The sequence below is a fragment of the Trichosurus vulpecula genome, chromosome 7 (genome assembly GCF_011100635.1).
Source record: "Trichosurus vulpecula isolate mTriVul1 chromosome 7, mTriVul1.pri, whole genome shotgun sequence".
Taxonomy (NCBI): Eukaryota; Metazoa; Chordata; class Mammalia; order Diprotodontia; family Phalangeridae; genus Trichosurus; species Trichosurus vulpecula.
This window is the reverse complement of record NC_050579.1, coordinates 122,412,963-122,557,141: the sequence shown is the minus strand read 5'-3', so window position 1 is coordinate 122,557,141 and position 144,179 is coordinate 122,412,963. Positions and strand designations below refer to the sequence as shown.

Below are 144,179 nucleotides of genomic sequence, written 5' to 3'. Positions count from 1 at the left end.
AGCTTACACTTGAGTAGGGTCTTATTCACCATTTCCATTTGCTACTATAGTCACCCCCTTGCCCTTGTTCTCACTTTCTTCTTCCACTACAACAAAACAGATTTTCAATTCAATTTAACAAAATTTATTAAGTGCATATTGTGTATGGAACACTGTGCTAAGTGTTGGGGACGAGGTTGTGAAAAAAGGCAGAATCCCAAGAGCTTACAGTTTTGTGTGTATGTGTGTGTGTGCGCCTGTGTGAGTGAGAGACAGAAGCAGAGAGAGAGACAGAGAGAGAAATACACAGAGATAGAGGGAAGGAGGAAAGAAAGAAGGATAGCCAGAGAGATAAAAGGAAAGGAAAAAAGAAGGAAAGGGGCAGAGGGAGGGGAGGGATGTTTAGAGAGAGAGAGAAGGTGTCTCCTTTTTTAAAAAGCTCTTTTCACTTTTAAACCTTAGGTGGACTTGGATGGAATTGAGGTAAGTAGCATAATAAACACGCTGAAGGTCTTGTGCAGTGCTCTGCACACAAAGGGCCATATGCGGGACCTGCTGAATGTGTCTGAGTTCCAACTTCCAATAAACCTGATCCCTTTAATGGACAAAAAGGAATGTGGTTAATACTTGTCATGGCCTGTCTCATTTCCCAATATCTTCCCAAACTTTACCACCTAATTTACTTCTCTGGTATTTAACCTTGGTTTGTTCTCGGCTCTCCTTGTCATGGTCCCACTCCTGGTGACTATCTCAACAATCTCTATTTCTTTTTTCATGCTTTAAATTTATGTTAATGCACACTTATTAAATTTTTCTTATAATTAACAAGCATTTACTTTCTCTCCCTCCCACTATCTATTGAAAAAGAAAAGCAAAATCTTTGTAATAAATATGGATAGTCAAGCAAAATAAATGCCCATATTGACCATGTCCAAAAATGAGTATTTCATTCTGTATATTGAGTCTAACACCTCTCTGTCAGGCACTGGGTAGCATTTTTTAATCATCCATCCTCTGGAATGATGGTTGTTCCTTATGTTCTTAAATCTATTAAAGTTGTTCATTTTTACAGTTTTGTTATTGTGTAAATTGTTCTCCTGGTTTTGCTCACTTTATTCCATATCAGTTTATACAAGTTTCCCCAGGTTTCTGAAACTGTCTTTTGTCATTTCATACAGCACAATAGTATTTCATTGCATACATATGCCAAATTTTAGCCATTTCTCATTTGTTGGAAACTTTCTTAATTTCTAGGGTTTGTTTTTTATTTGTTTGCTTGTTTTGGGGTTTTTTGCCACCACAAAAAGAGCTGATTACAAATATTTTTGCACATGTGAACCCTCAATTTCAGAAAAAAAAAATCTCTTTGTGGGTGTAAGCCCTGTAGTGGCATTGCCGGATCAAAGTGTATGCGCAGTTTAGAAATTTGGAGGGCATAGTTCCAAGTTCCTTCTCAGAATGGTTATCCCAATTTGTAGCCCCATCAGCAATGCATTAATATTCCTCAAATTCAATCTTTCAATCTGTTTCTGGCATTTATAATATTTCCATTTCTGACTGTTCCCTCAGCTTGGAACCCTCCAAACCTATTCCTGGCTTTCACTCTGGCTTAACGTTATGCTGTTTGATTTTGACTGTGGTTCCCATTTGGGTTTCCCTACTCCCTTTCCCCATGATGAGAGAATCTGTCAAGCACTGTAGAACTGGAATGAATCATCTGCCCCTACTAGGTCTGGCTGCTTCTTTACTTGTTCATTAATCCTTGATTTCTTGTTCCTGAGAAGCAGGATGCAACAGCAGACACAAATTTGTGAAATATATGAAATTTATATCAACATAATTTAAAGGGTATAAGTGTGGTTTAGAAAAAATATCCCAGACTTGTCTTGGACTCAGGAGACCCAAGTTCAAATATGAGTTCTGCCAATGATTAATTCTGTGACTCGAATGAGTCATTTTGCAACTCTATGCCTCAGTTTCCCCAAGGTAAAATATGAATAATAATGCTTGTACACTTAATAAAATTATTATAAGGAAAGTGCTTTAAAACATTAAAATGTCAATAAAAATGAATGACTATTATTGCAACCTTCTAATTTCATTGTTTAGTGTTCTGAATGGATTTGTTTATTGGAATGGACCTGATAAACAAATTCATACAGTACTAATCCCTGATGTGGATCAGTATTAGAATTAGAATTAGCTGATGCATTATTAGCATTTAAATATTTAAAGGACAAATGGCTCTCTAATAGTGAATTTCAAGTATCAGTGACAGGATAGTACTCTCCAAATCACATCCTTAGGTAGGCATTGAACCTGTTTACATGAAACAGTGTACAGTGTAAACAGTTTACAGTTGTCAAAGTCTGTCCAACTACCTTCCTAAACCCTTGTCCTTTCCTTCTAGGAAAGTTACGTGCTTTAAACAATTATTTTTAAAAGTCTAATCAATGACATTTCAAGAAATACTATAGCCACTTCCTCACATACACACTAATTATACAATTCTCTCTTGTAACAACAATAAAAGTTAAGCGAAAGTGAACATAACATCTGACAGCACATTCAGCATCGCATATCTATATCTCCCCTTCCTCTCTACTATGTGTTAGACACTGCACTAGGTGCCTTACAAATACTATCTCCTTTTAGCCTCACAATAACCCTATGAGGTAGGTGCTATAATTATTCCTATTTTATTTACAAAAAACTGAGACAAATGGAGATTAAGTCACTTGCCCAGTGTCACTCAGCTAGTCGGTATCTGAGGCCATATTTGAACTCGCGTTTTTCTGACTCCAAGCCACATAACTGCCCTATGAGTGAATGAAATAAGTAAGTACTTTAAAGATTAACATTCCTCAGTGTTAATTCATAATACTTTTATTTGGCTGGAGTTTTTCTCTTGCTCTGTGGATTCAGTCACAATGGCTCTATACCTGGAACATATTTTCTACTTTGGGGATTTTTTTTTCTTTTAGATGTAGTAGGGACCGGAGAAAGAAACTCTAAGCTCATGCTTAGTTGGTTATGTGACCCTAAAGTCTCTGCATATTGGGGGTATGCTAAAGTAGTTCTGGACCACCAATTGTTAAATTGTCAGAAATTGGCAACCATTAGCAATCAGGGCTGAATGTTTTCTGTTGATTGTTTAGATTTAAGGAAGTGATGGGGGGAAAGGTTAATGATGCTGATTTGACTTAGTGTGTGTGTGGTGGGGTGGAGCCAAGAAGGCAGTTTAGGGGCAGCCAGCTAGCTGAACTCTCCCAGCATTCCCTTCCAAATAACTTTAAAATAATGCCTCAAATAAAATTTTGGAGCAGCAGAGCCAACAAAAGTTTGGAGTGAGGTATTTTTCTGGCCTAAGAAAACTTCAGAGGTCAGCAGGAGAAGTTTGTATCAGGAAAATAGAGGCCTGTCCAAAGCCCACACACACACAGCCATGGCACCAACCCACAACAGCAACAGCTTTGGGAGCTCCCAGCTCAGAGACATAAGGAGGTCAGACAACTGGTCAGAAAGAGATTGCAGGGAACGCTTTGTTGGCACTGGGTATAGCTGGCACTGATTAGCAAACTCTATTGTCCATACTCACTTCCAGGGAGGAGAGGAGCACTGATGACTGATTCCAAGGGAGCAGGGGCCCCGGTCACAGTTTGAAAGCAAAGAGGAGAATTCCTGCTTAAGACTGCAAGGGACCAGGGACGCTTCTTGAGTTTTGAGTCTTGAGAACGCAGACCGAGACAGCAGTGACCACAGTTTTTCCAGAATCATACCAAAGCACCAAAAACTTGCAGATCCTCAGAATTAGATCTAAAAACAGCATGAAAAAGCCTAAAGCTTGGGATAGTGTCTTCCTACCCCTAGGTAAACAGAGCCCAACTTTAACATAAAATTCAAAGTCAAGAAATAGGCTGGAAAATGAGCACACAACAACAACAACAAAGATAATTTAACCATAAAAAAGATATTATGGTAACAGAGAAGACCAAAACATAAACTCAGAAGAAGACAAAAAATGTGAAAACCTCAGCAAAAAAACTCAAAGAAAAATGCCAGTTGGACCCAAATTCAGTAAGAATTCCTAGAAAAGTCAAAGAAAGAGATGAGGAAAAATGGGGAAAAGAAATAAGAGTGATGTAAGAATATCATGAAAAGAGAATTAACAGCTTGGTAAAAGAGGCTTAAAAATACACAAGAAAGTAAAAAAGCAGAATTGGTCAAATAGTAAAAGAGCACTGAAGAGAATTCCTTAAAAAGCAGAAGAGGTTAAACAGAAAAGGAGGTACAAAAATTCACTGAAGAAAAGAACTCCTTATAAAGCATAATTTGCCAAGTGCAAAAAGAGGTACATAATCTTACCAAAGAAAATAATTCCTTAAGAATTAGAATTGGGCAAGTGGAAGCTAATGACTCCACGAGACATCAAGGACTAAAAAAGCATCAAAAGAATGACAAAATAAAAGAAAATGTGAAATATTGCATCAGAAAAACAACTGACCTGCAAAAGAGATTGAGGAGAGATAATTTAAAAATTACAGGACAAAAGCCATGATCAAAGAAAGAGCCCAGATATCATATTTCAAGAAATTATCCAGAACAACTGCCTTGATATCTTAGATCCAAAGCCAAATCTTAGATCTAAAATAGAAAGGGAAAGAATTCACTTGTATGTGAACTTGTTTCGCCTAATACAGACCTTCACAACTTGTATACTTCTTCAGGCTGCAGATAGGTTAGACTAAAGACAGACTGACACTAGTTGCTCGCCTCGGATCACATGACAAAAATATGCTGTCTTTGATGGATGCAGATGGACACCAAGGATGTCTGGTCCACTATCTCCCACATTGCAGGTGAACTCAAACAATGAACATTTCTTAGTCACAGGAGGGAAGGAGGGAATTGTTGCTAGCCCCTCGTTCCCAATTTCTAACCAATCATATTGTCACCTACGCCTCAGCTCTGTAACAAATCATGTTGATTTCATCATTCATGATATCGAGCTCTTGTAATCAATCATAATTTGTTCCCCACCAATAAAATCCTGTTCTTTGTTCTGTGATCCCCAAAGAGAACTATCTTCTTTATTCGAGATCTCTGCTTTGCCAAGGAAGCTGAGATCTTGTTTATTGGTAAATTTGTGCTTTACTAATAAATTAATCATAGTAGAAACTTTTTCCCAAAGTTTATCTTATTTTAACTGTTACATCTGGACTTCTAATCCATTCCCCTTTTCATTCTACTGCGTTACCCATTCACCATCCAGAAGAAAAGAGGTCAGAGCAATCTGTAAACCTGGAGTTTTTACCACATAGTCATGTCATTCATTAAGATTTTAAATAAAGCCCATTTCACATAAATGCTACAGTCTCTCCATCTTTCTGGGGAAAGTGTCCGTGTAGCTTGGCCTTTTGTTCCATCTAGCAGCTAGCTAATTCAGGTTCCTGTTCACAAGGAAGTTGTACCACCCATCCTGCTTGGGAACCATGTCCAAGAATTTTGGAAAGCCTGGCTGTAGCATAGTCTGTGGTTTTTTATTACCCACAGCCCATAGAGAGCTCTAATAGATTAGTCAGACAGAATTCCCCTTATGAAGACTTTTAGTCCACTCATAATGTGCTCCTCTGCACAGCCCTGAATACTGACGTATATTCTTAGGATAAAGACCTGTGTGATGCTTCCACTGCTGCTGGCTAAGCCTTGAAAGAAGGCCACTGCAGCTGGATGCAGTATTCTACACGCTGCTGACCTCGTGAGCTGCTCATTTCTGTTTATTTCGGAAAATCCATCTCATTGTGCTCCTCTAATTGAAAACATGTGCCCATGAAAATAAAAATTTCCTCTTCAAGTTAAAAACAGTTTTCATTCTCCTCAGTTACGAAATAAAGTTATTATTATATGGTATAGCAGTGCCCTAAGACATTCTTTTAGCCCATACCTAATGGATTATAGATTCAAGAGGCTGCATGGATGAATCTTCCCATGGAATGTTGTCTGACACTCTCTCATGGCATTCCAGATCATAGGACCATTCTACTGGAAGGGACCACAGAGGCCGTCTAGTCCAACCTTTCATTTCACAGAAGACCAGGAAGTTAAACTTTGGGTTTTTTTGGAGGGGAGAAGGCAGGGCAATTGGGATTAAGTGACTTGCCCAAGGTCACACAGGTAGTAAGTGTGTCAAGTGTCTGAGGCCAGATTTGAACTCAGATCCTCCTGACTCAGGGCTGGTGCTCTACTTACTGGGCCACTACCCAAGGTCATATAGCTAATGCTAGCTAGAGACAAGATTTGAATCCAGGTCCTCTTTTCATCTTTTTTTTTCTACCTTGTATTATCTATTTATCTTATCCAAGATTGGAATCTGGATTCAAACACAGGTTTGTGGACTCCTAATTCAGATGGATGAACGGTTTTAAAAAACATGATACAGAACACATGACAAAAACATCTTTGTCAAGGCTGCCAAAACCAACATTTCCATCCGGGAATGATGTAGTGGAAAGAGCCTAAGACCATAAGTAAGGAGACCTGAGCTCTTTTCCTAGTTCTGACATTAGCTTGCTATTGGACCCTTGGCAAATCCCGTAACCCCCCTGAGATTCAGTTTCCTTATGTGTAAAATTAAGAAGAGTAGCAATTGCACTGCCGGCATTGCAAGGCTTGTGAGTACTCTATGCAATTCAACTAGATAAGCAATTCACAAGCGTATTGCATTCCAGGCACTGGACTAGGCACGGGGGTTAAAAAAAAAAGAAAGTTATCCTTGTTATGAGAGAAATATCTCTTCTTTAAGTTCATGTAGTGGTGGATAAGACCACCAGGCTTAGAGTCAGGAAGACTCATCTCCCTGAATACAAATCCAACCTCAGACACTAGCTGCATGACCCGGGGCATCATTTAACCCTGTTTGCCTCAGTTTCCTCATCTGTAAAATGGGTTTGAGAAGGAAATAGCAAACCACTCCAGTATCTCTGCCAAGAAAACCCTAAAAGATGTCACAAAGAGTCAAATATGGAAATGACTAAACAACAAAAGTAGGTTACTACTGATTTTATAAGTCTATCACTAAAAAATGAACAAATAAATAAATATAGGAGCCAGTTTTATGAAAAAATAACAAATTAGATAAACCACTGGTTAATTTGATATAAAAAAGAAGAAAGCCAAATTACCAGTATCAAAAATAAAAAGGGGAATGTAACACTAATGAAGATGAAAGTAACGCAATTACTAGGAGCTATTTTGCCCAACTATATGCCATCAGATCTGACAACCTAAGTGAAATGAATGAATATTTACAAAAATATCAATTTCTCAGATTGAGGAAATTCCTCAGAAGAGGAAATAGAATTCTTAAATAACCCTCTCTTAGAAAAAGAAATTCAACAAGCCATAAATGAGCTCCCTAAGAAAAGATTCCCAGAGCCAGATGGATTCATAAGTGAATTCTACCAAATATTAAAAAAAACAATTAATTCTAATACTATAGAAACTATTTGGAAAAATAGACAAAACAAAAGTGAGTCCTACCAGATTCCTTTTATGACACAAATATGGATAGACCAATTTTATTGTTGAATATTGATGCAAAGAATTTAAACAAAATATTAGCAAGGAGATTAGAGCAATTTATCACTAAGATCATACGTTATGAGCAGATGGAATTTATATCAGGAATGTAGGGCTGGCTGAATATTAGGAAAACTATCAGCATATATGACCGTGTCAATAACCAAAACAACAAAAATCATGATTATTTCAATAGGTGCAGAAAAATCTTTTGACAAAATACAACACTCATTCCTATTAAAAATGCCAGAAAGCATAGGAATAAATAGAACTTTCCTAAAAGTGATGAGTAGTATTTATCTAAAACCACCAGCAAGCATGATCTATAATGGGGATAAGCTAGAAACCTTTCCTGTAACATCAGGGGTCAAGGATGGTTGCCCACTATCACCACTGTTATTCAATATTGTGCTAGAAATGCCAGCTATAGCAATAAAAGAAGAAAAAGAAATTGAAAGAATTAGAATAGGCAATGAGGAAACAAAAATATCACTTTTTTGCAGATAATATGATGAGAATTCCAGAAAATAAACTGAAAAATTAGTTGAAATGATGAACAATTTTAGCAAATTTACAGGATATAAAATAAAGCCACATAAATGATCAGCATTTCTATATATTACCAACAAAGTCCAACAGGAAGATATAGAAAGAGAAATTCCATTTAAGATAACTGCAAATAATATAAAACACTTGGAACTCTACCTGCCAAGGCAAACCCGAGAATTATATGAACACAATTACAAAACACTTTTCACGTGAATAAAGAGATGTAAACAATTGGATAAATATTAATTGCTCATGGGTGGGCTGAGCTAATATAGTTAAAATGGCAACTCTATCTAAATAAATCTACTTGTTCAGTGCCATACCAATCAAACTACCAAAGATTATTTTATATTATTTTATAGAAAAAAATACAATTCATCTAGAAGAAGAAACAAAAGGTCAAGAATATAAAGGAAATTGTTGGGAGAAAAATGTGAAGGAAGGTGGCCTAGGAATACTAGATCTCAAACTGTGTTACAAAGTGGTAATCATGAAAAGTCTTGCATTGACTAAGAAATAGAGTAGTGGATTAGAATACACATTAACCAATACACAATAATAAATGACTATAATAATCTCTCTGAGCCTTATATAATTCAAACATGAAGACAAGTGCTGGGAGCTGAAGGAATTGTATTACTCCTCTTCCCTCAAGGACTGGATGGAATGACCTTTCTCTTCTTCCTGGAAGGAAGTTTGCTGCTGTTTGTCCTTCATTCTCCAAGAGGACCATGACATCAGGGAGGTGATGCCATGACATGCAAGTGAATTGGATTTAAGTGAGGAAGGGCTGTGCCAAGTCACCAGCCTCACTTTTACCTCCAGAGCCATCTGGGTCCAGTGGCCAGATATCAGTCAGGACAACTGGAGATGGCCCAGGATGCAGTGGGGACCTTGGTCTTTTCAAGCTAAGGTCTTTAATAGGTAGTACTCTATGAAACAATGTTTCTCCTCTTCTCAAAGAAGGCAGACAACTAGGCAGGAGACCTGACTAGATTGAATAGCATTTCTTTACTTGTGCCAAAGGCAGGAGACTGGTGCCAGTAGAATGGCATTCCTCCTCTTCCTAATTGAGGTTAATATAAATTTTCTCATATGTTAAGTGTAGAGTATAGATCCAGCTAAGTATTTAAGTGTTGATATCTACTTAAAAGGATAAAAAAATCATATTATATAATTTATGTATCCATATATTTTAGGCTTTTAAAAACTGTGGATATATGTGAAATATGCATTTTTCTACCCTCTTCTACCACTTTTAAAGGGGTGTGTGTGTGTGTGTGTGTGCACGTGTTTGTGTATCTCCATTTTTGTCATCTATGCCATAATGATACCTAGATGGAGGAGTATCAAAGGACCTATTGTCATTAAAACTAAAGCAGGCATAGAAATCAGGAATCACCTGCTATGAAGCAGGTCCACCAATGAGGCTCTAGTTCTTTGCCAAGAAGTTTTGGAGACTTCAACATTGGCATTTTTGCATGAAGGCTCATTACAGGGGTTCTCTAGAATTTATCAATCGTGAGACCAGCCTAGAGAAAATGAAATCCTTAGCAAGATAACTGATTAGCTGTAGAAAGGATTCTGACCTCTAAAACCTCCCCAGCACTGAACCTAAGGAAAGTTTGGCCCTTTGCTTCCACTCCACTCCCAGCATGCATACTTTAGGAACAGTTAGATAACAGATCTGCATATCACAGAAGGATAGAAGCTTAGAATTGAGTATTACAGAGATAAAGGCTATATACCTGAACAAGAATCCTATTTATAACAATTGATCATTTAGCCTCTGCTTGAAGATCTCCAGAGATGGGGAATCCTGCTGTCTCCTGGGATTGTCCTTTCCATTTTTGGTCATTAGATAGAGCATTTATTAAGCACTTATTTTTGTGTCAGCTAGGACATGGTATAAGACACCTAGGTGACACAGAAGGTAGAATGCTGGACTTGGAGTCAGGAAGACCTGAGTTCAAATCCAGCCTTAAATATCTAGCAGCTATGTGATCCTGGAAGTCACTTAATCTCTATCTGTCTCTGTTTCCTTAACTGGAAAATATGGATAAAATAGTACCTATCTCCTGGGGTTGTTGCAAGGATCAAAGTAATTACTATTTGTGAAGTTCTTTTCAGACTTTAAAGTGCTATGTAAATGCTAGCTAGCTGGCTAGCAAGGCACTGTGCTAAGTGCTGGGAATGTAAAGTGAAGAAGACAATCCCTACCCACCCAGAGTTTACATTCTAGTGGAGCAAGACAATACATAAAAGGAAGCTAAAGGGGGCAGGGAATGGGAGGTAGAGAATAGGAAGCTCTTCCTTGTATTAGTCCAAAATCTGACTTTTGGAAAATTCCACTCATTGCTCTCATATATACCCTTTGGGACCAGGCAAAATTTCCAGGCAGTCTTTCAAATATTTAAAAATGATAATTTTGTCCTCTTCTTTAGTCCAAACATTCCTTGATGCTTCAGTAATCTTGTAGCATGGTTTCCAGCTCTATCTGACCTTCATCACCACCCTCTCCTGGACATGCTTCTGTTCATCAATGTCTTTTCTAAAATATGGCACCTGGACTTGACCTCCACATGCGGTCTGACCTCAGCAAAGTATAATAGGTGTATGGCATCTATAATTGTCTTTGACATTAGGGTAATAAGAAAGTTTAATTTCTTCTATTTCTTTGAAATATTGACCATCATGATTTGCAGGAATAGTTATTATTTGATTGGTGTTTGATCAGATTAGGTTTTGGCACCAATCATAGGAAAAAACATTAGAACATCAGTCCTTCTCCAACATTAGCTAGCTCCATGGTCTAGGATACCCAGAATCCAAAAGAAGGCTAAAAAAACCTAAATTAAATCCATGAACTGACTCTCATTGACCTTGAGCTCACTCAGCACTCCTAGCCTACCTCCTACGCTACTCCTATAAAGCTGTGCTAGCTGGCCCAAAGCCAGTTCAAGGCTCCTGTAAATAAATTGAAAACTTGGAATTTCCTCCTTTCCCTCCTCCCCCCCCCCACCTCTACTCCCACCATGCCACCTCAAAATCTATGCTCAATATTAGTTTGTGCACTAACAACTCTTACTTCATATACCACACACTAGTATTTCATAGTCAATCAGTTGGGAAATGTTGTATGAGACTGTACTGAGTCCCTAAATAAACTCTGACTTCCTGTTGTGAAATTGGAACCGACCTTTTGTCTTCAAAAAAAATGTTATTTTCAGCTGTCTTTGAAGGTTGGGAAAGTGGTTTTGGATACCAAATTTGACCTGGGTATTTTTATTTTCATTCTTTTGATTTTGCCAAATACATCGCAAATTATTAGTATTTTCTTTATCTTTTTTCTATTAAAGGCACACATTACCTGACTACACCCTAATTTGCCATGCAGATTGTTCTCATTGGATTTATCGACAGTTGCTCTTAAAATATTTCTAGCTCCAAAAAATGAAGTTGGTTCTATAAAGATCGTGTGAGTGTGTGCGTTTATGTGTGCACGTCTGGGCAATGATGTACGTGGCTAGGAGTTGCTTTATTTCAGAGAGTAACTTTTAAAAAATGATGCTTGACTTTGTGGCTTCTTTGCAGGTGCAAAGGAAGCATTCTGTCATGTGAAATATGTTGAGGAAATAGCTAAGTTGTAGCCCCATTGATGCAGGCATTGATTCAGAACTTAGGCATGTGTGATGTCACAATTCCATATGCAAACACACAGGTGTATTCTCAAATTATCAAAAGTAGTCCAGTTCTTGGTAGATGGTTCTTTTAGAGCAACTAGAAACTGCAAGAGGTAGCTTCATCCTATATCAGATATAGGATGAAACTTTAAGTCAGAGAGACTTGGATTTTAGTTTTCTGACCATGGGCTAGTAACTCAACCAGGCTACTCTCTTGGAATTTGTTTCATGGTTGAAATCAAAAGTTGCAACAGATATGCACATACACAAATAAACAAAACCTGATGTATACACAAAAATGATCAAACTCACAAGAGATGGGGTTTTTGGTTTGTTTGGTTTTTTTAAGACCAAAACAATCAATATCGATATTAGTTGATTTCTGGGTCACATGAGCAACAAGATGGAGGACTAGACATATTTTCTTATGTTCATGACCTCCCCAACATCTCCAAAATGGAAATTATATACCAAAGATTTTCAGTTGTCTCCATGGTTTAGGACACCAAGAATCCAAAATAAGGTTAAAAAACCAACAAGCCATGAACTGACTCTTATTGACCTTAAGCTCACTCAAAATCCTTCATCCATAGACCCAAGAACCTGATGCAAAGTTGGGACATGCAACAAAATCCAACAGACACAATCTGGTACCCCCTCCCTCTTTCCAGTACCATAGAGAGCCCAGCTCCAGGCTGTGGAAGCTTACCTAGGCAGGCAGCAGCCGTTTCCCAGCAAAAGCCTACTGGGGGCTGCAGCTCCACAGCATCAGTTTAGCAGTTCTGCATTTGCTGTGCTGGGACAGACAACTCTCTAGCATCAGTGCTGTAAAGCTGTAAACTTTAGGTTCAGGAGCAGATAACCCCATGGCCTGAGCTCAGAGGGAACAGGATACTCGTGTGTGTGTGTGTGTGTGTGTGTGTGCCTGTGTGTGCTTATGTGTGTGTGTGTGTGTGTGTGTGTGCCTGTGTGTGCTTATGTGTGTGTAAGGGAAGTGTATGTAAAATGAGCACAACATCCAGCTGGGGCCAGTTCTAACCACCCAAAAGTCACTTGGAGTAGAGACTTATGCTGGCGAACCATGGATTGCCCAACATGGGAGGAGACTTAAAGGCTTTGAGATCTAGCCTCTGAGGGAACCACCGTTAGAGGGGACAGAGTCAGAAATTGAATAAGAGAAAATCAGAGGAAAAAAAGACTGGAATTACCAAAGATCTCAGGAAGAGGAAAACTCAAAGACCTTGACGATAAGCAGATAAATCAACAGGGAAAACATTTACAACAGAAGGAAATGTGGCTGCAAAACAAAGGAAAATGATCCAACCTTGGTGAGTCAGAGGACCTGAGAAATGTAAGGACAACATGGAACCATAACACATTATTCCTGATTTGGCAATAGAGAGGAGATATTTTTCAGCCCTTTTGTGTCTTACCCTCCTAGTAACATATGAATTAATCCTTCAATGCTATCCCAATTACGTCACTTCTAGCATGGATCTCCTTTATTTACATTGGATTAGCTGGTGTAATCCAGCTTTTTTTTTCTTATTTTTTATTCTCTTTGGTATCATTTCTATGTCTCCTATAAGCACATGTTTGACTATGCTACTAGAATTCAAGTATGATGGTTCCATTGCCCTTGATGGTGAAGATAGTTGTGTGTAAAAACAATTGCAGATCTTTTCCATTTTTCTCAAAGAAAATATTCATGATGTGTAAGTATGAGGCTCCTGTAAAATGCACAGATGGGAGGGAAGTGTACAATAAGCAGCAGGGAAAGAAATGTCTTCCTAGTTGTTCATTGGATCATCATGATGGTGACTATTACTTTAATCTCCCCAGGAATCAATGGAACAAGTGTAGTGCTACCTGAGCATTCTCCTGGGGAAAGTAGGATTCTAAAAGAGGCTTCATTAGCAAATATGTCTTGTTGATTCTACCTTCATGTCATTTTGGGCATCTCCTTGCACCAAGCTACCCACTCTAATTCAAGCCCCTGTCACCGATCTGTTACAATACCCTACTTTTTGATCATCTAGCATCTACCCCTTTCCAATTCATCCATCCAAACAGATGTTCGTAAAACACATATCTGATTATGTCACTCTCTTACTCCTGAAGTTCCATGGCTCTCTATTGCCTTCTGGATTGCTGGAAGCTAGAAACTACTTCGTCTGGTACTTAAAGCCTTTTACAATCTTGTTGTAGCCTGCTACAGATTACTTCTCTAACATTCTCTAGATTTCAGTCAAACTGTCCAAATTGTTTTTTCCTGTACACTGCATTCTATCTCTCGTATTTCCATTTATTTGCATAGACTGTCTCCTGTGGCTATAGTGTACTCCTTACCTCTACTTAGTTTCCTCAAAGGGTCAGCTTCAATAACACCTTCCACACAAGGTCCATTCTGCTACCACTACCCCACCTCCCCGCCACCCCTCTCCTCTGCCCCCAGAAATGACTTTGGATTTACTTCATATAGATTGTGTGTTTCCTTGTCTGTTTATGTGTTCTTTCCCTTTTATAGAATGTGAGGTCCCCAACAACAAAGACTGCTTTGTTTTTGACTTTGTAAAACACCCTCCTACCCCTACCCCACACTTATCAGAATGCATGACACATAGTAGATACAGTGGATGACAAATGTATTTGGAATCTGTTTCTGGGTTCAGATCCTATGTCTAACTTTTTACATTAGCTCAGGCAAACCTCTTAATCTTTCAGTTTCTGTAAAATGCATGGCTTGGGCTAGGTGGCCTCAGGTTTCTTCACATTCTATATCATGATCTCATAAATGACAAAAGGAACAGACACTGCAGGGACAAGTTTTCTCACTCTAAATACTCAGTCACCAACTTGGAATGACTTCCCAGAACTGTTGGGAAGAATCCAATTGGATCATTAGCAAATTCTTCCTCAACCCCAACATTGCCCCACCCCAGTTTTGCTTTATATAGCTCTTTCTGAGTGAGGGCAGCAGCTGATCAAAGTGTCAGGGGTTTATTTCCAATCAGACTCACATGCTTAATCCCTTTTTAGGAGCCTCACCCCTTTGGGGATCATTTAAGCATGTTGGATCTTTTTTTTTCTTTTTGAGATAGTCTGTTTGTCCTAGTATAGGATGAGTCCAGACCTACAGTTGGATGGTCCTATGTAACCCTTGGGAATTTTTTTTTGTTCTAGTTTATTTTTAATTTTTACTTTATTTTTCTCTCTTTTCTAATTTTCTTTGGATTTAGGTAGGACTTAATAAGCATCAAAGCTGGTAGGAGTTAAAGAAACTTTCTAACATTTTGTTTGCATGTTGAATCTGTATTACTATGTATTTGGGGGTGAGTGCAAACATTTGGGCTCTCAAAAAGTCTGTTAACTTTGGAAGTATCCAAGAACTTCAAGAATATTATTGAGATTCAGTACCTGTGACTGGGGAAGATCATTAAGAACAATGACTAAGGAACAGCTTCTAGAATTATTGTAAGTCACCAAAGAGCTATCCAGAATTGTGGCTAAGGACCGATATTCCTCAAAGCACTTCAGTTGGATATACTGGGACATCATCATCATTATCCTCAGCACTAGCATTAATATAGTGCTTTAAAGTTTGCAAAGTGCTTTAAAATATTTTAATTAACTTTGTTGTTTTTATATCATCATAGTTTCCCCCAGTTTGCTTCCCCTCCCCATCCCAGAGAGCCAGCTATAATAAGCAAGGCAATAATCACAAACATATGATAATTGTGATTATGCCTATGTAGTTCTGTATCACAAAATATAAGGGGCTCTCTATATAGAAGGTAGAAGTAAACCATTTATTCAGACACCAGAGAACCAGATCCCAAAACTAATAAGTCCAACCCATCCAAGCAGCAAGCAAATTCCAGAACCAATAAGTCTGCTTTATAATAACAGCAAAGAACCTAAAACATGACATTTACAGCAAGGAGCCAAGCCATTCCATAAGCCATTCCAAGCCTTCCCACTCCCTGCTGGAGCCTTGCCACCAACAGACACTCACAGCACAGCTAGCACATGTCTGTTCTCTCCCTCAGCTCTAACTACTCTGAGCATTTCCTGCCCCATCCTTTCCTGTTCCTCTCCTTCAGCAAGCTCCTCCCACTACATGTGACTTAGGCTTCCTGTGACATAAGCAGGTCACATGGGCTTTTTAATGGGTGGGAAAGATCTTCAAATTTACATTGCCATTATACCAGCCCATATAACAAATAGTATTTTTTAAAGACATAAAAGAGAGAAGAAAATAAAAAAGGGAAAAAATAAGCACAACCAATAAATGTACAACCAAACACATGTGATACATAACAGCTGTGGACTTCCTACCTCTATAAAAGGTGGGTTGGGGGTTTGCAAAGCACTTTACAAATACATTTGCTCACTTGATCCTCACAACAATCTTGGGAGGTAAATGCAATTATTCCAATTTTATAGTTGAAGAAATGAAGACAGAAATGAAGGGACTTGCCTAAAGTCATATGGCTAGTAAGCATCTGAGAATGTGAACTCAGTTCTTCTTGAGTCTAGGTCTAGTACTCAGAATTAGGGTTAGGGTCACCTAGGTCCAGTCACAAAACAAAAATGAAACTAAAAGGTTCTAAATGGATTTTGGACAACACGACAACATTTTATATATTTTTAATATATAATATTTTATTTTTTTCTCCAATTACATGTTAAAACAATTTTAAAACTTTCTTTGAAAGTTTTAAGTTCCAAATTTTGTCCCACTCCCTCCCCTCCCCCACCCCATCCTGAGACAGTAAACAATCAGACACAGAACATTTCCATATTAGTCATTTTACACAAGAAGGCTTGAATAAAAAAATGAGAGAAAGTGAAAAATAGCATGCTTCAGTTTGTATTCAGACAATATCATTTCTTCCTCTGGGGGTGGATAGTTTGCTTTATCATTAGTCCTTTGGGATTGTCTTGGATCATTGTATTACTGAGAATAGCTAAGTTATTCACAGTTCTTCATTGTACAATATTGCTGTTACTGTGTACAACATTATCCGATTCTGCTCACTTCCCTTTGCATCAGTTCAAGTAATTCCTTCCAGGTTTTTCTGAAGTCATCCTGCTTGTCATTTCTTATAGTACAATAATATTCCATCACAATCATATACCACAGCTTGATTTCCAATTCTTAACCACAACAAAAGGAGCTACTATAAATATTTTTATGCAAATAGGTCCTTTCCCCCTTTTAAAATTTTTTTTAAAAATAAGAGCTTTAAAAAGATAAATCTTTCATTAAAAAGATTTCTCAGGATAATGACAAAATTAACTGTTTTCTTTCATATTTTCACTTCTATATTTTTAGCAATCAGAGTAAGGATTTATAAAGACAGACAAATAGCAACCTTGAATTTTGCTTGATCATTTCTACTAGGATTTTGTAACTACCTTCTTCAAGTCAGAGCAACCTTTTGGAATACCAGATTCCATCAGTTTACATGCTGTTGGCATTCCTGAGAGGGCTGTCTTCTGTATCTTTGGAAAAAGAAAAGAAATATTTATTAATCCTCTATATCCAAATTCCTAGTACCTTATCCAAAGGACACAAGAAAATTGCTCCTATTTTCTGCTCTTTGAGAAGCTGGATTAGAAGGCCAAATTTCTATTCATTTGAAAGAAATATCTTGTGTTAGGTGAGAGAGTGTTTTAATTGTAGTCACTAGAGTAGAAGTAGCTTTATTACCATACCTATCTTTTCCAGTGCACCACGTTTAATAAAAAGCCTAGATGGGTGGCCTCAGAAGAATCTACAGGGCTGTGTGTATTAATTAATTAATTTGTTCATTCATTCATTCCAACTTTCATTTACTCATCATTTATTAAACCTCTGCTATTTCTTGGTCCTTCAAAGTAACTTTACCTATCTGGAAGGGTATTCTTAGTGGTGACAAGGTTTACAATTATATATACAAGGTTTAAATTATTAAGAATGATTCACAAGGGGACCTGCTTCTCATCTCCCTTTTCAATTCCAAAGCTTCTCTCTCTGGTACTGGTACCCCAAATGAAGCTTTGCACATGAAAGATATGTAAAATAAAGAAGACTTAAATATTAAATTTTTTAAAAATATGGGACATTGTACTCAGAACCCAAATCCTCGCAGTCTTATCAAACACGCATACCATTTCTTGGAGCCATGAAGGTACAGATTTCAGTGCTCATACTGCTTTGGGCTAGTTCAGGCAAATATATTTCTGCAGCTACACAGTTGCTGGAGCCAGGTATCATATCCATTTCAACCTTGTCATTGGTACCTTCATATACCTTTTGCTTCTTCATGCAAGGGGAACAAGGTAGACGATAATGTAGATTTCACAAAGACATTGTTTACTATGGTTCCAATAAAATCAGATCAATTATACATGGAGATTAAAAAGACACATGAAATTCACATTCATTCAAGAATTTTTTAAAAACACAGGAGAGAGGAAATAATAATTGGATGAAGTCATTGATGAGAGATTGGAAAATCCTAGAGAAAGTGCCTTTCCGTGCCAAACTCTCAATGTTGAGATATGTAAGCTGCCCAAGGATTTGATGTGTAAATGGCCCCATGGGTAAAATATCACAAAAGTAAATATAATTATGTATCTATCAAGCTCAGAGAAAATATCCAGGAAATTTACTCTGAAATCTAGCACTCTTTGGAATTTGATTAATTTAGGATAATAAGTTTTAGAGCTAGAGGGAATTTAGAAATTATCTGATTCCAACCAGAACCTATTTCCTCTCCCCATATCATATACATGAAGAAAATGAAGAAATCCACAAAGAAATATTTATTAGTATGTCATGTACTAGATTAGATCTTTTTCTTGCTAATCTTGATGATGCTGAATTGGAAGAAAAAGAGAAGGAAGCTATTTGAATGTTTTAATGTTTCTTTATCTGAGCAGAAAGGTTAAAAACTTACACATATTCAACTTACCATATCTAGGGAATGATTAATTGTAAATACTCGGTATACTAGTTCATAGTAATTTTGTATTGATATGCTTTTTCCTCTTTTACTTTTATAGGGTGAATTTGGAGCATGAAGTATCAACTGTATTGATCTGGTACTTTGTTTCACATGGATAGAAGGAGGTCCTATTTTTGCTGGAGAAAGAAAAGGAAAATTAGGATATTAGGGAAAACAGTATATTTAGTAGACCTAATTACTTCACTTGGTCAAGGTGTAAGCAATGGTCAATTATTATCAAACTCTTGAGAATGGGATTCCCAGGTAACAGACACTGGCATCATTTCAGCAGTAATGGGGATGCCCGATGATTGTATTTTCAACTCATTATAGATTTGTTATTTAGAAAATATGACTTTCAAAACAAAACAAAATAAATAAAACCTCAGCATAAAAACTTTTTTAAAAGTCAAGATGAGAGAAATCTGGACCTATTCCATACATTGAAAAGCAAACTCCTCCCCCATCACTCCCCTCCCCTAATGGTTCCAGAATATCCTTCAAATTGTCTTTCAAAGGGACGATTCTGTGTTCTTTGTAACGTTGTGGGAAGAAAGATAAAGTTAAAACCTTTGACTTTAGCATTTTAAAAAATTTCCAAAGTAAGGACTTATTACTGTGTGCTGGGCACTGTACTAGACACTAGTGATAAAAAGACAATGATGAAAACATTCTCTGCCCTCAAGGAGGCTATAGTCTGTGAAGGAAAGAAAAAAAAAGTGTGTGTGTGTGTGTGTGTGTGTATACCCACATATAAATAAAAAACAAAGTATTTACAAAGTACATACAATCTAATGGAAATTGGCACTAGGAATTAAGAGAACAAGAAAGGACTTATGTATGTGTATAGGAGATAACACTTGGGCTGAACTTTGAAGGGATTCCAAGGTGTGGAGGTGAAGTGCCAGGAGTGAATTTCTGGCATGGACGAACTACCAGTGCAAAAGAATGGAGATGAGAGATGGAGTGTTATGTATGAGAAAGTAAAAAAGGGACAGTTTGGCTGTACCACAAAGTTCATGGGCATCTGGGTGAAGCAGTGGATAGACTGATGGCCCTCAAGTCAGGAAGACCTGAGTTCATATCTTACCTCAGTCAGACATTTTTGCTAACTGTATGACCCTAGGCAAATCACTTAACCCCATTTGCCTCAGTTTCCTGATCTGTAAAATGAGCTGGAGAAGGAAATGGTAAACCACTCCAGTATCTTTGCCAAGAAGATCCCAAATAGGGTCATGAAAAGGCAGATACAATTGAATCAAATGAACAACAACAAAATAGGAACAGAATTCATAGAAAGAAGTAATGTATGATAAGCCCAGAAAGGGTGGTTGGATCCAGATTGTGAAAGGCTTTAAATACCAAGCAAAACAGTTTATATTTCATCCTAGAAATAGTAGGGAGTCATTGGAGCTTGCTAAGTTCCAATGTGGCTTGGTTAGACTTGTGTTTTAGGAGTATCACTACAACAGGTGCATGGAGGATGAACTGGAGAGGGCAGAGACTTGAGAGAGCGAAAGTGATTTGGAGGTTATGGCAGAACTCTGGGAGAGAGGCAAGGTCAGAACCTGAACCCAGCTGGTGGCCAGGTGAGGTGGGAGAGGGGTCTAGATTCCAGAGATGTAGAGGGAGAAAGTAACAAGACTCGGTAAGAGATGGTGTATGTGAGGTGAGAAAAAGTGAGGAAGTTGATGATGATTCTGTAGTTTCATACTTACATCCTCAGATCACTGAGGCCTAAAAGTCCGTAATAATCATAGAACTAGATAGGGTTCAGTGTGGTTGACATCTTAGCCATTCACAAGAGTGGGCTCTTGATCTCAGTAAACTGATTCATCTTCTTGCCTACCACGGAATTAAAAATTTAGAGCTAAAAGGGACCCGAGAGGTCATTTAATCTAATCCCCACCTTTTGTTGTTCTTATTTTCTCATTTTTCAGTCAAGTCTGACTCTTCATGACCCCACTTGGGGTTTTCTTGGCAAACACACTGAAGCAGTTTGTCATTTCTTTCTCCAGCTCATTTTACAGATGAGAAAATTGAGGCAACCAGGGTTAAGTGACTTGCCCAGGGTAACACAGCTAGAAAGTGTTTGAGACCAGATTTGAACTCAAGAAGATGAGTCTCCCTGATCCTGAGCCCAGATTCTTGAGAAAATAACAAATTCTTAACATACTATATACTCCCAGTAAAATATAACATTCTCCTTTCTCTTTGGCGTTTCTTGTACCCCAAAGAGAAACACTTACCCCAGATTAGGAACCCTGTTCTATTTCTGCCCTCCAATGAAAGGATTCTTTTTTTTTCTAGTGACCTGTCATTTTGTTTATATTTTCCTCTTTTATTTCCAAACTTTTTGAGTTTCATCATTTTATTCTAAGATATTATAGCCATATTCTGTTCGTTTTTATTTCATCTATTGATAGTTTTGCCAGTTTCATTTCTTCCTTTAATTCTTTCAGTGTGTTTACTATCCATTTTAGTATTTCAAAAATTCTAGTTTTTTTTTCTTGGTGTTAACATTTTGAGTCCATTTTTCTTTTGGTACTTTTGTAGCTAGTGTAGCACAGTGGCTGGAGCAGTGGGCCTGGAGTCAGAAAGACCCGAGTTCAAATCCAGCCTCAGACACTTACTAGCTGTGTGATCTTGAGCATGCACATCACTTAAACTCTCCTTGCCTCAGTTTCCTAGACTGTAAAATGGAGATATTAATAGTACTGACCTCCCAGGATCATTGTGATATTTAGAATAAGAGATGATATTTACATATCATGCATATATAAATATTACATATTTGCACATCTCCTTGCAAAGCCCATAGTATATGTTTAACCAATGCTTGTTTTCTTCTGCAGAAATAACAATAGGCAGAGACTATCCAATACACTTACTTTCCCACCAGGGGAGGAATCTCTTTGTCATGCTCCAGTTACTATGCGTGCCAGCAGAAGCAGCTTTCACCCTTCCATAATAAGGTTCTTGCACATCTGAGGTTTCGTTTGTCAGGTCACAAAAGAGCTCACAAATGCCCCAGCATCCCTCTTTGTTTGTCCACTCTTTCTGTCCATAACTGTAGAAGAGAGAGGGAAATCAACAACAGCAAACAACAACCTTGAAGACCTAGATGCTTTATTCATTTTTTTTCTAGATGGCTGCTATTTTTCCCCAGCTAATCGAAGCCATTTTGCAAATATTAGCACGGCAGCAACAACCCGAGATGATTCTTAAGGATTCCACCTGTTCTTCAGTCTTTCCAGGGTGTTGAATCAACCCTGGCCCACTGAGAGGTCTCTCGGGCTTTTGCATTTTGAGGATTGCAGCCCGTGAGATTCAGTGGAAGAAATGCTGGATTTGGAGCCATAGGATCTGGGTTCAAATTTCTGGCACTGTTATTTATGCTCTCTGATCTTGGGCGAGGTGTTTAATCTCTCTCTCAGTCTCTGTTTCCTCCTCTGCAAAATGAGCGTTACAGAATAAATGAACCTTTAGCCCCCTTCTACTCAAAATCCATGATACTGTTTTCTTTTCTCAACTACCAGCTGTAAGAAAGAATTCAATGGCTCTTTGTCTAGGGCAGGGAGAAGGAAAGGGAAGGGAAGAGAAGGGAATAAGCATATATATAATGTCTACTATGTGCAAAGCACTGTGTTACATACTTTACAAATATTATATAATTGAATATTCACAACAACCCTGGGAGGTAGGTGAAGTTATCCTCATTTTATAGGTGAGGTTAAGTGACATACGGAGGGTAATATAGCTGGTAAATGTCTGAGGCTAGATTTGAAGTCAGGTCTTCCAGGCTCCAGGCCCAACTTTCTATTCACTGTGTCACCTTTTGTTGTTGTTCAGTTGTTTCAGTCACGTCCAGCTCGTCATGACTCGATTTGAGGTTTTCTTGACAGATACTGGACCGGTTTGCCATTTCCTTCTCTAGCTTATTTTACAGGTAAGGAAACTGAGGCAAACAGGGTTAAGTGACTTGCCCAGGGTGATACAGCTAGTAAGTATCTGAGGCCAGGTTTGAACTCAGGAAGATGACACTTCCTGACTACAGACCCAGTACCCTATCTACTATACCACCTAGCTGCTTACTGTGCTACCTAACTGCCTCATTTAGGTAGGAATATGATAAGTGGAGAAAATAGGGAAAGGTAAATGTTTTTTCTCCAATTTGTTAATACTTCAAGGATCCACTGTTCTGTTTCTATTTGCACTCTGTCTTCTGATGTAGATAACAACCCCTCTGGATCTATTAGGTGGTCCTTAAGAAATGCTGTAAACAAATATTGTCCTGTAGCTAGCCTAGATATTAACCTCTCCTCCAAAGTTAGCTAGGTTGGTCCATGGACAGCAGATATACTCTCTCTTACAGGGCTGACAGGAAAATTAATTTTCCTGTCATTGTAAATGCCAAGTCCTAAAATAAATTAATCTCCTAAGTGGAGCAAAAGGCATCTTTAATCGAAACAAAAAAGGTCTCAAGCTTGGGACACCTCATGCATCTGAGTACATATGTGTCTATCAGAAGAACTTTTAGAAAGGTTTTTATATGCTCAGGAGGAGAAAAAGGTGGGGGGGGAGGGGCCAGGAATAGGGAGGGTCATATGAGGAGCGAAGCCTGGTCATGAGCTTCTGGCTACCGTTGGCAATCTGAGCAAGAAAACCCACTTCATTTTGGTTGTTTTTACCTTTCATGATCCTATTTGCCCCAAATGAGAAAGCTAGGAGACTTTAGTCACTTTCACGAGCTGTGGCTCACACCAGTTGATTCTGTTTGCGAGATAAACAGAGCTAAAGATTCCAAGGTTGCATCCCCAGGGTTTAATTGAGAGTAAAGTACCTTAAAAGCAGGAATGGAATGACATTCCTAGGATTCTTTAGAGGGAGAGGCTTCTCTTACCCTGTATGGCCTTTTAATAATATTAAAATTAATTTTCCTGTCAGGGTCCACATACGCACCATTGGGCAGTTTGGTGTGTGACCCTGGACAAGTCACATAACCCTGTTTGCCTCAGTTTCCTCTAAAATGAACTGGAGAAGGAAATGGCAAACCATTTGAGTATCTTTGCCAAAAAAAATACCACATGGGATGTTCCCGCCCAATAAAGGTGGGAGCCTTACTCTATTTGCCTTGAAAACTTGTGGATAATAATCAATCCTATATGTCCACCAGTTTTCCCTCATTCTCATTATGTGACTGTTTCTTTTTTTTCCTGGTCGTGTATATGACAGCATAATTTATTCAGCTCTCTGTGCAAATTTTCATTTGTTAACATGTTAGCCTTCTCACATCTACTACATGTCCTTTATTTGTCTTCTGGGTGACTCGATTTTTATTCTTTAAGACTGTGGTATTACTTTTTTATTGATAAATTTTGATTTAACACAGTAGACAAGCTTAAATTTACTAAGCATTCTCCCTGAAAGCAGTTAAGCAAAATAACAATAAAGAGTAATTATAACCAGAGGTATATAGAAGTATGCATTAAAAGAAAGGAAAATTTCGGTACTATTGTGTTGTCTATATTCTGTTTAATCTGAATTTTGTTGCCATTTAATGTTAGGGATTTTTAAATTAAAGTTTATTTTTTAATTAACAGAAATCTATTTCCTCTTACTTCTACCCCTACTCCTTTAGAGAAAAAAAAGAAATAAATTCTGTTCAACAAACATGCATAATCAAACAAAACAAATTTCATTGTCTGTGTTAAATACACACACACACACACACACACACACACACACACATATATATGCATATCTTGTTCTGAACCTTAATTAATCATCTCTCTGTCAGGAGTTGGACAGCATCTTTTATCTTCGATCCTCTGGAATAATGGATAGTTATTTGCATTGAGCATAGTTTTTACAGTTGTATATCTTTGCAATATTGTTATTGTATAAAATATTTTATGAGTTCTGCTCATTTCATTCTTCATCACTTAGTAAAAGTTTTCAAAATTATTTGTTTTTATAATATTGATGTTGGAGTATAAATTTTTCGTCTGGTTTTGCTTACTTCACCAGACATCAGTTCATATAAATCTTTCAATGCCTCTGAAATCATTGATTTCCTCATTTGATTTAGTACGATATATTCCATTACCTACCTCCATTACCTAGAAGTGAGAGGAAATAGATTTCTGTAGCTCCCTTAGCAGAGTGAAGCTAGGTGGCACAGTGGATAGAGTGCCTGGCCTGTGGACTTGTCTTCCTGAGTTCAAATCTGGCCTCGCACACTTACTAGCTGTGACCTTGGGAAAGTTACTTAACTCTGTTTGCCTCAATTTCTTCATCTGTAAAATGAACTGGACAAGGAAATGGCAAACCATTCCAATATTTTGCCAAGAAAACACCAAATGGAATCACAAAGAGTCGGACATGACTGAAAGCAACCGAACAGCAACAGTTCCATCCCATCTATTTGCCATGATTTGTTCAGTCATTCCCCAATTGATGGGTATCTTCTTAGTTTCCAGTTCTTTTTACTACAACAAAAAGAGCTGCTATAAATATTTTTATATACATATGACCCTTTCTTCTTTCTTTAATTTCTTTTGGGTATAGGCCTAGCAGTGATATAGCTAGTTCAAAGGACATGCATTAGTTAGTAACTCTCTGTGTAAAATTTGGTTTTATCCAGTTACAAGTCCACCAGCAGTGTATCAATGTGCCTGTTTTCCCACAGCCCCCTATTGTCTGTAGTATTCCATTACAGAGCCATTTGGCATTACCAGAAAAATACTGTTCTTAAAAAAAAAGGTCTTAATGCAGTTAAGATCAAAAAGGGAAAAAGCTAACAAGGAAGAAAAATTTTTTTTGGATCAAGTGTTTCTGATAAGGGTCTCATTTCCAAGGTATAAAAATAACTGATTCAAATATATAAGAAAAAGAATAATTTTCCAGTTGACAAATGACCAAAGTATATGTATGAACAGAAAGTTTTCTAAGGAAGAAATCTAAGCTATCAATAGCTATACTAAAAAATGCCTCAAATCACTAATAATTAGAGAAATGCACATTAAATGAAAATTAATCAAATTAGCAAAGTTGACAAAAAAGAAAATGACAAATATTGGAGAGGATATATGAAAATAGAGATATATTAGTGTATTTTTGGTAGAGTTGTGAATTGGTACAACCATTCTGGAAAGTAATTTGGAACTATGCCCCCCAAAATATCTAAACCATGGATACCCTTTGACCCATTGATGTTACCGTTAGGCCCATATTCCCAAGACATCAAAGAAAAAGGAAAAGGATCCACATGCACAAAAATGCATTTAGTAGCTTTTTTTCTATTAACAATAAACTGTAATCAAAGGGAGTGCACATCAGTTGGGGAATTGCTGAACAAATTTTGGTATATGAATGTCACAGAATCCTATTGTGCCATAATAAAAGATTAATGGGATAGTTTTCCCTTGGACAACTTTGAAGAGTTGTATGAAACAATGAAGAATGAAATGGATAAAACACGTTCTACAATAATGGAAATACTGTAAAAGCAAACAAATTTAAAAGACTTATGACTTCTGATCAACACAATGACTAACCATGATTCCAAAGGAGACATAATGAAATCTCCCATGCACTTATTGACAAAGAAGTGATGAACTCTGGGTGCAAAATGAAACATATTTTCTAGATATGAACAATGCAAAAATTCATTTTACATCATCATACATATTTGTTACAAAGGTTTTGTTTTTGCTTTCAATGGAGAGGGTGTTAAAATTGATGTTTGTTATTTAAAAAAATAATTTTTTTTAAAAAGACAGGTCTTTACATGAGGCCTTCTGTAATGATCAAAGGATGTGAACAAACAGTTCTCAAAAAATTGCAAGCTATAAACAAAGGATAGAATACTCCAAATCACCAATAATAAGATAAATATAAATCAAAACAACCATAAGGTTTCACCTCACACCCAGGAACTTTGCCATGATGATAAAAATGAGATGGTCAATGTTAAAGGGGTTGTTAAAAGACAGGCCCACTGATATACTGTGGGTCCATGACTCCAAGATTAATCCACACAGTCCTGAATTATGCTAAGAAAATGACTGAACTGGGCATTTCTTTTGACCCTGAGATCCCACTGCAAGTCATATATCCCAAGGATGTCAAAGACAGAAAAGTCACTAAGGTATTCATAGCAGCACTTTTTGTAGTAGCAAGGAACTGGAAACAAAATAGATACTCATCTACCGAGGAATGAATTGAAGAAATTGTGGTACATGGATATAATGGAACATTAATATGTCATAAGAAATGATTAATAGGAAGAATATAGAAAAGCTTGGGCAAAACCTGTATGGACTGATGCAGAGTAAAGTAAGCAAAGCCAGGAAAACTAGATGCAAAATGACTACAAAAGTATAAATGGGAAGGACAAAATAAAAAAAAATAAAACCAACTGCTGTGTAATTATAGCAAACTGGAAGGAGAGATGAGAAAGTGGCCCGCTCTCTCTTCTTTGTAGAGGTGGGGATTGCAGCTGTAAAACATTGCATATGCTGGCAGAATCAGCTGATGTGTTATTTAGTTTGGCTGAACTACTTTTTTATTTTCATTGTTTTATTCTTTGTTACAAAGGATGGCTTTCTGGGGATGAGAGAGAAAGAAGGAGAGAAGAATGTATTTGGAAATGAAAGTGTTGCAAAAACAAAAGATGTCAATAATTTCAAAAAAAGAGATGGGTGTTTGTTTCATTCCAAAGTACACATGAGAACCCATTAGGCATTCACAGTTCCTTCCCTGGTTTACTTAATTTTAAACAAAATTTTGCAGTATTCTATCTCTTATTCCTCATCCCCTCAAAGAGATAAATATCCAGTTTATTTTCATCAATGCAGCATTACAGGAAGGGTGTAAGAGGTGTTTTGTCTGTTTGGTTTTTTGGAGGGGGAAGGGCAAGGCAATTGTTAAGTGACTTGCCCAAGGTCACACAGCTAGTAAGTGTGTCAAGTATCTGAGGCCAGATTTGAACTCAGGTACTCCTGACTCCAAGGCCAGTGTGCTACTCACTGCACCCACCTAGCTGCCCCATAAGAGGTTTTAAGACCCAGAAGAGACCAAAATAGCTGTATAGCTCTCCCTCTGACAGGTATGTCGAAGGTGGAAAACCACAATGGAGAAACATTTGAAATGTGTCTAGAGCTGCCAGCAGCTTCCCAGTCCATTACTTTCTACTTTGGGTCTGAATCAGTGGGAATCAGGAAATCAGAGTCTGAAAGAAAACATATCTTGGCAGTCTCAAGGTCACAAAAATAAAGACTATGGTTAAGTCCACAGAAGCAAAAACAATAAAGCTAGAGAAAGCCATACACCAGTTGGTACTACTGCCTATAGACTCCTTTAATTAACTTAACTTAATTAACAATTACCTCCCTCTTAAATGAATTAAAAATATAGCCATCATAAATACTTATATTCTTCATTAACTGCCACCAGGTTGGACTGAACTTCTTCAGCCAAGGAACCCAAAGCCCTAACATAGATGGTGTATTTAGAAAACTGAATCTTGGCAGACTATAAAAGACTTTTGTACCCCAAGAAAGGAAAATTAGATGTAGCTGAGTACATACAGAGACTATGTCTGACTGCATGCAGATTCTTACTGGGCTACTCAAGGGCTCTTAACCTGGGGTCTATGACCTTGTTTTATTAACTTTTTGATAACCATATTTCAACATACTGTTGTTGGAGTTTTTTTAGGAATCCTATGTATTTTATTTTGTTCATTTAAAAATATCATTCTGAGAAGGGATCCATACCAGACAGCCAAAAGTATTTATGATACAAAGTTAGGTTATGAGTTCCTAAGTTACAGGAAATGATGATAAGCAATGAGGTTTTTAAAAAAAAATAGGTTTTTGCCATCTCTCAAACCAGATTGTTTGCATTTATAGGCCTGAGGGTGAGAGGTAGGGTTAGGGGGTTTCCAAGTTTGAACTACTTTCATGAAGCAGGCTGGAAAATGTCCATGATCCCATGATCTCTAGGGGAATCCACACCACTGCTACTCCTCCTGTATAATTCCTCCACCCCTTCTCTAGAGTAATAAGTGTAAGTTATCCAGTGGCATGCTGGTAAATGTTTAACAACTGGCTCTCAGAAAAAGAAAAGCACACTGAGCATCTTTTAAGTATAGTCTGTATCATTAACATTTTTCTCCATCACTTTTTACATCTAGATAATCAACAAAACACCCAACCAAGTCCTGATTTGTAACGTTTGCTGATTTCTGAGGTATAAGTGCTCACAATGAAAATTTAACAATCAGCTCTTGTGGGCCAGTTTGAAGTTCTCACACACATCTGGAACAGGCTGTCAAGCCAAGCCCATTACCCTGTGAGGTACCAATAACTGCTCATCCCTTTCTTATTTGGTCCTCACAATAACCCTGTGAAAAAATAGATATTTTATTTATTTACTTCTGTTTTACAGAGGAGGAAAGCTAAACTCACAGTGTGTCTTGTCCAAGGTCAGAAGGCTAGGAAATCACAAAGCTGAAATTTGAACACAAGTGTTCTTCCATGTTGAGTGGTCTTCATGGTCCGATGGGATTCAAAGAGCTTGCTGACTGACTGATGGCAAGGACCAGAACCTCTATCTCTTTCTGACTAGACTCTCTCTAACCTGGACTGAAGAAGGATTGCCTTAGGGACCTTTGGATCATGTATTCAGAGCTGGAAGGACCCAAGAGACCATCAAGTCCAATCCTCTCGTTTTGTAGATAGGAAAACTAGGACCCTGAGAGATCAAATGGTTTGCCCACAGTCACACAGGTAATAAATGATAAAGCTAAGGTTTGTATCCAAATCCATCATTATTTCCTTGGCACTGCAGGAAAAAGATTACAAGGCAGGTGAAAGTTAGAAGGAATACTTACATTTTGTATTGCACGAAATAGACTGTGTTGTTAGGGGTGAAATCACTTCCAGGATGCCAGTGTAAAACATTCTGGAGATTAAATGACTGAAACTCCACCCTGCGGGGCCTTAGAGATTCCTGTACTGGTCTACTTCCTGGAACAAGAAGGGAAGGGAAAAAATAGTAGTAAGAGATAAGCCAAAAGTGCTTTGACAGTATTTGCTTAAGGACCAGAACAGGCTCTTTATTCTCTAAATATGGTCCAAGACAAATTTCTCTTCTCAAAGAACTTTGTCTTTAATCCCTTTCCAGATAACATGGTGTATAATATTACTAACAGGTATGTGGAAAACACAGGGAGTCACTACATTCCTTATGTTCCCTGCTATTGTAGGCTAAATTTGACCTCGGGGTCTGCCCGTGCTTCCTGATTGTCATCACACTTCCTATTTGGAGTCTTTCCCCTGCTTATTTCCTTGTTCACCTGGAATGTCTTCTCCCTGAACCCACTATGATTTTTCCTGTCTACATACTCATACACCCCAAACATACAAAGCCCTCTACCCCTCAGATTTAGCGCCTTCTCGTTGGCCTGCTCAAATAGATCTAAAGATTCTGTACACACATGAGCATTTCCTAGCAGGACGCAGGGGTGGAATGAGAGAGGTGAGGTGGTGATAATTCATCAGAATTATTGTTGTAGCCGATCCTCAAAGCCTGAGGTAACTAAGTGGGTTGTGGTAACTTGTAGCCACACAAGAGTTTCTGACATTTTCTGCAAGATTAACAATCAGCCTGTGTCAAGCTTTTGTTAAAAGGATCTATCATGTGCCAGGCACTGTGCTAAGTTTTTGTAGTGTTACTTGTCCTTTGTTCTTGAAGAGGACTGTGATAACAGGAAGGTGATGCCATCCGTGACTTGGATTGGATTTAAGTGAGGAAGGGCTCTGCAAGGTCACCAGCCTCACTTTCTCCTCTGGAGCCATCTGGGTCCAGTGGCAATATATAGATCAGGACAACTGGAGATGGTCCCCTCTGCACTAAGCGCTGAGGACACAAAGGAAGGCAAAAGACAGTCCCAGCTGCTGAGGAGTTCGCAGTCTGATGGAGGAGACAATATGCATAAATCCATGCACAAACAAGATTTATGTTGTTGTTGTTCAGCCATCTTCCAGTCGTGTCTGACTCTTCGTGATCCAATTCGGGGTTTTCTTGGCAAAGATACTTGCCATTTCCTTTTCCACCTCATTTTACAGATGAGGAGACAGAGACAAACAGGGTTAAGTGACTTGTCCTGAGTCACACAGCTAGTAAGTGTCTGAGTTCAGATTTGAACTCAGATGTTCCTGACCCTAGGCCCGGCGCTCTATTCGTTGTACCATCCTTATACATGAGATAATAAACATAGGGAAATGACTAGCATTAAGTAGCAGTAATACGTTAATGCCAGTTTGTTATTTTGGTCATAACTCTTTGATTGACAGGATGGAATGAAGCTTGTGGACTAGCCCTGCTTCTCGATAGGGACCTGGACAATCCCTCTGTCCAAGTCTAGGCATCTAGGTGGCATAGGACTTGAAGTCAAGAAGACTTTAATTCAAATCCTGTGCCAGACACTTTGTAGCTGTGTGACCCTGGCTAGTTATTTAACTTCTCTGTGCCTCAGTTTCCTCATCTGTAATCTAGGGATAACTAGTACTTTCCTCTCAGGGTGATTGTGAGGCTTAAATGAATTAACATATGTAAAGCATTTTGCAAACCTTAAAGATATATATATATATATATATATATATATATATATGTATATACATAATTTATGTATATACATACACACACATATATATTAGCATCATCATCTTCCTGCTTGCCAATTAACTCTGGCAAATGGAAAACTACCACATAAGTAGAAGGTATAGAAATAGGCTTGAAGGCATAATGGATAGGGTACTAGATGCAGCATCGGAAAGAACTGGGTTGAAATACTGCTTTAAATCCTTCCTAGTGTTTACAAATCACTTACCATTCTAAGCCCAATTCCTCTTCCTCTTCCTAGCAAAATGGGGAGTAAGGAGTCCAGGATGACTCCTAGGTTATGAACCTGGGTGACTGGGAGGATAGTGTGGTGACCTAGACAGTAAATAGGGGAGTGAAGAAACAGGGAAAGTTGGAGGGTAGGGGAACATAATAAGCTGTTTCTAAAGGTGAATGAACATAATTGGTGAGAAGCAGAAAGTAGCCCCACACTTGCTCACTGCCCTTGGTTTTTCCACTAAATCTGCTCAAAGCAGTGTCTTCCATGTTGGAAACTTGAGTTGATGATAGCCCCATCCAGAAAAAAAAGTTAGTATCCTGCTCTCCTGGGCTTCTACTCACCTCTCTCCTTCCTCTATTAGAATGCAAACTCCTTGAAGTAATGGACTCTGTCATGATTTATCCCTGAATATCCAGTGCTTGATATAGTTCTTTGCACATAATAGGTACTTAATAAGTGTATTTTTTAAAAAACAAAGTAATTAAATCCTGATATCTGTCAACAAAACTTATATATAGTTTTAACTCTTCAAGGTTCAGATAGAATAAACATTGAAGGCAGATCCTCTTAGATATATAAACCCCTTGAAGATTACAAGTTTTTAGGCAACTTTATCCTTTGGCCTTCATTTTTCTACAATGCCTAACACGTTGTTCATTCGTTTCAGTCGTGTCTGACTCTTCATGTTTGATAAAAATGATCCTTTTTTATTGCTCCTTCCTTCATATTAAAAGATAACACAGCTCTTGGGAAAGAACCTGTGGCCAAAAACAAGGATTATTTTCTTATCTTGGTTCATTAAAGGATGAGAACTATTTATAAGTCAAAAAGTTCTCAGGGAATAATAGAAGTCATGTATCATGGACCCATGGAGAACTGGGTCACCTAGAGGCAAAAAGTGCCTTGGTTCTTTAACATCACCTAAGTCATTCAATTCACCTTTCTCATAACTTGACCCTCTCCTCACTACACACAGATGCACACAGAAATAAGACACTCCATAGATCTAGAGTAGCAAAGACTCAACCTCAGCTTCCCCATATGTTGGATACTGAGATAAGGTAATAAGTGATAATGCTTTGGGAGAAGAAGAAAAAATTCATTTCAAAATATGAAATTACAAGAAATCTAGATGTAATTTACTAATTAATTTATGTAATAAACATCTAGATGTATTTTCCTATTTCCATGCCCCTCAATTTGCTTTCTACCCTGAAACGCATTAAGATAGGGAATAGATCCTATTGAGACACAAAGAAAAGAGCCAGTGCTATTTCCAGAATGTCTTGATCACTCAGTTTATGAAAAGAAAAAAAGGCTCTTAACAACAAATTAAAAAAAAATTAGAACACTTACCTCCTCCATAAATCCAGAGGAATGTGATAAGGAAGTTTATAAAACAGTGTTTAAGTATCATGGTTAGACTATGACTATAAGAGAAACAAATATTTTACTCCATAGAAAGATACCTCCAACCTACCCAGTTCCTTAGGTCTATAAATAGGTTGAAAAAAGGAAGTGAACCTATGTTTTCAGCTCTCCCTTTTTAAAGGAACAGTCTGTTTAAAACACTGCCCCTTTAAAGTATTGTCCCTTTGAAGTACTGCCACAAAGTATTGCTGAATGAGGTAGAAAAAGATACTTTTGAGTGAAGAAAAAAAGTTAAATGAACTGGTAAAGGATAAAAGGTATTACTATTTTTATAGATAAATAGTTTGAAGGCTAAAAGGAGCAGGAAAAGAAAATATGTGTCTGAAGAAACAGTTTTCCGATTGAATTTGAGCAGTTTAGAATAGAACTATAGCATGAAAGTGAAGACTCAATTCACCTTGTAAAAGACAAAAATGATGTTTCATTTGTATGTGAATATCTGATGACTTAAAGGGACAAAGAACTTTTATTAATTAAAAATGGATGAAATATATGTATGAAGAAATACAGTTTTCAAAGATACAGAATGTTGTATGGGATCATTTTGAGAAATGATTAATAGTTTAAGGGTATTATGGTCTCAAGTTCATTTCTGTGTAACCATTACAAGATTGTAAAAAAAATTATAAAAATCACATAACTGGAAATTAAGGACCATGGAATAAATACTATTGTTTTCATAGGGGAAATTTGGTGACTTGCTACCTTATAAGTGAAAGGTAATACTGAGTCATACCAGGTGATTCTGATTTAAGTCACTGAAATAGCCTGGAGGCTTAGGCTGTGCTGGTATGATAAAGATGCTGCCTCTAGGCCCAGGGCTCTATCCACTGTGTCACCCATCTGCCCTTTGGAGTCAAAGGATCTATGCCCAAACCACAACTTTGCTTTTTATTTTTTTTAAAGATAGCCATCTATCCTCCCTGGGCTCCATTTGCGTGGTCTATAAAATAAAGCAGAAGGGCTAGATGGTGTTTGAGATTCTTTCTAGCTCTCTGTCTCAGAATCTTAGATGATCACTAAAGTTCCTTCCAGTTTGAAATCTTATGATGTATGAAAAGAACTGGAAATATAACCCTACTTGTTGAGCTGAGAATTTCCACCTGGACCTGCACCTGAATTTATCCAAAACTTTTCTAGAAAGTAGTTGTTCTTTTACTAATGGACTTCAGTCAAATGGGTGTGACTCTTTTGTTCACTTGTTGATCTCTGGTGTCTCTGATCAAAGACTCTACATTCACTAGTCCATACTGTAAACAAACTCCCACTCATCATTTTCACTACAACCATCTCTCTCTCCCTCTCTCTCTCTCTCTCACTCTCTCTCTCTCTCTCTCTCTCTCTCTCTCTTTCTGGGTGTGTGTGTGTGTGTGTGTGTGTGTGTGTGTGTGTGTGTGTGTTCAGTTGGATCTGACTCTTCATGACTCCATTTGGAATATTCTTGGCAAAAATACTGGAGTGGTTTACCATTTCCTTCTCCTGCTTATTTTACAGATGAGGAACTGAGGCAAACAGGGTTAAGTGAATTGCCCAGGGTCACACAGCTAGTGTCTGAAGCCAGATTTGAATTCAGGAAGATGAGTCTTCATGACTTCAGGGCTGACACTCTATACCACCTACCTGTCCCACCTATCTATATAGACTCCCCTCCCCGGCAAACCACCACCATAAAGGCCCTCCAGATTTTAGTCCCAAAGGCCTTCCCATTTGGCCCCTAGAGCAGATTGATGTAGAACAGGACAGTTTCTGAGCACAGGAATGTTTCAGGACAGTAAGTTTAGTTGTAATGTGGAGGATGAATGAAACTCTGGGCAGTCAGATACATAAGACATTATGAAAGAAGAACTATAGGGATGTGTATGTAGGCTTAAAGATTTATTGGTTTTTTGTTTGTCTAGAATGATGATTTCATTGGTGAAGGGCACTTCTGGTGAGGAAACTCCCTCTACCAATGAAGATTTGCATCTGTGATTTATAGTTTTAGAGAGTTGCCTAGAGACTCAGAAAAATTAAGTAATTTGCCCACGTCATCAATCAATATGTGTCAGATACAGAACTTGAAAGCAAGTGATGAGGGATCTCTATCCACTATTCCTTCATGTTCCTTCTCAGATTTAAAAGATAAGGAGAACAAAAAATGATTGAGTGCATGGGAGAATAATTGAAAAAAAAATAGGAAAATCCCTGTTTCAATGGTGGAAAATTCCCCTTCCTGAGTCATACAATCCCATGATTATAGATAGCGTACAGCAGACTATAACCATTGAGAAAAACAGTGACCAAAAAAAGAGTTAAATTAGAATTTAAAAAACCTTCATAGGGATAATCTGAGAGTTTCAAAGCTTTTTATCAATGTTAGTGTTTGCAGAGAAAAGGGAACCATAATGGAAACTGAAGTTACAGGCATATTACCACTTTTTTTAATTGAACTGTATCAGATTTGAGAATGAGAAGAAGAAATTTAAAAACCTACCCTTTTCTTTTTTTGCCATCAATGAATTTGGATACAAATAGAATTAATCAATAAGTGTTGGAGGTACACAGACAAAAATGAAAGTGCCTGACCTTAAGTAACTTACTTTATTAGGGGTGGGAATAGAGAACATTTATGTGTATAAGTATATATGAAATATCTATTCAGTTCAGGTTCCCAGCTAATCCTGGGGGATTTTGCATAGCACTGTATATGCAGAAGAAATCTGTTTGGTAGAGAGAATTTTGAATGCTATATGCCTACATGAGGGGTAGAGCTGGTGTGAGAGCTTTGGAGGGGAGTGACATTCCTTCTTTGAGAGAGGACATATGTTGTGCCAAACTCTTTTAGAGACTAACTCCAGCCATGTGGGAAGAAAGACAGGTTTTAGAATCTGTGGACTTGTAAAGGAAGCCAGATCCTCAACATGTCCCTGTTTTCCAATTTGTCTCTATAGGGACTTTAAGGAATTTCCTGTTGGATAAGATGAATGCTTCTCTCTTGATTGAGCTGAGATCCTATCTTACTAAAGAACTCATTTACTCTATGTATTTTCTGGTATATTATAATCTGACTTCTGTTTTCTATATACTAGAATAAATGAATTTACTTACTATTCATTATTTAGGAAGGTCTTTTGATGGGAAAAGGCCAGGCCAGTGAGTATAGGCTTGGGGCATTCTTCCCCTCTTTAAGGAGTACCTTCTGGGATGTGGCTTTGTCCTGAATCTATGTACACCAAAATCATCTATATTGGGAGGCTGGATGGACAGATGGATATACATCTAGTCTAGTAATGACTTGGAAAATGGAGGAAAGAATGCCCAGCTTGGTGGCACTCAGGGGCTTGCCAGCCTTTCTTCCCCTTCCTCCCAGCTATTCTACTGGGTTCTCTCTTCAGGGGCAGTCTAGACTTCAGATAGTGTCTATCAATGACCCCCAGAAGACTGATTTAGACAATCCATGTAGATATCAATATCTTGAATGGGCAGCACACACAACTTACATGTGCAAAATAAAGACAAAGCAATTTGGGGAGGGGAGAGTACTAGTAACTGAGAGAAGTAGGAAGGGGTTTCAGAGGAAGAGGTGGCACTTGAAGCTGGGTTTTGAATGAAACAAAGGATTCTAAAAGGTGGAAGTAAAGAGGGAATCATGGGGGTGAGCCAATGCAAAGGCATGCATGGGAAATGGTAGGATGTGGGTTAAAAACAGTGAGAAGGTGAATGTGGTTAGACTTCAGAAAGGCTGAACTTTAGGAATGCTAAACAAAGAAAGTTGGATTTTGAAGGGTTTTGAAAGCGAAATATAAGAATTTGTATTTGATCCCAAAAGCAAAAGGGAGACACTGGAGTTTGTTGAGTAGGGAAGGAAAGATAATTTTAATATTGGGTTCTTATAGAATTGATTGGATTGAATAAACACAGTCTGCTAAAAAAAGTAATTAGCTGCCCATCACAGATATTTAGTTGTTATTTCAACACTATCTAATAGGGCTTCAGGATCTTACTGTGTATACTGTTGTAATGGATAAATTCATTAGGACATTCTGACCTTGCTCGATATGCCTGCAATCTGAGTCTAATCTTATTCCTAGCCAGACGTTGAAGGACTTCTTATGATGTTTGCTATGGGGGAGGACCCCTCCCGGAATCAGACATTCCTGAACAGAAATGCTCTCAAGGATGTTTTGAAAACAGCTCCTTTCCCACTGATCGCACATTTAATTGGCAAAATGCCTTCTCGGTTAGAAGAAACTACTAAAGGCGGCTAATCCTGATCTTTGGGAGTCCCCCTGCCCCACTTTGTGGTGCGGATGCATAGCCCAGGACCTTCCCATCGGGATTCTGGAGGCTGACCCGTGACTCCCCAGCCCCATGATCCAGACGTAGAGGATTCCCCCATCAGTGCTGATCAATGTGGTAAGACTATAACATATCTATTGAGACTTCCTGATTGTGATGTAACTATTGAGATTTATTGATTGTGACATAAGTGCTGGGACTTACTGATTGAGACCTTTATTATTATTAATAAATTCTAGAACTCTTTCTATACATATGTATGTGTGTGTGTGTGTGTATATATATATATATATATATATATATATATATATATATATATAAAACTTCAGACTATGTCATTTCTGAACCAATCCGAACTGAAACTAAATTACCGTATTTCCCCATGTATAAGATGCACCTTAATTTTGGGGCCCGAAATTTGAAAAAAAATGTATTACATAAAGTTATCGAACTCAAGTTTTATTCATCTGCTCATAGCTTTCAGTTATCTTTTGGGCAAGTGTGGTGTATGTACACATGCTTAGTCCATTCCGTTTCATGAAACTGAAGCACCACTTGTGTCCTCCTTTGAAATCAGTAACTTCTTTTTCATCAGCAATTCTTCTTGTCTCATGCTGAACCATCTTTGTGGACACAGGAATTCCAATTGCCCTTTGCTCTTCAATCCATATCTTCAATTCCCTCTCTAAATCAGGCCATTTTGCTGGCTTGCCTCTCATGGCCTTCTTCTGCCCTGGAGTTTTCAGTAGGGTTTCTTCTTCCCATAGCCAGTCTTGGATTGTTTTCTCAGTTGGAGGAGGATCAAACTTAGGTTCAGCAGCACAATTTCCATTCACTTTTGCAAACTGGATCACTTTTAACTTGAATTTAGCACTGTACGAAAATCTTTTCTATGCCATTTCTGGGCAGAACGTGGCAAAATGTAACCTATATATACCGGTAACAAATGCGAAACAATGAGTGCAAGGACAACAAGCACGAAAAAGCGGGAAATGCAAGTAAAAAAAAATCTACAACCGCCGTATAAGACGCACCAGTTTTTAGACCCCAAATTTTTCGAAAAGGGGTGCATCTTACACATGGGGAAATACGGTAAGCTGCAGTTCAAATAAGGTTGCTTGGCAACACAACTGTATAATATAGTATAGAATATGGCATAAGACCTCTTCCTTGTAATCAAACACAACCCCTACTGATACATATTCTTATTTGTAGAGGCCCATCCTCTCATCCATCGACTCTTCTCACTTTCCAAAGTTCCTGTCACAGAAGGTAGGGATCAGTCATCTCAGCGTGGCTCCGAACAGCGGCTTCTAAGCTGCAGTGGGCAGAAACCAACCGAATGACAGCAGCTTGACCTTTTTTTTTTGACACCCTTTTATTTTACAGGTGAGCAAACAGAGGCTCAGGCCAGGATCACACAGGTAGGGAATGACAAAGACAAGGTAGAAACACATGTCCTGACTCTAACTCCATTGCTCTTTCTACTAAACCATCCTTCCTCTTAAAAGTTGAGTTTATTTTCATCCTCTGTTCCAAGGTAAACAGCATGGGTAGTGGATGTCATCACTCAAAACTATTAAAACATTTTATAAATTAATTTAGTGCAGTTTGGGGAAACTCTTTTTTAACCTTAAAAGGCTAATTTGCACTCCATGTCTGGTTTCCAGCTTGACTAAAACTGGCCACGTAGGTGCAGCTAAACAATACTTTAATTTAGTTTGCACTCTATGTCTGGGGCTGGCCTTAATAGTAAACATAGCAAGTGGCCTGCCATGTATACATGAAATTTTGCCATTAAAGATTCATTCTTTTGGGTTGAGGTATTGCTCCTCCAGATGCCTTCTTCTTCTTTTTTAAGTTTCTAGCAAAGGCAACATATTAAACCCCATCACTCTACTAAGACTGTGCTCTCCGTGGCTACCAGTGGCCTTCTAGTCACTAGAATTAATGGCTTTGTTTCAATCCTCATTTTTCCTGACTTATTTAATGGCTTATATACACTCAACCACCTCATACTATTAGATGTTCTCTCTTTTAACTTTAGTGAAGTCTTACTTTCAGAGTTCCAGAGTGTTCCAGGGAAGGAGAAATAGAAAATAATTGATGGAGAAAAATCAAGCAGTAAAGCATTGTGCCTACAGGAAGTTGTAGATTCATCTCTCTCTCTCTCTCTGTCTGTCTCTCTGTCTCTGTCTTTCTGTCTCTGTCTCTCTCTGTCTCTCTCTCTCTTTGCCTCTGTCTCTCTCTCTTTCTCTGTCTCTCTATCTGTCTGTTTCTCTTCCCTCTGACTCTCTGTCTCTGTCTCTCCTCTGTCTCTCTCCACCCACCTACACACACCTCTGTCTTCTCCAGCTCCTCCTCCCCCCTCCACCTTGACTGTAGGGGCATAATCCTGAAAGAGGGAGAGCTTTTGAGTAGAGATGGAACTATTATTTAAGAAGCTGTAACTACTGTGGCAAACCGCCCCTCCCTCTTCCTGTTGGGAAGACAAATACAAACATAAGGAAGTTCATGCCCTCAAGTAACTCACATATTCACAGATAAGTGAATGTAGTATATGTGCAAAAATGAAAATACAAACATTTATACATACATATATACTTACACACATGCATACATATATGCACACACATACATATATACGCATACATGTACATATATACATATGTAAACACACATATAAACAAATATACACATATTCATGCAATCACATACATACACATGCATATGGAAGAACACATACAAACATGTAAACACATACATGCACATATACACACATATACAATATACACATACACAATGATTGGGGCTGATATTAACAACTGGGAGAATCGGGAAATACCCCTTGAAAAAGGTGACATTTAATCAGAATCTTGAAGGGAGAGAGGCAGAGGTGAGGTGGGTTCTTTTTGTCAAAGAGCACCTAGCATGTCCCACTCATGTTGTGCTGAGCCCAGGCTGCTTTGCTTTCTCAATGAACTCTTCATCTGTTTTATCTCCTTGATGAGGCCAGAAATCACCAGAGGGATAAAAGATGCTGAATTAAATAATCTCAAAATCCACTTTCAGTTCTAAGGTTGTAGGGTTTAAGTCTGTGATTCTGTGGCAGGGATTTTTGTTTTATACACTTTTATTATTTTTTTACAAGTGAATTCTACCAAACGGTTTTTATTAATTTATTAATTTATTTTTAGTTTTCAACATTCACTTCCACAAGATGTTGAGTTCCAAATTTTCTCCACCTCCGTGCCCTCTCCCCACCCCAATAGGGCATGCAATTTCATATATGCTATACATATACATTCATATTAAACATATTTTCACATTTATACACTTTTATTATTAATAATAATAAAAATAGTTCACATTTCCATAGAGCTTAAAGGTTTGTAAAGCAATTTACATACTTTATCACTTAATATAATGATAATATGTTTCATTTTTATGTTGTAATAATAATGTATATAGCAAACTTTAAAACTCTGTTGATTATAATTATTATTTTTTTATGTCCTCCATAGTCTCTTCATTGCATTCCTTCATCGTAAACTACTTGAGAGCTTGGAGATGCTTTATTTTTGTTTTTTAAAGGCAGTCCTAACTTAGTACCTTGCCCTTAATAGTGCCTAATAAATGTTTGCTGTCTTGATTATCACATAGGATGTACTCAGCAATACCTATTATTTAAAACAACTTAAGTGAATAATTCCGAATACCTAACTTAGTGCCTTGCCCTTAATAGTGCTAGATAAATGTTTGTAGTCCTGATTATCACATAGCAGGTACTCAGCAATATTTATTATTTAAAACAACTTAAGTGAATAATTCTGAATACCGCCTGTGACTAACATGCTTACTGTCAATCTTTAGAGTCCAATTCCAGCATTTACCTTCCTCCTTGTTCCTCAGGGGTTTTTTACTGTCCATAGTCTCTCACAATTTCAGGAAGCAGCATGCAAATGTCTTCTCTTTCATTTCCTCCTTCCTCTGTCCCCCTCCCTTTTTTTTTTTTTTTTATAACTTTCATGTCAGTACCTAGCCCTTTACCTCCTCTCCAGTCACTCTCTAGATTTTGATGAACCAACCAACATGCTGACTATATCTAATAGTGTATGTAATATTCTACACCAGGGTTGGAGAAACTTCAGCCTCAAGGGCACATGTGGGGCACTGAATCCAAACTTCACAGAACAATATTTTATTCTGTAAAACTTGGACTCAGTCAAAAGGCTAAACCCAAGGACCTAGAAGGCCACATGTGGCCTCGAGGCCACAGGTTCTCCACCCCTGTTCTATACCCATAATCCTCCAAAGAAGGGAAGAAGGTACAGTTCCTTAACTCTTCTCCAGTGGCTTGGAATGTTATAAAGAGTAGAAAATCTTAGTTCTAAACCTGACTTTCCACTTTCTACCTGCTGACTTTGAACAAATCAGCTCTCCCTCAGGGCCTCAGTTTTCCTATCTCTAAAGAGGGAAAAGTTTGCATCTTACAGTAAAGTTTTTGCAACTTTACCTAGAAAGGATTCCCATGGCTTTTAATTGTTAATAACATTCTTCAACTCAGAGACAGAGACCTTACTGAAGCTATAAATCATAATGAATGCTGTGGTTTAAAAAAATAAGAATGGAACTATGATGTAAATCAAATAGAGTCTTGTAATGGTTCAGACTCTCTTTCTCTCTCTCTCTCTCTCTCTCTCTTCTCTCTCTCTCTCTCACTCTCTCTCTCTCTGTGTGTGTGTGTGTGTGTGTCTTAGATATGAGCTGGAGCTAGAAAATGCAGCTGCTGCTGTTTTGCCCTCTCTTTTCCAGGCTGTGTGATCATAAGAAAGTTTATTAATCTTCCTGGGATTTTGTTATCAGGATCAAGGCCTCCATTGCTCTTCCTGGACCCCCCTAGTGCCACCTTTCCCCACTGGAAATATCGTTTCTACCTCTTCCCAACTATAACGTTGGACTCTGGTATCTGAGTCCCCTGGCTCTGATAGGTGAGCTGATTCTCTCTTACCTTGCTGGGCCAGGGCCCAGGCCTCCAGTCCGCTTTCCACATATTGCTGTACCACTCTTATTTCTACCTTCCCTTCATGTGTTTTTGTCTCCCATTGGATTATAAGCTCCAGAGACTGTCTTGTTTGCTTTTATTTGTAGCCCAGTGCCTCGCACTATAAGTGAGTAAATGCTTAATGAACATCCTATTTCCCTGGGGGTTATGATGATAAAGCGATAATAGCAATTGCTTATTGTCTATAGAGAAGCTTTTAGCTGCAAAGCACTTCACAGACATTATCTTTTTTGGTCTTTATGACAACCCTATGAGGTAGGTAATACAAATATTATTATCCCTGTTTTTGCAGATAGAGTAACCAAGGCCCTTGGAGATGGACTGATTTGCTCAGGGTCTCTCAGCTAGAAAGTAGAGGGTCGGTATTGGTATTTGCATTTCCTTCATAAAATGACAGGCTATTGAAGAATTGTTATGCAAATGTACCTCCCTCCCCTCTGTTAAGAGGTGGGTGACTCTGGGTGTGGGGTACTGCAAAAATTGTTGATATAGTTAATGTGTTGGTTGGTGTTGTTGAAATGCTTTTTTTACCCTCTCTTTTTTTAATCTTTGTTACAAGAGATTGCTCACTGGGTGAGCAATTTGAAGTGAATTTAAAGTAAAAACAAAAGGCAGAAATAAAAATAAGACAAAAACTTTAAAGTCTTGTCAATCTTAGCTATGGTGACTGATGATAAAACATACCTTCTTGATGGAAAGGTAATGCACTATGGATGTGAAATAGGGTTATATACTGTCAGACATGGTCAAGTTGGTTCATTTTCCTTAGGTTATATTGGAAGTATGTTGAAAAGTGAAAGCAATGTAAATAAATTTAAAAAAATTAAAGTTCAAATGTTTAAATGTCTGAAATTGACCAAGTATTATCCTACCTTAAGAAGGTAGATCTATTGGTTAACTTCTTAAGGTCTTTTCATGATATATGTATAATTCACTGATAGAAACATTTTTTCCCAGATTTTTCTCACATGTAATAGTTGGAACTTTGGTGTTCCCAGGATCACAAAGAATGGATGCACAGGATCCTTTTTCCCCCTTTTTTCCCTTTGACTTCAGGCAACTCTGCTGAAGAATGATGACCTTTAAGGAGTTCCTCTTCTTGGAAATAATTGGCAACCATTTCAAAAGAGTTTATGGGACTGCGTTCAGGAAAAAGCAACTTCTTTAGAATCCAGACACAAATAATTATTGTAAATACTAGTCTCACCACAAGTTTTTATGTACTGCATGCAAAGCAGCCCATTATTTTTGGTTTTCATCAAAAATTCAATTACTTCTTCCATGTGGTAGATAGCATACCCATTTAATAATTTTAAGGCTCTAGTCTTGATTCAGATCACTATTACTGTTTCCTCACCAATAATTTTTAGTTGAATATCTTATTTGACATTAAACATTAATTCAAACAACTATATTTGTCTACTAAATGCTTCCATTTAAATAAATATCTTTCAACACATAAAGGATCATGACATTATTCCCCAAGGAAACCATCGATAAGAAGAAAGTTCTCATATAGCAAATATTTATAGCAGCACTTTTTCGTGATAGCTAAGAATTGAAAAACAAAGTGGATGCCCATCAACTGGCTAAACAAATTGTGGTACAGGAATGTAATGGAATATTACTGTGCTGTAAGAATTGATGCAAGTGACAAATACAGAGAATCATGGAAAGATCTTCATGAACTGATGCAGAGTGAAGTAAGCAGGGCTAAGAAAACAGTATACAGTGTACTACAATGCAGCAACTACAACAATATACATGGAAAGAATCACAAACAGAAAAAAAAATGAATATAACACATTTATAAAAGCATGACTCAAAAGAAGACACCCTCAAAATGAAAAGATATCTCCAAACAACCTCTTTGTGGAGGTCCACAAGTGTTACACATTGCATTCTTTAAGACTGTTTCAAGGTATTCATTAATCATGCTGATTTTTTCTCTCATCTTTTTTTTTTTGTCTTTAAAAATACTATTTCTTATATGGGATGACTCTCTGGGAAAGATACTGGGGATAACTATGATGATGTAAAAAACAGAAGACATCAATAAAAACTTATTTCATCACACATTTTCAGTCCCTCTGACTCTAAGTCCACTGTGCTCTTCAAATGACACTATCTTGCCTTATTAATTTATAGGAAGACTTTAGACCCTCCCCCCCAAATCACGAAGGTTCTTCATTGCTCTACAACAAAATTTTTAGTCTCAGGACCCTTTAATCTCTTAGAAATTAAGGAAGATTTCCCCTCCCCCAAAGAGCTTTTATTTATGTGTGGGTTATATCTCTTGATATTTATATTAGAAATTAAAATTTCCTGAACATGAAGGGTGGTGTTAGATATACACACAATTCCTTGTAGTTAAGCTTTTCACTTCAAGAACCCTTCATGATTTTGTCTCTTAAAGGACGAGGAGAATTTCATTCCAGAGATAGGGAACACTCTGAAGAAAAGTCTGAAGGTGACAAAACATGGAATGTGGAGGGGGGACAGAGAGTAGTCCTGTTTGTCTTGTGTAGAAAAATGTGAGAAAGGAATGATGTGAGATAGTGAGGGAAAGGGATGAAGTGGCCATATTGTGGAGGGTCTTGAATGTCATGCTAGGGAATGTCATGCTAGTTAGTAGACAACAGAAAGCCAGGAGGAATCAGTCACCTGACTGAGAAACAAATATTTATTAAAAAGCCTGCTATATGTCAGGCCCTGGACTAGGCACTGGGGACAGAAGACAGAAGAGAAACCAGTTGATGCCTTTAGGAGTTTACATACTAATGGAGGGAGACAATGTGTGTAACTATATGCATATTGTGTGCAAATGAAAACGATTTTACTTTGGAAGTTAAATAAATGAATGAAGAGCTAAATGCTAGCTATTTTGGGAGGGAAGGCCCTAGGAGCTGAAGGGATGCAGACCTGCATGTAGATAGATGGTAGCATTGAGGTGAGTTTTGAAAGAAACCAGGGATTCTGAAAGTTGGAGGTGAGTAATAAATGCATTCCAGGCATGGGGGACAGCCAATGCAAAAGAGATAGAACAACATGAGTGTGGAACAAGTAGGCCACTATGAAGTTTCCTGGGGCTAGGGGGAGGGGGTGGGTTAATGTGTAAGAAGATTGGAAATGCAGTTTCCAAGTTGTGAAGAGATGTAAATGCTTTGATACTAGTGGTATTAAGGAGCTTACTCAGTGCAGGGGAGGGGAGGATGATGACAGTCAGAAATATACTTTAGGAAAAGCACTTTGATGGCTATTTGGAAGATGGATTGGAATGGGGAAAGACTTGGTGTAGGGATACCAAATAAGCTAATGTGATAGACCAGACAAGAGGTGATGAGGCCCTGAAGTAAAGTGGTGAATATATGAGCGGTGAGGAGAGAAAATATTGAGATGCTTTGGAAACTGGTTATATTTGGACTGAATGTGAGGAGTCAGGGATGGCATTGATGGCACTGAGGCTGCATATTTGAATGTCTAGAAAGATAGAGGGGCCCTTCACAGTAATAGGGATGTTTGGAAGAGTGTTGGGGGTGGGGAAGATGAGTTCTATTTGGGATATGTTTAGTTTGTGATGCCTATGCGGCTTACAATATTAAATGTCCCATATTCAGTTTATGATGTGGATCCATAGCTTCACAAAACTATGATGGATATATAGATTTCGGAGTCATTGGCAGAGAGGAGATGATGAAATCATGAAATGAGAATGTAGAGAGAGAAAAGAAGAAGACCCAGGACAGTCAGTTGATGCAACATGGATGATGACTGACAGACTGAGGAGAAACAGTCAGACAAGGTAAGAGAACCAGGAGAGCAATATTTAAAAATCCTAGGGTGGTCAATGGTACCAAATATTTCAAGGGGATTCAAGAAAGATGAAGATTGAGAAATGGGGATCAGATTTGGCAATTATCAACATAGATTTTTTTATTCCCATTGGAATTTCCTGTCCAAACCATAGAATTTCCTATCTAAATCATAGAAATTACAGGAGAAAATAATTTGTTCAGAACTATTTTAGGAAGAATTGAATGTGGTCTCAGAGCCTATAGTTAATCAGTAGCCCTATTGAATGGTTGGGAAATCCTGTTTTCTTAGGACTTCTTCCTTTTGTTTAAAAAATGAAACAAAATAACTTACTTCAAGTGAAAGGTCTGAGGCTCATTTTGCGTACTTGTTCAGCTTCTGTGTCCTTCACTTTCTAAGATTTGAACAATTTTAATTGACAAGGGTTAATACTATATGGCACATTCAGCCTATTTTTTTAAATGTAAAAGTATTGTTAAATAAATACCCTTATGAAACACTTATGAAAATATACTGGAATCCTCAGGAAAAAAAATAATCTCGGGGTAAGGAAAACACCTTTTTTTGCCTTTTATGGACTACCCAAGGTTTTCCTGAACTATTTTATGACTTTATGAGAAGCCTGCCACAAGTTCCTCATTTTATATTTATATACATATAATATATGTGAAGGTATTTTCCATTTTTACTCAAGCCGTTACTGGATATGGGTGGTGTAGGTTTCACGGTAAATGTTCAATGATTAATAGGATGGAATACATTCAAGGGTAATTGACAATAAAAACTGGAAAAGTCAATGAGTTAGTCCAGTCCTTTAACAGAAGGGTTAGATATTATATTTACTATTATTGCATTATCTCCTTTTGAATCCATTGAAGGGGCTTGCCCATCTGTCATCTCTCCACACAAGGGAAACTTACCATAGTGTTTATGGTACTTCCTAAATTGGTGGATCTCCCCAGTTAATAATGGTGCCTTCTCTCTCCTGAAAAAATCATGTATTTACTTAACTTTTTGCATGTTGTAATCTTTCCCATCAGTCTTTCTATTCCCAGTATGTAGCACAATGCCTTATACATGGTGGATGACTAATACACACTTCTTAGTGAGATGATAGACTCAGAGTGCAGAATGAGCTATATACTTCTTGGAAATGGCCAATGAGGGAATTAATTTTGCTTGAGGAAATTAGCTAAATTTGCTTAAGCATATTTGTTACAAAGATTTTGTTTCTTTTTTTCTTTTCTAATGGGGTATGAGGTAGAAAGGAGAGAAAGTAGATATGTTAGTTAAAAAATAATTAAAAAAAGAACAGGCTAGATGTTGAGCTCTGCTGTGCAGTCTCAATTTTGTAAAACCAAGAGAGAATTCAAGGCAAGTACTAGAAATGAGGGCAAAGGGCAGAAATAAGGGTTTTATTTTTTCTCTGGCCCTATGTGATATTAGTTAAAATGGCCAGGAAGAGATCAGTCTAAGGAATTTAGATAGATTTCCTAGATGAAAAAAAGGTCTAATAAGGAGCAAAGTATTAGAGTGTGACATGTAAGTCCTTTGAAGGAAGAACCATCGAGGCTATTTTGTACCAGATTTAGCTCATGAATCTAGGTTAATAGCCTTTCTCTTTGTATTCCCCCTGTCCAGTTACAAGTGCCTGACACTTAGCAAGCACTTAGTAAATGCTTTCTGAATGAACGCATAAATGAACCTAAGGGTTTTAAACTTCTTGAAACCATAGAACCTTCATTTAAAAAAAATATCTAACTTTGGTCAGATAGTAAGTTCTTACTCATATATGTGTATATTTGTAACACATAATATGTGTAATTTGGTCCAGATCTATGATTTTGATCATGTTGGGAGCCTCCTTGGTAAGGAAACTCCTTCTACCAATATAGATCTGTAACTGTTTTGCAACTTACTATCTTAGAGAGCTGCCAAGGACCCAAAGTCACCTACTTATTATATGTGGGAAGGAGGCAGGATTTAACTCTTATCTCCAGATAGGCTTGCTCCCCACTCTACCACACTGTTTCTCACCATACTCAAAGAAGGTTATGATATTGGTTACTGAACTAGAAATGATAGGAACTTTAGGGGCAGGGACTATTTAGTCATAGAATTCATGTTACAGAAGGAGAGAAAAGCTGGACAGAGTCTGATGTACAGATACGGGGAAGTCTCTATCACTGTCAATATTCATATCAATATCAATATTTATATCAATATCCACATATATCAATGTTAAAGAAAAAATGATGTATTTTTAGGAACCAATACATGTTAAAGAGGAAGGGACATATATGAGATGTTAGTAATGGTTTATTTCAATTCTAGAAGGAACTAGGATTCCTCCAGCATGGGCATGCCCTCGTTTGACCCACATCACAACCTATCTCTGGCTTAGCAGACTGTTTTCCTGAGTTACTGTGACCCCCAAACTCATTGCCTCATGGCCAACCTTCTTGTATGGTGGGAACAAGTGCTGGCTACAGCATCAGAAGGTATGGGCTTGAATCCCTAGTAATTCTACTACTTAGAAAAAACCTATGAAATTTTGGGCAAGCTACTGTACTTCTTTAAGGAATTAGACCAGATGGACATTAAAGTCTCTTCCTGTCTTGAATCCAGTGAACCTGTAGTGATGAGTCACTTGTAATATCCTAATAATAAGAGCAGTAGACTTTTGTTATATTTTTCATATCCAAGTAGTTAAAATAAAAAGGAAGCAGAAATACTAGGGCAGCTAGGTGGTGCAGTGGATAGAGTGCCAGGCTTGGAGTCAGGAACGCCTGAGTTAAGTCTGGCCTCAGATACTTACTAGCTGTGTGACCCTGGGCAAGTCACTTAAGCCTGTTTGCCTCTATTTCTTCATCTATAAAATGACCTGGAGAAGGAAATGGCAAACCACTCCAGTATCTTTGCCAAGAAAACCCTAAATGGGGTTACAAAGAGTTAGACATGACTAAAATGACTGAACAACATTAGTGAGGTTGGAGGTGGAGGTTTAGTAAGTTTTCTTTTAGTTTTTATCTTGTTTCCAAATGGGTCTTAGAAAAAGAAAGGTGTTAAGTTGTCCATCTGCATGAAGTCAATTTTTCTGCATACTTTCCAGAGAGCACCATGACCTCAGACACCTATATTCAAATATATGAATTATGGGTAAAAAGCAGTAAGAATGATAAATCCTACCAAACAGAGGCAAAATTCACATCAGAGGCATCACTGAGACTTGGTGAGAATGGGCTCAGACTGGGTTATGTTTCAAAAAAGGTAAACTTTATTTAGAAGGAACAGAGGCAGCAGGTGGCATCGTAGACAGAAGGCCTGAGGCTCTAGGGAAGCTGCTTCTCAGCTTTGGCTTTTTCATATGTGAAATGGGGATAATAATAGCATGCATTTTATGGAATTGTTGTGAGGATAAGATGAAGCACTATTTGCAAAGCACTTTGCAAACCCCAAAGCACTACACAAATGCTATTATTATTGAATAAGTATGAAGGGTAATAGAATAGCATTGTATATTAAGAGGATATTGTAAAGCTATACAGGAACTCAAATGGGGAAGCATGGAAGAGAGTATTTGGATGAGGATCAATCAAGGGAGAAACAGAAGTGATATTACACTGAGAGAGAAACTCTCATGTTTGGCCTTGGAGCCTTCCTGGACTTGAAGCCAAGACGACTTGGGTTTGTTAAGTCTTGTCTCTGATACATACTTACTGTGTGATCATGGGTGAGCCACTTAGCTTCTCAATGGCCCAAGCAACACTTTAAGACTATATGCTACAGATGCTGATCTGTATTGATGGAGCTTTCACATTAGGGAGGTTCCCCATACTGAGGGAAGTCATGGTCTGGGACAAAAATAAAAAATACTCTGGACCACATGTACAGAAGTAGGAAGCTGATTAGGAGTGCAAGAGGGAAAACATAAATCTAGCAGGGAGTCATATGCCACAGAAGTGTTAGGGGACTTCGGTTATCTAGACATCTGCTAGAGGTACCCCCTTCGTCTAAAACAGAACAGTTGATAAATCCTTGACTTGCCTTAATGCTGATTTTATTCTTAAAAAGCTAGAGGAAATGACATGGGGAATGGGGAATGGGTATTCTGGACATGATTCTGACCGAGAGGGAGATATTGATTGCTCAAGTTCAAATGATGGAACCCTTAGAACATAACCATTTCATCTTAGGATTAATGATAGAGAAGTAAAGATTCTGATGGGTATGGCTTAGATTTGGGGAGAATGGATATTAAAAGGCTCATAGAAAGGCTAGGTAAGATCTAATGGACTTAAATCTACAGAGGAAGTAGACCTTAGAGGACAGGAAGCTCAAGAATGCAATTCTGAAGACAAACACAAATGATTCAATCAATCAAACATTTGATTTTTTGTTTTTAGATCACTCAAATTCCCCTCTGTATTCTTCCCCCAATTACTCTCAGCCATTCCATGTAACAACTTTTTTTTAAAGAGGAAGAAAAGCAAAATCTATCTATCCATCCATCCATCCATCCATCTATCTAAGCTGAAAATATAGGCAGTATTTCACCCTCATGGATCCTTCACCTTTGCAAAGGATGGGGGAGGGGAAGAGGCATCTTCTCATGTCTCTTCTTTGGGGCCATATTTACCTTTTGTTATTTTGCAACATTCACTTTTGATTGTTTTGTGGTGGTTCTTTCTGTTTTCATTATTGTAGTCACTGTGTATGTTGTTTTCTTCCCTCTGCTTGCTTCAGAATTCTATCTGTTCATTGAAGTCTTGTTTCAACAATCTGGCTAGCAGCTTCTGTGGGGGTGTAAGATCCACCCACAGTCAGCACCCAGAAAGCTGCCAACAGCACAGGTTCTTTGGATCTTCTTAACTAAGGAAAGCAAGGAGAAGGGGTTGACAAGTTTACTTTAATCCAGCATACAGACAGCATTCACTTAGTTCAGGGGAAAAAACCAGCACCCTGAATTTCAGAACAAAATACAAATTACAAATATCAACAGACAGACCCAATACAATTCATAGTTACCAACATCTAGGTTCAGCCCAGGAGCTCAGAACAAGGGCTGGCCCAGAGTCACACACCACCACTGCTGCGGAAGACAGCTCTAAAGAACAGACAGCCAATCCCTGGTTTTTGTATCTTTTTCAGCATCAGGGTTGAGTCACACATGCGACTCACCCACATGACCTAGAATCGTCACAGAGAGGCGGACTTAAACCCCTGTGGTCTAAAAGCCTCTTCTCTCCTAGACATGTAAACTAGGCCCTCCCTGGAGTTAGCCCCACCTTGGGTCCCACCTTAGCTGCCAATCCACACCCACTAAGGTTTTACACCTAATAGGGGTTTGGGCCTGGGGCTTAGCACCTAGTAAGGTTCAATGAATTACTCAAAGGGAACAAAAGCCAAACTCTTCAAGGACACTTGTTGAACTAAGTGCTAAGGAGCCCATTCATGCTTCTCTGTATTCATCACATTCATCATTTCTTACAGCACAGTAATATTCCATCGCATTCATGTGCCACAATTTGTTTAGTCTTTCCTCAATCAATGGTCACCTACTTTGTTTCCAATTCTTTACCACCACAAAAAGTGCTGTTAAGAAATACTTTGAACTAAAAGAGTCCAGTTTCTGGGTTAAGAATTCACTATTTCACAAAAACTGGAAAATATTATGGCAGAAACTGGGCGTAGACCAGTATCTTACACTGTATACCAAAATAAAGGCAAAATGGGTCCATGATCTAGGTATAAAAGCTGATACTATAAGCAATTTGGGAGAGCAAGGAATAGTTTACCTATCAGATTTACAGGAAAGCAAAGAATTCATGACACAAGAGATAGCATTACGAAAGGCAAAATGGATAATTTTGATTATGTCAAATTGAGAAGTTTTTGTACAAAGAAAACCAATGCAACTAAAATTAGGAGGGATGCAGAAAATCAGGAAAGAATTTTTACAACCAGTGTCTCTGACAAAGGCCTCATCTCTAAAATATACAGGGAACTGAGTCAAATTTATAGGAATACAAGTCATTCCCCAAATGATAAATGGTCAAAGGTTATGAACGGGCAGTTTTCTGAGGATGAAATTAAAGATATCTATAGGCATATGAAAAAAAATGCTCTGAATCACGATTAGAGAAATGCATATCCAAACAACTTTAAGGCACCCCATCTCTCCTGTTAGATTGGCCAACATGACAAAACAGGAAAATCATAAATGCTGAAGAGGATGTGGGAAAATTGGAACACTGTTACATTGTTGGTGGAGTTGTGAATTGATCCAGCCATTCTGGAGAGTAATTTGGAACTATGCCCAAAGGGCTATAAAAATGTGTATACCCTTTGACCCAGCAATACCACTTCTAGGGCTGTATCCCAAAGAGATCACGCAAGTGGGAAATGGACCCATGTATACAAAAATTTTTATAGCAGCTCTTTTTGTGGTAGCAAAGAATTGGAAATCAAGGGGATGTCCTTCAATTGGGGAATGGCTAAACAAGTTGTGGTATGTGAATGTAATGGAATACTATTGTGCTATAGGAAATGGGGAACAGATGGACTTCATAATAACATGGAAAGACCTACGTGATCTGATGCTGAGTGAGGGGAGCAGAACCAGGAGAACATTATACACAATTACAGACACATGGTATTTGTGATGACTAACTTTGATTGACTTGGCTCATCTCAGCAATGCAAGGTGCACAGACAGCTCCAAAAGACTCAGGATGGAAAAAGCTATCCACATCCAGAGTAACAATTATGGAGTCTGAATGCAGATTGAGGCAAACTATTTGTTCTCTTTTTATCATGGTTCATTCCATTGGTTATAATTTTTTACAACTTGACTATTTTGTAAATAAGTTTAGCGTGAAGGTAGAACCTATATCGGATTGCATTCCATCTTGGTGGGGGACAGGGGAGGAGAAGGAGGGGGAGAAAATTTGGAACTCAAAAGCTTGTGGAACTGAGTGTTGTAAACCAAAAATAAAAAATACATTTAAAAAAAGCATCACACAAGCGTAAATGATGCTTTTCAGAGAGAAAAGGTACTAACGTAAAAAATAGGAAAGGTTGAAAAATCAATGCAAAAGAAATAAATGAATGAAAATGTCCATCTGACAAAAAAAGAAATATTTTGGTATATATCAGGCCTTTCTTTTAGTGAATGATCTCCTTGGGATGTAAGTCTAGTATTGGAATCTCTGGTCAGAGGGAATGGATATTTTAATCATATTATTTAGCAAGTATTTACTAAGCACCTACCATTTTCTAGACATTGTGCTAGGCACTAGAGATATCTGTATATTTTGTTTGTACAATAGCAAAACTGTTCCTATCCTCAAGGACTAGTACATAGGGAGTGACAATATTTACTTTCATAGGTATACATAAATAAATACACATAAATAAGGTAGATTTAAAGCAGCCTTGGAGGGTAAGGCACTTAGCAGCTGGAGGGGACCAGGAAAAGGACTTCAGAAGATGAAGGTATCTGAGGGTGAGTCTTGAAGGAAACCTGGGTTTCCAAGTGAGGAGAGAGAGTATTCCAGGATTCACATAACAAGGAAAAGGGAAGTTGTTAAACAGAACTGGGTGGCTATGAAGAAAACTCATTAATCAACTTAGATTTTTAAAGCACACACATACAGATATGTACAATGTATATTCATATATGACAGGTACGTATATTTTATATAAAACACATATGTATACATACACAGATACATTATGGAATTAAGCATAGGCAACAGAGGATACATACAAAAGGATACTATGATTCCAAAAAAAAGTACTTTTTTGGGGGCCTTGTTAGAGACCAATGAAGGATCAGAAAGGCATGGGAATACTGAGTAGATGGGAAGTTAATAATCAATAATAAGGAGTAGACAGAACTTTCCAACTCTTGCTGCCATTTTCTCCTCTGAGAAAAATGATCTTTTGATCAGGAAAGACAGAACAAAAATAGTTACGAGTTGAAACCCAAAATAAGTGTGACTCATAAGAAAGCACCTTGCTATTCCCAACGACAATTTGTCAGCAGGCCTAGAGGAACTATATCCTAGAAAACCAAAGGGGCTTCTGGGTCATGTCAGCAACAAGTTGGAGGACTAGACAATATGTCTGATCCTCACTGTGTCTCAAACCTCTCCAAAACAGAAATTATGCTCCAAAAATAAAACTTCAGTTGTCTCTATGGTCTAGGATACACAGAATCCAAAGAAGGTAAAAAAAAACAAACAAACCCATGAACTGATGCTCACTGACTCTGAGTTCACCCTGCATCTCTCTCCCACCTCCCATACTAGCCTGCTACTTAGTAGACTAAAGGACCCAAGAGGGGATTATACCAAAACCCATCCCCAAATACCAGTGCAACCCTCCCCCCTTTCCAATGCCATGGACTGTGGAAGTTTCCCTGCTGGGACAGATAGGGCCGACACAGCCCTTCCTTCAGGAACAAAAGCCTTCTGGGGGCCACAATCCACCAGCTCTGCAAAACTCCAAATGGCCTGTGCCCATGCCAAGAGAAATAACACCCTATCACCAGAGATGTCAGGGCAGACAGCCCATGGTACTAGCATGGTACAACTCCGAATTGCCAGTGTTAGGCCAGGGAAACCAAAGAATAGGAGTGGGACAGGACAGAATGCTAGGGGGGAGGGGGAAGGACTGAGAAAAAGGGCACAGTATCTAGCTAGGGTCAGTTCTGATGTGAAAAGTCACTTGGGGCTGAGACTTAAGTTGGTGAACTATGAATTGTCCAGCCAGAGAGGCTAAGACTCTCTGAGATCCAGCCCTCAAGGAAACTACTGTCAGAAGGGAGAAAGTCAGAAAATGAATAAGGGAAAATCAGGGGAGAAAAAAACAAACAAACTGCCAAAGATCTCAAGAAGAAGAAAACTCAAAGATTTTGAACATATGCAGGTAAGTCAATAGGGAAAACAAATAACAAAAGAAAATATGGCCTTCACATCAAGTAAACAAGTTCAGGCATCTATGAATGAATACTGCACAACAAAAGAAAATAATTTAACACTTGATGAGACAGAGGACTCTGTGGAATATGAGAATATGGAATTGTAATACACTATTCTTGAGTGATTCAAAAGAAAATGAGAAACATGTGAGCACAATTTATGGCCTGGACAGCAAAAATAATGGGCAGGAGAGAAAAAGGAATCTATGGTGGTAAGTCTCAGAAAGAAACAAAAGAAAAGAATGATAGATTGGGAATGCAAATATACAGAAGTGAAGGGCAATCTAGAAGAGAAAAAAAATAATATTAAAAGAAAATCTGCTCACTATGCAAGCAAAACATACTGATCTCAAAGAAAGGATGAGTAGAGATAGCCTAAAGATCATAGGACTCACAGAAAAACATGACAGGACAAAAAACTTTTAACACCACAATGCAGGGAATAATAGAAGAGACTAGCTAAAATAGCTGAACACAGAAAATGAAGCATCAATTTGAAAGGATTCACAGATTGCCTCCAGAAAAAAAAAAATCCAAGGCTCTGCAAATTCCAAATTCCTTGGTTGAATTTAACAATTCGATGTAGAAACAAATTCTGAAAGCGATCAGGAAAAAGATTTTCAAATGCAAAGGAAAGGAAATTTGAATGATGCAAGACTATTTCTGCACCTACCCAAAAGCATAGGAAGTAAGGAAATCTATTCCAAAAAAGCAATAAAACTCAGGAAGCAGCCAAGGATGACTTACCTTGAAAATCTGAGCTTAACTATATATGGAAAAAGATAGACATTCAACAACGAAGGTGTCTGAAACCGTTTTAGAAAGAAAACCAGAAAAGAAAAGATTATTTGTTTCTTGATCATCCTCAACAACAAAAATGTAGGAGTAAATAAATGCTGCTGCCAGGGATGGCTGTAATAAACAGCAGAGACGAGTAAGAAACTCGTTTCTAAATGTACACAAGGAGACAGAGGTGAAGGCGAGTCTGGTTTAAATAACAGTGAAGAGGTCAGCAAGGGACATTATGGACAGAACCCATTGATACTCTGCCTACAGGTGAATCAGTGTTTTTGGTGGGACTACAAGATGGAAGGGTAAGTGAAATGGAGTGAAGAGCAGGATAAGAGAGAGGAATGTGTGATATACTGGGGCCAAATCAAGGGCTAGTAATGACAGAAAGTCTCTGTAGTCTCTGAAAGAGAAGAGCCTATAGAGGAATGGATAGGAAGGGAGGAAAAGATTGAAGGGAGGTAGAAGGAACAAGGCCTTGCTTTGGTGGTGAGAGGGAGTTCCTCTAATGAACGCTCCTATGGGTGAAGAGAGATGGTTTGTGAAGGGAGATGGGCACATTGCTCTGGGTGTGGCTGGGGGGATTTGGTGCTTGAAAAGTGTACTCATTCTGTCTTGGTAGTAAGAGAGCTGAAACTTTGGGGGACAATTTGCACCTGGGTAAGTGAACGAGAAAGAGCACAAGAGAGGGAGAGCACGAAGCCGGCAAGATTTGGAGGCAAAAGGAGAAAAAAAAGGGAGCCAAGAGAATATATAGATCAGTGGTGGATTGCATCAGAGACAGCGAGAAGCCCTACCATGGGGCAGTGTGTTCTCCGACATATGAATTAAATACCATTGTTTTTGGAGTGAGTCACAATGCCCACAGGACAAGCTTTACAAGGCAGTGGCAGAAAAGGCCTCAAGGGGATAGTCTGAGAGACCAGATTATAGAGTAGATGAATCTGAGAATGAGGGTCTAGAGCAGACAGAAAGGTAGACCAATAATGAAGATGAGAGAAATCCATTTTGGAAAGGGATGCAAAAAAAGGAGAAATAAAACGAAGCCAGTGAACAGGACTAGTTGACTTGGAAGAGAGAGGAAAGCAGACTGTACTTGACTAAGAGGGGAAAAAATGAGGGGGATAATAATATAACCAGATAAAAACAGGAGAGGAAAAGGAACTAATAAGCAAAGAGCCAAAGGTAACAAATGAGAGAAGAACAGAGATAAGGGGAAAAGAGTGTGAACAGGGCCACCTTAAAAAAGATTAAAGTAATTAAACATGCTGTGTTTACAGCAGAACGGGGGAAAACATAACTTGAAAACCCTCCCAATATTAGAGATGAATGGGAGAAAATATAAAGCTAATTTTCCTAAGTTTAAATGTGAATGGATTAAATCGTCCAACTAAGTGAAAAAGATGACAGAGTGCATAGGAAAACAAAATCTTATACTCTATTGCTTAGGAGAAATACATTAGAAAAATAAAGACATATACAAAATAAAACTTAGAGAATGGAAAAAAAAAAATTGCATCATGTGAAGCCAAAAAAGCAGGAGTTGCAATCATGCTATTTAACAAAGCAAAAACATACATTAAAAAAAAAAGGATAAACAAGGAAACTATTTTATGCTGAAAGGAACCAGGCAACAAACTATGGTGAAAGATGAAATGACCAAGGAAACAAAGATTCAAGCTTCTGAGCATATCCATTTATTAAGCAATGCAAGCAAACTGCCAAACACATTAAGACCAGTCACCTTCCTCAGCTTTGGCACTGGACCCATAATACAGGGGGAGAAAGATTTTTATACATTAAAAACAATAAAATAAGACCAATTGATTAAAAGGAAACAATTAGCCAGGATAAATTAATCTTATTTCTAATTGGAGGAAAGATTGGCGACTTTCCAAGTTGAGGGGAGGAAGAGTGAACAGGGGCAATTTCTTGAAATTCGAAAAAGAGATGTCTCACTCCTCCCTCAAGTGTCTGTGAACAATCAAAGGAACATTGATCAATCAATATGGGGCCAGTTTTCAGATGTATAATTGTGTCTGAGATGTATAATTGTGAGAAAACCTGCCATCAATCTTTGGATCTGACTGGTTTTCTGGTCAACATAACCTAGGTCCTTAGTTAAGTGTCTCTATGCAGAGACAGAAGTGGTCCAGCTCCCCAGCCATTCAGGGCTGGTTCAAACAATACAATAAGGATTTCTCCCAATTCCCACAACTGAATAAAGTTTTCTCACAAAACAGAAATTGGACTAGACCCATAACTGAATAGAAAGGGAAATGAGCTAGCTCCAGAATTGAGTCACAAGATTGAGTCAGTATGGTTCACTCAATTCCCACAATTAACCACTTGCTTTCCTAGTCCCCTTAATTCTGTCAAAATTAATACCAGCAATACACTTATATACTCCAAATGTGTTAGTTTCCATATTTATAAAGGTAACATCACCTGAACTACAAGAAGACAGACAATATCACAACAATGACAGGAGACCTCAATATCCCTCTCTCAGTTCTGGATATGTCTAACAGAAAGATAAACAAAAGAGAGAATATGGAACTGAACAAATTAATGGGAGAAATTAGAGTTAAAAGATGTATGATGTTTTCTAAATGGGCCATCAAAAGAATATACATATTTTTCAGCACAACATGAAATTTTTATAAAAACTGACCATGTATTGGAGCAGATATTGCAAGCAAATATAAAAAGGCAGAAATAGTTAATACATCTTTTACAGACAATAAAAATTTAAAAATACAATAAAAGTAATTGGTTCAGGGACCACAAAAAATAAATAAGAAACAAACGGAGAATAAACAATGAAATTCTAAATAACGAGTGAGTTGAAGAACAATAACCTTATAACCTAATAAAGGAAGATAACATATAAGTGGGGGTGGGGGGAAGAGAAGGGCACTCCACTTGGGGACATGGTGAAGAAGAAAGAGAAGTCCCAGAGTAGTATAGGTAAGAAATGATATATGTGAATGAGCTCCCTCCTTAAGTAGACGATTTAAAAATTTATGACTTTACCTTCCTGAGGGGAGTAATAAATTGACCAATAAACATTTATTATTTACAATGTGCCAGGCACTGGGTAAGTGTGGGGGACACAAAAAAAGAGTCCAAAAATAGTCCCTCCCTCAAGCAGCTCACAATCTAAAAAGAAAAAAACAAATAATTATATATAAAGCAAGCTATATACATGATAAATTTTAAACAATCAATAGAGAGAAAACCCTAGAATTGACTGCAAAAGATGGGATTTTAGTTGGGACTTATAATACTGATCTTTAAAAATACTACCACATGGTATCTCTCGTTCAAGGGAATTTGAAGTGAGGCAACATGGCGCAAAGAGCAGGAGCCTGAGACACTGGTTCTGACTCTGTAACAACTGTTCAAACAAGTCACTTGACTTACCTGGACCTCAGTTTTCTCACCCATAAAATCAAGGGCTTCAACTAATAATTCTTTTGGTTTCTTTTTACTTCTGAAATTCCAAAACCTTTCCTATCTTAGCACCAAGCATCACAAGACCAAAAGGCTTCTCACTTTTTACTTATTTTGTGTAGTGGAACCCTGATGTACTAAATGGAATGGTAGGTAAAAAAGGAAAAACAAAATAACATAACCAGTGGGTGAAATACGAACATGAAGAAATCAAACAAGTTCACTGATGTGGGTGTCTCAATGAGCTGTGTTAGTCCTGGTAGAACTGAAAACAGACCTAATCTTGGGGGAGTCAAAAGCTACTTAACAGGGCCTGACTTCTGACTCGAAGTGGGGGGTAGGGTGGACGGGTGGTTGTGTGAACTAGACAATTCTGAGCCGACAGCACATAAGCTGGGAGTTCTGCCATCAATTATTCTATGCAGTCTCTCATGTGCATATTTTTATTGAGTGAACACTGAAAATAAATCAGTTTAAACTAGGAAAGTTTAAACTAGACTTCAAATATCTGTATCTTTCAAGAAAAAGCAATTGTTTTTAAAAAGGACTATAGGATTTGTAGGGTAATTTAAGAGAACAGCAGCTTTTCAAGGCCAAATGTAGTACCTTACGGGCTACGGTAGAGTGCCTCTAATTCTTGCTAATGGAGGAGGTCGAGGCTGGTGGATCATATGAGTTCATGAGTTCTGAGCTGAAGAGGGCTAAAGCCAATTGGGCGTCCACACTAATATGGTGAACCCCTGAGAGTGTGGGCCATCAGGCTGCCAACTGGACCTCCCAGAAAAAGGGAGAGGTCAAAAGCTTCTGTGCTCATTAGCAATGGGATCAGGTCTGAGAGTGGGCATTGTGCTTCTAGCCTGGGTGAGATGGAGACTCACTCTCCCCCCAACTCACCAAAATTAAAATGATGAACTGTGGTTGAAATTTTGGTTTCTAAACACACACTATAATTTACAAATCTTACACAGATCCAAACATTCTTATTAATTAGGTACGATTGATTTCCCATATAATTACATGCCATTTAAAAAAAATAGATTCTGAAACGTTCTGGTTAGACTTGAACTATCTTGGTTACTTTTGATTTTCCTTAGTTTCACATAGCCCTAAATCCTTTACATGGGAAGTATATGGGAGAAATAGAAAGGTAAAAGAATTGAGTTAGTTAAATAAGCTATTTCACTCAGTTAAAAAACTTGGTTTATTAGCTTTAATGATTATCCATTTCATACTTTTTTAATATTCAAAACCACAGAACTGGAAATAAAAAGTTTGGATGACAAAATCTATATTCAAATGTCACCTCTGGTGTTTTATTACATTAACTGAAAGATTGGAGTTCTAGCAATAGTTAACTACTACCAAGCACAGATAAAGATTATATACATAAAGATTTATGAACTGAGTTCCACATTTAAGGTGCTAAATAGTTACATTTACATAAACTTTGAACTACAGATACTGTAGCTACCGCCTCGGCATCTTCATTCAACATGTGTTCTGCATTTAGGATTGCGGATTCAAAGTACTGTACAAAGGTGCCTTAGAAATGAAACCTATTTTACAGAGGAGAACATGGAGATCCAGAGGCTCAAGATCATACAGAGCAGGGATTTGAAACCAGACTCAAAATTCAGACACAGTACCACTCAACTTGAACATGGTACTTCCTTTAAGCAAAACCTGAAAAGTCAACTTTTAGGAAATGCAAAATGTCGCATTTGCTTTGTTTTAGCTGAAGACTATAAAATTTCCACGGATGGTTCTGAAGGCCGATAACCAATTAAAGACTCTTTATCATCGGCATCTATAAGCATATCTACCAGAACATGAGGTTTATCATAGCCATAAGATGTGTTAACCTTCCTTAGAGTGATGTTGTCTTGAATGTCTGCCCTTGTTTCAGGGTCACTTTGTGGAGGCTCTGGGTCAGACATAAAGTCGCATGATTCCACATGTCTATTCTCAGAATCATCCCTAGGAAGGCAAGAGTCTGAAATGAGACTGCCAGATTCAGCTTGGCTACTGTTAGGATGAAAATAATCCTCTTTCATCATTGTGTTCTGATGACTATCAGAGGTCATTTCATTAATATTTTCTTCAACAGTCATTTCTTCTGTTATGCTTGATGTTTCTTGGAAGTGTTCTGATTTTTCTCTATTGTCTTCAGAATTAATGCTACTCACTGAGGTCAAATGATCGATGGATTTTTCCTCACTTTCTGGGACTACCAAATATGATGTTTCAACAACAGAAATACATTTCGGTTCAGGATTCACCTCTAAAATGTTGCGTGAATTAAAATTTCTTACCACAAAGGCCTAGAGGGAAAAAAATATGAGTATGTTAGATGAAAACAAATTCAAGTCTCCTGTTCACAAATTAGATAGAGTGCTCTAAGAGCAATGAAATAAGTTCCTAGCCAATGTGTTACTTTAAGATGAACTATGAGTGGAATAAAGGTGAAAAGTTTACTTCTGTTATTCAGTATTATACTCACAACCATCAACTACTCAAACCATCATACACGGCACTTAGAAATTCCATCCTAGAAATTATACTGTTCCTATAATCTAGCCATATACTTACTAAAGAGTAGAGATATGGAATAAGATCTAGATGTTCTCACTATTAATTGGGCTCATTATCTCTATGATGATTACACACCTAGCCTCAAACTCTATGTCTATCAAAAGCATCCATCTCTTCCTTACCAAACACAGGACGAAGAGTGATGAATAAAATTATTATAAACTTCAAGTTTAATATATATTACAGTTAGTGGAAAAATATTTAAATTTAATTAAGTTACCAATGACTTGGGTAATATGAAGTTCTTTCTCTGAAACACCTCTCTCTTCCAGACCAGGTAAGTTATGAGTACTATACATATAACGAGCGCAACGCATACAGAAATTATTAGGATGGGCAAGGAATCTGAAATAAAGAAAAGAAACAAGATTAACATATAGATAGCACACAGGTACAACAATTTGGATAATTTACAAGAGTCATTTAAAGTTATTTCTTAATATAGTAAAATTTTAGTAGTTATAATAATATTCAGACCATGGTGGGAACAATTAAGTGAAGTTACCTTGGAATAGTGAAGAAAAACTGAGAGCTGGGAATGTAGAGTCCCAGTTTTTAGTTCTTCTCCCTAACCATGTGACCTTTGGCAAATTAGATCCCCACTGTTGATCTCACTGGGGGATGAGGAAGGAAAGGATTTTTTTAAAAAAGAATTTGTTTTCCTCCCAATTACATGTAAATACAATTTTTTTCAGCCACTCATGAATTTATTCGGATCTCCTTAGTTCATAGTTCCTTGCCATTACAAAAAAGAACTATTGTAAATATTTTTGGCACATGTTAATCCTTTCCTCTTTTTTTTTTTTTTTTAAGATTTTTTAGTTTTAGTTTACAACACTCAGTTGCACATGATCTTGAGTTCCAGATTTTCTTCCCTCCCCCTCCCCAAGACAGCATGGAATCCGATATATCTTCTACATATAACTTTGCATTAAACTTATTTACACAATAGTCAATTTGTAAAGAGGAATTATGACCAATGGAATGAATCATGAGAAAGAAGAAACAAAACCCCCCAAAAAACAAAACCAAAAAAAAACAAACCAGAAAAAATAAAAAAGGAGAGCAAATAGTTTGCCTCAACCTGCATTCAGACTCCACAGTTCTTTCTCTGGATGTAGATAGCTCTCTCCATCATGGGTCCTTTGGAGTTGTCTTTGAACCTTGCATTGCTGAGAAGAGCCAAGTCTATCAGGATTAGTCATCACAGAATCAATATATCTGTGGTTGTGTATAATGTTTTGGTTCCGCTCCACTCACTCAGCATTATATCATGTAGGTTTTTCCAGGTTATTATGAAGTCCGTATCTTCCTCATTTCTTATAGCACAATAGTATTCTATTACATTCACATACCACAACTTGTTTAGCCATTCCCCAATTGAAGGACATCCCCTTGATTTCCAATTCTTTGCTACCACAAAAAGAGCTGGATAAAAATTTTTGTATACACGGGTCCATTTCCCACTTGTGTGATCTCTTTGGGATACAGCCCTAGGAGTGGTATTGCTTGGTCAAAGGGTATGCACATTTTTATAGCCCTTTGGGCATAGTTCCAAATTGCTCTCCAGAATGGCTGGATCAGTTCACAACCCCACCAACAATGTAACAGTGTTCCAATTTTCCCATATCCTCTCCAGCATTTATCATTTTCCTGTTTTGTCATGTTAGCCAATCTGACATGAGAGATGCGGTACCTAAGAGTTGTTTTGATACGCATTTCTCTAATCAGTAGTGATTTAGAACATTTTCTCATATGCCTATTGATATCTTTAACTTCTTCCTCTGAAAACTGACTGATCATATATTTTGAACATTTTTCAATTGAGGAATGACTTGTATTCCTATAAATTTGGCCCGGTTCTCTGCATGTTTTAGAGATGAGGCCTTTATCAGAGACATTGGTTGTAAAGATTTTCTCCCAATTTTCTGCTTCCCTCCTAATCTTTGTTGCATTGGCTTTTTTTATACAAAATTTTTTCAATTTAACATAATCAAAATTATCCATTTTGCATTTTGTAATGCTATCTCTTGTTGTGTCACAAATTCTTTCCTTTCCCAAAAATCTGATAGGTAAACTATTCCTTGCTCTCCTAAACTGCTTATAGTATGAGACTTTATTCCTAAATCATGAACCCATTTTGACTTTATTTTGGTATACGGTGTAAGATATTGGTCTATGCCCAGTTTCTGCCCTACCATTTTTCAATTTTCCCAGCAGTTTTGTGAAAGTTAATTCTTAGCCCAGAAGCTGGATTCTTTGGGTTTATCAAAGAGTACATTGCTATAGTCATTGACTATTTCATCTTGTGCACCTAACTTATCCCACTGATCCACCACTCTGTTTCTTAGCTAGTACCAAGTAGTTTTGATGATTGCTGCCTTATAGTACAGCTTAATATCTGATATGGCTAGGCCACCTTCCTTAGCATTTCTTTTCATTAATTCCCTAGATATTCTGGACCTCTTGTTCTTCCAGATGAATTTTATTATTATTTTATCCAGCACTGTAAAATAATTTTTTGGTAGTTCAATTGGTATGGCACTGAATAAGTAAATTAATTTAGGCAAAATTGTCATTTTTATTATATTAGCTTGGCCTAACCATGAGCAACTGATTGTTTTCCATTTATTTAGATCTGACTTTATTTGTGTGAAAAGTGTTTCATAGTTATGTTTATATAGGCCCTGGGTTTGTCTTGGCACGTAGACTCCCAAATATTTTATAGCGTCTATAGTAACTTTAAATGGAATTTCTCTATCTCTTGCTGTTGGGCTTTCTTAGTGATGTATAGGAATGCCAAGGATTTATGTGGGTTTATTTTATATCCTGCAACTTTGCTAAAATTGTTTATTATTTCAAGTAGTTTTTTACTTGATTCTCTAAGTAAATCATCGTATCGTCTGCAAAAATTGATAATTTAATTTCTTCTTTGCCTATTTGAATTCCTTCAATTTCTTTTTCTTCTCTTATTGCTACAGCTAACATTTCTAGTACCAAATTGAATAATAGGGGTGACAATGGACATCCTTGTTTCACCCCTGATCTTATTGGAAACGCATCTAGCTTATCCCCATTACAAATAATGCTTGTTGATGGTTTTAGGTAGATGCTATTTATAATTCTGATAATTATAATTTATTCCTATGCTTTCTAGTGTTTTTAACAGGAATGTGTGTTGTATTTTGTCAAAGGCTTTTTCTGAGATGATCATGTGGTTTCTGCTGGTTTTGTTGTTGCTATGATCAATTATGCTGATCATTTTCCTAATATTGAACCAGCCTTGCATTCCTGGAATAAATCCTACCTGGTTGTAGTATATTATTCTCATGATAAGCTGCTGCAATCTTTTTGATAATATTTTAAAATTTTTGCATCAATAAAATTCATTAGGGAAATTGGTCTATAATTTTCTTTCTGTTTTGACTCTTTCTGGTTTGGGTATTAGTACCACATTTATGTCATAAAAAATTTTTGGTAGGACTCCTTCACCTATTTTCCCAAATAGTCTATGAAGTATAAGAATTAGTTGTTCTTTAAATGCTTGATAGAATTCACACGTAAAACCATCTGGCCCTGGAGATTTTTTCCCAGGGAGTTCATTGATGGCTTGCTCAATTTCTTTTTCTGAGATGGGGTTATTTAGGCATTTTACTTTCTCTTTTGTTAACCCGGGCAATTTATATTTTTGTAAATATTCATCCATTTCCCTAAGGTTGTCAAATTTATGGGCATACAATTGGGCAAAATAATTCCTAATTACTGTTTTTATTTCCTCTTCATTGGAGGTGAAGTCATCCTTTTCATTTTTGATACTGGTAATTTGGTTTTCTTCTTTTTTTTAAATCAAATTCACCAAAGGTTTATCAATTTTATTGGTTTTTTCATAAAACCAGCTCTTAGTTTTATTTATTAATAGTTTCCTTGATTTCAATTTTATTAAACTCTCCTTTGATTTTCAGTATTCCTAATTTGGTATTTAATTGGGGATTTTCAATTTGTTCTTCTTCTAGCTTTTTCAGTTGCATGCCCAATTCATTGATCTCCTTTTTATCTATTTTATTCACATAAACACTTAAGAGATATAAAACTTCCCCTGAGAACTGCTTTTGCCACGTCCCTTAAGTTTTGGTATGTTCTCTTTATTGTCATTCTCTTGAATGAAATTATTAATTCTTCCTATGATTTGTTCTTTGCCCACTCATTCTTTAGAATTAGATTATTTAGCTTCCAATTAATTTTTAGTTTATTTTTCCATGGTCCTGTATTACAAATAATTTTTATCGCATCATGATCTGAAAAGGATGCTTTGACTACTTCTGCCTTTCTGCACTGGATTGTGAGGTTTTTATGCCCTAGTACATGGTCAATTTTTGAGTATGTGCCATGTACCACCGAGAAAAAATTATACTCTTTTTATCCCCATTCAGTTTTCTCCAGAGATCTACCATATCTGCCTTTTCTAAAATTATATTCACCTCCTTAACTTCTTTCTTTTGAGGTTAGATTTATCAAGTTCAGAGAGGGGGAGGTTGAGATTCCCCACTATTATAGTTTTGTTGTCTATTTCTTCCTGTAACTCCCTTAACTTCTCCTCTAAGAATCTGCATGCTATACCACTTGTTGCATATGTGTTAAATAATGATACTGCTTCATTGTTTATTGTGCCTTTTAGCAGGATATAGTGTCCTTCCTTATCTCTTTTAATTAGATCTTTGCTTTTGCTTTGTCTGAGATTAGGATTGCTACCCTTGTTTTTTTTTTTTTTTTACTTTAGCTGAAGCACAATATATTCTACTCCAGCCTTTTACCTTTACCCTGTGTGTATCCCCATTGCAAATGTATTTCTTGTAAACAACATATTGTAGGATTATGGTTTTTAATCCATTCCACTATCCTGCTCCATTTTATGGGAGAGTTCATCCCATTCACAGTTATGATTACGATCTGTATCTTTTCCTCCATCCTATTTCCCTTGCTCTTCATGCTTTTATTTCTCCCTTCCACTCCTCAAGAGTTTTGCTTTTGACCACTGCCTTCCTCAATTTACCCTCCCTCTTGATTCCCCTCCCTTATCTTACTGTTTTCCCCTTTCTACTTCTTCCCTCCCTTCTGACCACCCTTTTTTTCCCCCCTTTTCCCTCCTACTGCCTGTAGGACAAGTTTGATTTCTATACTTATCAGGGCATGGTATTCCCTTCTTGAACCAAATCTGATGAGAGTAAAACTCAAATACTGCTCTTCTCCCTCCCTTTTTTCCCTCTACTATAATATGTTTTTGTGCCTCTTCATGTGATGTAATTTGCCCTTTTCTACTACCTCCTTACCTCTTCTCCCAGAATCATCCCTTTATATCTCTTAATTATATTTTTTATTATTATATCAGTTATTTTATACTAACACCCACAGTCTATGTATATCCCTTTCAATTGTCACAATAACTGTACTACTCTCAAGACTGACATATATATGTATATATAAATATATATATACACATATAATATAAATAAATACTAAATATAATATAAATAATATAAAATATAATATAAATATAACATAAATAAATAAATAAATGCACATATATATAAATATATACACATATATAAAACAATATAATCCTATATAAGGATGTAAATAATTTTCCTTATTGATAAACAAGGGTTTTTCTCCCCATTTACCTTTTTATGTCTTTCTTGAATTTTGTATTTGAAGATCAAATTTTCCATTGAACTCTCGTTTTTTCATCAGGAAGGTGTGGAATTCCCTTATTTCACTGAATGTCCAGCTCCTTGCCTAAAAAATTATGCTCAATTTTGTTGGGTAGTTGATCCTTGGTTGTAGTCCAAGCTCCTTTGCCTTTCAGAATATCATATTCCAATTTCTCCTGTCATTTAATGTAGAAGTTGAAAGATCCTATGATCCTGATTGTAGTTCCTCGCTATGTAAATTGTTTCTTTCTGGCTGCTTGCAGTATTTTCTCCTTGATCCGCTAATTCTGGAATTTCAATTTGGAATCTCTTTCAGGGGGTGATTGGTGGACTCTTTTGATGACTATTCTACCCTCTGGTTCTAGGACCTCGTGCAGTATCCTTGATGATTTCTTGGAAGATACTGTCCAGGCTCTTTTTTTCATCGTGGCTTTCCAGTGTACCAATAATTCTTAGATTGTCTGTCCTGGATCTATTTTCCAGGCCAGTTGTTTTTCCAATCATGTATTTCAAGTTTTCTTTTATTTTTTTCATTCTTTAATTTTGTTTGACTGATTCTTGATGTCTCATACAATCATTAGCTTCTACTTCCCCAATTCTAATTTTTAATGTATTATTTTCTTCCTTTAGCTTCTCTATTTCCTTTTCCATTTTGTTGATTTTACTTTTCAATGAGACATTTTCTCCATTTATATTCTGAATCTCCTTAACCATTTTGCCAATTTTACTTTTTAAAGATTTGTTTTCATCAGTGAATTTTTCCCATTTTTTTCTTTTACCTCTCTAATTTGGTTTTTAAAGTCCTCCTTGAGTTCTTCCAGGAATGCTTTTTGGGCTGGAAACCAGTTCACATTCCCTTTTGAGGTTTCAGATGTGGCTATAGTGTCCAGGCTGTCCTCTTCTGAATTGGTTATTTTGGTCTTCCCTGTCTCCATAATAGGATTTTATGATCTTTTGTGTGCTTTTTCATGGTGTTTTTTTTTGCCTCCTGGCTTCTTTTCCTCTGCTTCTGGGGCTCAAGGGGCTCTGTCCCAAGCTTATTGTGTTGGGATCTGCGGGCCTGCTCAGTGGCTTTGTTTGTTATGGTCTCTGGTTTGGTGAGGTGTCGGGGAGTGGTCTGGCTGCTGGAAGTCTCCTCTTCCCCAGGACTGCTCTACAGCAGGGATGGTCTCAGCTATTGTCTGTGCTGGTGCCTGCCACTTCCCCTAGCTGTGCAAAGGCACATCTGGGGTCCTGGTGTTGATGTTTACTAGCTCCACCCTGCTGGGATTCAGTAACTCTCCTTGTTCTGCTGAAGTGGGGCCTGCTGGGACACCTCTCTCCCTGTACTAGTCTCTTTCTACCACCACAAGAAGGGCCTTCTCCCCAACTTCTCTCGCTAAAAGGCTACTGAAGCCCCACTTCTGGCTCCTCTGTTTCTCCTGTGGGAGTATTCTCTAGGTTTGTGCAAGGGAGGGATGGCAGCCATTTTACCTGGCCATCATGGCTCCCAGGAGTTCAAGAAGGTGAGTCTCAAACCTTTAGGCTGTGGGCTGGAGGTCTCCAGGGTAGCTGCTCCCGCAGCTGCAGGCTCTGTGCTGGTGTCTCCTGTAGCTCTGAAAGACTCCCAACATGGGCTGAAAGACCTGGGGCTCGATTGCCACTGCCAACATATCCAGCACTTCTGCCCGGGGGCTGTTCCTGCTTCCGCGTTTTGCTCCCCCAGTGCTCTCCCAGACCAGCATGCTGGCTGGGTTCCTCTGCTGTTCCTGGTTGGTGTGGTCTGGTGCTGTTCTGCATGCTGGGTGCTCCTGCCCCTCTCAGTCTACTAGTGGATACTAATTCTCTCAAATCTGCTCAGATTCACTTTTTTAGACATATCTGACAGAATTTGTGAGAGAGCTTTAGTAGTTCCTTCTTTTCACAGTGCTATCTTTAAATACAATTTTTAACATTCATTCTTTTAAAAATTTTGAGTTCCAAATTTTCTCTCTCTCCCTCCCTCAACACTCCCCTTACCTAAGATGGAAAATAATTTGATAGATTACATATGTGCAATCATGCAAAACATATTTCCATAGTAGTCATGTTGTGAAAGATGACACAGAGCAAAAGGAAAAAAAACCCACAAAAAATAACGAAAATGAAAAATTGTATGTTTCAATCTTCAGACTCCATTAATTCTTTCTCTGGAGGTGGATAGCAATTTTCACCGTAAGTCCTTCTGAATTTTCTTGCATCACTATATTGCTGAGCAAGTCTTTCACAGTTGATCATCATACAATATTGCTGTTACTGTGTCCAATGTTCTCCTGCTTCTGCTCACTTCACTTTGCATCAAGTGTCTTTAAGTTTTTTTTTTTTTCTGAAATCATTATGTTCATCATTTCTTTTAGCACAATAGTATTCAATTACAATCATATACCACAACTTTTTTAGCCATTTCCCAGCTGATGGGCATCCCCTCAATTTCCAATTCTTGGTCAATACAAAAAGAGCTGCTTTAGATATTTTTGTACAAATAGGTCTTTTTCCTTGTTTTTTAAAATCTCTTTGATATACAGACTTAGTAGTGGTATTGCTAGATCAAAGGGTATATATGCAAGTTTTTTAGCCCTTTGGGCATACTTTTAAATTGCTCTCCAGAATGGTTGTATCAGTTCACAACTCCACCAACAGCATCAGCGTCCCAATTTCCTCTCCAAAATGTATCGTTTTCCTTCTCTGTTATATTAGTCAATCTGACAGGTGTGAGGTGGTACCTCAGAGTTGTTTTAATTTGCATTTCTCTAATCAATAGTGGTTTAGAGCATTATTTTGTGACTATAGATTGCTTTCATTTCTTCATCTGAAAACTGCCTGTTCATATCCTTTGACCATTTGACAACTGGGGAATGACTTAAATTCTTATAAATTTGACCTGGTTCTCTATGTATTTGAGAAATGAGGCCTTAATTAGAGATACATGCTGTAAAAAGTGTTTCCTAGTTTTCTGATATCCTTCTAATCCTGGCTCTATTGGTTTTGTTTTGCAAACCTCTTTTAACTTAATATAATCAAAATTATCCATTTTACATCTAGTAATGCTATCTCTCCTAAAGTCATAAATCCATTCCTTCTCCATAGATCTGACAGGTAACTAATCCTTGTTCTCTTAATTTACTTATGGTAGCACCTTTTATGTGTAAATCATGTATCTATTTTGACCTTATCTTGGTATACAGTGTAAGATGTTGGTCTATACCTAGACCTAGTTCCTGCCATACTGTAAGGAAAAGGATTTTAAATGCTAGAAGTTACAATTCTAAGACATAATTTTATTTTACATGGAGTATTTATGGAAGGACATGGACAAGAGTCACACAGCATCAGAAAGTAGAAGCATTGCAGTCTGCATTAGTGGAGTACTATCCCTACTAATAAAATTAAAAATTCATATTAAGGCATTCAATGAACATTTATAAGGCACAATATGTGAAGTTCTGGCAGTGTTTATACAGTTTCACATTTAAAAAAAACTAGAATAGGCTTCAGAAGTTATGCAGCAAATTCTTCCGTTTTTATTTAAGTCACTGTATTTACAAAGTATGTATGTGTGTGTTTTTAAATGAGGTCAAAAGTTCTATATTTTACGGGATTTTAAAAAGAGATATTGGTTATTAATTAAACTAATGATAAATCTCTGATACACTTGTCTTATACATAAAGTCTCAGTGCCTGAAAAGACAGACACCTTATGAAACTTTCAGGAAGAAGAAAAAAGTTTTATTAGTAGAGAACTTTAAGCCATCATCAGTGTAGCCCTTTGGCCTGAACACATCCCCTAAAACAGTACTTCTTTCTTGAGTATTCCAGTAAACCAGCTTTTACTATATTTTATAGGTCTGAAGGACAGTTTTTTTGGTATTCTGAATTTCTCCACGGGATAAAATTATTCAGCTGTTAAGCATCTCAAAGCAGTGTTTAACCAAATTCCATATTAGATCACATCTTTGGGGCAGCTAGGTGGTGCAGTGAGTAGAGCACCGGCCCTGGAGTCAGGAGGACCTGAGTTCAAATACGGTCTCAGACACTTGACACATTTACTAGCTGTGTGACCTTGGACAAGTCACTTAACCCCAATTGCCCTTCCTTCCCCCCTGCAAAAAAAAAAAAAAAAGAAAAGAAAAGAAAAGAAAAAGATCACATCTTTGAAAGCTTTTATAGTTGTGAGTCACAATAATTAGGATTACTGGTAAGATTAACCAAAACCTTACCTTCTTCTCTTTTAGGATTAGGTGAAGTTGTAATACACTGTTCGTCTGATTTCTCACGTATACTTGTCCAAACATCAGAGCTGTCAGAAACTCCTTCAGCAGAAACGCAATACTCCGAATCAAATGAAATTGCTGGTATAATTAACTGGCACTGAGTTTCACTGCAAGATTGAGGTTCTTCCTCAGTGATCTGTATGAAAGTTATTAAAATGAATAAAACATTAAAAACTTTAAACAATCATCACTTCAATCTAGAGACATGCCATAGAGAGCATTTATTCATGGCAAGTATTTACTAAATCTGAATAATTTAAATAATTAAGTTTGTAGATGACAAAATTGGAGGGGACTGACAACTAATTTGTATAACCAATTCAATATAGAAAGGTGGGAATGATTTGCTGATAACTGAGTACTCAATAAAGGGTCAAGACTATTTTGTATGGCCCCTTGGGCTAAGAATAGTTTTTGTATTTTTCAATACAACAAAACTTTAGGCTCCTTGTAAACATCCAGCCAAGATGACACTGAACTATTAACAACTTATCAGCATCCTGACATCTTTAGTATGAATCACATTATCAAATGTTTAACTAAAATCTTTGCATACTCTATCTACAGAATTCCCTTCATCCACCAATCTGATAACTTCCAGAAAGTAAGGTTAGTTTGATATCAATCAATAAACTCTTATGTGTCAGGTGATGGAGACACAAGTACAAAGAATCAAACAGTTTTTACTCAGAAGGAACTTACATTCTAATGGGAGAGACAACAAATACAGACAGTTCTCTTTTTGCTTTAAGAGGATAATTCCAAAGACTTCAATGTAAAGCAATTTTTATGTAATATGAATTTGCCTGCAGATGGGAGAAAGGGAGGGAGACAAGAATGGCATCTTATGTCTACGGAGGAAGGGGACAAGCACACGGCTCCAGAACATGTTGAGGCTGGGGGCAGAGAAGTGAGAGCAAGAGGAGGAACATGTGGGGGCTGGGGCCAGCCACATGTGGGGCCTATATGAAATCAAGAAGACAATGTTGGGGCAGACATGCTGCTCCCAAGCACAGACAGACCAAAGACCAACTTTTCGGGGCTTGACATAAGGGTGGGGGGATGGAGTTGGGCAAAGGTCTACTCTCTCTGTGCCAGAGGTATCAAACCAAGAGGTGGTGGCAGTCTGGGAATCTGTTTTTCTGCTTTCACTTGGAGGGTTTTTCCTTTGGTGGGGGTTGGAGAGTGAGAGGCCACAATGCCAAGTGGAGAGAGTGACAGTACTGTACTGTTCAGTAAAGTTAACACAGGTGTTTTTTTGGAATCATGTGCACATGTAGAGTGGCGAGTCTTAGCAAGAAAAAAGGACCACCTCTTTCCCAGAGGCTGAGAGGAGGAATTGGGTGAGGTCATGTGATTTTGAGATGAAGAGTATGGAAGGAGCCCAATATAATTCATTTCAATTTCTCAGTGCAGAGCAAGGTCCTTAGCTGAGAGAGGGGAGAGCTAGGGGAAGCATGGGAAGCTAGAGGATGGTAGAGATTTAACCTCTTCTTCATGTTGCCCCTCTGGTTCTTTGTAATCACCACTTCCTTTTCTGGATAACCATTTATTTTATGATCTATTTTATAATTTTCCTAGGAATTGAGGCCAAGCTTACTGACCTATATGTAGTCTAAAGATGCTTTCTTTAAAAAAAAAGGGGGAGGGGCATATGTACCTTTCTTCATCCTGGAGGACCATCCTATTTCCATGATCTTTCAGTTATTACTAATGGTGTGTCATCTGCCAACTCTTTTGGTACCTGAAGGTGTAATTCATCTGGACCAAGTTTCTTGAATTTGTCAAGGGCAACAAAGTACTCTGTTATTATTTAGGTATCAAGTCCCTGTCAGCCATTGTTTTCAGTCATTTCTAATGCAAAAGTCATTGTCTTTTGCAATGAAATAGAATGGAGCATTTCTGCCTTTTCTCTGTGGTTAGTTATTATCCCATGTATCTCAAATGTAATGATTCTTTTGTCACTGATGATGAAAATAAATTATTAGAGAAATTCTGGAAAATTTGTTCTTTATATGTGCTTGCTATCTTCCTGCCAGGTACTTCTACGAAGTACTTCTACTCTTGGGTGCTTATCAGGTATGTCATAGTTGGGGTTCTCCTGAGGTATGGCTTACACTGTCCTGATGTCCCTTCTAGTTTTCACATCCTTCAATTTGGGTATTAGGCCAAACTTTATGGCTTACTTTCTCTTCTAATACTTTCCACTGTATTTTGAGCAGTGGTATTAAGTCTTTACTATTACAGGGTCACAGGATCATAAATTTAAAAGCTGGAAGGGATTTTAGAGTTCTCTCTAAGGTAACTCTCTTATTTTTACACATGAGGAAACTAAAGCTCAGAGAGGTCAGATAATTTCTTAGGTCACCTGGGTTCTTCCATTATTTCACAAATGATTTTATGTTTTAAGGCAGTATTGTCCTGGGCTACCATTTCCCTGTTTGGCAAGGAGCTCAAATGTTGCTGACTACAGCAGTTTCTAGGCTTGTTTGATTTTTCTCCTGGCGACAACTGTTTCCCATTAGTTAAATTTTTCTAAGATATGGTGATAATCAAGGTCAAAATATTATTTATGGGTATACAGCTAATGAGACAAAGCAAACGTTTCACTGAGTTTCAGTAGTTTAAGCTATGCTGATTAATTCAAATATAACCTCCCCTCTACAATAATCATACCTTCTTTACCCTTTCCCTGCCTTTACGTGCAGATATTTGGAATACTTTTGTTACTCCACTGATAACCAACTTATACTATATTCAGAATATTTCTAACTTGAAGAATGCAGAACATACCTTGCTTCCATTTATCTTCACATACACCTTGTATGTGAATATGCCGCAGTCATCATCATAATCATCATCATCATTATAATAAAAACACACAGGTCCTTTCTCTTCTCCTTCAACAACTGTTACAGGATGTGTTATATCAATGATAAGTTGGTGATTTTTCTCTTGAACCTTCAGTTTAGGTGGTCCTATTTTTCCTGAAATTAGCAGCAATATTATTTTAGGCATATAAGCTTAATACAGTAAACATTATTAAGTGTCTACTATGTATCAGGCATTGTGCTAAGGGATAAAAATTAAGAAAGACTCCTTACTCTTAAGGAACTTACAATCTAATTGGGGTAAAGGAAACTGGAAGGTAGGGGAGTGGGACCCAAAGTGGGGGCATCATGTTCTGGGGACGTGAAGTCAAGCAGAGGTGGGGGTGGAAAGTAGAAAGTTAGCTGGAAAGTCCAGGCCTCAGCTCACTAAAAAGGAAAGCTTTGGAAGGAATACAGTCCCTCCATTGGCCAAGCAGGATAATACTTACTTACATCATACTGGAAAATTTTTTTTTTTAGAAAAAATAAATCACCCTATAAGATATTCAGAAAAGACTTTATAACTTTCTTTTGTAATCTAACATTTAACAAAATTCACTTAGGAAATTCCTTATGCAATTTAATTCCCTCTTATTTCAGTGTAGAAAAGTTGCCCACGATCCTTGACATCACTAGAATGATGAGTTGGTAAGCTGACCCTCAGCTTTGTGTTTGGATTTACAAACCTGGTCTCTTGAGACTGTCATACCAGAAATTTTAGGCATCCTTGGCCAATTAAAAAACCAAAAACCAAACACATAATCCTAGCATTAAAAGGAAACTCAGATGTCATCCAGGACTCATACCTGAGCAGGAATCTCCATTGTAACATCCTTGACAAGTAGTAGTTACATAACCCTTGGCTTGAGGACCTTCTTTTTTTTCCATTCTGCCAATTGTACTTTTAAATTTTTCTTCTCTCTCTCTCATTTGACTTTTAAAATCCTTCCTGAACCCTTCCAAGAAGGCTTTTTGGGTTTGAGACCAGGTCGTACTCCCCGCTGAGGTTTCGGGCGTGGGTGCATTGACCATGTTGTCCTCTCCTGAATTTGTGCTCTGACCTTCCCGGTCACCAAGATGATTCCCTTTGGTCACTCACTTTTCTTTTGGGTTCTTCTTGCTCATGTTGTTTGCCTTTTTCCTGACTTTTACATTGGATCTCTGCTCCTGGGGCCCAGGGGGTGCTGTCCCAGACTTCTTGTGCTGGGGGCTAGGGGCCTGGTTGCTGGTTTTCTGTGCTGGGGCCTCAGGTGCTGGCAGCTGGATGTTGTAGCAGTCTGCTAGTTTACCTGGTGCTGAGCTGGAGGTGGTGTGTGCCTGGTGTTGGCACTTGCCTGCTCCTCTACCCTGGGGCTCAGGATCTCCTGCCGGTCCACTGAGGTGGGCCTTGCTGCTGGCTTGCCGGGATGCCTCCCGGCCTGTACTGGTCCCCTTCAGCCACAGCAAGAGGGACTTTTTCCATTAATCTCCCTAGCCTTCTGAGCTAAAAGACTGCCTTACTGCATCTTTCTGCTGGCTCCGTTATTCCAGGATTTTTCCTGAGGCAATAGTCCCTGGGTTTTTCAAGGTCAAAAAGAAAGGGTGAGAATGACTTACTGCTTACATCTTGGCTTCCTTTGAGGACCTTCAAGAAGACATAAAGAAGCCCTTACCTCCTGAACTATCCAAAACAGCTTATCCTATCTTGGATAATTCTAACTGTTTTTCTTCATAGAGAGCTGAACTCCGACTGTCCACAAACTCTTGCTCCTTTGTCTATTCTCTGAAGCCAAGCAGAGGAAGTATAACTTCTCTTCCAGATGAGAATGTGAGCTCCTTGAAGTCAGGAACTGGCTTTGCCTTTCTTTATGTCGGCAGTGCTTAGCCCAGTGCTTGGCACAGAAGTGCTTAATAAATGCCTGTCGATGGACCGTCCTCACTTGATCTCTCCAAATCTTTACAAACCACTTTGATTGTGGAGCTCTGTTAACTTAACAATAATGTGATAACATCTGTCAAGCTCGTAGCCCAATGCCTGATATACAGTGTTATATAAACACTAGCTATTATTATAGTCACGCTTATAACAATTATTATCACTATAATATTATACATTTAATAACCACAACAACAGTTAGCATTTACATGGTACCTACTATGTACCAGACACTGGGCTAAGTGCTTTAACAACAGTATGTCATCTGATCCTCACAAGGACCCTGGGAGATGAGTGATATCATGTTCATTTCATAGTTGAGGAAACTGAAGCAAACAGAGGTTAAGTGCAAAATCTTGTCCATGGTCACCAAGCTAGTAAGTATCTGAGGCTGTATCTGAACTCAGTTCTTGATTCCAGGCCCAGCATTTTATCACAACTGTTCTACCTAGATTCCTTCTAATACAGATTTTACCAATGTTAAATATAGGATTGATCCATGATACCATTTTTTATTTTTGCTAATATCAAAAGGTTGTTTGACCTATCAGCAACTTCATTTCCTAGCTGTCTAATGTCATAATAGTTGGAAGGGACCACAGATTATCTAAGTCCCTTATTTTCCACATTAAGGAAATTAAAGCCCAGAAGGGTTAAGAGATCACATAAATAGTAGGTAGGAGAGCCAAAAATTACTCTTATTTACTAACTTTCTCTGCCAATAACATCCTTTCTAGTCAAAGGAACTTCTAGTTTATGATCAATTTATCTACCTAGAAATTGTTATAATTCTTTTCTGCTATAGGTATAGCCTATCAATTATTGCCTTTTGAGTACAAAGCTGATTCAAGTAAAGAGCTCCGTCCTTTTGAAGGTTTTCTATTTTCTAAATCCAGTAAAAGGGACACTAAATTGGAGTAATATGCAAAGTTGGATAGAATGACCAATCTGAATTAGGGTATTTTCCCAAGAAGTACAACTTCATTACTTGTAAACACACCATATATTCAATTACAAATTAAGACTAAATGGGTACAATGCACAATAGGCCAGAATTGTATTACGTAATAATGTTTCAGAGAAAAATCCTCTTTTCCTCAGCTGTTCATCTAGCATTTTTCCCTCTTTTGGACAAGCCTAATAGCTTCAGGAACAGCAGCTGACAACCAACTTTGCTCTCAGCCTGACCCCAATAAGTCATTATCCAAAAGAGCAAACCCCATGGAGAAGGGAACTACTCTGTCTACCAATCACTGACTAACTGTCACCAATGGGGCAGGCCAGCCAGTCTAGCTAAAGCAGTAAGGTATCAAGAAAGATAGGAGAGGATGTAGGCCAGATAGATCAGATGACCTCCACCACCTTTTCCCCTCAAACTCCAGTAGAGATTGAGCAGGACTCACAGTCCAAGAGCCCTAGGTATTGCAGTACTACTTCTAGTCTAGTCCTTATAGTCATCATAAAAATGATCCAATTCTGTAGAGAAGGAGCCACACTACCACTGATGGGCAGGTAAGCCTCAAAGCCCCTGGAAAAGTAGTTTAACACCAACCCTTAAGTCTCTTCTGACTCCCAAGTCTAGAACTCTTGCTATTGTGCCAAGTTTCTGAAAGCTTGCTTGGATCCTTCTCTTTTTTTGTGAAAGCAAAGAATCCAGGGGAACAGCCCACTTGGGAATGCAATCTGTCAATTGCCTCTGTAGATGCTATAGCCCCTGCCTCCTCAGTCATAGTTACCGAAGACTAAGAATAAAGTTTTCACTAAAGTCCTTAGCATTGTCATATAGTTCAAAATCAGAAAGAAATGTGGTTTTTATACAAAGAAATGATATTTTGGAGTTTCTTTCAGGAGGCCCCAAAATGTCACTTCTATAGATTAAAAACCATATCTATTTCTGATACTGAACAATTTGACAGTGTTTTAATACTTAACATATAAACCACCAATGGCATAGCTTACAAATAAAAGAAAAACTAAATGAAACAGACAATAAAACTAATATGGAGGGGACTTCAAATTACCCCAAGCAGGCCTAGATAAATGTAACTGTAACAACAACAACAACAACAACAACAACACCCCAGAAATAAATTAAGGGCAAATTGCAATATAATAAATTAACCCCTAGGAAATAAGTGCAAATCATTAGATCAAAGAACAAATCACATTGTGGTATATGAAAGTAATAAAATATGATTTTGCTGTAAGAAATGAAGAAATAGATGATTTCAAAAGATAGATTTTTACGAACAAAAGTAGAGGAAAATGAGCAGAATTTATCAATATTATAAAAACGAACCATGTCGAGGAGTTTCATAAAAGCTAAAGAATGAAATGAACAGAATCAGGAGAAGAATGTATACAATGATAACACTTTAAAAACAAACATCTCTGAAAGTTGTAAGCATATGATCAGTAAAATGACCATACCAGACTCTGGGGAACCAATGATGAAACATGCTATCCATTACAGAAATGAATAAGATTTAGGGTGCAGAATGAGACACATATTTTTTGTGTATAGACATTAGGAGAATGTGTTTTGTTTAAATACACATATAGTCAATTCTCAACTCTTATGGGGGTAATGGCCCTAGAAAACTGGGAATGGTCTTTACAACAGTAGGATGAACAAGACCAGTCAGTGAAGTGCCTAGCTCCACAAACTTGCATGCATCTTGCCTTTCATTTTTTTCTTCTCCTGCACATAGCCATAAACATGGATGTAAAGGTGAAAATGAGATTACCAATAAAATCATGTGAAGTCTCAAAAGTTAAACATGCGAATGTTGAGGACTGACTATTTGTTATAAGAATTTTTTTTCCTTTTTTTCCCCAATGAGGCGGAGAGAGGGAAGAGAAAATAGTTCTGCTTATGTAAAAAAAATAGGAAGGTGGGACTACTGCAGATGTGAAATGTTGCATTAACTTTCAGATAAGGTTACTGTTTTATTAGTTTTACTTAACTGATTTTATTTTGCTAAAAGAGCCCTCTCATCCAGTGGGTGTTATAAATGCACTTAATGTACATGAAAAACATATCAAAAAAACACCAAAAGGAAATATTTCTTCTTCTTTAGATGCATTATCATTTGACTAGCAGCTGAAACTTCTTTGCACATAGTAATTTTTTCATTCATTCATTCATCCATCCATCCATCCATTTCCACCCATTAATGTATGTGCTCTCTCAACCACAAACCCACTGACCTTTTTAAAGGAATATCTACACAAGTAACTGCCTGGCTGTATCTATGTATTCACACGTGTATGGTTAATGTTAGAGCAAGGAGGGTGAACACACAAACTGAAGTTGCTTTAAAAGGGAAGACTTTGGAACTTTGTTGTTTTTAGTTTTTTCCTTATTCTTTGGTGGTGGATAAAGTAGGGTTGGGAGAAGGGTATAAAAGGCCCACTTTACACTATATTTTCCTAACTAGCAGTCAAGAAAAAGTTTAATTTACTAAAGGGCTTGGGTGGAAACTTACTTTTGGTATACTAATTTGGACTCTTTGCTGCCATCAAAGATGAGAAGAATCTAAATGAGCCTTCAAAAACCTGGTATAACAGTGAAGTGATGGATTCAGGAGTCAGAAGAGAACTATGCTCCAATCCTGGCAGTAAAATTTACTAGATGTGCACCCTTAGCCTCCCTGATCTTCATGTTTCCCAATCTATAAAATGCGGCTAACAATATCAGTGAGTTATTTTGAGCAAAGAACTTTAAACACCTTAACACAGCATGCTATGTAAATTGAATTATTTATTAACATAGTAAACTAAATATAGTGTAACTTATTTGGCTGTCAATCAGCATATAGTGAACTTATTCTCTTCACTTCTCCTCTTCTCCCCCATTCCACCTCCTTGAAATACAGAGTATTCTTCTAAGAAGGTACCTATACTAACCCGGTGAAGCTGTTTTCCTTCAGAGCTTTAGAAGCTGTTTTTATTTTGAGGGGGAGGGAAAGAGGGCCTAGACATTTAGGGAAGAAAGAAGGAAACGAAATATCAACTAAAACATAAGAAAATTTCAATTTATATATAAGAACTTTCTGATTTAGGATTTACTGAAAGAGGTGTTAAAATAAGATTGGTTCTCATTAGTTTGTAATAGTAGGTCCTGCTCGAAGTGAAAGACCATAAAGGGGAAGGTAATAGAATGCACAATAATGGGACACTGCCTGATGAACAAATTTATCTATAACATACATACACGTGGTCACTGTGAATGCAAATTAGAAACCATAGACTGATAAGCCTAAGATCCTTTATTTTAAGCCATCCAAATGTTTGAGCATTCTTTGAAATGTTTTTAAACTTGCTGGTAATAGGAAAGACACTGCCTATGTATTTAAATATTACTCTCCAGCAATCTTCATGCCGTGCTTCCATACCTGTGGCCCAGCTCTTCAGCTTCCACTGGGGGGCCTGTACTGGTGAAAGTTCCCCATAGCTAGTGCGACCCAGAACAACAATGCTGCTGTTCTCCTGCCACTGCTATTTGACACCATCTTGTGTGCACCCTTTCTCCACTGCTTTCCAATCCTAGTTCTGAACAGCAAACAAAAATTTCTATTACCCTTTTGGGAAAGGACATGTTTATCAAATGTCCTATGGCTCTATTCATTATCCCTTTTCAAAATATCCTCCCTGACCACTATTCCTCATTGTGTTGATGTTGAGACGTAAGCTCTTTCAGAGTAGGGGAGGTCTTTCTTTTTGAATTTGAATCTTCATCACTCATGTATCACTGCCTGATACATGGTAAGTGCTTAATAAACGTTTTTTTATTCATTCACAAAAATAAAGTCATTTAAAAACCTAGAATGTAAAGAAATTTTATGTTTACACACATTACTCACCATCCTGATACATAAAAAATTGTTTAGATTCCACAAAGGAAGATTCTTTTTGTCCAACGGTAGCTTTAACTCTGGCCCAGTAATAACTCAATGGACTTTTAACATGGTAAAATATGTTACAAAAGCGATGGGAGATATTGGTGCAGACTTCATTCCACTTCCCTTCTCTGAAAAGGAAAAGACAACTTGGGATAGCATATAGATATAGCCAAATAATAGCACTAAAAGTGACAACCTCAAAAACGGAGGAACTTAAAAGCACTAAATGCTTAATTTCATTAAACCTAATGAAAGTCTTAAGATAGTATCTAAAAGGCACAACTACAGGCACTTCTAATACCCATATATTCCAATCGCTCCCAATTACCTATAAAATCAAATATAAAATCCTCTTCTTGGCAATGAATGCCCATCACAGCTTGGTTCCAGTCTTCTTACGTTGTACTGTCCTCTATACTATGATCCTGCTACACAAGCCCCTTGCTGTTCCTACCCCAGATCACTCCATCTCCCTTTCTGAACCTCTATACTATCTGGCTCCAGGCCTAGAATGTTCTCCCTCCTCACCTCTTAGATTTTCTTACAGTTCAGGAATATGTTCCCCAACATCTTTAATTAGTTCCATGAAAAAAAAATTTAGGTGAAACAGGATTGGTGGAAGGCAGTGAGTATCATAAGAGCAATGTTATAAATAGTGAATGGGTTCTTGAGGAGGGTTTCTGAGGGGTGTGGAAAGGCAGCAAAGGGTCAGAGAGGAGCCTGGGGCTATACACTGATTGAGGGGCTGTGAACTTTAGAGGGCTACATTAACAGGAAAGGCTGTAGATCCCCTAGATAATCCTGAGAAGAACACAGGGAATGGAGTGGTGTTGGAGCTTCTGCTAAGAAATTACCTCTAGTAAGGCGGACTAGTATCTGCTCTGCAACTTAAGAATCTGAGAGAGTTGCCTAGAACAGAGGTGTCAAATTCCTGACCCAGGCAAAACTCCAGAGCCAGATTCAAATGTAATTGGGCAATGTTTAACAAAATTAATAAAAATACAATACAACACAGATAATGTTAATTTGACATTTTCTATATCACCATGTGGCCAGCTAAGGATCTTTTCACATTGGAGATCAAGAGATTAAATAAAAAACAAACATACAAAAACCAACCAAATAAAACAATAATACTTACTTATAGTTCTTTAACTCCACTGTGAAAGTAGGAATCTGAGACATTTTCTGGTAATCCCAAGTTACTTCAGGATTCAAATTGTAAGATTTAATTTCAACATTAATTGGTGTAGAAACTGTAAGAGATTCAGATATTTAAAATGAAAACATTAAGAAACTAACACTAACAGCAACTGGCAAAATAAACATAGTAGATAGTAATAACTTTAGAAAGTTTTATATTTTGTGCTTAAATAATCTGTATAAAATAATTCTCTTTTATGTTAAATCTGAGGTCATCATGGAAGGATAATTCTTAATTCCACATGATGATTTATAATTATGAACCCGGTGACAATTTGAACAAATTAAATTCTGAAGTCACACATCAATAAAATATTTTTAGTATATGAAGCAATACATTCATGAAACCAACAGAATCATCAGATCATATATTTAGAGCTGGAAGGACTATTAGAGGTCATGTAGCTATCCTTTTATGGATGAGGAAACAGAGACCCTGAGAATTCACCAAATACTATCCTAAATTATTTTGTTATCGAATATTTACAATCTTCGGTATCTGGCTAGAGAGTAGTTCACATAAAAACGACTCAGACTATAAGCACAAAAAGGGGTCAACATTGGGCCAGGGCAGCCATAAATGAAAGTAATTAATAGAAGTATTAGAGTCTAAGAATGAAGAGGCTGATGGTACCACTGTTACCTGCTCTGGCTAGATCACATCTGGAACAATATAATCAGTTCTAGGGCACTACAGTTTAGAAGGAATAATGATAAAATGGTCCATCTAGATAAAAGTGACCAGGATGATTTATTAGATTTATCAGGATGATGAGGGAACTCAAAATTATAACACAAGAGAATTAGTTCCAGAAATTCCAGGGTAAACATCCCTAAAAGATTTAAGGGGAATATGGTTTTGGCCTTCAAATATTTGAAGGATCATTACTCAGGAGAAGGATTGACATTCTTCATCTGTAAAATTATGGGGTTGTTCTAAATGATTCCTAAGCTCCTTTCCATTTTTTACGTCTTATGATTCTAGTTTGTATTTTAATGTTGTCATACAGATTAATTTGTATGGAATGACATCTCATTAGTACAGGTAAGAGGTTTTCTTAGGTCCCTTGTCTTTCCATTTAGTCAACCAACAAATTCTGCAAGATCTATAGATGGATAAGCTCTAAACCAATCATGCACACAGATTTCCACATTAGCCAGGTTGTGAAAGAAGAAACACAACAAAAGGGAAAAGCCACAAAACAAACAAAAAGACGTGAGAATACTTTGCTTTGATCTTCATTCAGACTCCATAGGGTTAGAGTTAGGGTTAGGACATGCATTGAGGGTTTAGGGTTAGGGTTAGGCTATGGGGGTAGCACTTTTCATCATGAGTGCTTTACAATTGTCTTGGACCACTGTATTGCTGAGAAGAGCTAAGTCTATAATAGATGAACATCACAGAGTGTTGCTGTTACTATGAATAATGTTCTCCTAGTTCTGCTCATTTCACTCAGCATCAATTCACGTAAGTCTTTCCACCACCTAAACTTTATGAGGCTCCTTATTAGTTGTTAGTGCCCTCCATCTTGGGGTGGTGGAAAAAATGGACTGGGAATTCTGAGTCTTGGCTTCTAGTTTTAGTCATGCTACTATACTACCTAGTTACTGTGACTTCACATAAGTCACTTATTATGATACTATGATCTCTGGTTCTTGAAGAAGATCCCTTACAGGTAAATTAGAAGGCAAATAATCTTACTAGTTTTAGTTCTGTCCCATGCTTTTTTAAATTTTTTTTATTTTTTAAAATTTATTTATTTAACATATTTCGTTTTCAGCATTGATTTTCACAAGACTTTGAATTACAAATTTTCTCCCCATTTCTATCCTCCCCCCAACTCCAAGATGATGTATATTCTGGTTGCCCTGTTCCCCAGTCAGCCCTCCCTTCTGTCACCCCATTCCCCTCCCATCCCCTTTTCCCTTCCTTTCTTGTTGGGCAAGATAAATTTCTACGCCCCATTGCCTGTATGTCTTATTTTCTAGTTGCATGCAAACCTTTTTTTTTTGTTGTTGTTTTTGAACATCTGTTTTTAAAACTTTGAGTTCCAAATTCTCTCCCCTCTTCCCTTCCCTCCCACCCACCCTCCCTAAGAAGTCAAGCAATTCAACATAGGCCACATGTGTATCATTATGTATAACCCTTCCACAATACTCATGTTGTGAAAGACTAACTATATTTTGCTCCTTCCCAACCCATCCCCCTTTATTGAATTTTCTCCCTTGACCCTGTCCCCTTTCAAAAGTGTTTGTTTTTGATTACCTCCACCCCCATCTGCCCTCCCCTCCATCATCCCCCCCCCTTTTTTTTATCTTCTTTCCTCTTCTTTCCTGTGGGGTAAGATACCCAATTGAATATGTATGGTATTCCCTCCTCAGGCCAAATTTGATTCACTCATTCCCCCTTCACCTGCCCTCTCCCCTCCTCCCCCAGAACTGCTTCCTCTTGCCACCTTTATGCGAGATAATCCACCCCATTCTATCTCTCCCTATCTCCCTCTCTCAATAAATATATTCCTCTCTCATCCCTTAATTTGATTTTATTTCTTTTAGATATCTTCCCTTCATCTTCAACTCACCCTGTGTCCTCTCTCTCTCTCTCTTTATATATATATATATACACATACATATATACATACATGCACATTCACATATATATGTATATATATACATAAACATACATATATGCATATTCCTTTCAGCTACTATGATATTGAGGTCTCATGAATCGTACACATCATCTTTCTATGTAGGAATGTAAACAAAACAGTTCAACTTTAGTAAGTCCCTTGTGATTTCTCTTTCTTGCTTACCTTTTCATGCTTCTCTTGATTCTTGTGTTTGAAAGTCAAATTTTCTATTCAGCACTGGTCTTTTCACTGAGAAAGCTTGAAAGTCCTCTATTTTATTGAAAGTCTATATTTTGCCTTGGAGCATGATACTCAGTTTTGCTGGGTAGGTGATTCTTGGTTTTAATCCTAGCTCCATTGACCTCCAGAATATCGCATTCCAAGCCCTTCGATCTCTTAATGTAGAAGCTGCCAGATCTTGGGTTATCCTAATTATGTTTCCACAATACTCTAATTGTTTCTTTCTGGCTGCTTGCAGTATTTTCTCCTTGATCTGGGAGCTCTGGAATTTGGCAACAATATTCCTAGGAGATTTCTTTTTGGGATCTATTAGAGGAGGTGATCGGTGGATTTCTATTTTGCCCTGTGGCTCTAGAATATCAGGGCAGTTCTCCTTGATAATTTCTTGAAAGATGATATCTAGGCTCTTTTCTTGATCATGGCTTTCAGGTAGTCCAATAATTTTTAAATTATCTCTCCTGGATCTATTTTCCAGGTCAGTGGTTTTTCCAATGAGATATTTCACATTATCTTCCACTTTTTCATTCCTTTGGTTCTGTTTTATAATATCTTGATTTCTCATAAAGCCACTAGCTTCCACTTGCTCCAATCTCATTTTTAAGGTAGTATTTTCTTCAGTGGTCTGTTGGACCTCCTTTTCCATTTGGCTAATTCTGCCTTTCAAGGCATTCTTCTCCTCATTGGCTTTTTGGAGCTCTTTTACCATTTGAGTTAATGTATTTTTTAAGGTGTTGTTTTCTTCAGTTTATTTTTCAGTATTTTTTTGGGTCTCCTTTAGCAAGTCATTGACTTGTTTTTCATGGTTTTCTCGCATCCTTCTCATTTCTCTTCCCAATTTTTCCTCTACTTCTCTAATTTGCTTTTCCAAATCCTTTTTGAGCTCTTCCATGGCCTGGGACCAGTTCATATTTTTCTTGGAGGCTTTTGGTGTAGGCTCTTGCACTTTGTTGACTTCTTTAGGCTGTATATTTTGGTCTTCTTTGTCAGCAAAGAAAGAATCCAAAGTCTGAGACTGAATCTGGGTGCATTTTCACTGCCTGGCCATATTCCCAACCAACTAACTTGACCCTTGAGTTTTTCAGCGGGGTATGACTGCTTGTAGACTAAAGAGTTCTATGTTCCACATTTGGGGGGGATGCGCCAGCTCTGCCACACCAGCACTCCTCCTTCCCCAAGAACCCCCAACCCGGACTGGGCTTAGATCTTCAGCAGGCTGTGCACTCCTGCTCTGATCCGCCACCTAATTCCTCCCACCAGGTGGGCCTGGGGCTGGAAGCAACAGCAGCTGTAGCTGCCCCACCTCTGCTGCCCTGGGGCTGGGGCCGAACCCTGAACTCCTTCCACTCCTGCAGCTTTTTTTTCCCACTAACCTTCTCTGTTGTCTTTGGTGTTTGTGGGTTGAGGAGTCTGGTAACTGCCGCAGCTCACTGATTCAGGGCGCTGGGGCCCGCTCTGCTCGGCTCCTGGTCTGGTTGATCCAAGCAGCTCACGCTGGGCTCTGCTCTGCTCCCAGCTCCCAGCTCTGTGTGGGATAGACCTCACCCAGAGACCATCCAGGCTGTCTTGGGCTGGAGCCCTGCTTCCCTCTGCTGTTTTGTGGGTTCTGCAGTTCTAGATTTGTTTCAGGGCCATTTTTTATAGGTTTTTGGAGGGACTTGGCAGGGAGCTCACTACTTTCCAGTCGCCATCTTGGCTCCACCCCCGGTGTCCCATGCTTTCTTATTCTTTCTAATAGGACCTACTGATTCCATTTTATCTATTTTCTTTGTTGCTCAAATTTTTGTGATTATGTTCATAATCTGTGTGTGTTTAAACAGGCAGAGGCAGAGATATGAACCATTTCTTTTTCTGGTCTCAATTTATGTTATGCAGGTCTTAAAATTAAAAGAAGCTTAATGAATAAATGAAAAAATTATTAAATGCTTACTATGTGCCAGGCACTCTGTCAAGTGCTGGGGATAAAAAGACAGACTCTCTTGACCTCAAGAAGCTTAATTCTAGTAAGGGGAGACAACATATATGGGGGAATCACGGCCACGGAGGATAAGAGGAGTCAATAGGGTAACTGGCATGTTCTTTCCCGAAGCAATGGTAATCACTGGTCTACTGTGAGTTCAGAGCAAGAGGTGAAAGGGAGGGAGCATGTTAGGAAGGAGAAACATGGTTAGGTAGCTGGAGTTGGCTAACTGTAGTGACTCTGACCAATGGGCATTACTTTAAGGCAGGAGATGGGAAGGTACAGCTACAATTTCTCAGTTTAGCATCATGAAGATGGCAGCGAAACGGGGGAGACCAAATGAGGAGGAAGGTGCTAGGGCTGGCTAGATGTAAATCTCCTTCAAAAGCACATTTTGAGTTACTGAATATGAGTACATAAATGCTAAACATTACACAAATTAAATGAGATATTTTTAAACATTAAATATTTAAACAATGAAACAGAAAAGAGAACGATCTTCTCAGAAAAGACACATTAAGCTTCATCTATTAACCACAAAGGTTTTATGATGAGTAACAACATTCAGGGTGTGGAGAGAAAAAGTGGCTGCTGTGGTTTATCTGCAAAAAAAAGTTTAGGGAGGGGATACATTTCAATGATCAGAAAAGTAAATGATACATAGCTAACAATTATGATGCAAGTCAATCACAATCTAGTATACATTTCCTGACATATTCTACAGTTTCTCTTTATACTTTATTGGCTAGATAAAACTGACCTGCCTGCTTATCCCTGAACTCAACATTACATTTCCTATCTTCATAATTTTGTACAGTCTAATATACCTACAATACACTCCCTCACATCTACCCCTTAGAAACTTTAGCTTCCTTCAAGTCTCAAATAAGGTTCTACTTTTTGGTGAATTAGTGAATAAAATACAGGACTTGGTTTCAGGAAGACCTAGGTTCAAATGCAACCTTTGACACTCACTAGCTGTGCAACCCTAGGCAAGTCACTCAATCTTTCTAAAATACAGTTCCCTTATCCATGAAGTAGGACCAATAGTTCTTCTCTAAGAGATGTGAAAATCTCAGAATCACAGTTTTCAATGTAAAGTGCATATAAAGGTGAGCAAAATATCACTACAATTACAGGCAATCTTTCCTGATTCCACGACTTATTAATACTTTTTCCAACCTTGAATTACATCACTTCTGTGTTTAAATGTTGCACTTCCCATTCCATCCAGGAAAATATAAACTAATTGAGCACAGGACTCCTTCCAGTCCTTGCAACACTCTATCCCTTTAGCATTATTCACCCATACCCTAGCTTAGCCATCAATTTCTAGTTTCTATTAAGCATCTTATATATTATATTTTATTACAATGAAATGTTCCCTTGCCCCCCCCCCAAAAAAAAGTTGGCAAAGTAGCTGAAGTAATGAAGAATACCTAGATGGCTATCTATATTGGCCAAGGCAATTGTGAGGGCATTGAGGGATCAATTATTAAGATACTTAAAAGATGAAAGAATAAGAAAGGCTTGAGGGAAAAAAAAAAAACAACACTCACCTCTTTATTACCAAACAAGGTAGCTGAGAAAATATCAACTGCCAAACCAAACTCCTATTTTCTCATTTCCAAAAAATCTTTATGAGAACAATCAACTCATGTTGAGGGCATCTTTAATAAAAGTTAGCAAATAGCCAGGTTTTGAAAATAACATTCTACAGATGACCTATTTATAGTCATGACTGAGTGAAAGCTATACAGGAATGAGGTTCCACTGTACTTGTTTGTAGACTACAACAAAAGCATTTGGTTTTTATTCAGTTAAACTGGGGACCTGTGTTGTATGTAGAGCGGCTTAGTGACCCCCCGCCCCTACAAACCTCAGCAAATATCTAAAAATCATCCCCAAAAGACTAATGCTGTTACTCATCTGTGTCTGACTCTTCATGGCCCCATTTGGGGTCTTCTTGGAGAAGACATTGGAGTGGTTTGACATTTCCTCCTCCAGATCATTGTACAGATCAGGAACGAGGGAAACAAGGTTAAGTAGCTTGCCCAAGGTCACACAGCTATTAAGTGTCTGAGGCCAGATTTGAACTCAGGAAGGTGAGTCTTCCTGACTCCAGATCTGGCATTCTATCCACTGAACCACCTAGCTACCCCAAAAAACTAATAAGGAAATCCGGAAAGATGAGGAAATAATCTCCTCCATATAGTCCAGAACTACATATAAAGACTGCTAGAAGACAGAAGATGGCATAAAAGTCAAATCAATAAAACCAAAACTACTTCAGAAGACTCAGAAATTGCTAATGTAGGGAAGAGGATCATGCCAAGGAGAGCATAATAACTCCAGTAATTGGGCAGAAAATTAGTGGTTAGAGGGGAATTGGATGGAGTTAGGGAAGGGCAGGAGACAAGTCAGCTTGGGGTCCAAAAACTACCATCTGAATAGAGTCATTTCAAGCCAGTATTACTTCTAATAATCAGGTTACCTGAAGGCAGATTCTCACTTGAGCCTTTCAGAACAGAAATGGGGCACAGAATCAGCCCTCATAAGTCACCGCACAGGAGTGACTGGAATAGGTATGGTGGAACACACAATCTCTGCTACCAAGGGATTTATTATTATAATAATGTTATTAATAGTTCATTAGATTGTAAACTCCTTGAGGACAGGAACTGTCTTTTGCCTCTTTTTGTATCCCCAGGGCTTAGCACAATGCCTGGCACATAGTAGTTTCTTAATAAAGCTCATTTATTGATTGATTCATTGATACTAGGAAGGTTGAATCTGGTGGATTTCTTGAGCTTTGGAGTTTTGAACCGCAGGAGGGCTAAAGCCAATTGGGTGTCCATCCTAAGCATGGTGCCATGGAACCAACATAGTGAGTCCCTGGAAACAGGAAACTATCAGGTTCCCTCAGGAGGAGAAATCATCCCAGGTTGGAAAAATGGAGATGAAAGCTTTTGTGACAATCTGTGTTAGACTGGGTCTGTAAGTGCCTTCTTCACTTAAAGTCTAGGGAGAACAGGGAGACCCTGATATAACAACAACAAAAGGTGGAGGGTACATGGCCATGTAGTCCTATGAGCAAGCATTGTGAACCACAGCAGGACACAGGCCAATTTGGGCCCTCAGCACTAGTTAAGTGGAAAGGACAAAACTGTACAGGATGTTTGATACCAGTGATCTCCAACATCTTACTGGGACTCCTGACTGAGGAATGTACAAAGAGAAGGAAAAAAAAAAAGGCCAGCTGAGGTCTGAACACACAGTGGACCAACAAGAAAAAGATATGGCAGCCAGGGATTGAAGCACAATGTGGAGACTCATACTAGTCATCCCATCCAGATCTGTGGCAGCATTCAGACCACGGAGAAACAAGACTTTTAATAAGGCCAATCCAACCAGGGCAAGGTGTAAGTGAATACTCTGAACATAAGATCCCAATCCAAGAAGTGAGGCTGAAATTATGAACAGAAGATATCAAACACAATGGAAAAAACGGTCCACACTGGTTTTTAAAAGAAGACTAAGAAGTAAACCCAGAAGAAGAGTGTAACCCAACAACAATTACAAGCAAAACTTCAGAGGCAAAAATGTCTTGTCCTCAAGGACTACAAGAGTGGCAGGAGAAATGAAGCATGAGATAAAATAGTGAAATTAGTAATGAAATGAGAGTTTAGGAAGAAAAAATGTGATAGGAGCATAAATACCTTAGAACAAATGATGGAAAAGCTTACCAAATTAGTAGATTCTCTGAAAAATAGAATGGATATAACTAAATGATTCTATGAGACAACAATAAACATCTGAACAAGAAAATGTGAGGTATCTATTATCAAAAACAATTGATTTGAAAAGTCAAGAAGAGAAAATTTAAGAACCACTAAGCTCCCTAAAAAACATGACTAAACAAAACAATGTACATATTATATTTCAAGAAAGCATAAAATAAAACTGCCCAGATCTATTAGAACTTCAGAGATAAGTTAAAATAGGGAAGAAAATAAAGCAAAAACTGCAAGTATGCAGGAACATTGCAGCCCAAATTCAGAGCCCCTAAATAAAATAAATAATACTGCAAACAATGGGAAAGAAAGAATTCAAGTACCAAAGAACCACACTCAAGTTCATACAAAATTTAGCAGCAACTATTAAAAAGGAGATCTTGGATACAATCTTCTAAAACGCAAAATATAAAGGCTTACAACCTTAACCTGCAAAACTGAGCATTAATCCTACAGAAGAAAAAATAAACTTACAGAGGACTTCCAAGCATTCCTGACAAAAAGACCAGAGGTAAGAAAAACTTTGATATGCAAACACAAGTGGGAAAAGAAACCTAGAAAGCTATATAAATGCATGTGAACAAACAGAAAGGGCTAAATAATAATTAAGCGCTTATATTCTAATGAGGTGTGGAAGAAAACTACCTAAATATGGAAGAAGATGACCAAACATGGATGAAATAGTGAGAGGAAGCAGGCATCTCATAGGCCTCAATATTATTTGAACTGGATCAAGGATGATTAATGTTAACTGGGGAAAAAAAATCTTTGCAGTTAAATTTCTCTGATAATGATCTTAATTCCAAGATACATAAAGAATGGATTCGAATTTACATAAGGAAAAGAGCCATTTCCTAATTAATAAATGATCTAAAGTGGCGGGGCAGCTAAGTGGCTCAGTGGATAGAGAGCTGGACCTGGAATCAGGAAGACCTTAATTCAAATCTGGCCACAGACACTTACTAGCAATGTGACTCTGGGCAAGTCATTTAACCTATTTATCTTAATCCACTGGAGAAGGAAATGACAAACCATTCCAACATCTTTGTCAGGAACCCCATGGACAACATTGGCCTTCTATGATCCACAGGGTCATGAAGAGCTGGACATGACTGAACAACAACTAAGAATATGAGAAGGTAGTTCTAGAGAGAGGATACTCTGGCTATTTAGAGACATACGAAAAAAAAAATGCTCCAAAGCAGAGAAATGTAAATTAAAGCAATTCTGAGATTCTACTTTATTCTCTTCAGACTGGATGACAATAAAGGAAATGATAACGGGGGGAGGGGCTGGGGGGGGGGCAGAGGTACACTGATGCACTGTTGGTAGACCGGTGAATGGAGACAACCATCCTGAAAAGCATTTTGGAATTACACACCAAAAGTTATTAAACAATAACCTTTGACCCAGTTATATCACTGCTGGGCCTATACTCAAAAGTAATGAGAAGAAAAAGTTCTTTGTGTACAAAAATATTTTTAATAGCTCTTTCTGTGATGGCAAAAAAAAAAGGGAAAATAAGAGGGATGCTCCACAATTAAAGAATGGTTGAATAAGTTGTGGTACATGAATATGATGTAGTATTGTACTGTACGAAGCAAGGAAATAGGTGATTTTATAAACTAATGAAGAAAAAAATAAGCAGAAACAGGAGAATAATTTATATAACAACAATAATACAGTAAGAACATTTTGAAACTTTAAGAACTATGATCAATACAATGACCATTCATGACTTCAGGAACCAATGATGAAACATGCTTTCATTGCAGAAAGATGATAAGATTCAGGGTGTGATGAAAAATATGTTTTTATGTACAGCCACTAGAGGAATCTGTTTTGCGTGAGTATGTGTATTTGGAACAAATGTTCTTTATTTTTCTTAATGGATAGGGTTTGGGATGGAGACAATAGATTACTGTTCATTTCAAAAGAGAGGGTATTACACATGTGAAATGCATGAATTTTCAGATGAGGTCACTGTGCTTTTAGTTTTACTTACATATTTAACTTTGTTACAAGTGATAGCTATCTCATGAAATGCGGGTATCTGTAAATATGCACAAATGTAAGGGAAAAATATCAACAAAACTTAAAAATTAAAAAAAGGATTGTGAACAAAAGTACAGTTTGGTGTAGAAATGAATCAAACTCCACAGGAATATAGATGGTGACAGGAAAGGGGAAAGCATGGAAGAGACAGGAGCAAAACAAACTTCAATTTTGAAAGGGCTGATAAGGTGTCATTAAGAAAAAAACAGAAGTGTGAAACAGAGATTATGGTCTGGACTTGATGAGGAAAGGTGGAGGAAAGGAGTAGAAACAAACCACTTTGATTACAGAACTTCTGGTAGTGACCAGATACCTTCTTTCTCCACCCCCTTCTTTGTAAAGAAGGCAGCAGGAGGAAAAAGTGCGATAATAACAAATAAATAATAATAATTAACAATCGTAACAATGAGCATGAAACCGTAAAACTGAGGAGTTTAGCAGAATGTATTACAAAGCAGAATTCCAATAACATATTGTTTATAAGGTAAAAGTGTCTATAACAGAATTCACTATACTTCAAGTCCAAAAAATAGATGGACAGTAATCACTGTCAGACAAAGTGATAAACAAGAAAACTACATTATGCTTAAATGTATAATGAAATATCATTTCTCTTTATGCATGCATGACATAGTATTTAAATACTTAAAAGTTAGTCCAGTTACAATAAAAAAGTGAAATTATAATTAACATAGGATTAGTTTGCAGATTTAGTTTCATACCAAGTGTCCAAAAGGTTACTTTATAGAACTAGAATTTTTTTTTTTTATCAAAGGGAATTAATGAAAAATAACACATAGTGCCTACTAAGTGCCGGGTTCTGTGTTAAGTGATTTACAAATATCTCATTTGGTCCTTACAAAAATTCTGGGAGATAGGTGCTATTTTTATTCCCATTTTACAGATGAGGAAACCGAGGCAAATAGAGTTCTAGTAACTTGCCCAGAGTCGCACAGCTGGTAAGTAAGGTCACATTTGAACTCAGGTCTTCCTGACTCTAAGTCCAGTGCTTTAACCACTGAACAATCAAGCTAGGAGGAAGGAAGAAGGCCCAACAATACCTGATCTCAAACTATATAATACAAAGCAATAATCATAGAAACTATTTGGTACTGTTTAAAAGTAGAAAGTTGATTGATGAAACACATTAGGTATACAAGATGCAAAAGCAATAAAATATAGTAGCATGTTTGATAAATCCAGGGACTGAAATAACTGGGGAAATGATTAAACAAAATCTAAGGGGAATACTATACAGTAGACTTGCAGAAATTAGGTTTAAACTAACATTTCACACCAATATCACAATAAGCTCCAAAAAGATACAGGCCCTGGGAATAAAGTCACACCATAAAAAATTTAGAGGAACAGGTAAGGTGAAAATTTACACAATTATGGACAAAAAGTTTATTGACTAAACAAGGTTTAGAGAGGAACTCAAGAAATAAATCAACAATTCTGCTTACACAAAACTGAAAGTTTCTGTATAAACAAAATCCACAGAATTAAGTTTTTAACAGGGGAAGATGATGGGGCTAGTAGGACAGATGCAAAAAAAAAAAAAAAAAAGCAAGGTCCAATGAAACATTCTAAAATACTCAGAAGAGAACAGAAAGTTCAGGAAGAAGTACCAACAGGTAAGTGGGGAAAGAAATCTGTAGAACGTAATTGTGTACTTTTAAAAAGTGCCATGAAAAGGATATGAATGAGTGTATATTGAAACTGCCTTTCTTTTGCTATGTGTATGAAAATGCTCTTTTTTAGTGTTTTAAGTACAGAATTTCTTTTAATGATGAAAGGGATGGATTCGGAGAAACCTGAGAAGAACTGTTTGAACTGATGCAGTGAAATAAGTACAACTGACCCAATGACTACAACATTGTTAAAGAAAACATAGCCTCACAAACTATGATCAATGAAGTGACTGAGTGTTATTCCAGAAGGCTGATAAAGCGTGCTCATATTACCTCATGACAGATGGGAAGTAGACAAAAGATTCAGAATGAGACATACATTTTTCAGGCATGTCCACTTTGTGGGTTGGTGTTATGTTACTAGAGGGGGTGGGGAGAGTAGGAAGGATCAGGGTTAGTAAAGAGTTGTGTAATAATCCTTTAAAAAAAAGTAATGAATCAAAAATAAACAAAAGAAAACAAAAGTTCAAAAAAGGGTAAACAAAAGTAGCAGTAACTATACACTCTGCAATCCAGTGACATCTGGTGCCTTGCCTACCTTAACCAAGACTTCGGTCTCTGAGGATTTCTACTTGCTATTCCTTATGCCTGGAACGTTCTCTCTCTTCATCTCTGTTTCCTGGCTTCTTTCAAGTCCCAGATAAAATCCCATTTTCTATGAGAAGTCTTTCCTGATCTCCCTTAATGCTAGTGCCTTTCCTCTACTGATTATTTCCATTCTTAAATATAACTTGTTGGAACAGTTGATTTTAAGTTCTCTTTCCTATTAGACTGCAAGCTCCTTGAAGGTAGCGACTATCTTTTGGCTTTCTTTGTCTCCCCAGCACTTACCAAAGTACCTAGCATACAAATTATTACTAACTGAATTATACTCCCCAAAATTTGTGGGACAAAGTTCATCTTTGTTAATATTTGTCAAATTCATAATAATAATAAAGTTTTAAAAAAAACTCTGGGGGTTTGGGGGAGGTGTTGGGAGGAGCATTTGATGCCACAGAGTAAAACTGTCATCCTAAGGACTTTCCTTCAAGGTGTCTCTTAAGCAGTATTATGACAAAAATCATATATGATTCCTTCAAAGTTCCCACAAGATATAATTCTGCTCAACAACTCCTTTGATTAGTATCAAGCAATTAATAAAACAAGGAGACATGAGTTTGCCAAAGGTGTTTGCCACTGTCATAGAGTATTTCTAATACAGAATCCAAATGGAAATGGGCAGTTCTAGAGAAGTTGAGATGCTCCAGATATTCCTATTTGTGGATACCATTTTGCTGATTGCATCAAGTTCTGGGAACACCAGAAAGCCTCCTTAAATAAGACCCACCCCAAAGTGTTTGGCCTAAATATCAATATAGGGGAAACCGAGGTTAGACTGCTTATTTTCCAGGCTATGATATGTAGGTGGATTGACAAACTAGAGTTGGCCCACTTAAAGGACACTGTAGATAAAGAATCAGTTTTGCTCATAAACGAATAGAACAGGTTGGATAGTCTTTTGGGAAGAATCGTTTTGTACGTATTCCTTTTTATTATGGGTGAAATCATGTACAATCTTGGTTCAGTAGAGAGCGCTGGCATGGCAGATGGCCCTAAAACCAGTTTAAATCCTGTCTCAGACACTTAAGAGTTGTGTGATCATAGGCAAGTCACTTATCCTCTTTTTGCCTCAGCTTCCTCATCTACAAAATAGGGATACTAAGAGCATGTATCTCCCAGAGTTTTTGAGGAACAAATGAGATAATACTGGTAAAGCACTTCCCATTCTCGAAGTGCTATATAAATGCAATCTACTCTTATTCTTCTCATCTTGCTTTTCTTTATTTTTTATTGTAGATGCTTAAGTATGGGAGCTGAGAACTGAAGACTAAGCTGAGGTATGGGCAACAAATGCCAAAAGGACAGGGTCTGAGAGAAAAGAACAAAGAACGGGGAAGGATAGGATTACATACAATGAAAGCTACATATGGTATGCCTGGAGGAAGGATATAAATGTTCTATCCCAGAAGCCAGTTAAAAGGCAAATTGGAGGTTCTAAATCTTGTATTATCTTAGACAGAAATTACTGGTACGTTTAGAGAGAAACTTTTGAGGATGTATCTGTGGTTTTATCACAAAAGAAATGATGTGATTATTAAACATGTCTTTATTGAATGCATATAACAGACATAAACAAGAAGTACTTTGAGATCAAATTTGGGAAAGTTTCTCATGTTAGTAGACAAATATTTAAAATTCCAGGTTATAAAGAAACTTAATTGAAAACAATCTCCCATTCACTACCTATGATGTGCCTGGAAACTACAGGAAATTTTTTTTAATCAAAAAACATTACAAACTATTTCCTCAAAAAATAACTTAAAATTTTTTGGAAGTGCCCAATCATGCTAACTGGCAGAAAAGCTATTTGGTGAATGTATTACAAGCAGTTCTTGCTTTATCTAAGTGCAACCTTCCCAAGAGCTCTACACAAAGTGATTTTTATGTAATGCAAATCTGCTCACTGACATGGGAAGGGAGGGAAGGAGAGGGAGGCGGGAAGGGGGTCATGAGCCCATGGAGAGAGGGGGCCTGAAGAAGTCACAGGAGAGGGAGAGGGCAGGCTCCAGGGGCAGACATAGTTTACTCCCATGCTGGACACAAGGGCAGGTGTGTTGAAGTACCCTCTCTTGGTGCTGGAGGTCTTAAGCCAGGCCCCATCCATTTGTTCTCTCCAGACCATTATTCAAGGGTTTTAAAAAGGAGTTTTTTCTTTTGTTTTGGGTTTTTTTGGTAGGGGAATGGGGGTGGGGGGTGGGAGACTGTACAGCCTCTAGGTGAGGGGCAGGAGGAGAGAGGGAGAGGGAGAGGCGGGGAGGGGGAGTGAGAGGGAGAGGGAGAGAGGGAGAAGGAGAGAGGGAGAGGGAGAGGGAGAGAGGGGGAGGGGGAGAGAGAGAGAGAGAGAGAGAGAGAGGGAGAGAGAGAGAGAGAGAGAGAGAGAGAGAGAGGAGAGAGCGTGAGCGCACAGTACTGTAAAATTAACAGATTTTTCTTTTTGTAATGCAGAATTTAAATGTGAATTTATGTAAAATGAGAACTGTCTGTATATCCTATGCAGAGTAAAATCTCAAGCTTCCTGGAAATAAGCATTCTGGACTCAGAAGGAACAAGGAAACGAGGGGTGAGGAAGAGAATAAAAAAATCTTTCTTTAGTGGCAAATAAGCAGATCTTGATTACTCAGAGGCAAAAAATGCACTCAGAAATGCCAAATCAGAGAGGCAGCATGGCACAGTAAGGCAACAGAACTGGGAGTCAGGAAGACCAAGTTTCAATCCAATCTCAAACCTTGCTACTTGTGTGACCCTGAGCAAATCACTTAACTCGGCTTTGGTTTCCTCCTCCATAAAATGTTGTGGGGAGGTGGAACTTGATGGTCTTTAATGGCCCTTCTCATTCTAAGTGTGTAACCCTATGGACTGGCGGATATACACAACAGGAAAATGCTGAAGTACCAGTATAATTTTTGATCATTTACCCTGTAATAACGGCTCAAAGAAGAGCTTTCTCCTGGATACTCTCTTCCCTGTTTTTATGACACTACTTTCTCGTGGTTCTCTCCCTATCTGCTAATATATCTCCCTTGCTGGCTCAGCATCGATATCACACCCTTGAGAGGGTCCCCCAAGGATCTGTCCTGGGCCCTTTTATCTATTCTCTCTAAATTCATAGGTTTCCATGTGTTTAACTATCTTTCTATGAAGATTCTTCACAGATCTACACATACAGAATGTATGTAATAACAGCTTCCTTGTATTTAACTATTTTGTATTTATTCTCTATGTGTATTTTGTTGTTGTTGTTGAATCATATCAGTTGTATTGATTGTTCATGACCCCATCTGGGTTTGCTTTTTTTGTAAAGATACTGGAGTGGTTTGCCATTTCCTTCTCCAGCACATTTTAGAGATGAGGAACTGAGGCCAACAGGGTTAAGTGACTCGCCCAGGGTCACACAGCTAGTCTGAGGCTGGAGCTGAACTCTGGAAAATAAGACATCCTGATTCCAAACCCGGAGCACTATCCACAGCAGGGCCTATCTGCCCTTTGTATTTATTATTTATAATTATATATACTAGTTATCTTTGCAAACCTTAAAGAGCTACACAAATGTTAGCTATTGCTATTAAATGTACATAGGCTTACTTTGTTTAAAAAATGATACCTGGTCATTAAAAAATTTCTAGAATTTTTTTAGGGAAGAGGTGTCAAAGGTTTGGGGTTTTTTCTTGGTGGAGGGGGAAGGTGTGAAAAATCTAAATTGCTATTTAGGGGATGGCTGTTGTCTTAATATAATGTAGTAAAAGTCACCCCAATATCAACTTGTAGAATTTGAGCTGGTTCACTCTCTAGTTACTTCACAATGGGATTCAAAGAGCTTTTTGGTTAATAAATTCATTCAGTTTTCTGATGTTGTTACAAAATTAACCTAGAATTATATGAAAATAAATTATTTAAAATGCAGAATGTGATTGAAACCTCTGTCTCTAAGGTATAAAGAGTAGGCCCAGCAATCCCCTTTGTAGAAAAATTAAATGTATCCTAGCAGGAATCCATCCTATTTGTAGCCAAATTTCACTGTGATTTACACTGTGCCTCAAATTGGGCATGCATGCTATACTTCTCTAGTTATTTAACCACCGCACTATTTCAATGTGTTGTCAATTCCATGGCTAGCCCTCTATAATTGTGGTCTGATTTTACTTATAAAAAACAAGAATATAAGACCTCTCAAGTTAATACAAAAGATCTTTGCAGGAGAAAAAGGTGAAATCGAAAGAAAACCCAGCATAATATACCATCAAATAACTGTGTTAAAATTGAGTGGTAACATCATGAACAAAAACAAAATTCAAAGAAAACTTTTTGAAAGCAAATTTAAGATATCTTCCAAGGCAGAAGAATGTGCTATAGACAAAAGGAGGTAGGGTGACAGAGCAAAAGGGAAAAAGAAGGCTAGTATAATAAATATGGGTCCAATGACTGAGTCATAGAATAGAGGAAATAATACTTGACTTCAGGTGCTACCTGCAGTAAAGTTACAAACTAGGAATATAGCCACTAGGCGCCACTACTACATAAAACACAACCGCGCCTCCACTTCATCTTAGCTACAGATACGGCTGCTCATACCCTTGATCTTGCCATGTTTCACAAGGATGCCACTTCCTTACTAAAAAATTTGAAATCTTTTAAAAAAGATTTTATTGATCTTTACTTTTTATATTGCCTAGATTTTCCCCTGTATCTTTATCCTTTCCTAAGAGCAATCATTGAAAATTTTTAAAAACAGAAGGAAAAGATTTTTTTTTAATTAACAAAACTAATCAATTATGTCTAAAAAATCTGACATTAAGTGAAATGTTCCCCAAAGGTGGATGCCCTAACTTTTGTAAAGGAACTATGCTGACTGGATCCACTATAAATCTGTTATTTAATTTTAACTGGGTCCTCAACACATCAAGGCGGTCAAGCCTATTCCTCTCTGATTTGCTATCTCTCACCCCAGCTGCTCTTCCAAATCACTTATTTCTCTCTTCAAGTCTTCCCTAGCTAGCACTCTCCCACTACTCTCTGAGTACTTTTGTGTGGAATGTACTAAGAACAGACTATTTGCTGCAAGCTCCCTCTTCTCAGCATCCCCATTTCCACATGTTACTCCACTTCTGTGTTGCCTCCTCCCATTAGAATGTAAACTCCTTGAGAGCAGGGATTCACTTTCATTTGATCAACTGTATCCCCAGTGCTTAGCTCAGTGGCTGGCAGACAGAAGGAACTTAATAAATATTTATTGGATTGGATTTTCTAACACTACAACATTCTGCACATACACCTTCCTTCTAGCCACTCAGAGCCACCACCCTCAGTTGGGGCCTTATTATCTTTTTCTAGTTTCTTGTTGTTCAGTTCTTTCAGTCACATCCAACTCTTTGTGACTCCATCTGAAGTTTTCTTGGCAAAGGTACGGAGCGGTCTGCCATTTCCTGAGGCAAACAGTGTTAAGTGACTAACCCAGAGTCACACAGCTAGAGTGGCAACATTTGAACTCAGGTCCTCTTGACTCTAAGCCTGGTGCTCCATCCAACTTACCACCTAGCTGCCCCAAATATATATTTATTTTCTTATTATCACCACAGAGGTCATACATGTTATGTAAATATATTTATGTATTGTTTGTCTGCCATATTAGAATGCAAACTCCTTGAGGTCAAGTACTGTTTTTTCACTTTTTCTTTGTATCCCTAGCACTTATCAGAATTCTAGGGATACACAGTAGCATAGCACATAGTAGACTTACTACCAATCCTTCTTGGTTGATGTGTTAATTTTGCACATCAAACAGTGTAAGAAATAGTTTTCCTTATTTGATTACCTAAACCCCTCCTCTCCTCTCCCTTGGTTCACATAGGTATATATAATATGGATGCTCTGCTCAAAGGAATGTAAATTTTGATCACTGAAACCTTGAAAGATATCTTGGGGCTTGTAGGCTAGATTTCTTTCTTAACGACCATGCCTTAAACCCAAATCACTCTGATTACCCAATAAACATTTACTGAATAACTATTTGCACAGGAATGTGCTGCCCTCTTAACTAAATATATAATTAGTTCTTTCCACCAAGCTAATCCAACAGACTCCATTCTAACACAATCCTTCATATCTCCCTACAATTCAACAAGTTTCCTTCTTCCCAGACTGCTGTCCAAGATCACAGATTTCCAGCTGGAAAGGACCTTAGAAACTATCTAGTCCAATCCCCTCCTTTTACTGATGAAGATACTGGGGACAGATTAAATAAATCGCTTAAAGTCTCACAGGTAGTAACTGGAAGAGGCAGAATTTGTACTTCAGTGTTCCTAGTTCAAGTTCAGTATTCTGAATGCCATGCATTTCCCCCTCTTCACTAGCAGCAGGATCTTGAAGTTCACTAACAAGCAGTTACTCTCAAAAGCTTTCTCCATTTCCCTACTCCTGGTTAGAAAGAGAGAACAAATCGACAAAAGTCCATCTAAAAGCCTCCAAAATACCTCAAGAAAAACCACAAGGATTCTTCACTCTTAAGAATACTTTTTACCTAAAACCACAATATTTCCTACTCCTCCCCCCCATCTGAAGACTTGTAGCTTTAAAGGTAAGCTAATCGCCTTTTAAATGATGGTATCAACTGAATTTGTAGTTCCCAAGTCTCACATTTGGGAAAAGTAAAGCTGACGATGGAAATCAAAAGTATAGAAAGGAAGAGAGAGAGGAGAGACAAGAGAAAAACTTCTGACCTGTCAAAGGAGGAAGATGTTAGAGCTTTCTCTATTTTGGAGAGTGAATCTCCTTCTTAACTTCTTGTAATCAAGACTGTACAGTATTTACTAAAAAGTCTAACTGAAGTATCTATTCTCCCAGAAAATATCGGTAAGCTGTAACAACACGAACACTGTAACAGTGCAAAATAATGCAATGTAACAAATAGGAATCCATATAAACATATACTTGGGGGAAAGTAATAAAAAACCTTTTTGTCACAGTACTCAAATCTTCCAGTGAAGTACATACAGTCAAAAGGGTGAAGAAACCTAATGATGCCAAAGATTCTAATACACACATACACACCACAACATGTGTGTTAATAAGAAAGGGTAGAGGACACCGATAACTTCCATTGGTAAAAGTCGTCTCTGGTTCCTACATATCTTTAATTCATCACGATTAAGTGTAATCCTTACTGACAAAAGAAAGGAAAAACATGGCTTCCTTTGGGTCATTTCTGGGAAGACTGGTTAAACTTTCCTCCACTTTAAAAGAAATTTCAGTGTTAACTTGTAACATTCCCAAGATAATAACGCAGGACAACAGCCCACCTCTCCCCCAGAGGATACAGGACAAAGTCTATTGGTTTTTTGGGGGGCGTGTGCGTGTGTGTGTGTGTGTGCAGGGACAGGACTTAGGCTGGGACACATAAAAATGGGACAACTCCTAAGTCTGGGAGAAAAATGTCTTCCTCAGCGGGGTCGGGGGCTGTTTTCGCTGTCAGGGTGGGTCTACTCCGGCCCCATTCTCCTTCTCTCCTCCCCCTCCCGCCCCTTATTATTTTCTCCCACAGGGAAACAGAAGCTACAAAGACAGATGGTGTGACTCGTAGCCAAGGAGCTGGGAAATTCCGGCCTCCAAGAAGGGATACCCAGATGCCAAGGACTGACAGGGAACCAACAGCGGGGGTGGTTTCCCCAGGGAGTCAGCTGGACACTGCCCCACCCTCCCAACCACACCCAAAGGCCAACCCCAAGATCTCTACCTTTGGACGCTGCGGGCTCCAGGGTCGGGGGCTCAGCCCAGCTCCGGTACATAAAGACAAAGAGGAGAAGGAGGCTGGGTCCTACCCCGGAGGCCCGGGGGAGCCCGGGCCTCATCCCTCCTCTTTCTTCCTGCGGGACCCAGCCACAGTCTCGGGTCCGGCTGGATCCCAGACGCGGGGGCCGACCACCGCGGCGGCGGGAATGGGTTTCCCCGACTGAGCTCCCAGGCTCAAACCACCAACCCCAGCCGACGAAGCCTCTCACGCGTCACTTCCGGCCGCTTGCGGATTGGTGTTCCCGAGGCGGCGGGAGGGGGCGAGGGACGGAGTTGGATATATGATCCCCCTTCCGCGGTGACTGCCAAGGCTAATCTAAGTCCCTAGAGAAAGGTCTCTCCGCCCGCACCGCCTCCAACAGTGGGCGTGGCGACCCTAGCAGCAACCGTGATTCGGCCCGCCCACATCCCAGCCTAAACACAGCCCTTCTCCTCTCACTTGGCTGTCCGCCCTTAAGCGGTTAACCACGTGAGAAAGACCTTGGTCGTTGCTTGGCCCCGCCCCTTCCCATCTTCCCCAACCCACTCTTCTCGCCTCACCCCCGCTTCCTTCGCGGTGTTCTGATCACTGCTAAACCGCAGCCCGGGAAGGCGTGTTTCCGAGTCCTCCTGGGCGCTCGTTCCTCAGTCCGAGGCACGGAGTGAGCGGACTCCTGGGCAGACTTCCCAGGCAGGTCGGCTTGTCCCAGAACTACCGTGCTATGGAGGAAAAGTAAGCAAAGTCTCGGCCTCGGTCCCCGAAGATGCATGATTGACGGAAAACCCAGTGATACTTATCTGAGACGAGAGGAGGAATATGCAGAAGAAGGCTAGCTAGTACATATATACATATATATACAGATATATCCTTGTCCAGTTATCAATTGCCTATATTTATATAGGCTTTAAGGTTTGCAAAGTAATCTACATAAGGTAATAACCCTTTGGGCTGAGCAGGTTTGCAAAGTGATGTGTGTGTGTATATATATGTGTGTGTGTGTATGTATGTATATATATAAAAGATAATAAGCTAGCTGGTTCTATAACTGAGGTTTACAAAGAAATTCACATAATAATAGCATTTATATGTGCTTTAAGGTTTGCAAAGTGATTGATACCTATGATAATTGGTAAACATCTGTTAAGGGCCTACTGTATGCCAGGCACTGTACTAAAAACACTAATAGCCGGTGTTTATATAGTCTTTTAAGGTTTGCAAAGCAGTTTAGATAGGATTTAAGGTTTACAAAGCAATCTACATAGGTTAATAATAATAGCTAGCTTTTAAAAATATAACACATTAAGGTTTGCAAAAACATTTATACCAGATAACAATCAACATTTGTTAAGTGCCCATCTGCAATCCTCCTAATAGATATCTGGCCACTGGACCCAGATGGCTCTGGAGGAGAAAGTGAGGCTGGTGACCTTGCACAGCCCTCCCTCCCTCAAATCGAAGTCATCTGCAAGTCACGTCATCATCTCCCTGATGTCTTGGTCCTCTTCGAGAAGGAAGGACAAACACAACAACTGTATACCAGGTATTGTGCTAAGCTCTGGAGGTGCAAAAAGAGGCAAAAGATAATCTCTGCCTTCAAAGAACTTATAGTCTACGGGAGGAATCAACAGTTTGAACAAATATATACAAAGCAGGCTACATAAAGGATAAATTACAAATCAAGTACTCATATATAGTATTGCTTTAAAGTTTGCGTAGCACTCTATATATTATCTTTTTTGATCTTTACAACAACTCTCTGACCTAGGTGCTGTGATTATCTGCATTTCACAGATGAAGAAACTGAAATTCAAAGATGTTGACTTGCCCAGAGTCACATGGCTAGTAATTGTCAGAGGGAAGATTTTATCTCTGCCTCCAGGTTGTGTATTCTAGCTATTGTGCCACTTAACTATTTTGTGAGACTAAAGAGAGATATAGAGAGATGTGTAGGTGGGAGGAAGTTGTCTTATTTACTTTATGGTATTTAAATGATGGGGAAGCTAGGTGGCTTAATGGTTAGAATGCAGGTCCTGGAGTCAAGAGTACTCATTTTCCTGAGTTCAAATCCAACCTCAGACACTTAGTTGTGTGACCCTGCGCAAGTCACTTAACCTTGTTTGCCTCAGTTCTTCATCTGTAAAATGTACTGGAGAAGGAAATAGCAAACTAAACCCCAAATGAGGTCATGGAAAGTCAGACATGACTGAAAAAATGACTGAACACCACCACCACGTAGGAGATAATGCAGTATAGTTTTTGTAAATTTGTAAATTAAGCAATAAAGAGCACAATAATTTTAGTTTCTTTACTAAAATATCGTTGAATCTCTGGCTGGTAGTAGTCTTGAGAGCCCTTAACATTTCAACCAGTTTCCATTGTAATCTGACCAGTGAAGTCTTCCTTTTTACTGCTGCTCCTGGCTACCAGTAGGCAACCAGGTACACTGACACTTGGAATTACTTCGGCCACTAGGTCTTTACAACTCTGGCACAGACCCTAAATTAGAGTTTGGGAGTGTGTAATGCTCTTGCTCCAAAGGAGAATTAAAAACAGCTTAAGACCCCAATTAAAAACAAGAGAGAAACAGCTAAAGAACTCCACGAGGAAAGTGGAGTGGAGGAGTAACTCAAAACTAAACAAGGACTGAATACTCTCACTGTCCCTCTCTCTAGCTCCTTAGAGAACACAGTATCTAAATTACTGATCTTGTTACCACTTGGAGGGGCTACTGGAGAACATAGTACTGAGTTTACGTTTACTCAAGCAATTGGAAAATGCTAAGTAAGAAGAGTAATAAAGTCTGAACAGTTGGAGAGTTTTATAAAATAAGTCCTTATCTTGACTTCTTCCCTGCCAGCTTTCTCCAATCAAGTCACAGGGCAATTAGTCTCTCTGCCTTTGGACTAACAGTTAAAATTCTGCTGTATTATTGATACGGACTTTACTCACTTCTTATGAGTCTTCTGATGTTATAACTGGCCATCCCCTCTTCTCTCTCCCCACCCCGCAATTTTGTGCTGTCTTATCCTTCAAACACTGAGCCCAGTTAGTTTTATTTTTGTGACCCTTTTTTCAAAGACTTCTTTTTGATTTGAAGGGGCTGGGTACACTTCCCTCTTCTTGTCTCTTGCCCACACTAGGGGGAAGCTGGGGAACTTGAGCATTTAGCACACACACTTAAGAATAGTTAACCCTACCAATTCCTGTTACAAGGACTTGAACTAACAAGGCTCCAAAAGAGAGTGATTTTACTTACAAAAGAAAGACGTGGAAAAAGTTTACATGTGAGCTTATAGTGAGTAAAGAAGCATCCTCTCCCTCCACCTACCCAACCATTCAGGGTCCTTGTGACTTATAGTAATAGCTTTGGTGAGACCCCAACAAAGTCAGAGGATGGGCTTCACTTCATCACTTCATTGCATTGAACAATGTTGATTTTTTCATCAGAAGCCGTCCTTGAGACTCTGTTTCTTTTTTAAAATTTTATTAATTTCTTTTTAGTTTTTAACATTCACTTCTACAAGATTATGAGTTCTAAATTTTCTCCCCCTCCCTGTGCTCCCCCCCACCCAAGATGGCACGCAATCTGATATAGGCTATACATGTATGATTATATTACACATATTTCCACATTAGTCATGTTATAAAGAAGAATAAGAACTAAAGGGAAAAACCATGAGAAAGAAGAAACCAAAAAGAAAAAAAGAGAGAGAGAAAATAGTATACTTCAATCTGCGTTCAGACTCCATAGTTCTTTCTCTGCATGTGGATAGCATTGTCCATCCCGAGTCTTTTGGAATTGTCTTAGATCCTTGTATTGCTGAGAAGAGTTAAGTTTACCAAAGTTGGTCATTGCACAATGTGGCTGCTACTATGTACAATGTTCTCCTCACTTCACTCAGCATCAGTTCATGTAAGTCTTTCCAGGTTTTTCTGAAATCTACTTGCTCACAGTTTCTTACGGAACAATAGTATTCTATCACATTCGTATACCACTTCTTGTTCAGCCATTCCCCAATTGATAGACATCCCCTCAATTTCCAATTCTTGGCCACCACGAAAAGAACTACTATAAATATTTTTGTACATGCAGGTCCTTTTCCCATTTTAATGACCTCTTTGGGATACAAACCTAGAAGTAGTATTGCTAGGTTAAAAGGTATGCACAGTTTTATAGCCCTTTGGGCATAGTTCCAAATTGTTCTCCAGAGTGGTTGCATCAGTTCACAACTCCATCAACAATGCATTAGTGTTCCAATTTTCCTACCTCTTCTCCAACATTTATCATTTTCCTGTTTTGTCATCTTACCTAATCTGATAGGTGTCGTGTGGTACCTTAGAATTGTGTTAATTTGCATTTCTCTAATCTATAGTGATTTAGAGCATTTTTATATAGCTTTAATTTCTTCATCTGAAAACTGCCTGTTCATATCCTTTGACCATTTCTCAATTGGGGAATGTGAGTCTCTGTTTCTAATAGGTTCCACGAGCCCCTATACTGTCATTATCTTCCACCTTTCTCCACAGTTCCCCAAGTTTGACTGTGGCCCCTGACCTGATGGACTTACATATTTTAGGGGGATTTAAAATTTCTGGCTAGTGCCCCTACTTTAGGAAATCCTGAGAACTTCAGTACTATTTTGCTCTCTTTAAAAGATCCCTTAACTGTGGTGCACGTGTGAAGGCTAATAGGACAGGCTTTATTAAACCCAATAAAAAACCAATTATAAACTCTGAGCCACCCACCCCCACCTCTTTCTCTTTGGGGAAAGAACTTGGGGATGCTAGAGGTTCATTCTTTCCTTTTCCTTGACCTGACCAAGGCAGTGACTCAGAGGAATAGTGAAGAATCAGTAAGGTTCTCACTTTTTTGTGCCTTGGTGAATATGGCTGCTTGATATACTGCTCTTTTTCTCCCTTTTTTTTGTGCCTCCTTGTCAAGGAGCCATCTTCCTTGTGTTTTTTGCTACAAGATGCAAAGGCCCAAAGGCTTCCTTTTTCACAGTCTTACCTGACATTGTCTTGCAGTCTTCATGATATGCTTACTCTCCATCTGCATCTCTACTGGAATTTTAGCTTCTTTATCGGATACCAACATCATGTGATTCCCTCCAGTGGATCTCTTTGGATTCCCATGTGTTCTGCATATTCCCTCTTGTCATGAGATAGATCCCTTCTCATGCATAGGCCCCAGGAATCCCCTGTAAACCATGGAAAAGGGTCTTGTCAGCATGTCTGCTCTATAAATTTCTTGAGATTCTAGCCTCTCTTGCCTATGTATATCTTCTGCTTTTTTGTATCTGATACCCTGTTCCTGGATGGCCATGCCTACTGGTCACATCAGTTTCTTTGATGGAGTCTTTTTAGAGTCAGAAAGATCTGAAGCTGGACACTTACTCAAACTACCCCAGGCTGCTTCTCTGAAGAACTCCAGAATCTAAGGGCAGAAGGGCAGAGCCCATGGGAGTCTACTGCTTGGGTAAAAGCCTGTGACACGTGGTAAAAGGACTATTCACTTCCTTTATTTGGAATCTGCTATTTACCTTTTCTCTTCTGATCACAGAGCCATTGAACAGTTGATAATTGCCATATAAATAACACTTTAAGGTTTTCAAAGGTTTTTACATAGATTTGAGCCTTACAGCAACCTTTTGAAATAAATTCTAGATATTGTCTACATTTTATAGATGAGGAAACTGAGGCATATAAAGAAGCAGAGCCAAGATGGCAGAGTAGAGAAGCTCTCAGCCAAGTTCTCCCAACATTCGCCTTCAAACAACTTTAAAATAATGCCTCAAACAGAATTCTGGAGTTACAGAGCCAACAAACTGTCACAGTAAGACATAGGAGGTCAGAATGATAGATCTATGACATGGAAGAGTAGGCTGGCCTGGGGCCCACATGGATAAAATACCAGTGGTGGGACTAAGTGGTGGTGACAGAAGCAGTAGCAGTTTGGAGAGCTCTCAAGCCAGAGATGGTAAGAGGACCTAGCAATTGATGAGAAAGATTTCCCCCGTGCTAGCACTGGGCATAGAACCAGATGCTGTTTGGCAACTCCATTGCCTGTACCCAATTCTGGGTCACAGTTCAAGGGCAGAGAGGAGCACTTTCATTCAGGAGGGAGTGGAAGCCCTAAAAGGCAATATCACTTCTGGTTCTAAGGGAATAGAGTCCCTTAGGAGCAGTGCCAATTGCAACCCCAAGGGATTAGGACCCTTCCTGGCTAAGAACCAGAGTGCAAACTAAGAGAGCAGTTACCAAACCTCTCCCTAGATAACACCATTTTGGAAGCACTCAAAACTCCCAAACCCCAGAAAAAATTCTGAAAACAACAGGTCAAAAAACCTGAAGCTTGAGACAGAGCCCCTCTCAAACCCCCAATTTAGGGAACAGAGCCCAACATTAACATACAGTTCCAAATCAAGAAATAGGGTAGAAAAATGAGCAAACAACAAAAAAAGAACCTCACCATAAAAAACTACTTTGGTGACAGCGAAGATCAAGATAACAATTCGGAAGAAAACAAAGAAGTCAAAGCAATTATAAACAAAGCCTCAAAGAAAAATGTGAATTGACCACAAGCCCAACAGGAATTTCTAGAAGAACTAAAGAAATTCAAAAATAAGAGTTCTAGAAGAAAAATAGGTAAAGAAATAAAAGCAAAAGAAGAAAATTATCCAATCACAATTAACGACTTGGTAAATGAAGCACAAAAAATACTGAAGAAGATAACACCTTAAAAATAGAGTTGGTCAAATGGAAAAGGAAGTGCAAAAATTCACTGATGAAAACAACTCCTTAAAAAGAAGAATTGGCCAAATGGAAAAAGAGGTACAAAAGCTCAATGAAGAAAATAGTTCATTAAAAATTAGAATTGAACAAGTGGAAGTTAGTGACTCTATCAGACATCTAGAAACAATCAAACAAAGTCAAAAGGATGAAAAAATAAAAGAAGATTGTGACACATAAAATTGGAAAAAGAACTGTCCTGAAAAATAGCTTGATAAGGTGTAATTTAAAAATTATTGAATTATTTGAAAACCATGGTCAAAGAAAGAGCCTAGACAGCATATTTCAAGAAATTATAAAATAAAACTGTCCCGGTATTTTGGAACCAGAGGGTACAATAAAAATTAAAAGAATCCACTGATCACCTCCTGAAAGAAATCCCAAAATAAAAACTCCCAAGAATATTACAACCAAATTCCACAGCTCCCAGGGAAAAAAGAAAATACTCCAAGCAGCCAGAAAGAAACTATTCAAATACCATGGAGCCATAGTCAGGAAGCATGAAAGAGAAATCATAAGGTCAAATGTATGCCTTTCCATATGGGAAGATGATACGTGCATTTTCTAAGAACTTTATCATTGTTAGGGCAGTTAGAAGGATCCTATGTAGAAAGGATGTGGGCATGAGTTAGTTATGTTGGGGTCATGAAGAAAAATGGATAGGCATGGAAGAGGGATACCCTGGGAAAAGGGAGAAGGAAAAAGAAAAAAAAGGGAAAATTGTCTCACATAAGAGAGGCACACAAAGGAGAGCTTTTATAGTGGAGGGGAAAATGGTGGGAGGGACAAGATGGTGGCTGGAAAGCAGGGACTAGCGTGAGCTCCCCACCAAGTCCCTCCAAAAACCTATAAAAAATGACTCTGAACCAATTCTAGAACTGCAGAACCCACAGAATAGCAGAGGTAAGCAGGGCTCCAGCCCAGGACAACCTGGATAGTCTTGGGGTAAGGTCTATCCTGCATGGAGCTGGGAGGGGAGCGGAGCGGAGCAGAGCCCAGCATGGGCGGCAAGGATAAACGAGACCAGGAGCCGGGCGGAGCGTGCCCTGGCGCCCTGAATCAGTGAGCTGTGGCAGTTACCAGACTTCTCAACCCTCAAACACCAAAGATAACAGAGAAGGTTAGTGGGAAAAGCTGAGGGGAGGGGAAGGAGTTTGCGGTTTGGCCACCGTCCTGGGGGCAGAGGAGGTGGGACAGCTACAGAACTACAGCTGCAGTTGCTTCCGGCCCCAGGCCCACTTGGTGGGAGGAATTAAGTGGCGGATCAGAGCAGGAGTGCACAGCCTGCTGAAGATCTAAGTCTAGTCTGGGTTGGGGGTTCTTGAGGAAGGAGGAGTGCTGGTGTGGCAGCGCATTTGCCCAAGCTTGGAACATAGAACTCTTTAATCTACAAGCAGTCATACCCTGCTGAAAAACTCAAGGGTCAAGTAAGTTGACTGGGAACATGGCCAGGCAGCGAAAAACACACCCAGATTCAGTCTCAGACTTTGGAATCCTTCTTTGGTGACAAAGAAGACCAAAACATACAGCCAGAAGAAGTCAACAAAGTCAAAGAGCCTACAACAAAAGCCTCCAAGAAAAACATGAACTGGTCTCAGGCCATGGAAGAGCTCAAAAAGGATTTGGAAAAGCAAGTTAGAGAAGTAGAGGAAAAACTGGGAAGAGAAATAAGGATGCGAGAAATCCATGAAAAACAAGTCAGTAACTTGTTAAAGGAGACAAAAAAAAATACTGAAAAATATACTGAAGAAAACAACACCTTAACAAATAGACTAACTCAAATGGCAAAAGAGCTCCAAAAAGCCAATGAGGAGAAGAATGTGTTGAAAGGCACAATTAGCCAAACTGAAAAGGAGGTCCAAAAGACCACTGAAGAAAATACTACCTTAAATATTAGATTGGAGCAAGTGGAAGCTAGTGACTTGATGAGAAATCAAGATATTATAAAACAGAACCAAAGGAATGAAAAAGTGGAAGATAATGTGAAATATCTCATTGGAAAAACCACTGACCTAGAAAATAGATCCAGGAGAGATAATTTAAAAATTATTGGACTACCTGAAAGCCATGATCAAAAAAAGAGCCTAGATATCATCTTTCAAGAAATTATCAAGGAGAACTGCCCTGATATTCTAGAGCCACAGGCCAAAATAGAAATTGAAAGAATCCACCGATCGCCCCCTGAAATAGATCCCAAAAAGAAATCTCCTAGGAATATTGTTGCCAAATTCCAGAGCTCCCAGATCAAGGAGAAAATATTACAAGCAGCCAGAAAGAAACAATTAGAGTATTGTGGAAACACAATCAGGATAATCCAAGATCTGGCAGCTTCTACATTAAGAGATCGAAAGGCTTGGAATACGATATTGCAGAGGTCAATGGAGCTAGGATTAAAACCTAGAATCACCTACCCAGCAAAACTGAGTATTATGCTCCAAGGCAAAATATGGATTTTCAATAAAATAGAGGACTTTCAAGCTTTCTCAGTGAAAAGACCAGAGCTGAATAGAAAATTTGACTTTCAAACACAAGAATCAAGAGAAGCATGAAAAGGTAATCAAGAAAAAGAACAAGAAAAAGAAATCACAAGGGACTTACTAAAGTTGAACTATTTTGCTTACGTTCCTACATGGAAAGATGATGTGTATGATTCATGAGACCTCAGTATTAGGGTAGCTGAAGGGAATATGCATATGTATGTGTGTGTATATGCATATATATATATGTACATGTGTGTATGTATTATATATGTATGTGTATATACACATATATATAGATATAGATATAGATAGAGGGAGAGAGAGGGGGGGGCACAGAGTAAGTTGAAGATGAAGGGATGATATCTAAAAGAAATAAAATCAAATTAAGGGATGAGAGAGGAATATATTGAGAGAGGGAGAAAGGGAGAGATAGAATGGGGTAAATTATCTCACATAAAAGTGGCAAGAAAAAGCAGTTCTGTAGGAAGAGAAGAGGAGGCAGGTGAGGGGGAATGAGTGAATCTTGCTCTCATCAGATTTGACCTGAGGAGGGAATACCATACACACTCATTTGGGTATCTTACCCCACAGGAAAGAAGGAGGAAGAAGATAAAAAAGGGGGGGGGATGATAAAAGGGATGGCAGATAGGGGGAGGAGGTAATCAAAAACAAACACTTTCGAAAAGGGACAGGGTCAAGGGAGAAAATTTGATAAAGGGGGATAGGTTAGGAAGGAGCAAAATATAGTTAGTCTTACACAACATGTGTATTGTGGAAGGGTTATACATAATGATATGCATGTGGCCTATGTTGAATTGCTTGCCTTCTTAGGGAGGGTGGGTGGGAAGGGAAGAGGGGAGAGAATTTGGAACTCAAAAGTTTTAAAAACAGATGTTCAGAAACAAAAAACAAAAAAAAAAGTTTTTGCATGCAACTAGAAAATCAGATACACCTTGATCTTGTTAGCTTTCTTTATTCTCCTCACTATTTATTAAAATCCCTAGGTGTTAAGGGACATTAATCTTCTTGATCTTATTCTTTTAAAATGAAGTAGATGAAGAAGCATGGTGTCATGGAAAGAACACTGTACTTTAAGGATTTTTAATTTAAATATGGATAGTTTCTCTGAGCATATTTCCTCATTTGTAAAAAGGAAAAAATAAAATAATATATATATAGTCTACCTCAGAGTTGTGAGAAAAGCACTTTTTAGACTTCCAGGAGCCAAGATGGGGGAGTAAAGCAGTAACTTGCTCTCACCCTCCCTTATTGACCTTGAAAAACCCAGAAAATACCACCCCAGAAAAAATCCTGGAACAGTTGAGCCAGCAGAAAGATGGAGTGCAGCAGTCCTTTAGCTCAGGAGGCTAGGGAGATTAATGGGAAAGGTCCCTCTTGCTGTGGCTGAAGGGGACCTCCTCCTTCCCCCTCAATCAGCTTCCCTTTTAGAATCTCAGGTTAAGAGGCCCTACCTTCCTGTCCTGAAATTTTAAAAATCTGTTATCCTAAAGTCTATTTCATGTATCATTTCCCTTCTATATCTATCATAATCTAAGGTAGTAAGACTACTGTTCACTTAGGTCATTTCCTTTTCACTTTGAGTTCCTTTTTATTTCTACAAATCAGATACGAAACATTTCCTTTTACTACTTCCTTTGCCTCTTGAAACTGAAATCTTTAGGAAGATAAAAGATTATCTACCTGCTTTTAGCTGAGGGAGGCCACCTATTTGAATGCCCTTACAATTATATCCTGTTGACGTATTGGTTTTATAATCTAATGTCATCTGATTCTTCCTGCTGATCTGGAGTATAACAACAATGTACTTATATAATGCTTTAAGATTTAAAAATGTCTTTATCACGTCAACCATGTGGGGATAAGCAGAAAAACACTATTTCCATTTTAGAGATGAGAAAACAAAAAGTGACCTCACATAGCTAATAACCAGTGTTCTTTTCCATGTCCATCACAAACTTGAGACAATTTTGCTGAAAATTGAACCTCCATTTGAAAGTAAGCTACTCAATTATCTTTTAACATATGATAATGACAGTTGCTTAATGGTTTCATGATATAGCAGTCACAGTGTTTAATGAATTTGGTTTATGTTTATATTCCCTCTAAGAAAAGGAAAAGAGATTTTAGGAAGGATAAAGTGAAGACTAGAAAGGATTACTAGAGTTTCCCAAAGCAGAGTTAGAAATGGTGAGTTAGGTACTAGATTCTGAAAACAAAACAAAACCCAAAACCCAGTAGTGATGAATTTCCTTTTTAGAAAGTGTTAAGTTCACTTCAGTGCCTAATTATCACTTCTAAAGCTTGTTTTCAACTTATGTGGTTTGAGACTTCTGTGTGTGACTATATCAGCAGTGAAGAGGAAGAAGAATGTGGTGAGCTATGAATTTATGGGGATAGTGGTTTAGTTGGAGAATTCTCTATATAACCAAATATGTTTTGAACCATGAGAACTTTGGAAGAATGAAAGATTAGGCAAAAGACTTTCTCATAAAAGGGTACACAGAGTTACCGTATTCCCCATGTATAAGATGCACCTTAATTTTGGGGCCCAAAATTTGAAAAAAAATATATTACATAAAGTTATTGAACTCAAGTTTTATTCATCTGCCCATAGCTCTCAGGCATCTTTTGGGCAAGTCTGGTGCATGTGCGCATGCTTAGTCCTTTCTGTTTCATGAACCTGAAGCTTGTGTCCTTCTTTGAAATCAGTAACTTCTTTTTCATCAGCAATTCTTCTTGCCTCATGCTGAACCATTTTTGTGGACACAGGAATTCCAATTGCCATTTGCTCTTCAATCCATATCTTCAGTTCCCTCTCTAAATCAGGCCATTTTGCTGGCTTGCCTCTCATGGCCTTCTTCTGCCCTGGTGTTTTCAGTAGGGTTTCTTCTTCCCATAGCCAGTCTTGGATTGTTTTCTCAGTTGGAGGAGGACCAAACTTACGCTCAGCAGCACGATTTCCGTTCACTTTTGCAAACTGAATTACTTTTAACTTGAATTCACCACTGTACAAAAATCTTTTCTGAGTCATTTCTGGGCAGAACGTGGCAAAATGTAACCTAATATATCGGTAACAAATGCGAAACAATAAGCGCAAAGACAAGCGCAAAAAAGTGGGGAATGCAAGTAAAAAAATCTACAACCACTGTATAAGACGCACTCAGTTTTTAGACACCAAATTTTTTGAAAAAGGGTGCTGTCTTATATGTGGGGAAATATGGTAATCATCCATAAACTACTTTTGTTTGTAGAACTAAGGAAAGGTTAATAAAATTATGGTAAGGTAATAGCAAGGGGCAGCTACGTGGTTAAATGGATACAGAGCTGGGCCTGGAATCAGGAAAATGAGAGTTCAAATCCAGCCTCACTAACTGTGTGACCCTGGACAAGACATATAACCTCTGTTTGCCTTAATCCACTGGAGAAGGAAATAGCAAACCACTCTAGTATCCTTGCCAACAAAACCCCATGGACAATACTGTTATCTTATGGTCTATGGGATCACAAAGATTGATTGAATCATGAATGATTAACACAAAATAATGCCATAAATTACAGCATGGTAATATAAATCCCTAAATAAATGATATGAATAAAATATGCTGTATGCATATATGAATAAAATATTAATGTAAATGAAATAATGAATATAAAATATAAATAATAAAATACAAATAATAAAAATATGAATTCTTGACTATCTTAAGAAATTTGTGCTTGGCATCCAAAAGATACAATATGCTGGTTCTCTTGACCAATTTTCCCATTTCTTTCTGGAAATCTTCTAGTCTATCAGGCTAGAAACTTTAAGATCAAAGATGACCTTTCCTTCTTATGCATTCCTTATGCATAATCTCTGTCCAAATCTTCCTTCAAAATGTCTTTTGGGACTCATGAAGGAAAATGCAGTTCACATCCAGAGGAAGAACTATGGAGTCTGAATGCAGATTGAAGCATACTATTGTCTTTTTTTTGTTGTTTTTGTTTTATATTTCTCATGATTTTTCCTTTTTGCTCTTATTCTTTTACAACATTACTAATGTAGAAATATGTGTAATATGATTGTACAAATGTAGCCTATATCAGATTGCATGCTATCTTGGGGAGGGTGGAGGAGAGGGAGGGAGAAAAATTCAGAACTAAAAATCTTATAAAAAATGTTGGAAGCTAAAAATAAATAAAAAAATTTAAAAAGTTCTGTGTTTCCAAAACAATAACAACAACAAAATGTCTTTTGGACTCCTTACTTATCATCTGGTTCTCTATAAAAAAATTTTACTAGCTATGTACCCTTAATACAGTCTTTTCTTCACCCTAAATCCTAATTCCTTCTCACATATTATAGCCAAACTGTAACTGAAAAAAATTCTTATCACAAATTAGAATATCTCAGAGTGGGAAGAGACCATTGGGGGTGCTCTGGTTAAGCTTGTACCTGTATAGAAATCTCCATTATAACATCTGCTAGTATTTAGCCTTAGCTTGAAGACTTTTAGGGATTGGGAACCCACGACCTCTTAAAACAACTCATCGCATTCCAGAACAGCTATAATTGCTAGGAAAGATCTTACATCTTGCTCCTCTACAATTTCCAGCTACATCTGTCCTCTAGGACCAAGCAGAATAAATCTGATCCTTCTTCCTTCATAGGATAGGAATAGGCACTGGACTTGTAATTTATTCTGTTAGGGGACTCCCTTGTCAGGAGACTACCTCAGTGCAGATGAGCACATTCTCTACACCTTAATCTAAAAGAGTTGCCCATTGGCTATAAGCTATTTTCCCCCATTAAATCTTTTCTTCGCCCATGCTAAATACCCTCAGTTCCTTTAATCAATCTTTTTATAGTAGATGGCACAGTAGAGTAGGAAGAGGGTTAGATTGGGAATCAGGAGAGATGTGTGTTTGAATCTTGCCTCGAACACTAGTTGTGTGACCTTAGATAAGTAACTTAAATTTCTCTTAGCCTATTTTTTCAACTTTTGTAAAACAGGGAGAATAAATTATAAGCTACTTATCTTCATTGATTTGTTGTGAGGATTTAATGAGATAAATTGCTTTGTAAGGCTAAAAGTGCCATACTAGCTATTATTATATATCATTGTTCAAAGACCTCACCATTCTAGTCTTCCTCCTCTGGACAGTCTTCATCTTGGTAGCATCCTTCCTAAAATGTGTCATTCATAACTGAACAGAGCATTTTAGATGTGTTCTGACTAGGTCAGAATGAACCTCCCAGGTGAGCACAATCGTACTCTTCGTGCAACTTAAGATTGCGTTCACTTTTTTTTGGGTTATTTTGTTGCACCATTGACTTGAGTTGAATTTACATAATCCCCAAAAAAACACTTAAATTTTTTTTCAGAAAAACTGTCTCTTCATATTTCCCTATTTTGTACTTGTGAAATTGATTTGTAAAAATCCAAGTGTAGAACTTTGCACTTAGTCTTCAGTGAATCATCATCAATGTAGTTATTCCCTTCAGAACTGCAGATAGCAACCTTTCTTACCTTGTATAAGTGAATATATATCTCAGAAGAAATGTGAGATGCACAGATTTAGAGATGTCTCCACTTCAAATGTTTGCATGCACTATTTGTGCCCAGCTTCAGCCCTCTGAGCTCATATTGGTTTGATCTGCCACAATCAGACCCAATGTATTTTGACCCTGATATAGTGATGTCATTTTGGTCCTCTGAGCATGAAGGACAATAACCACTGCTCGTGTGCGTGCGTATGCACACACACATACACTACATATTACACTATTCAATGTATTTATTCCTGCCATTTAGAGGGAGAAGAAATGGAAGCAGCATCAGCTGTCAGCTTTTATATTCCTGGGCCCAAAGATCACTGCAAATGGTGACTGTAGTCGTGAAATAAAAGATACTTGGTCCTTGGAAGGAAAGCTATGGCAAATCTGGACAGCATACTAGAAAGCAGAGACATCACTTTGCAGACAAAGATCTGTGTATACTATGGTTTTTCCATTAGCAATGTATGGTTGTTAGAGTTGGACTATGAGGAAAACTGAGTGCTATAGAATCAACACTTGAATTGTGGTGCTGGAGAAGACTTTTGAGAGTTCCTTGGATAGCAAGGATATCAAATCAGTCAATACTTAAAGAAATTGATTCGGACTATTCACTGGAAGGTCAAATTCTGAAGATGGAGCTTAAATACTTTGGCCACATGATGAGAAGTTGGGACATATTGGGAAAGACCCTGATGTTGGGAAGGATTGAAGATAGAAGGAAAAGGGGATGGCAGAGGATAAGATGAATAGATAGTATCATGGAAAATATGAACACAAACTTGGATGGACTTTGAGAGATAGTGAAGGATAGAAAGGCTTGGTATGCTATCATCTATTGGGTCATGAAGAGTCAGACACAACTGAAAGACTGAACAACAACAAAATAGATGACTTAACACACACACACATACATATTTGTCTTCTGATAAATCCTCATAAAGGGATCTACCCAATGTACTGGAGTCCCTTTTCTAGGTCTTTTAACATGCCAAGAAAACCATTGTAATACTCAGGCTATCTATTTCAATTCTATTTAGCAAACATTAAATAAAAACTATTTTCAAAGCAGTATGTTATAGGGCCAAATCCAAATGCAAAATGACCAGTGCCGTCAAGGAACTTACATTCCACTGGGAATATACAATGTGTGTACAAATAGGTAAATAGAAGGAAATGTGAGAAAGGAGAAAGCATAAGGATCTGTAGGAATTGGGGCCTTAGCCCATATATATACCACACTTTAAGATTTTTTAAGGAATTTTCATCACAAGACCTCAGTAAGGTAGATAGTACAAGGATTATACCCATTTTTATCCAAGACGAGGAAACTGAGGATAAGGGAAATTAAATGATTTGCCCAGATCTCAGTAAGAGTCACAGCCAGGATTTGAACCCAGCTTTTTCCCAATTTTTAAAATTTTTTATTTATTTTATTTTTAATTTATGGAATAAAACAAGCATTTCTATAACATAGTATAATAAAAAGATGATTGCATATGAAACTGCAAATCTATTATGTACAATTTGCTATCCTTTTAAATATATAATAAAGATATCATGTAAATTTTTTCCTTTTCTCCTTCTGTCCTCTTCCCCCACCATCCCTGCCCTAGAAATGGCTACCATTAGACACAAATATGTTTGTGTGTATGTATGTGTGTTTGTATATATATATATATATATATATGTATATATACACACACATATATATATATATATATATAAATATATGAAATAATTTTATACATACTTCTACATACCAACTCTCTCTCTGGATGCAGATAGCATCTTCCTTCATATGTCCTTGGTAGTTAATTTGTGTATCTATAATATTTAAAATGACTTTTTGATCAAAGTAGTTTCAAGTCCCATCTTTTTTTATTATTTTTATTACTGTGCCATACTGCTTTTTGTTATCCCATTATTTGGATACATCTTCTAATCATGCATTTTCTGGATAATATTTTTATGTCACTTCTTGCTCTTCAATCATTAATGGAAATATGCTCAACCTATTTATACCCATAATACATCTCTTTATTGGGTCACTATCAGTTTTGATGCTTCAGAGATTAAGTATTCTGTGATTCATAGCCATGAAATATTATTGAAAGAATACTGGTGTTTTCATATGTATGTATGTATGTATGTATGTATATATCTATGTCCACACATACACGGACACACATATTTAATTTGGGAATAGCTAAAGATTTGTTGGAAGTGCTGTGTAATTTTCCAGATACATTCAATTCTGTTCCCTTCTTCCCTTTCAGTTCTAGGCCCAGTTCTTTGTACACCTGCCATACCCATTCCAAGATATATGTATAGATTGGCTAACTCCATGGACTGCTAATCTACCTATATAGTCAATTTGTACAATGAACATTCTTTATCCATTTTTTCCCTCAGTGTGACATGTTAGGTCTATCTCTTTTGAATGGTCTTGGGTCTCTTTGAGGAGGCCCTCCATTTGTTTGTGCTTGATGAAATCAACACAGCATCATCTGCAAGTTGAACGTGTGAAGGGTCTCACTAATTGTAAGGAATTCCTCTTTATATTAGCTAAACTTCTGTAAAAAATAGCAGCAGTCTATATCAATATCTTTTCCCTTATCTATTTCTTATATTGGCATCAGTAGTTTATTTGAATAGATCAGGATCTGGAAAGAGGAGAAGAATGAACCTCAAAGGAGGTAGGGCTGCTGAGTCATGGGAAGAGAGCAGGGGAGGAGGAGGGGGATTTGGAAGCGGCAATAGGGAGAAAGGGATGTGTTGACTTCTGTCCTTGGGCTGCTTAGATGGGGAGTTTGAGATCAAATCACAAAGGATATGGTAACCAACAATGAAGTATCATTTGGAAAAAGAGGGGTTTTGTGAACATGAGAAGTTGGGGAGTGTGAGATGAAAAAATTTAGGATGAAGGAGATTTTATAGAAGAGAGGCCATGAGAGCACAGTGAAAGGAAGGGGCAGAGGAAGATAATGACTGAGGAGGAATATGGCTAAGTTGTATTGGTATGAAATAATGGAAGAGGTTGAAGGGAGAAATGGGGTGTAACTCTTGTGTTAGGGCCTGGGTAGATTTCATGAATTTCTTACTGCTCTGGTTTATTGCCTTCATCCAGGTGTCACCCTGGGAACATCAGTATCTGTTAGTCACAGAAAAGTTTTATTTACAAATTACAGGAAATAGAAATTGCTTATATTCATATGTATAAAGAGATGCATGAGATCCTCCATACATGAGATATGGAGGAAAAAATTAAGATCCGTGAGATCTAGCATAAGGAGCTATTGCTGTGCCCTCCTCCAATCTGGTTCTTTAGGGGCCATATCTAAGAGGAGCTAATCCACTCAACTCCCAGTTCTGAGGAACCAAGCTGCTTTACCTCAGACATTTTCTGCCCTGTTGACCAGGTGTGTACCTTCTCCTCACCCTGCCCCCAACCACTTTCCTTTCCTTTCTAGCCCACAACATTCTGCTTCTTAATTTAACAACTGTTATCAAATCAACACTACCATTGCCTCTGTAAAAGGCATATCACTTAACTGCCTCATTGTTCTACTTACCATTCCTATGACTTTCCTGAACAAAACACTTTTTTTTTTCTGGCTGCACCTCCCCCTCCCCCCATCCCCTTCAAATGTGTGTTGTCTCCTCTGTAAACTCCTTGAGCGTAGAGACTACTTTACTTTTGTTTTGGTATGCCTAGCACATAGTATAGAGCTTGCAGTATAATAAATGCCTAAATGCCTTTTCATTCTCATGTCTTCCATGTGCTTAAATTATGTATGTATGTATGTATCCTACAATGGTACATGCTAAGAGAGCATGGAATTTTTCATTTGTTGTTTTTGTATCCTCAACATAGTGCCTGGCACATTGAAGACACCAAACAGATGCTTGCCAGTTGGTTGTTTTATTTCTTTCGGTGCAGTAGAATTCTATTCCATTCACATTCCACTCTTTCTTATGGAAGTTTTAACTGGAAGACCATTGTAGCTGGAGGAGAACAATGTGAACTCGGGAGGTTTTAGACTTTTTCATCAGTACCCTAGCTGCATCACTAGGACAGCAACTAAAGGCAGTGTCTTCTTCAGGAACTGGGGATGGACTTATTCAATGTCCTGAGCTTCTCAGGAAAGCCACTCCAGCAAAAAGGACTTCAGGCATTGTGAGTTATCCTTTTACCAAATGTTCTCTCTAAGTCAGAGCCCACTTTCCCATGTATTAGTAGAAGAGTGTGTCATACATATTTTCATGGGAATGTGTTATGTTGCCCTAACTATACTACTATACTCAATACCTTTCACTAAAGGTAATTAAGTCTGGCAGGTTCATTGATTGCAACTAGTAATCATGAGGCAAAGCACACTGGTGAGAACTGTATCGCTAGAAAAGAGAATCCCACTCCCTCTGGATCACATAGAATCCAGGGGAGGGGAAGAAATAGCAACCAAACAGTGGTGACCCAACCTGCTGGTGTGTGTAGAGGTTAAGAGACTATACTGAAGCTATATTCAGAATATTACTATATACATAAATTCCATTATTAGGTTTATACCTCAAAGAGAACATTGATAAAAAGACAGGCCCTATATATACCAGAGTATTTGTAACACTAAGGCAATAATAACAATGTAGATGATAATTGTCAAAATGCCCATGTAGTTCTGTATCTCAAAGTATATGAGACTCTCCACATAGAAGGTAGGAGAAGTAAACCATTTATTCAGACACCAGAGAACCAAATCCCACAAGCCATCTACCCACTCAGCCCACTTCATCATAACAGCAAGGAACCTAAAACATTCAACACACAACAACATGGAGCCTCACTATCCCAAAACCTCTCTGACCCTCTGCTGGGTCTTTCTTCCCAAAGACAAACTCACAGTACAGCTAGGTCAGCCTGTTCAGTTCTAACAATCAGTAGGGCAGCCATTAGCAGCCATTAGTAGCCATAACTTCTCTCTCTCTGCATTTCCTGTGACATAACTTCCTTTTCCTGTCAGGAAGCTCCTCCCACCACATGTAACTTAGGCTTCTTGTGACATAAGCAGGTCACATAGCCTATTAATGGGTGGGAAAGATCTTCAAATCTAAATTGCTCCTACAGTATTTGTAGCAGTGCCTTTTCTTTGGGAGCAAAAAACAAACCCCAAACTAGAAAAAAGTACATGTCCATCAATTGGAGAATGGACAAACAAATTGTGGTACATGAATATAATGCAATATTATCGTTCTGTCAGAATGATGAACATGATTAATATGGAGAGATTTACATGAAATGATGTAAAGTTGGCAGCATTAAGAAAACAATATGCACCCACAACAATGTAAATAGAACGATCACCACAAAACAATTGAAAACAAATGTTACAAAATTAAGAAAAAGCTTGACTCCAAAGATATGGGACGATATCTCCCCTAACTCCTTCACAGAGAAGGGGAACTCAGGTGTGTAAAATTGTTATCTTTTAAGATTTTTCCAATGTCTTGATTTGTTTTGTTGATTTTTTTTCTTTTTTTCTTTAAAAATTTTATTCTTATATGGGATAACTCTCTGAAATGGGACAGGAGAGAAATACAGGTGGAAAGCTAAGTGATATAAAACCATTTGGAGGACAGCCATTTATTTCATTTGCCACAAAAATTTCTAAAAACACAAAAGACTCAGAAGAGCACATTGACAAATATTTAAAACATGAAACTTAACTCATCACTCCAATTATTCTTTCCAAGGAAATTGATACTGAAAACATGAAACATTTTGTGGGACCACTAAACAGGCTTTTCACTTTCACCATAGATCTTCACTGGCAGAGCAATTCCGGCACTTGTAGCTTTCTGGAATGCCAGGTTGGTGGTCATTTCAGAGAGGTGGTGCTGATGCAGGAAGTACCTCCTGCAGCTATCTCCTGGACCTCTCAATGCCTTTGGATCCCTTCTATATGAAGGAGCTTTCTTGTGTGCCAGGCACTGTGCTCAATATTGGAGATAAAAGTATAAAAACAATATGGTCCCTAACCTCAAGGAGCTTATATTCTAATGGAGGATAACACATACATATGGGGGAATGATGGCCAGGGATGTATCTATTGGAAGGTAGTCACAGGGATTGTGACTGGAATTCTAGAATAATTGACTGACTTATTCTTTCCAGGATGGAAGCATGGTAGTACTAAATTGATTATTGTTCCCAGAGCTAGGGATAGAAATCCAAGTTAGAAGAGAGATATATGCATGATGATGGCCAGGGAGTAGCAATGTGTTGGGTCTCAGTCAGACTGGTTAAGGCGGTCATTTAACAGTCAGAAACCCAGGGCAGTGCTAGGATTGGAACACCAGGTTGGAGGTAGAGGATAGACCACAGATCATGTAGGATTGTTATTGTTGAGTTGTTTTAGTCGTGTCCAACCCCATTTGGGGTTTTCTTGGCAAAGAAACTGGAATGGTTTGCCATTTATGCCTTGTCCAGCTCATTTTACAAATGAGGAAATTGAGGCAAACAGGGTTAAGTGACTTGCTCAGAGTGACACAGCTTGTAAGTGTCTGAGGCCAGAGTTGAACTCAGGTCTTCCTGACTCCAGGCTTGGTGCTCTATCCACTGTGCTGACTAGTTACCCTTCTTCTCTGTAGGTTTCTGTAATACTTCTCTATCCTGGTTCTCCTCTTTCTCATATGACTGCTTATTCTTAGCCTCTCTTGCTGAATCTTTGTCCAGGTCACATTTGATAATAGCAGGTGTCCCACAGGGCTCTGGCCTAGGCTCCCTTCTTCTATACTATTTCACTTGGAGATCTCCTCAGCTCCCATAAATGCAGTTAGCCTTTCTATGCTGATGATTCTCACATGTGCTTTTCCAGGCCTCACCTCTCTGCTGATTGCCAGTCTCATATCTCTAACTGCCTATTACACATTAAGCAACACCTTTTCAGTTCCCTTTTGTGTGTTATCTCCCCTACATTTATAGTCAGAGAGGAAGAACCATTGAGAAAGAGACAGAGGCAGAGAGTTTTAAGACAGCAAGAGAGAAGGGATAGTTTATGATGGGAAGTAATGAAATCAAGGGTACAGGTGATTAGTTTTGAAAAGAAAAGTTACCCCCTCTAAGAAGCAAAGGAGAAGGTGAGTAAAGGGATTTAGAGGTTCTTAAAGAGGGATTGTGGCACATTAGATGAAAATGTGAGACCTGGAGCCAGGAAGACTTGGCTAAGAATCTAGTCCCTGAGACTTATTGGCTGTATGACTAGGTCACATCACCTGTCATGCCTCAGTTTCCACTTTTTTAGAATGGGGTGCTACTCATGGTCCTTGCATGCCCTAGGAATTGTAGCTATGATTACTGGAGAGGAAACAGATCTGGATATCATGAAACTTTATAGGGATAGGGACTGGATCCATTGATTCTACTAAGATAGGGCACTTTCTGGTGAGGAAGCTCCTTAAACCAATCAGTTTGGCATCATCTCTGCAATTTATAGTCTTGAGAACTGTCTAAAGTACAGGTTGTTAAATGACTTGTCCAAGGACATATAGCCAGTATGTGCTATTAGCAGGATTTGACCCCATTTCTTTCTGGTTTTGAGGTTGATTCTATCCACTATACCAGTGGGCTACAAGCAGCTGGCAAAACTTTTGAGTCCTGCCTGGAACAGATTAAAATGTGATTGGGAAGTGTTTAATAAAATAAATACAAATACAAAACCAAAATAAATTTAAAAAAATAAAAATACAATACAACATAATGTTAATTTGTGCTTTTTTTCATTTCATTAATCTTCATCTGTTTTAGAAACAAATTCATATAAACCATAAACCATTGCTTTAATGTATTTGTTTTGGCCCTTGTATCATTGTTTCAAAATCATTAACTTCTCTATTTGGGCTAAAGTACTGTGGGATCATTTTTTACTCTAACTTTAGTACAATGCAAAAGGAAGTTCTAGAGATTGTATAGGAGATATTCCCTTGCCTCGTTAAAAGAAAAAAAAAAAGAAAACATTTCTAGGGCTTTCTTTGCTATTTTTCAAGAAGGAAGAAGAAAAGCGTTATTTTCTGGGGGAGGGTTCTGGAGAGACATATTATCTTCAGTAAATATTTATGGGGCCAGAAGGCTACTCTTCCTGGGAAGGGGCACTCATACTGGGACTCAGAAAGCACTCAGGATTTGCTTGTTCTAGGGAACAATTTGCAAATTGCTTTTTACTTCTTTACATAAATTATATGGTAAATTACTTCCTAAATAATGCCATACCGACTTTGTAGAATTCACTGCCCTCCTATAGAGAAGAAATGAGGGAAGATAATAGTAGAAAATGTATAATAATACAATGATGAGGATGATAGTGATAACTGACATTTCCATAACACTTTATGGTTTGCAAAGCACTTTACATATATTGTCTTGTTTGGTTTATCGAATCATATGAGGGAGGTGTGATTATTATGCCCATTTTACAGATGAGGAAATCAATACTACAAGAGGTTAGATGACTTGCTCTAGGTCATGCAGCTGTTAAATTTGAATCAGGTCTCCTTGACTTCAAGATCAATATTTTGTCCACTATAATCCCTAGCTGGGAGTGTGCTCAAAGAAAACAAGCTTATCTATTTAAATTCTTAATTATTTTCATTTTGTCTAGTATTTGTTCCATTGACTTTATTATTTTTATTTTTAAAATATATTTTTATTTATTTCATTAACTGTTTCCCAATTAAAGGTAAAAATTTTTTTAACATTTTTTAAAAATTGAATTTCAAATTCTCCCTCCCTTCTGTTACTCTCCTACCCATTGAGAAGGCAAACAATATATTGATTCCATTGATTAAAAATTTTTTTTAAACAGAAAAACTGTCTTCTTTTATTAAACCTTCCCAATTAAAAATATGTAGGAAGTGTAATGTAGTAAAATAAGAATCCAGGAACCAATAAAATTTTTTAATAATGGGATGGGAAAAGCTTCTGCAATTAAAGACTCCATTTTCTCTTTCATTGCCAGCACTTCTCTTCTTGTGCATGATATTTGATTGCTATCTTATACTTTATTTGTTTTTCATCGACCTTGGACCTAAGTAGCTGATTAGTTTTATGGGATTAATGATCCAAAGAAAATAAAATACATTTTAGTTGTGGATCACAATAGTACTTCAGCTAAAAAGCACACTCTGGGAGAGCATAAAAAACGCTACCCAAGTGAGCCTGAGCTTCAAGCTGGAAACTGTTGAGCAAGCCTAGGAAATCAGTGGATTGACCTATCCAACAGAGACTCAAAGAATATGCTTATGGGAGTCTAGTAAATTCCTGGAACAGTATCATTATTTCTCCATTAATTGACATTCAGCATGGCATACAGGTGACCAAAGTCTAGGTTGCTGGAGCAATAAAAATCAAATTACTCCAATCAAAGTGGGAAGGTTTAATGTATGAGTTAAGCAATGGATGCATTTATAAACTTGTCATCCAAAGACTAGGTGAAAGGGCTTGTCACTGGAAGGTTGTCCACAGGGGAATTTTTATACACACACATGTATATGGTATATATGTGTGTATGTATGTATGTATATATACATCTATAGCTCTATCTATCTACCCTTCTGGCCATAACGTGCACAAGCACTGCTAAGCCATGGAGGTTTTGTGATCTGCATCAGTGGGAGCCAAAATTACATAAGAAGTCAAGGATTCTTGTAGTTGAATTCTTGGCATTTTCAGTGGGATTACTTAAACATCAAAGTCCCAAGCAGTCCATGAGTGATTGAATATGAACATACCTTTTAAATTTCTCAGATCATGTGAATTCTCTGAAGCTAAATGAAGAAAAGATTTAAATCCACTTTGAAATCTGAGGAGAAAAATGTCTGTGGCATATATTTTAGTGATTATGTAGCTGTCTTAGGAGTTGATTTTCCATAGGTCTAACACCTTGCAAGGATGGTGTAGAATTTATGTAGATGTTACGATTCTACACTCTGATTTTTATTATGAGTTAGGGCAGTTATTTTTTAATCATTGTAACATGTCTGAAATTATGTCAATAGGAAAATATGATATGGTATACATATATTCATATATAGATATAAAGTTTTAAATATGGACAATGATATGTCTGACTTATAAAGTAATATAAACATGTCATCATCTTTCCTACCTTAGCTGATATAAAAGTTGTTCAGAAAATCATTGAGGAGAAATCTCTAAATCAAGGCTTTATTCTTTTGCTTACCACTGCTGATATAGTCAGACCCAGAGTATGTCATTTCCAACATTTTTGGTGTGTGTGTGTGTGTGTGTGTGTGTGTGTGTTTATTTGTATTTACAAATTTCATCAAAATCATTTCTGGTTATTTTTTTCTCACAACATTACAGCTCAACTAATGTTCTGCCTCCAGGCAGCTGAAGTGATTGGGGTACAAGAAAACTCCTAAATTTTAGTAAAATAAATAGCGAGGTAGCGGCAGTGTTGAAAGTAAGCACTCAAACATTCCCTCAAACATTTCTTCAGAGAGTGAGATTGTTTACACATTAAGACATTTTACATTTCCCATATATGGTGAATTCTCCAATACTAAAACAAAGAAAAGATTTAAATTTACTTTACAAAGTAGTGTTAGGAGAAAAAAAGTTGCTTGTTATATATGATGAGAAATACATAAAGTCATTATGACTTCCCCAAAACTTTTCAAGATGATTAAACCGTAGTTTTGAATGAGCTGCTTGCACTTTGTCAATTTTTTTTCTTAAAAAAGGAAGTCAAAACAAAAGAGCATATCCTTTAAAAATAAATCTTATGCTTTTTATTGTTTAAATGAATCAATACTAAGATATATTACTAAATTATTTTTCAGGATACCGTATATGGAGAGAGGTAATATGGAGTAATAGTAACTTAGGAGATTGAATTGTCAGGCCTTTGACACCATTGGCTCCAAATCACTTCAACTCTCTGTATCCCCAAGAAATTCTCTTAGAATGTTAAGTTGCAGAGCGGATGTGGGTCTGCATTGGCAAAGGGAGTTTCTTCTAAAGGAAGCTCCACTGATGTGAACAAAACAAAGTCCATAAATGAAAGATTAATGTGAGCATTTTTGCAGGTTAAAGACTTCCCCAAATGTTCTGTTAGAATGTGCTGATTATTGCTCTCTTGAGAAATGAAGGGAAATTTATTTTTTTGGCAACATGGCTAATATGGAAACATATTTTGCATGGTTTCAAACATATAATTGCCATCACATTGCTTGCTTTCTCATTGGGTGGGGGTAGGGCAGGATATAGAGACAGAATTTGTAATTAAAAAAAGAATGTTAAAAAGTAAATAAATTTATTTTTTTTAAAAAAAGAATATAAGGGAAAACTACACAAACCTTCATTCATTATTACCGAGTAAGGTTTCTTTCTCTGTGTGTAAGGTATTCTATAGAATAGGATTCATGGCAATGGTTCCCTAACTTCAGGGAGCAATTTGTCTTTAGTACTGTGGAATTTCCCTGTTCTGTCCCTTGACCCCTGTGAGAAGTATGGCAGAAAGTTTTTTTCTGTTAACCCCAGTCCAGGTTGGTTTGAGAGTTTCATAATAAACATTGAGATAATTCGAGATATACAGCCTAGGTGTTGTGAAAGTAGGACTGGAAATCACTAGTATTTGGTCACATAATTAAGGTCATAACTAAAGTCAATAAAATTTTTTTTTCCTGTCACGGAATTCTACAGCCAAGTTATTCCTGTTTTGTTTAGTTACACTTTTTTCCTGTCTGAGTGTAGGGTATTTAGGACAAAGAGGTGAGAAAAGTCTCTGTGGAGAGCAGATATAAAAGGAATCAACTCTCCAGGGTTTTTTTCAGCATGGAATGAGGACAAGTCTTACACACACTTGGGACTCGGCAGGAAGCTATGGTTCCTGATGGTCAGTGAGAGGAGCACAGTCTGTGGGTTGTTTCTAGTTAAAGATAAGCCATCTCTCAGCCTTAGACCTAACATGGCAAACAGGGTTCAATGGAGAGAGACTGGACTGGTGTCAGGAGACTGCCGTGAGCTAGTGGCATGATCTTCTAAAAGTCACTTCCCCTTTCTTGGCCTCAGTGTCATCATTTGAAAAAAAAATAGGGAAATGGGCTAAACAAGCTTCAAGGTTCCATTCCTCCTAAGATGCTATGTTTATCCATGAGTTAAAAAATACAATAAATCAGACTTGCAGTAGGATACAAAATATTTCTCATTCTCGTATTTTCTCCCTGGTGTGTACCTGTACTCGCCAGCTTTAGAAAGGCAACTCACCCAAATTAAGAATGATTTCTTTTTTACTTTAATATTTTATTTTTCCACAATAATATGTAAAAATAATTTTTAACATTCATTTTTTAAAACGTTGAGTTCCAAATTCTCTTCCTCCCTCTCCTCCCTCCTGAGCTGGTAAGCAATTTGATGTAGGTCAATTAATTTGTAATCATACAAGACATTTCTATATTATTCATGTTGTAAAAGAAGACAGAAACAAAAAAAACCCACACAAAAAATGAAAAACAGTATTCTTCTATCTGCATTCAGACTCCATCAGTTCTTTCTCTGGATGTGGGCAGTATGAAATCTCTCTTTCTGTGCCTATTTAAGTCAGTCAACAAGCATTTATCAAAGGTCTCCTATATTTCAGACAATGTGCCAAGCACTGAGGATAGAAAAAAAAAAGCAAAAAGACAATCCCTCCTCTCAAGAAGCTTACAGCCTACTGGAGGAGACAATATGCAAATAACCATGTACATGCAAGCTACATTCAGGATAAATTGGAGATAACAGAGAGAAGACACTATAATTAAGGAGGAAAGCAGAAAACCTTCTTTTAGAAGATGAGATTTTAGTTGAGACTTGAGAGGAGCCAGGAGGTGGAAAAGAGGATGGAGAGAATTCTAGACAAGGGGGACGGCCAGTGAAAATATACAAAATTGGGAAATGGAATATCTTGTCTATGGAATGGCAGGGAAGCTAGTCTCACTGGATCACAAAGAACATGATGTAAGAAGCCTGGAAAGGAGGAAGGGGCCAGGTTATGAAGGGCTTTGAATGTCAAATAGAGAATTTCATATTTGATCCTGGAACATTTAATTGTATTTTTATGTTGTCCCAGATAATAGAATGAGGCACTTAGGAATATTGGTGGGGATCATTGTTTTTGACTGTACATAAGATTTCCCTGATGTAGCAAACTCCTAGTGAGAGAGCTCCTTCTACACACACAGATCCTTAACTTCTGCAGTGTTTAATCTTAGAGAGTTTTGGGGGGCACCCAGTGGTTAAATGTCTTATCCAATGTTACACAGTCAGTATGTATCAGGGGCAGTGCTCTGTCCCCCAAAACACATTGCTTTACTAGGAATACTATATAATAACCATAAAAATAAGGTCGTGTATGGCAATACTGTGTTTGAGTGAGTTTCCCCTTGATTTTTATACTTCTAAGAAGTGTGGTAAGGATCAACTACAACCACAAGTCGGCCCTGGAGTGTATTTGTCCTATGTTGGGAATGGTGAAGTTTGTTTGGTTTTTATGCTGGCTATAAGGCATAGGATTAGCCAAAATGGGTGGGGATGTGAAAGTTTTCTTAGGTGATGAACCATTACCCTTTGGACTCTGCAGCTGCTATTGTACTCTAGTGTGACTTCTTCAAGCTTTAAGTAAGGAAGTTGGGAAATTACTCTGACCACTTTGCTTGAAAAGTATATTAGTTGCAAAATGTCTTCTGGAAAGTTTTAAGCGTCAGACAAACAAGTCATCTGTGTGATCCTATTTTAAAAAAGCTAGCCTCTTTAAGTAACTTGCTCCACTCACATTCTGCCTGTAATTAAGTTATTGTTTTAGTCTTTCACAGTGGTGATAAAAGTGTACAGCCGAGTATATTCTGTTAAGCACACTTTGGTGTTTAATATATGGTACTTGGTTCACTATTATCAGGTGGTAGCAGGAAGATGACTTGCTGAGTGAGGCAGCTTGTTTATAGTGGAATGCTGGGTCTAGAATCTGAAGATAACTGGTTGTGAATCCTCTGATACTTATTTGCTGTGTTACTCTGGAGAAGTCAGCTAGCTTCTTTGAGCCTCAGTTTCCCTACCTTTAAAGTGCATATTCTAAATACCTGTAGCACCAAACTCACTGGTTTATTGGAAGGTTCAGATAAGCTAAAATGAAGTCAGAGGTCAGGCTTCCCCAGAATTGAACCCAGATCTGACAGAGCACAGGCAGGGCCTTTTCTGGAAGGAGGCCCTTCTGGGGCACTATGCAAATCTTAAACTTTATGTAAGTATTTGTTATTATCTTGGTTAATTGCTGGTAAGCTTGGGACAGAGCTGCAACACATTTAAGAGGAAGCAAAGTGAAGAGGTTGTAACTTTGTAGCCCTAGTACAAATGTACTTCAGCTGCTATTGAAAGCAAGCCTTTCAGATCCTAGTTTGGTGGGATGTGACTCCAATAATCCTCCCTCTGTTTCTGGGGCCCTAATTTGGTTAATTAATCTGAAACTCCTCAGTGGTTTTCTACTGCTTCTAGGAAAAATACAAACTCACTTGACTAGTGTTTACAGGTCTTTCAAAGACAAAAAAAAATAACTTGTCCCAGCTGTTCGTTAGTCTTCTTTGAGAACGAAAAACAACACAGGCCCTTCACAAACTGGCCCAGATTGATTTCATATTACCCAGAGCGATTTTCCTAAAGTCCATTTCAAACATGTCATCCCTTTACTCAAACTCCAGTAGCTCCCTATTACCTCCAGGACCAAATTGAAAACCTTTTGTTTGTCTTTCAAAGCCCATCACAGTCTTGCCCCTTCCTCTCTTTCTAGTGTTCTACTTTATAGCCTTCCTTCTTCACTTCTTTACTCCATCTCCCTTCTCTGTGCATTTTGACTGGCTGTGACCCATGCCTAGAATTCTCTCCCACTTCCTTTATCTCCTGGCTTCCTACAAATCCAGTTCAAATCTCACCTTGTTCAACAATCCTTTCCCTGTCCCTGGTAATGCTAGCATCTTCCTTAAGATTTACCCTGTATTTCTCATGTATGTGCATAAATGCTTGCATGTGGTTCCTTCCATTAGAATATGAGTTTCTTGAGGGTAGGGACTGTTTCTGCCTTTCTTTCTGTCTCCAGTGTTTAGCACAGTGCTTAGTAAACATTTAATAAATATTTATTGATTGACTGACCAAATGTATGAGAGGGTACATAAAAGGTAAAATGTTACAAAGTAATACCAGAAAACTGAAATATTTAAATCTTCTAATTCTCATCCCCACCTCCCCCATTAACATGGTATGTAAGGGTTCAGCCAGGAACAAGAAACCTCATAAGCCTGTTGTTTTGAGACCCTGCTGGCTGCTGTGCCAGTTGTTTTGAAACAGCCCTCTGGCATAAGGGAGTCCCTCCTGGAGGACATAGGGTTGCCCTATTGATCCTTGCTTTCTACAGCTGTACTCACAGTGCCCTATTTCCCAAGAGTAGGTGCGGCTGTCAATACGTTAAATCCTGGGTACCCAGGTTATGTCTAAGGAAAGGCCTGTGGGTCAGCCAGGGATGTTTGGAGAAAACAACCTCATGTAAAACAATGGCAATCCATCCAACACAAAGCTTTATTGTAAGCAACGGGGAAGAAGGGGAAGAGGAGACATAAAAAGGGGTCCTGACATACAACTCAGGCATAGACGCTAACATAGGAAAACTCATACAAAAGCTGTGCATCAACCAGAAGCACAGAGACATTAGTCCGTTCAGCAGGAAGTGGGTGCTCCAGTAAGGTTTGCTCAAGCTGGAGGACAGACAAGATATGCTCCAGAGGGAAGGGGTACATCTGCTGGAGGAGAGGGTATGCTCCAAAGTGCTCTTCTGAGAGTGGGATTCTTATACTTTGATTTTGGATGTCCGCCCTGGAGCTGGCTGAATTACATATCAGGGGTTAGGGCAAAATATTATTGTGCAGAGTTTATCATCAGGAAGAAAAACCAAGCTGGTGGTAGACATATTTGAGGACATAGCTATATCAACCTTTGAAAAATATTATTGTCAGTTTTTTCCCATGAGTATGTTTTATAAGCTTTCAGTCTCCTTTAAGGGGAAACTCATGATGGCCTCAGAACCATCAGGCCTAATGTTATAACAATAGTTTCCACGCAAAGATTCTATAAGCTTACAGCCTCCCTCAAGGGGAAACTGTCATGGTGATCCAAAGACCACCAGGCCCATCTTATAATGCTTCTGTTTCCAGGATCCAGGTGTGGGCCTTCCCCTGCCCTTTCTCTCCTTCCATTCTCCCTCCCTTTCCTCACTCCGCAAGAGGCAGAATAATATTGATTATGCAAAGCCTTGTGAAAGAAATGCAGCACTATAGGGACATAAGATACTTCTGTATAGTATAGTGTCAGCCAGGAGGGAAAGGACTTTTGTGTCCAAGTGAAAATGGGCTAGAACCCTGGCTCAGGTCAACCCCCTGCCCACATTGAATTTATTCTTTACAGGGGACCAGCTGGGCATCCATACCCCCTAGTTCAAAGAGGATGAAGATACCCAGCCTTGGGGTTCTAAATAATAAAGGAAAGTTGAAGGGTCAAAAAAGGTGATGAGGGAACCCAGGCATAAACTACTGGGAATAGAAAAATAAAGCTGGAAGAAAAAAAGTTCAAAGGAGAAAAGCTAACCATCCCTTAATTCCCAAATAGTCTGATAGTGATACTTATAAAAAAGAAGAAATAAATGTTTTTTAAAAAGTTCAAAAGACTACTTTGAGTAATTATTATATAATAAAAGAAAATTAATTTTAAAAATCCATTGAAAATTTAGAGTCTGTTAAAAGAAGATGTTAGGTGAGAAATCAGAACTCTTAGTCCAATATTAAAGAAGAAAAATTAGAAACAAGCTAGAAAAATTAGAACAGAATGATAAATCTCTCCAAATAGGTAGATACTATAAAAGAGACAGAATGATGACTTTGGAACTCAGAAAACATGAAGGAAGAATTTTTGACAGAACATGAAACAACTTTAAAAGGACATATGAATTCCATACAAGCCAAAGTAATTGACATTTAAGAAAAGATAAACAGATTTAATTTAAAGATCATAATTCCCCGCCCAGAAGCACAAAATAGTTTTTTAAAAAATCCCTGACTACCACAATACAAGAAATAATACAAGAAAATTGCACAGAACTTTCAACTATAAACAAGATGTTGATGGATCACATTCATAGATTGCTACCAATGAAACTCTAGTCTAAGCATCAAGTTTCATAATTTCAGTACCATACAAGGAGTTTTGCAAGTACCCCGGGAAAAAGATATAATCATGAGGCATATTTTTGTACATAGTCAATATGGGAATTTGTTTTACCCATATTGGTTATGAGGGTTTTGTTTTTGTTTTTCTTTTTCATTTGGGGGTATGTGGGAGGGAGAAAAAACTTGTTATTGAAGTAATTTCTGACACTTTGTGACCCCATTTGGGGTTTTCTTGGCAAAGATACTGGAGTGGCTTGCCATTTCCTTCACCAGCTCATTTTACAAATGAGGAACTGAGGCCAACGGGGCTAAGTGACTTGCCCAGGGTCACACAGCTCATAAGTGTCTGAGGCTGGATTTGAATTCATGAACATGAGTCTTCCTGATTCTAAGCCCAGTTCTCTATCTACTGTTCTACCTAGCTGCCCCATTAATTCTGATTAATAAGTAAAATATAAGTAAAAAAATTACATTAAAAAGCCCATAAAAAGAAATAAATGATGGAAAACACAATAAACCAATCCAACAAAGTAAGAGAAAGACAGAATTGATAAGAAAACTAAAACTCAACAATTTACTATATATAAGAAACATACTTTATAAATAAAGGCACATGCAGAATGAAAATGAGAGATGGGAATAAAAATTTAATATACATGAGGTGAATGTTAAAAAGGACTTTCAATCATGGTATCAGACAAGCAAAAAACAAAAATTCACATCAGGAGATAAATGGGGAAATTTCATTGTGCTCAAAGGTACCACAAACAATGAAACAATTTCAATATTAAACATGTGTACCATTCTATCTAAATTCATAAAGGAAAAGAAATCTAAATAATAAAAGATGTAGTAATGTGAGAATTGTAGGAATTTTAATGTTCCTCTCTCAGAACTAGATAAATAATACAGAAAAGAAAATAGAGAATTGAAAAAAAAATCTTTTGGAAAAATTAGATCTGAGAAAGTTACAGAATCTTCTTAATGGGAACATTGAAGAATACACACTCGCACACATACACACACACACACACATCCCTTAGAATTACTTCGCCCCTTTGCAAAATTAGACTGTGTTCTAGAGAACAGGGAAATGATAAATAAATGTAGAAAAGTCAGAAATAGAAAATACATATTTCACAAACTAATGCAATGAAATAGTATTTATCCAATAAACCCAATAGCCAATAAGCATTAAGTACCTACTATGTGCCAAGCATTGTGCTAAGATATAATTAGTAAAAAGACAGCCTTCCTGCCTTCAAGGAGCTTTCAGAAAGTCTAATGAAGGGAGACAACACACACAAAAAGGGAGGTTAATGGGATGAGGGTGAAGGGGACACCTGAGTCCATCCGGCATGGGGACATCTTGTTCTATGGACTTGAAAATAGGTGGAGCAACAGATGTAAAGTAGAATGAGCTAAGAGTCCAGTTTGTTCCCTCTATAAAGGCATTGGGAGGATACTCCACATTTCAGTCACCCAATCAGAGGGGTGAAGAGGCTTAGTGAGGTGGTGTCACTTCTGTGACAGATGTAAAGCAAGCAGAACAGTAGATGCAAAATGGAGTGATTTTTATTTAATATTTAATTTTAATTAACATTTAATTCAGGAAACAGGCAAAAAAAATTGAGCTCAAAGGGGACTTAATCATACCTCCAGAATAATGAGTTGGTCAAAGAACAAATTATAGAAACAATCATTGTGTGAAAGAGAAGAATAGTAAAGAAGAGAAATCCCATTCTATTGCTCCACATCTCCTGTCCGGTCTCCAGCCTCCCTAAAGAGGAGGAAAAATGCCATTTCATCATATATCAGTCTCCTGTCTTTGAGGTAGGGGGCGAAAATGCCATTCCTTCAAGCCAGGTCTTCTGTCTGGTCTCTTGCATCCTTTGAGAAGAGGAGAAACACCATTCCATTGGGTGCCAGCCACCTTCCTTCCAGGGAAGAAGAGGAAGGCCATTACATTAAATCTCCATCAATGTCTCCTGCCTTGGGGAAAGGAAAATAATACCATTCCTTCAGCTCTTAGCACAAGTTCCTTCACCTGAACTGCCTAAGGCCCTGAGCGAACTCCACCGTGAAACCAAACTCCTGAGGACAATAAAAATCTACTTGAACTTATTCCTCAATAATTAACAAATTATCCCCTGATCATATCCTAATCCCAATGATTTTGAAGTCATAGCTGTCATTTAAGATGCATCTTATTCTCCATCCCCTATTGCCTGGTTCTTGATTCCCATTCCTTTCAACCCAGTCTCTCACAATGTCCTACTCTAAAGCTACCTATCCCTTCCACTATGCTCTCTGGAATGCCAGAGGTTTCATCCTAAATCTTTTCCATTCTCATTCCTTCCATCTTTGGCTCTCATTAAGACTGGCTCCCTGCTTATGCCACAGCTTTCCTGGTCTCTCGTTCTAGCACTGACTGCTGGGAAGCAACTTTCCCTCATTTCCCCTGACTCACTAACTAGTTGAGATTGGACAATTGGAATACTCCTTGCCTCCCGGAGCATTGCCACTTCCAGGTTCTCCCTCTACCACCATTACACAGTAGTTTCTCCTCCTTTGAGGTTCACTGAATTCGTATTCACCACCAAATCAAATTCCGAGCAGCTGTTGTCTACTGACCTCCAGGACATTCCCCTTCTTTCCTCAATGATGTTAGTGCCTGCCTGACAGTCTTTCTCCTGCCCTCATCACGCAGATGCCTTCTGCTATAAGCTCCTCCTTGTCTCTCGTTTCACATGAAGAAATGGCCCTCCTCCTTGGTAAGGTAAACATGGACAAGTAATCCCATTCCATTCTGTCTTCTCCAAACGACTGCCTTATCATCCTTACTCTCTCGCTTATCTTCAGTCTCTTCTACATTGGCTGCTTCTCTAAATGCTGCCTACAGACATGCCCATGTCTCTGTGCTTCTACTTCATCTTCTCTCACTCTCTTCCTAACTCTTTACAGTCTGACTTCTGATCTCATCATTGAACCAAAACTGTTCTCTCCAAAGTTACTGTTTTAATTGCCGAAACCAATGACCTTTCACCAAAATTCATCCTTCTTGACCTTTCTGCTGCCTTTAACACTGTCAATCATCCTCTTCTCCTTGATATTCTCTTCTCTCTGGGTTTTCATGGCACTATTATCTCCTGGTTCTCCATTTATTTAACTGCTCCTTAGTCTCTTTTGTTGGAATTTCACCCAGATTACACCTGCTAACTGTGGGTATCCCCCAGCATTCTGTCCTAAGTCCTCTTCCCTTTTTTCTCTTTGCCCTCCTGGATTCAGTGATCATCTCTGTGGTGATGATTCTCAAATCTTCTTATCCAGCCCTAAATTCTCTGCTGACCTCCAGTCCAGCATCCTCCCCCTTCTCTCCTCTGACATTGCCACCATTATGCTGCTGGCTATTATCCCTCACATCTGGATTTTTTCAAGACTATTTTTTTTGGTCTCCTGCAACATCTTTCCCCATTCCAGTCCATCTTCCAAACAGATTTCAAAGTTATCTTTCCAAAGTGCAGTTCTGACCCTATTACTGCCCTCCTCCTTCCCTAATGCCTCCAGGATCAAATATCAAATCCTCTGTTTGGAGTTCAAAGCCTTTCATAACCTGCCTCTCTCATCTTTCCAGTTTTTTTACATCTTACATTCCATGATATAATCTATGATCCAGTGATATAGGCTCCTTACTGTTCCTTGAACAAAATACTCTCATCTCTCTACTCAGGGTTTGTTGTTTTTCCTTCATTCTCAAAGAGGACCAATGATATCAGGAAGGTGATATCTTGACTTGCAAATGATCGGATTTAAGTGTGGGAGGGCTAGGGAAAGTCATCAGCCTCACTCTCTTCTCTAGAGCCTTGTGGATCCAGTGGCAAGACATAGATCAAGATGATGGGATATGGCCCCGATGCAGTGGGAAACCTTGACCTTTTAAAGTTCAGGTCTTTCCCAGGTCTCACTTTGTTTGAGGCAACACCCATTCAGTGATTAAAGCTAGGTAAGAAATGATGCAAAAGATCAAACTGGGAGGGGAAGACCTTAACGTTCTGGCCAGAATAGAAACAATTGCTATTTACACTCACTCTGAGTCAATAAAATCCGAAGGATGACCAAGTGAGGCTTGGGTTGGGACCTCTTATTATACTCAAGGTATTTTCATTGGCTGCCCCCTGTGCCTGGAATGTTCTTCCTTCTCAGCTCCACCTTCTGGCTTACTTCAAGTCTCAGCTAATGTCCTCTTCTACTGGAAACCTTTCCCTATCCCCTTTAATTCCAGTGCCTTCCCTCCATGGAGTATTCCAAATTTATCTTGTATGTAGCTTGTTTGTATACATTTTTTTTTGCATATTGTCTCTCCCTGTGCCACTCTCCTTTTCCCCACCCCACAATTAGACTGAGCTCCTTGAGAGCAGGGGGTGTCCTTTGCTTTTCTTTGTTTCTCCAGTGCTGAGCACTGTGCCCAGCACTTAGTAGGTGCTTAATAAAAGTTTATTTACAGACTGATGACATAGCAACATTTTTGGGATATTTCAAATGCTTCCTTGGAGAAAAGATTACATCTAAAAACTTACATTAACAACATAGAAAAAGAATTAATGAACTGTGTAAGCAATTAAAAAACACTGAATTAACAAATTCACAAAGACAAATATACACAAAAGTAGGAAATTTTAAAATGAGAAAGAAATAGATGACATTTTTATAGACTATGGAAATGAAAAATAGAAGGAAAAATCTTTTTTTGAAAAAACTTATAAAATCAGTAATTGTGTAGCCAGCTAAATTGAGAGATACACAGAGAGATAGATAAAGGTTGCAGCAGAGAGGGTGGGAAGAGACAGACAGAAGGAGGGAAAGAAGCATTTATTAAGCACCTACTATGTGCCAAGCCCTGTGCTAAATGTCTCATTTGATTCTCCCAGCAACCTTGGGAGATAAGTGCAATTATCTTCCCCGTTCCACTACACTTGGGGACACAGGGGCAGACTAAGGTTTAATGACTTGCCCAGGGCCACACAGGTAGCAAGTGATGTCAGATAGCAATTCAGGTCACAGGGATTCTGGGAATCCAGGCCAGATGTTGCAGCTAGTCCACTAGTGGGTTTTCTAGAGATTCAGATCAGCAGAAGGCAGCACTCTGGGCTTCAGAATTCAATTTGATATAGGAACTGAGCTAATCTCTCCTATGAGCCTATTATTATGAACCTAATCTCTCCTTCAACTTCCTCCCCTCATCCCAGGTGGTATGGTGTTCAGTGGTTTTGACTCTCCATGACCCCATTTGGGGTTTTCTTGGCAATGACACTGGAGTGGTTTGCCATTCTTTGTCTCATTTTACAGAGGAGGAAACTGAGGCCAACAAGGACAGGATTAAGTGACTTGCCCAGGGTCACACAGCTACTAAGTGTCTGAGGTCAGATTTTAACTCAGGAAGATGAGTCTTCCTGGTTCCCAGCTCAGTGTTCTATCCACTGCACCATCTAGCTGCCCAAGGTGGTATAGGTCGGGATTATGCCCCAGAAGCTTTTTTGGAGGGAGAGAGCATGAGGGTGGGGATGTTTGTATGTTTATTCTTGCTATTTCTTTGAAAAGCGTAAGCCAGTGTTAACTGGTGAAATAGAACTGGGTGCTAGTCACTAGGCCCCTAAAATGGGGTGGGGGAGAGGCTTGAATGAATTGTATAGATGAGAGACTCCCTGGTTCCTCCAGGGTACTGTAGAATCTTGAGGTTTGGTGTTGGTAAAAGTATAAATGCCTGGAACTGAGTCAGGGGTGCCAGAGTCAACCATGTTACAAAAGTACCATAGTCTATAGTTAAGAAACATTTATTAAGTGCCTACTATGTGCCAGGCACTGTGCTAAGTGATGAGAATACAAAAAGGCAAAAGACAGTCTGTGTGCTGAAAAGCGTGTAAAAGCGGGAAGGTTACTTGGTGCTGGAGCCAAGTCCTGCAGCTGGAGTGGGAAATGATATGAGGAGGTGCGAGTTGCAGAGTTGATTTGATCTTGCAGAATAATGAGTTTTTGGAGATTGTGAAATCCAGAAGGTTCTGATCATTTTGGATCTTCCCTATCCATGGTGAGCCATGAAATAATGAGGTGAATTCCCTGGTTGCCCTCACATCTGGTTGCAGGGACTCTACCGCCCATACCTAGAACTGAAAAGGACAGACTAAACAAAACACAACACCTCAAGCCTGTTTCTCAGAGCCATCGGAGTCTAAGTGGTAGGGCAGGGGGGAACCTTCCTCTCACTCAGCTCAGTTTGTGGTGCCCATGCTGTGGATGAATAGGATTTTTCACCTTTCCCTCTCAGAAATAAAGACTGACTGAGGCTGGTAGTTTTAAAGAAACAACCTGTTCTGGCTACATAGCCAATGGACAAGGCTTCTGCCATTAGTCTGTTAAGGGAACACAGAATGTCTTCTTCAAGAAGCATGTTCTTGGCATTTCCCACATGGGTACCTCCATGGCAGGTTATCCAGGGATGGGCAGCAAAATCTCATCACAAATATGAAATAATATATAAATATGTGATTTGCTTTTTATTTTCATGTTGAAACTCCTCTACTTCCACTGTCAAAGATTTTGAGGCTTAGAGCATACTGTGAAAAAAAGCAACAGTTAATCTTGTTTGAAAAAGGAAGTATACTTTGAAGAAGCAAATTGTAAGGCTTTCAAAAAAAATCAATGCCTTTAATTCTAGGCTATTTCCTCAGTGCAAAAGGAAGCTACTAAAATATCATAACAGAAATATTTGTATTTCCACTACAGTCTGCACTACACATTCTGGCAATAAAAATTGGTTCTAATCTTGGGGAAATGAAACTGGTTTTCTGCCCTTTCTTCCCTTTCTAGATATGCTTTTTAGTGCTATTGTTTATAATTAACAATGACTAATTTCAATATTTCTTTTTATTATCTGTTACCTAAGGTATCACAAGAGACACTTATTAGGTTTTTTGGTTCCTAGTTTCTGAACCATATCTTCTATTTGAAATCACTATCGCTCCTTGTATTAACTACCTTGATACACTAGGTGTCAGTGCAACATAGCAACCCCTTTTTACACCAGGATCTTGCAGTTGAAAATTCTGTGATTCTCATTTGGAAGTATGAAATTAATTTGGTTATTTCCCCTCTTGTTTGGTTAAATTCATTAATTCATTACAAAATAAATATTTTCAGAAATAAACTTCTGTTAAGGCTCAAAGAATAAGTATGATGAGAGACATAGAGAGAGAGAGGGATAGATATATTTATGTTCATTCTTTACAATTTTAGAGGTCATCTTACAAAATTAGGATTTGCAATCATCCAGATTGTTTCCTCTCTGATGCTAAATGGCACAAACCACATAATATCTAAAAATGCTTGTTCTCTCTTTTCCAGTTTAACATTTTGAATTTTCAGGTATTCAAGAGATATACACAAAGTATATTTTGTACAACTAAAGAAAATGTTATGTAACCACCAAAACCACCAAATAATTGAGGGTGAGGGAGGTTTTTTTAAAATTTGTTTGTTTGTTTTTGGAGCACTGACATTGAGTTTGAGAGTTAGATTATATTTTAGATGTGAAATTCTAATACTGTTTGGTAATTTCAGCAGAAAATCAATTTTTAGCATGGCAAAGAAGTAGTTAAGAAGTTAGATAAAAATGACCATGTTCTCATACTCCTATCCTGAAGAAAGGCGATAAAATAATTAAATTTCATAATTTAGAAAACTGTTAGCATCTACTTATAAGTACTGGTGTGGTGAGGAAATGAATAGCTTATTTTTGCATCTAGATTTCCAATATGAAGAGATTAAGTTAAAAATCTACTTTACTTTTCATAAATTCAACAAACTTTCCCTTTATCATTAACATGTTCAAAATGAATTTGAATTGCAAACATGAGACTCTTAAGTAGGTGAGTTTTTTAGTGCAAATAGGTTTACTAAGGTAGGTACTAGGTGATGCAAAACGAAAAGAAATTAAAGAATAACACACACACACACACACACACACACACACACACACACACCCCACCCCCCCCCCAGGAATTTCGGGATTGACCTGCAATTATATTGCTAGTAGACGAGGTCTGCAGTCTCGGGGTGAAATGCAGAACTCCAGTTATGATAGCTGCTTCAAACAAAAGATCCACATTGCCTTAATTATTTGATGGCTTAGTATTAATGTGTTTAGAGGTTTAAATTATCCAGATAATTACCTCAGTAGTTTTTTCATTCCACCAATATACCTTGAATCCTATAGTTTAAAGTCTTAATTCAATTCACTTGTATTTATAAGTGGAAGTGTAGGCTGGGAGGAACTACTGGAGACTCTTCAATAAGATGAGATACTC

General features: G+C 38.1%; 2 protein-coding genes across 2 annotated transcripts; both read right to left on the bottom strand.

Moving 5' to 3' along the window:
* Nucleotides 1-17,023: 17,023 nt before the first annotated feature.
* On the bottom strand, nt 17,024-33,170 carry IL22RA2 (interleukin 22 receptor subunit alpha 2). Its single transcript, XM_036768815.1, has 6 exons — nt 33,054-33,170; nt 29,685-29,820; nt 21,676-21,854; nt 18,752-18,921; nt 17,946-18,096; nt 17,024-17,297 (listed from the first exon to the last, which is right to left on the bottom strand). Exons 1-6 carry the CDS (start codon nt 33,112-33,114, stop codon nt 17,257-17,259), a joined length of 738 nt encoding a protein of 245 aa, XP_036624710.1. The 5' UTR covers nt 33,115-33,170; the 3' UTR covers nt 17,024-17,256.
* Nucleotides 33,171-60,692: 27,522 nt separating this feature from the next.
* Nucleotides 60,693-104,000, bottom strand: IFNGR1 (interferon gamma receptor 1). The gene is made up of 7 exons (XM_036767450.1): nt 103,696-104,000; nt 82,935-83,049; nt 81,755-81,921; nt 74,898-75,091; nt 72,051-72,240; nt 62,328-62,452; nt 60,693-61,836 (listed from the first exon to the last, which is right to left on the bottom strand). Exons 1-7 carry the CDS (start codon nt 103,808-103,810, stop codon nt 61,258-61,260), a joined length of 1,485 nt encoding a protein of 494 aa, XP_036623345.1. The 5' UTR covers nt 103,811-104,000; the 3' UTR covers nt 60,693-61,257.
* Nucleotides 104,001-144,179: the final 40,179 nt, after the last annotated feature.

Bases quoted from the DNA above. Each gene is read 5' to 3' on its own strand.
- IL22RA2 (XM_036768815.1), bottom strand. From the start codon at position 33,114: ATGATACTTAAACACTGTTTTATAAACTTCCTTATCACATTCCTCTGG. The intron at 29,821-33,053 runs GTAAGTGTTCTA...TTCTTGTTCCAG, and splicing joins CCTCTGGATTTATGGAGGAG to GAAGTAGACCAGTACAGGAA. The intron at 21,855-29,684 runs GTAAGTATTCCT...TCTCTTCTACAG, and splicing joins TATTTCGTGCAATACAAAAT to TTATGGACAGAAAGAGTGGA.
- IFNGR1 (XM_036767450.1), bottom strand. From the start codon at position 103,810: ATGAGGCCCGGGCTCCCCCGGGCCTCCGGGGTAGGACCCAGCCTCCTT. The intron at 83,050-103,695 runs GTAGAGATCTTG...AATCTCTTACAG, and splicing joins GGAGCCCGCAGCGTCCAAAG to TTTCTACACCAATTAATGTT. The intron at 81,922-82,934 runs GTAAGTATTATT...TTTCCTTTTCAG, and splicing joins GTGGAGTTAAAGAACTATAA to AGAAGGGAAGTGGAATGAAG.